Source organism: Coregonus clupeaformis, chromosome 20 (assembly GCF_020615455.1).
Source record: "Coregonus clupeaformis isolate EN_2021a chromosome 20, ASM2061545v1, whole genome shotgun sequence".
Lineage (NCBI taxonomy): Eukaryota > Metazoa > Chordata > Actinopteri > Salmoniformes > Salmonidae > Coregonus > Coregonus clupeaformis.
The window spans coordinates 27822698-27961357 of NC_059211.1; the positions used below are offsets into that span (position 1 = coordinate 27822698).

The following is a 138660-nucleotide window of genomic DNA, read 5'->3' on the forward strand; positions in this document are numbered from 1 at the left end:
GAGAGAGAGAGAGAGAGAGAGAGAGAGAGAGAGAGAGAGAGAGAGAGAGAGAGAGAGAGAGAGAGAGAGAGAGAGACAGAGAGAGAGAGAGAGAGAGAGAGAGAGAGAGAAGAGAGAGAGAGCGAGACAGAGAGAGAGAGAGACAGAGAGAGGGACAGAGAGAGAGAGAGAGAGAGAGACAGAGAGAGAGAGACAGAGAGAGGGACAGAGAGAGAGAGAAAGAGAGAGCGAGAGAGAGAGAGAGAGAGAGAGAGAGAGAGAGAGAGAGAGAGAGAGAGAGAGAGAAGAGAGAGAGAGAGAGACAGAGAGAGAGACAGAGACAGAGAGAGAGAGAGAGAGAGAGAGAAAAAAAAGAAAGGGGATACATTACAACATTATCCAGAGAGCATCTTACATTTAGGTAAAAGTTTGAACAATCAGGTTCGGTATAAGGTATAACAGACACTGACTGGTCAGTACCACAAAGTTCATACAGGAGTCATTGTATAAATAGCATAACATACTAGGGCTTGTATCGCAAGAATCAAGTTTTGATTTTATACCCCAAAAAAGTAAGAGCGTTCTATGTATTTTTGGTCTCATCTCCTACCCACGTTCCTACAGAGACATTATTTTATTGTAATAGACAAGAACTTAACCTTTCTAACTCCCAAAATGTAGAACAGAGCATACACTACTAAAACGAGAGCATCAATGAACATGATTGTGGAAAAAGAATGCTCAGTTTCTGTCTGGCTTTTAATTTAATTTACCAAGTACCGCTAGCAGCATTTTATTCACATACTGTTATGTGCTAGCTGTCTAGTCTGTGTTTTATAAATGTGTAATGAGCATAAAAAGACACATTTATATAAGGAATTGGCAACTCGTTCTCATTCTGAGAAATAAGCATCTTCTTATCCAGGTAGGCAATGGATTTCAATATCTAATGTGAGAGTTCAGTGACGTGCCGGAGGAAGACGACATGACAGCACCCTCCTCAGAGGATAGGTACTGAGTGTAAAGCCAATTAGTACACAGCTGGGCCCACTAACTGCGTAGTCTCCCTCTATATAGGTGTGCCAGGAGATGAGCTCGGGGCTGGGAGCAGACACGGGGACCTGTGAGGATGTCGTACTTTCCTACCGCTTCTTCATCTGACGCACCTTGTCTCTCTGTTAAACAAGGCAGGCTATAGGTAGAGAGAAGCGTTCCACCTGTAAATATTATGTGTAGACAATAGCCTAAAGATGGGTGAAGCCTTTTGTTGTTTTGTTTTCCCTTTTTGGCCACAGCCTTTTGGTCAACTGCTTAGTTTATTTTGTATTCCTTTTCTTTCGCTGTTGTTTCAGTATTGGACGCTACCCTGTACTGGAATTGTTTTGTTGGGTGAAAGAAAACCTGTTTATTGACAATACAAAAGAAAAGGAACCACAACCACTGCCTCCAGTCTGTTCATGTCATTCCTCCCGCCTGTGTTAAGGTGTTTCGGACAAGCTGATCCGTCACAACTGGTGGAGAATGCGGGCACCTTGAGGCAAGACCAGAATCAATCCCCTTTCCGGTGGCTGTGATTATTTTTATTTTTCGGAAGCCCACTACACCCACTGATAGGCATGAGCGAAGAGTTGCTACGTCAGCTAACGGCCTGCGCCATCACCCAACAGGAGACCCTAGACCTCCTCAGGTCCGAACTAGCAGACCGCCCGTCTCCCAGGGATCGTAGGAGGCCCAACGTCAGCGCGCTGTCGGAGGACTACGATGTGGAGGCCTATCTTCTGGCCTTCGAACGAACGGAGCAGAGAGAGATGGCCTCAGGATGACTGGGCGGGCCTCCTGGCTCCCCTGCTCACAGGCAAAGCACAGGCGGCGTACTATGACATTGAGGAAGGGGCTGCCGAACGTCTGAAGGCGGAGATTCAGTCTCGCTATCAGCTGAACCCCAGAGACCGGGCCCAAAGGTTTCATGCCTGGAAGTACACCGAAGAGGAGTCACCGAGGGGCCAGCTCTACCAACTTATAGAGACCCCGTTTGAGTGCATAGCCATGGACCTGGTGGGAACCCTGCCGCATTCGGCACGCGGGCATGAGTACATCTTGGTGGTGGTGGACTATGCAACGAAGTTCCACTGAGGTCGATGACAACGAAAGCCATAGCAAAATAACTGTATATCATGTTCTCCCGAGTGGGACTCCCGGCCACCATCCTGACCAACCAGGGCACGCCGTTCATGTCCAGACTGATGAAGGACCTGTGTCAGTTATACCGGGTCAAACAAATAAGGACCAGTGTGTACCACCCCCAGACGGACGGGCTGTGTGAGCGGCTGAATAAAACCATCAAAAGCTACGCAGGGTGGTGGACCGTGACAGGACAAATTGGGATATGTTGTTGCCGCACCTCATGTTCGCGCTCCAGGAGGTTTCCCAGGCATCAACTGGCTTCTCGCCTTTCGATCCTCTCTATGGGCGGCCCTGTCGCGGCTTCCTTGAGGCCTGGGAGAACCAACCCTGCCCGTACCGTTCCCTCATCGAACACATCACATTCATAAAAGACCGAATGGCAGCGATATGGCCGGTGGTGAGAGAACATGGCCAAAGCACAGGAAAACCAAGCCCGCGCTATTTTTTATTGGTAAATTTACAAACATATATAATGATAAATAGACTTGAAACTTGTATCTCATTATGGTGTATGGTGAAATAAGTATAGCCAGTTATAATTGTAATGGCTTAGCTGATAATAACAAAAGAAGAACAACATTTACATGGCTCAAAGAGAAGGAATATAATATCTATTGTATACAGGAAACTCATTCAACAATTCGAGATGAAGTAGCGTGGAAAAAAGAATGGGGGGGGGGGAATATACTTCTCCCATGGGCAAAGAAATTCAAAAGGGGTGATGATATTAATTAATAGTAATTTTGATCCGAATGTGCAAATTGTCCAAATAGATACGCAAGGTAGATGGATTATTTTAAATATGTTATTGGACCATAAACAGATACAGTGGGGGAAAAAAGTATTTAGTCAGCCACCAATTGTGCAAGTTCTCCCACTTAAAAAGATGAGAGAGGCCTGTAATTTTCATCATAGGTACACGTCAACTATGACAGACAAAATGAGGAAAAAAAATCCAGAAAATCACATTGTAGGATTTTTAATGAATTTATTTGCAAATTATGGTGGAAAATAAGTATTTGGTCAATAACAAAAGTTTCTCAATACTTTGTTATAGACCCTTTGTTGGCAATGACACAGGTCAAACAAGTCTTCACAAGGTTTTCACACACTGTTGCTGGTATTTTGGCCCATTCCTCCATGCAGATCTCCTCTAGAGCAGTGATGTTTTGGGGCTGTCGCTGGGCAGCACGGACTTTCAACTCCCTCCAAAGATTTTCTATGGGGTTGAGATCTGGAGACTGGCTAGGCCACTCCAGGACCTTGAAATGCTTCTTACGAAGCTCACTCCTTCTTTGCCCGGGCGGTGTGTTTGGGATCATTGTCATGCTGAAAGACCCAGCCACATTTCATCTTCAATGCCCTTGCTGATGGAAGGAGGTTTTCACTCAAAATCTCACGATACATGGCCCCATTCATTCTTTCCTTTACCGGATCAGTCGTCCTGGTCCCTTTGCAGAAAAACAGCCCCAAAGCATGATGTTTCCACCCCCATGCTTCACAGTAGGTATGGTGTTCTTTGGATGCAACTCAGCATTCTTTGTCCCCCAAACTGTTTTTACCAAAAAGTTATATTTTGGTTTCATCTGACCATATGACATTCTCCCAATCCTCTTCTGGATCATCCAAATGCACTCTAGCAAACTTCAGACGGACCTGGACATGTACTGGCTTAAGCAGGGGGACACGTCTTGCTCTGCAGGATTTGAGTCCCTGGCGGCGTAGTGTGTTACTGATGGTAGGCTTTGTTACTTTGGTCCCAGCTCTCTGCAGGTCATTCACTAGGTCCCCCTGTGTGGTTCTGGGATTTTTGCTCACCGTTCTTGTGATCATTTTGACCCCACGGGGTGAGATCTTGCGTGGAGCCCCAGATCGAGGGAGATTATCAGTGGTCTTGTATGTCTTCCATTTCCTAATAATTGCTCCCACAGTTGATTTCTTCAAACCAAGCTGCTTACCTATTGCAGATTCAGTCTTCCCAGCCTGGTCCAGGTCTACAATTGTGTTTCTGGTGTCCTTTGACAGCTCTTTGGTCTTGGCCATAGTGGAGTTTGGAGTGTGACTGTTTGAGGTTGTGGACAGGTGTTTTTTATACTGATAACAAGTTCAAACAGGTGTCATTAATACAGGTAACGAGTGGAGGACAGAGGAGCCTCTTAAAGAAGAAGTTACAGGTCTGTGAGAGCCAGACATCTTGCTTGTTTGTAGGTGACCAAATACTTATTTTCCACCATAATTTGCAAATAAATTCATTAAAAATCCTACAATGTGATTTTCTGGAAATGTTTTTCTCAATTTGTCTGTCATAGTTTATGTGTACCTATGATGAAAATTACAGGCCTCTCTCATCTTTTTAAGTGGGAGAACTTGCACAATTGGTGGCTGACTAAATACTTTTTTTCCCCACTGTATGGCTCATTAACCTTTACGGACCAAATAATGATGATCCACAATTCTTTGACAATATATATAATAAATTATCAAGCCTGCAAGCAATTCAAGACAATATTATTATGGTGGGGGATTATAATACTGTTTTAAATAGCTCAATGGACCGTAAAGGAAATCACACCACAAACAATCACCCACATGCTCTTAAGGAAATTGTGAATGTCATGGATACATTAGAACTAGTAGATATATGGAGGCTTAAATATACTGATCTAGTGAGATATACATGGCGGAGACTGAATCAAGCTAGTCGTCTTGACTTCTTTCTTATCTCATTCTCGTTGGCACCAAAAGTAAAAAAAAGTGTTGATAGGGGACAGAATGCGGTCGGACCATCATATAATAGGCATATACATTACTCTTACTGAATTTCCACGTGGGCGAGGATATTGGAAATTTAATCAAAGCCTATTGGATGATAATTTATTTATAATTAGAACAAAGGAATTTATAACTGACTTTTTCCAACATAACATAGGTACAGCGAATCCCCTTATTGTATGGGACACCTTTAAATGTGCCTTTAGAGGCCATGCAATTCAGTACTCATCTCGAAAACAAAAGCAATTTAGGTCAAAAGAGTTTATACTAAGAAAGGAAATAGAAAGTCTAACAGAACAGATAGATGGCAATAAAAACTGTAACATAGAGGCTCAGAATAAATTAGAGGAAAAACAAAAAGAAATGGAGAAACTTATTCAAGAAAGATCAAGTGTAATATATTATAAAAATAAAGCAAATTGGATGGAATATGGGGAAAAATGCACAAAATTATTTTTTAATCTTCAACATAGGAATGCTACCAAAAAGAACTTAATGAAACTGGTTACAATTGACGGAGTCACCCATAATTCACCAAATGATATTTTGAAGGAAGAAACAAAGTACTTTAAGCATATGTTTTCTTTTCAGTCGCCTCCATCTCCTCTAACTGAAGCTAATTGTAGAGATTTTTTTTCTATTGATAATGTCAAATTAACAGCCACACAGAAAGACTCATGTGAAGGTGAAATTACAGAGGAGGAACTTCTGGATGCAATTAAAGACTTTAAGTCCGGGGAAAACTCCAGGGTTGGATGGCATACCAGTCGAGGTATACCAAACCTTTTTGATATACTAAGAGGACCGTTATTAGCATGTTTTAACCACTCCTATGTAAATGGTAGATTATCTGACACTCAAGAAGAAGGTCTGATCTCATTATTACTGAAACAGGATACAAGTGGAAAATATAAAGATCCAGTCCATTTACAAAATTGGAGGCCCCTTACACTTCAGTGTTGTGATGCAAAAATCCTAGCAAAATGTATAGCGCATAGAATTAAAAAGGTATTGTCGGATATTATTCATTCAAATCAGACAGGTTTTTTACATGGAAGATACATTGGAGATAATATACGGCAAGTATTGGAAACAATAGAACACTATGGAAAATATGGGAAACCAGGCCTGCTATTCACAGCAGACTTCGAAAAGGCATTTGATAAAGTTCGACTGGGGTTTATATATAAATGCCTGGAGCATTTCGATTTTGGAGAATCTCTTATAAAATGGGTCAAAATCATGTATAGTAACCCTAGGTGTAAAATAGTAAATAATGGCTATTTCTCAGAAAGTTTTAAACTGTCAAGAGGAGTGAAACAAGGTTGTCCACTATCGGCATATCGATTTATTGTGGCCATCGAGATGTTAGCTATTAAAATCAGATCCAATAATAATATCAGAGGATTAGAAATACAGGGCTTAAAAACAAAAGGTGTCATTGTACGCAGATGATTCATGTTTTCTTTTAGATCCACAACTAGAATCCCTCCACAGCCTCATAGAGGATCTAGATACATTTTCTAACCTCTCTGGATTACAACCAAATTATGACAAATGTACTATATTACGTATTGGATCACTAAAAATACAATTTTTACATTACCATGTAGTTTACCAATAAAATGGTCTGATGGTGATGTGGATATACTCGAATACATATCCCAAAGGAAATAAATGATCTCACTTCAATAAATTTTAATAGAAAGTTAGCAAAAATAGATAAGATCTTACTACCATGGAAAGGAAAATACCTGTCAATTTGTGGAAAAATCACCCTGATTAACTCTTTAGTATTATCCCAGTTTACCTATTTGCTTATGGTCTTGCCTACGCCCTAGCAAACAGTTTTTTTTATTATATGAGAAAAAAATATTCAATTTTATTTGGACGGCAAGCCAGACAAAATTAAAAGAGCATATTTATATAATGAATATGAATTCGGAGGACAGAAATTATTAAATATTAAAGCATTAGACCTATCACTAAAATCTTCAGTCATACAAAAGTTATACTTAAATCCGAACTGGTTCTCAAGCAAATTAGTAAGATTGTCTCACCCAATGTTCAAGAAAGGCCTTTTTCCCTTTATTCAGATTACAACCTCTCACTTTCAGTTATTTGAAAAGGAAATAATCTCCCAAATGTCACTATTTCTAAAACAAGCCATAGAAAGTTGGTTGCAATTTTAATTTAATCCTCCAGAAACGACAGAACAAATAATGCAACAAATATTGTGGTTAAATTCAAATATACTAATTGACAAAAAACCTTTATTTTTTGACAGAATGTTTAAAAAAAGGTATAATCTTCGTAAATGATATCATCGGTAGGACTGGTGGAGTTATGTCGCACATGCAGCTAACAAAAACATATGGAAATGTCTGCTCTACCCAAAATTACAACCAAATAATTGCAGCCTTACCGCAAAAGTGGAAGAGGAAAGTGGAAGGGGGAGAAAGTAAGGAACTTGTCTGTCGGCCTTGCATTAAAAAACATAATTGGTTAAGGAAAACTGTGATAAATAAAAAAGTATATCAGTTTCACTTAAGGACCAAAGGATTGACAGCCGTCCCATATAGATTGCAAAATAGTTGGGAAGAGATCTTTGACGTACCGATCCCATGGCATAGTGTTTATGAACTGACACGCAAAAACGACACCGGATTCAAAAATTAGAATCTTTCAATTTAAATTATTATATAAAATTCTTGCTACCAATAGAATGTTATTTATATGGGGGGATACAATCTTCCCAGCTCTGCAGATTTTGCTGTGAAGAGACAGAATCATTAGATCATTTGTTTTGGTTCTGTCCATTTGTAGCTTGTTTTTGGACACAGGTCCAGGAATGGCTAAAGGATTGCAACATTTACCTGGAACTAACCTTGCAGATAGCATTACTGGGTGATCTGAAAAGTCATAGTCAATCAATCAATAATATAATAATACTTTTAGCAAAAATGTTTATTTTTAATTCACAATCTGTAGAAGCAATGAGAATAGAAAGGTTCAGAACTTTTGTAAAACATCACAGTACGGTTGAAATATATATGGCAAATAGAAATCCTATATGGATGGTGTTAAGAGATAGATGGGAGGTATTGAATAGAGTTGAAGGATGGGACTAATAACAAATAACAACAAATAATAACAAAGATAGCTAATAATGTAAGCATACTGTGTCCATAATAAGTATATAGGTTGTATGTTGGGAGCTTTTGGGAAAGAGCACAGTTAGAAAGATATGGCATATAGAAGCAAACCGGATGGACATCATGAAAATGATCGGAGAGGTTGAGAGTAGAAGAAGTTCAGGAGCAAAAATAAATAATATATATATATATATATATATATATATATATATATATATATATATATATATATAATATAATTATTGTAAAATTAACTCTGTCCATAAGGTGTAGATAGTAAGTATAGACCGGAAGTAGAGGCCTGGGCATTGTTGTTCACTAATTTACTCCAAGTAGGGAAAGGATGGTGGGGTTGAAAAGTAATAAAGGGGAGTATATATATATTTTAAAAAAATACATGGGGGATTGGAAGTGATGCAGACAATTACATTGATAGAAGATACAATCTATCTGCAATATTAAGCTGATCCATCCCCCCCCCCCAAAAAAAATAAAAATAAAATAAAAAATAAAATAAAAAATAAAACACACAAAAAAATATTATAAATTTTTTTTTTTTTTTTTTTTTAAACCCGGGCTTACAATAGAACGGCCCAGCCGTGACAGTTCCGCCCAGGAGATAAGGTACTCCTCCTCGTCCCCATGCCGGAACACAGGCTCCTGGCTCAGTGGCAGGGCCCATATGTGGTGACAGAGCAAGCCTCCCCGGTCAACTACAGGTTGAGTCAGCCAGGACGACGGCGCCCTCAGCAGATATACCACATCAACCTGTTGAAAGCCTACTTGGAACGAGAGACACAGGTGCTGATGGGACTTAAGGCAGACGAAGAGGAACGTCCGCCAGAAACGGCTCAGCAGACGCGAGACCTTGAAATGGTTGTCCAACAGAACCAACGGGTATTCTCCCCCCTTCCGGGGCAGACCTCCTTGCTCTGTCATCGCATAGCCACGGAGCCAGGGAAGAAGGTACATCTCCGACCCTACAGGGTACCAGAGGCACGTCGGGAGATGGCACGGAAAGAGGTGAGGGAGATGTTGAAGATGGTGGTCGTCGAGCCGTCCACCAGCGAATGGTCCAGCACTATCATGCTGGTGCCTAAACCCGATGGGTCTATTCGCTTCTACAACGATTTCAGAGCCCTCAACGCCATCTCCAGGTTCGACACCTACCCCATGCCGAGGGTCAATGAGCTTGGGAAAGCCCGCTATATATCGGCCCTCGTCCTCACCAAGGGGTACTGGCAGGTGCCTCTGGCCCCCGAAGACTGCCACAAAACCGCCTTTGCCACCCCGAATGGGCTATTTCAGTACGTCCGCCTCCCCTTCGGCTTGCACGGAGAGCGGCCACCATCTTCCAGAGGCTTATGGACACGCTGTTACGTCCTCATCAGTCCTTCGCCGCCACCAATATTGATGACGTGGTAATACACAGTGAGGACTGGGAGGACCACCTCCGCCAGCTGCACCATGTGCTGGCCAGCCTGGAGGCGGCCGGCCTGACAACCAACCCGAAGAAGTGCCACCTGGGACTGAACGAGGCTGAAAACCTTGGCTACACCATCGGAAGCGGTCTGATCAAACCCCAGGTGGAGAAGACCAGGGCCATCCAGGAGTGGCCGCGGCCCAAGGACAAGAAGGGGGTCCGCTCATTTCTGGGCCTAACGGGTTACTACAGGCGGTTCATCCCAAGCTACTCCACCATCGCCACCCCACTGACCAACATGACAAAGAAGTGGAACCTGGTGAGGGTGGTATGGACATCTGAAGCCGAGGGGGCGTTCCTCCACCTCAAAGACACGCTGTGCTCGGAGCCGGTGTTGAGAGCCTCAGATTTCCAGCAGCCCTTCACCATCCACACCGACGCCTCCAGCACCGGCTTGGGGGCTGTTCTGTCTCAAGGGGACGGGGCTGGAGGAAAGTCCCATCCTATACATAAGCTGCAAGCTGTCCGACAGGGAGAGGATGTACGCGACGATAGAGAGGGAGGCACTGGAAATTAAGTGGGCCCTGGAATACCTGAGGTACTATCTCCTGGGGAGACGATTCCGACTGGTCACAGATCATGCGCCCCTCCAGTGGATGGCGGGTAAGCGAGACACAAACTGCCGAATAACAGATTCCTGTCACTCCAACCCTTTAACTTCCAGGTGGTTCACCGATCGGGGAGAGCACACGGCAATGCAAAAGCACTATCCTGTCGAGACCCGGAGGTCTCGTCTGGCGCACACCCCTCTGGGTCGCTCTTGGGAGGGAAGGCATGTGAGAGTTCAGTGACCGGCCGGAGGAAGACGACACGACAGCACCCTACTCAGTGTTAAGCCAATTAGTACACAGCTGGGCCCACTAATTGCGTGGTGTCTCCCTCTACATAGGTGTGCCGGGAGATGAGCTCGGGGCTGGGAGCAGACACGGGGACCTGTGAGGATGTCGTACTTTCCTACCGCAGATAAAGCTTCTTCATCTGATGCACCTTGTCTCTCTGTTAAACAAGGCAGGCTATAGGTAGAGAGAAGCGTTCCACCTGTAAATATTATGTGTAGACAATAGCCTAAAGATGGGTGAAGCCTTTTGTTGTTTTGTTTTCCCTTTTTGGCCACGGCCTGGCCTTTTGGTCAACTGCTTAGTTAATTTTTTATTCATTTTCTTTCGCTGTTGTTTCCTGTACTGGAATCGTTTTGTTGGGTGAAAGAAAACCTGTTTATTGACAATACAAAAGAAAAGGAACCACAACCACTGCCTCCAGTCTGTTCATTTCATTCCTCCCGCCTGTGTTAGGGTGTTTCGGACAACCTGATCCGTCACAATAAACAAAGTGAACAGGCTATGTTGTTCAAACAGTTGGAGACAGAAGGGTGTGTTCATATCAGTTAAACAGTTCTACCTTTTTAGCAAACAAATAGATCCAAGTTGGTTAGACTAAATAAAGATTAGCTGGCTACTCACTAGCATGTGGGCTTGTGCTTGAGAGATTGTTTATGAGACCTGTGTTAATTTTCCATAATGTATACTACAAGAAGTTAGTCATTAGGCCTATTAGTGGATGTGCATGGTTTTGGTTAAATTTGTAACAAAAATGGCATTTTCATAAACAGACTTGAAAGCTAGATCAGTGATTATTGTCAAAAAAGCACATTAAACTATTTTGATCAAATAATACAATTATTAGTGGGTCTTATGGTTGTGGAAGGCTTATATTTAGCCTAGGTATAATTTTACAAGGCCTGCATTCATTACATGATTCCTAACTGTTTGAAATGCAGTGTATTGACCTTTAATTATGAAACAAAGCTTATTTAGAGAAAATGTTTTTGAAAAAATGTAGATATATATCCTGAATCGTCCAGAAGTAAAAAATTAATAAATAAATAGAGGTATGATTTTAAAGCCATTATCGCCCATCCCTATAACATACAGTACCCGATCCAGAACAGAGTCAATACAGAGTCCTTTTTTTTTGGGGGGGACTCAATTGGGCTTTCAATTTACTTCTGTTGAGAGTTGTAATAATAGAATGCACAAGGTGCAATTTCAACATTTGGTAGCGCATGGGCAGTTTTCCTCTTGTTAGCCTATTTCATTCACTGACAGACCTTAGAGAGCTATTTATAAACTGCCAGAAATGTCCAGTTGATCAACTAGCCCATGTCAGCTAGGTAGTAATGCTAGTCTAACCTATCTAACTAAGTCTTGTAGAATAGTAGTTATCATGGCCAGATTATGTGCCCAGGGGCCTCGACACCCAGGGGGCCCCCATTGATTTTGTTGAGTCGCTCAGGTATCATATAAACACATAAGACATTGCAAAATTTGTAGAATTGCAGGAAATTAGCTTTAAAACTACTAAATGCTCTCTCCGCCCCCATGGCAAAATGTGTAGAATGGCAGGAAATTTGCTTTAAAACGGCAACATTTTCTCTCCGCGCCAACATGAGTGGTGTGAACAGTTTGGGGTGCGAGGTGCGGTTTTGTTACTACGCCGATAAATGACAATATCCACCCGAAAACCTAGGACATTTGTGTGACTGGACCTTCTCAAATAGTACCCCTGCAGTAGAGAGTACAGGTGATCCTCTGTAGCTCAATTGGTAGAGCATGGCGCTTGAAACGCCAGGGTAGTGGGTTCGATCCCCGGGACCACCCAAACCTAAAAATGTATGCACACATGACTGTAAGTCGCTTTGGATAAAAGCGTCTGCGAAATGGCATATTATTATTACATGCATGTATGCCTATAGTTTTTGTGTGAAAAACAGAACAGAGGTGAAGTCGCATTAGGAATAATAACGTATTGGACGTTTGCATGACTTGGCTATGGATACTAGCTATGTTCATGTCTCCAATAGGTGTACATCTTCACAGTCACAGTGGGTCTTTGTGTGGTTAGAGGTTGGAGAGCAGGTTTCATCTGGTCAGGAATTCACAGGGCAGCCAAGGAGACAGGAAGGAAGGGAGTGGTGCACTGAACTGAACTGTGGGAAATTAGTTCTGCAAAACACACTGAGTTGGACAGAGACAGAGGGAATCCCCCAACATAAATCAAGCCTCCAGTGGTATAATTCAGATCAAAATATGTGGATGTTACTCTATCTTAATGTATTGCACTAAGCATGAACTATGTGGATGTTACTCCATCTACTACTACTGCCTCTACTACTGCTACTACTACTACTACTACTACTACTACTACTACTACTACTACTACTACTACTACTACTGCTGCTGCTGCTACTACTGCTACTGCTGCAACTTCTACTACTGCTGCTGCTACTACTGCTACTGCTACTACTACTACTACTACTACTACTGCTGCTACTACTACTACTACTACTACTGCTACTGCTGCTACTACTACTACTGCTACTACTACTACTACTACTACTACTACTGCTACTACTGCTACTACTACTGCTGCTGCTGCTACTGCTGCTGCTGCTACTACTGCTACTACTACTACTACTACTACTACTACTACTGCTACTACTACTACTACTACTACTGCTGCTGCTACTACTACTCCTCCTGCTACTACTGCTAATGCTACTACTACTACTACTATTACTGCTGCTACTACTGCTACTACTGCTGCTGCTACTACTGCTACTACTACTACTACTACTACTACTACTAGTAGTGGCCTCCTGAAGCTCAGTTGGTAGAGCATGGCGCTTGCAACGCCAGGGTTGTGGATTCGATTCCCACGGGGGGCCAGTATGCACTCACTAAAATTGTAAGTCGCTCTGGATAAGAGTGTCTGCTAAATGACAAATGTAAATGTCCTACTACATTTACATTGTACTGCTGCTGCTACTACTACTACTACTACTTCTGCTGCTGCTACTACTACTACTACTACTACTACTACTACTACTACGCTACTGCTACGACTAGTACTACTGCTAATACTACTACTGCTGATGCTCATGTTACTACTACTACTACTACTACTACTACTACTACTGCTGCTGCTACTACTACTACTGCTACTGCATATCCTATTGGCTACCACTGTAGCCTTTACAGATGAGCCTTTCTAATTGTTGCAAACAATAAAGGGAACCTTGTGAGAGACAGGAAAATGATGGGGCCAGGATACTTCCTCTTTTCTGAGCTCTATTGTTTTGTTGGGACTGAGTGTGTGTATCAAACTACCTACCACTGACCACACACAGAAAGGCCCTTCACAGAAACACTCGCTAAACAGATCATACATTTATGTTGGCAGCTGCTTTGCTTGTTTAGCCTATAAGGTTAACTAGTGAATATTTGCATATGGACTATGGTTGCTGTGGAGCTGAACTCCTCCTTGGTCTGAACTCCTCCTTGGTCTCCCCTCTCGCTCTGCAGTCCTGGGAAGAGACATTTTGGCTTCACACAAGGAAACAGATGCTGGATGTTAGTGGCCTTTCTCGTACAGGATAGTAGCTGGGTTACATCTGCTTTATCAATCTGTCTGTATTGTGTGCCTTATATCTGGCAGGGTGAAGCAGGGTGAAGCAGAAATGCAGTTACTGTAATAGCCTGTTCATATGGTCACTACTAGCATCAGAAGCATTTCTTATATTAGGATTTAGCGTTTCTTATCTTAAACATCGAGATTCAGCAGTAATAAAGAGCATCCACTGACAAATATTAGATTGTTGGCAATAAAACAAAGACCCACAAGTAACACAGATAGGCTTACATCTTTGGAACATTTTCTGATCCCATTTCATATGGTCTAGACCCTACTGTATGACACAAATGAGCAGCACACACAAAGAGATGAAACATCTCCTACTATGAAGCCATTTATTTCTTAGTTACTGTATTTCTCCTTCCTGTCTCCTAGCTAACAGTGGCACAGTGGACTTCTCTGTTGGCAGATAGGCTCTATCAGGTGTGGCGTACAGCAGGTCAGCCACCAGGGGGAGACTCGTCGAGGCCTGGTAACAGATGGAGTATACATCACGAGGCGGTGGCTCCATCGGCTGGACGTGCCAGGTCTCGACGGGCTCCCCGGACAGGACTAATTGGGGCTGATTGGGAGCTGGTGAGTAATTAGCCATTTCCAAATTAAGAATAACCTTTTGGATCAGGTGTCACGCCAACAGGGGGAACTTCGAGAGGTATTGTTGCTGCCCCGACGGTACGTAGGGACTGTTGGGGCGCACCTGGGAATGGAGAAGACGCGGGAACGGGTCTGGACCTCCGTTTTTCACCCGCAGACGGATGGGCTAGTCGAGCGCTTTAACAAAACGCTCAAACAGATGCTGCGGAAGGTCATCAAGCAGGACGGGAAGCACTGGGACCAGCTGCTACCCCACCTAATGTTCTCAATCCGAGAAGTACCCCAATCCTCCACTGGGTTTTCCCTGTTTGAACTCCTCTACGGGAGGAGGCCACGTGGCCTACTGGACCTCGCCAAGGAGATGTGGGAAGCCCAACCGACCCCCTTACGCAGCGTGGTAGAGCACGTGGAGACGATGCGGGAGCAGATGACTGCCATATGGCCAGTCGTGAGGGAACATATGGAGAAGGCCCAACGCGCCCAAGCCCAGGTCTACAATCGGGGAGCCCAGCCCCGAGAATTCCAGGTGGGAGACAGGGTGTTGGTGTTGATCCCCACGGCCGAAAGTAAGTTCCTGGCAACACGTGAACCTGTTGAAGAGGTGGCACGAGAGGACAGCCTTGGCCGTGTTATGGTCGGGACCCCGGATGCCAACGGTACCAGTGGTGGTCCCGAGCAGTGAGGACCTCGACCCGGCCCAGAAGCAAGAGCTCCGGGAGCTGGTCGATCGGAACACGGCGTTGTTCTCTGAGAAGCCGGGTCGCACGACCCTCATTGAACACCACATCCGTACCCGGCCCGGGGAAACAGTAAGAAAGAGGCCGTATCGAATTCCGGAGGCCCAACGGAAGGCTGTGAAACAAGAAGTGGAGGCTATGCTGAGGATAGGGGTCATTGAAGAGTCCCACAGTGCATGGTGCAGCCCCATCGTGTTGGTGCCCAAACCGGACGGTAGCCTCCGCTTCTGTAATGATTTCCGGCGTGTGAACGACATAAGCGTATTCGACGCCTACCCCATGCCGAGGGTGGACGAGCTAATCGACCGATTGGGAAAGGCCCGGTACATCAGCACCCTTGACCTGACTAAAGGATATTGGCAGGTACCATTGGCAGCCTCCTCCCGGGAGAGAACAGCGATCTCAACACCAGACCAGTACTGGGTGCTCCCGTTCGGTCTCCACGGAGGAGCCCCGCCCACATTCCAGCGACTGATAAACAGAGTGCTTCGACCCCACCAGCAGTACACAGCGGCCTATCTGGATGATATCATCATCCACAGCCAAGGTTGGGAGGAGCACCTGACGCGCCTCCAGGCGGTGCTGGACGCGCTCAGACAAGCCGGGTTGACCGCAAACCCCAAGAAATGCAAGCTAGTGTTCGAGGAGTTGGAGTACCTGGGGTATTTGATTGGACGGGGGAACGTCAAGCCCCAGGAGAGGAAGGTTCACGCGGTACGTTCAATGCACCAAGAAACAGGTCAAGTTCTTCCTGGGACCGGCAGGATACTATAGCCAGTTTATCCCCAACTTTGTGGCTATAGCTTCCCTCCTCACCGATCTAACCAGGGCCCGCCTCCTGAAAACAGTGAAATGGATGGACGAGACAGAAGCGGCGTTCAGCCGTCTGAAGGAAGCGCTGTGCTCCCATCCGATTCTCGTAACGCCCGATTTCCAGGTGCCGATGGTGGTCCAGACGGATGCATGTGATACGGGACTAGGGGCCGTTCTGTCCCAGATACACGATGGGGAGGAGCACCCCATCATGTACATCAGCCGAAAGCTGATACAGAGAGAAAAAAAATACAAAATTGTTGAGAAAGAGTGTCTGGCGGTGAAGTGAGCTAAGGGGGGGGGGACTCGTCGAGGCCTGGTAACAGATGGAGTATACATCACGAGGCGGTGTCTCCATCTGCTGGACGTGCCAGGTCTCGACGGGCTCCCAGGACAGGACTAATTGGGGCTGATTGGGAGCTGGTGAGTAATTAAGGGCGGATTGCTCACCAGCTGTGCAAGGCTCATAAAGCTGCCAGAAGGGCAGCACATGGGAGAGGACTGGGGGAAGTAAGGTAACGTCCGTGTAGTTGGAGACGGTATCATGAAGAGGGTCTCATGGGGGAGAACTAACCTTTTCTTTTGATTATTTTATTAATAAACACCCTTGAAACTGAGCTACTCATACTCTGTTCGTGTCTGATCTGTGTAAACGTCTTGACCCAACCCCCTGATCTGCCACACAGGTTAAGTCTCATTTATCCCCAATTAGTTCTAAATGAGCAAATGTAAAAAGGTCATGAACAGTCACAATCATGTTTTTCATGAAATTGGATGATATTCTAAGGAAACCAGATCAAAGTATGATGACCAAAGTATGAAAAATTACTGTAGATTCTACATTGATCAAGTTTGATCATAAAGTTACTGGTCCCCTACCCCATGTCAAACACTTGGATTCATTATTAAGTGAACAAGGTGACATCACCTTAACTCTAATTTTAATACACCAATGGTAACATGATATTCTCTTACCTAATTTAAATAAGTACCACCTTGTAACCAACATCGGAGAAGGCGTATTTGCAGAGGGGCGTGGTATACAGTAGCTAGGTAGCTACTCTACTGGTGCCAACATTTCACTGTATGGTGCCATTTTTTTGGGGGTATGATATTTGTGGGTCTGTAACTTTCTCACTCATCATTATTTACGATTCATTCAGGATTATCCGTAATCATGGTAGTAGCATCCACATTGATGTAGAAGGGTTTAGAAACATTATATTCTTACTTACAATAAAAGTGACACAATACATGATTTGACCATTAATTTCCATTGGGCACTAAATAATCTGAAACACAACCAAAACAAAAACAGTAAATGCATCCAACAAATTTGTAGAGTCACAAGCTTGATGTAGTCATTGTGTGCTATGAATATGGGACCAAATACTTAACTTTTTACTACTTTAATACACATAAGTGAATTTGTCCCAATACTTTTGATGCCCTAAAATGGGGGGACTATGAACAAAAACGTCTGTCATTTCTAAACGGTTCACCCGATATGGATGACAATACCCTCAATTTAAAGCTGACCGTCTTCACTTTAACTTACATTTTAGTCATTTAGCAGACGCTCTTATCCAGAGCGACTTACAGTTAGTGAGTGTATACATTTTTCATACTGGCCCGCCGTGGAAAACGAACCCACAACCCTGGCGTTGCAAGCGCCATGCTCTACCAACTGAGCTACAGGGGACTTCATTGTCATTGTTTGATTTCAAATCCAAACTCTTGGAATATAGAGCCAAAAGAGGAAGAAATGCTTCACTGTCCCAATAATTAATTACGGAGGGCACTGTTGATGCAATTTCAATGTTGTTTGAGTTGCTTTTAGTATCACCAAATTAGCTTGAGAGGATTTTACTGCAACACTGCTCACTGCATCCAAGTTGCTTGACATAGGTGTTTCAAAGAGCTGTCAGTCAAGGCGAGCTCATGAATACAAGCTCCCCGCCCACTCAACCTGTTTCAAACTTCCTGGTAGTTACCCATGAGAGAACTTTTCAGAATGACTATTCAGGACCTTTAAAATAAATAAAAATATAAATACAGACCTTTAAGATAGAAGTATATAACTTCAGAATGTTCCTGAAAACTTCCCCCAATCCAATCGTACCTAGGCTAGTCAATGCTCTGGCATGCAGGCACGCACACACTCACACACACGGATTCCCGCAGGCACACACACACACACACACACACACACGGATGATCGCAGTTAGGCACGCACGCACACGCACACTCAAACACACACACACTTGGCAGGAGTTGAAACAGTACTTACAGCATCTTTTGGCGGCCTCCACACACAGTTCCTCAGCGGTGAAGCTGTCTTTGAGGAACTCCAGCTGGTGAGTATCTGGTAGGTAGAAATGGATCTCCAGACCTCTCATGGGCACAGTGACGGGGCCCTCGGCCCTCCTCGACTTCCTCATCTTCCCACACAGTTGCCTGCCCAGCTCCATCACCCCCAGACTTGGCATCCAGACTCTGGAAGGAGAGGGAGAGGGATGGTGAGTGGGAGTGGGAGTGGGTAAGTGTGTCAGGAGTGGGTAATGTATTGATCCAGAGGTGAGCTCACTGTAGCAGTAATGCAGAGTTCTGCATACCCTGATGACTCATTTTCCAACATAGGTTACCCGCAACACACACACACACACACACCCCTACTGAGGCGACGTCATTCACAACACACACACCTACTGAGATGATCTCACCAAAGCGAACACAGTGAACACACACCTATTGAGACATCATTCACATACCGTCTGAGATCAACTAAACAAACACACACACCAAGGCAACGCCATTAACATAACACACACACCCACTGAATTGATGTCATCAAGAACAACCACAGATTAGAATTACTCTTGCCATGTTATTTCTAAGAGCACAACACTCTCTGTGGTCCCGTGACGTGGAGATCCAAGGACAAGAGAGTTGACTGAGGATACACAGTCCCCTTCACCCAACTCTCCTACTAGAGGAAGAGAGGAGGAGGAAGGGATGAAGGGATGAGAGGAAGAGAGGGAGGAGAGGTAATTCTCCTCTGCATGCAAATCCTCCCATTAGTTCTCCCAGCAGCTTTTCTGCTTCCTCAAGAGCGGCGCAGGCGCCCCAGTGGCTAGGACACAGTTTGTTTCATTACATCCCTTATCAGCCTATCACCCGTGGCGGCGGAGCTCTGATCTACTGACTGCTGATGGGATCAGCGGGGTCACAATACACACACACACAAGCCTATCTTAATCACACACACATACACACTAGGTCTTCACGGGTCCACCCGAACCCGAATACCCGAGACACGACCCGGACCAAAATTCAAATTGATTATGCTCGGGTCCGTTAGGGTCCGTGTCCAACTTTTTGGACCCGAGAAGACCTCTAACACACACACACCATCAGGGGCAGAGTGTCCTCAGTCCCTGTTGAAGTCTAAACAGCCTGTTAGAACCTTCCTCCACACACCATCAGGGGCAGAGTGTCCTCAGTCCTGCTGAAGTCTAAACAGCCTGTTAGAACCTTCCTCCACACACACCATCAGGGGCAGAGTGTCCTCAGTCCTGCTGAAGTCTAAACAGCCTGTTAGAACCTTCCTCCACACACACCATCAGGGGCAGAGTGTCCTCAGTCTCTGCTGAAGTCTAAACAGCCTGTTAGAACCTTCCTCCACACACACCATCAGGGGCAGAGTGTCCTCAGTCCCTGCTGAAGTCTAAACAGCCTGTTAGAACCTTCCTCCACACACACCATCAGGGGCAGAGTGTCCTCAGTCCTGCTGAAGTCTAAACAGCCTGCTAGAACCTTCCTCCACACACACCATCAGGGGCAGAGTGTCCTCAGTCCCTGCTGAAGTCTAAACAGCCTGTTAGAACCTTCCTCCACACACACACTATTCACTAAGCTACATTACTAAAAGATGGGTAACAGTGCAGCAGCAGTGGAGATGGATTGCTGTGATGAACAGATGCCTGCAGGTCATCTGGACACATTGAAGGATGGCTGAAGACGGCACAGTAGAACTGGGCATACGTGGTACTACCAAATGCTACGTTGGACAACACATTCCTGTATTTTATAGTCAACTAGGCCTATAGCCTTCTAATGCTTATCATTAGTTCATCCTCATCCAAACATTCTGGATCAGCAATAACTGAATTACTTGCCTTTATGTTACACTGCCAAAAAAGCCACCTCAGAGTTAGGCTACTATTACTGTACTATCCTACAACACATTTTGAAAGTTTGGTAGAGTCATATAAAACGCCCGTTCTCAAGAACATTGTGCCTGTCCGTTTCTACAGTGACTCTGACTCAGTAACAGTGCTGTTTAAACTCCCCTTGGTTTCTCTATCTCGCTCTAGATTGTCAGTACTGCATGTCTTCTTTGCTTTCGTGCCACGGTTGTGTCAGGGTCGATTGTAAGTTAAACTTATGAATCCCTTCATGGGTAGTGTGATGTATAAGACTTTGTACTGGCTGTCATCAGCTGCTGTTAAAATGTATGCTCCTTTTGATTTCTTCCTTCCTTTTTGCCAGAATATAACAGGACATAATAAGGACTACATGAAATATGTCTCTCTGCCGATAGGCAGCGGGCATGTAATGGACATAAAGACTGGATGGATGAAGACATGCGATATTTATAGAAGGTATTTTTCTCCAAAAAATGGTCTACTTTTTCAAACAATTGGATCCAATGAACTGACTGTTTTCCATGTTATTTGGTTAGTTATCTCTTAAAAAGCACCCTCATAGACATGCAATAGACCTACGGGGCTTTGAATGTGTGAGTGAAGGGTGGCAGTATTGAATGTTGTTATCATAGGACTGCCCATATTTCCCTCTGGCCTATGCCAATTGGCGGCCAAAGGTTTGCCTTAGGACGCAAAGGTGCGCCATGAGTCAGGGAGATGGTCTTAGTGACAACAGACCTCCTAGATAATGGGGGAGGTTTTAGTGGGTGGAGTATTAGGACAATTGGAGGTTTACACCATTGCAGCTACAGTATGCTTAACAGTGCAAATATTATGGTACAGCTACACTATATGTACAGTCGTGGTCAAAAGTTTTGAGAATGACACAAATATTAATTTTCACAAAGTCTGCTGCCTCAGTTTTTATGATGGCAATTTGCATATACTCCAGAATGTTATGAAGAGTGATCACATGAATTGCAATTAATTGCAAAGTCCCTCTTTGCCATGGAAATGAACTTAATCCCCAAAAAACATTTCCACTGCATTTCAGCCCTGCCACAAAAGGACCAGCTGACATCATGTCAGTGATTCTCTCGTTAACACAGGTGAGAGTGTTGATGAGGACAAGGCTGGAGATCACTCTGTCATGCTGATTGAGTTAGAATAACAGACTGGAAGCTTTAAAAGGAGGGTGGTGCTTGAAATCATTGTTCTTCCTCTGTTAACCATGGTTACCTGCAAGGAAACACATGCCGTCATCATTGCTTTGCACAAAAAGGTTCTTCACAGGCAAGGATATTGCTGCTAGTAAGATTGCACCTAAATCAACCATTTATCGGATCATCAAGAACTTCAAGGAGAGAGGTTCAATTGTTATGAAGAAGGCTTCAGGGCGCCCAAGAAAGTCCAGTAAGCGCCAGGACCGTCTCCTAAAGTTGATTCAGCTGCGGGATCGGGGCACCACCAGTGCAGAGCTTGCTCAGGAATGGCAGCAGGCAGGTGTGAGTGCATCTGCACGCACAGTGAGGCGAAGACTTTTGGAGGATGGCCTGGTGTCAAGAAGGGCAGCGAGGAAGCCACTTCTCTCTAGGAAAAACATCAGGGACAGACTGATATTCTGCAAAATGCTTGTAATTATACTTCAGTATATCATAGTAACATCTGACAAAAATATCTAAAAATACTGAAGCAGCAAACTTTGTGAAGACCAATACTTGTGTCATTCTCAAAACTTTTGACCACGACTGTACACTTAATCATCAAATTTTGTGAGTTTTTTTATAGGGCAGGGCAGCTCTAACCTATATCTCCAATCTCATCTAATTGATTGGACTCCAGGTTAGCTGACTCCTGACTCCAATTAGCTTTGGAGAAGTCATTAGCCTAGGGGTTCACATACTTTTTCCAACCTACACTGTGAATGTTTAAATGATGTATTCAATAAAGACATTAAAAAACACAATAATTTGTGTGTTATTAGTTTAAGCAGACTGTGTTCGTCTATTGTTGTGACTTAGATGAAATTCAGATACAATTTTATGAAATCCGGGTCATTTCAAAGGGTTCACATACTTTTTCTTGCCACTGTATATTTTTCTTCACTAATGTTTCTTGAATCGTCAACATAGAAATGCTACCAAAAAGAATTAACAGAAACTCCTTACAAATGACGGAGTCATCCATGATTCACCAAATTATATTTTGAAAGAGGAAGCAAAATATTTTATGCATTTGTTTTCTTTTCAGTCTCCTTCATCTCCACTGAATAATGTTAACTGTAAGGATTTATTTCCTAATAATAATCATGTAAAATTAACTAATGTACTGAAAGACCTGTGTGAAGGCCAACTTACAGAGGAGGAACTTCTTCAGGCAATTAAATCCTTTCAGTCTGGTAAAACCCCAGGGCTTGATGGTATACCAGTAGAGGTATATTTTTTTACAATTTACATTTTAGTCATTTAGCAGACGCTCTTATCCAGAGCGACTTACAGTTAGTGAGTGCATACATTTTCATACTTTCATATATCAGAGCTTTTGTTATGTACTCAAAGATCCATTATTAGCATGTCTTAACTACACCTATAAAAATAGTAGACTTTCAGGTACTCAACAAGAAGGTCTGATTTCATTACTACTGAAACAGGACACAGGTGGCAAGTATGAAGATCCAGTCCATTTAAAAAAATGGAGGCCTCATACACTTCAATGTTGTGATGCAGAAATCCGGGCGAAATGCATAGCACATAGAATAAAAAAGGTTTTCCCAGATATTGTTCATCCTGATCAGACAGGTTTTTCACATGGACGATATATTGGAGATAATATACGACAATTACTTGAAACAATTTAACATTATGGAACATCTTAGATACCACGCCTGGTCTTCATAGCAGATTTTGAAAAGGCGTTTGATAAAGTACGACTAGAAGTTATATATAAATGCCTGGACTACTTTAATTTCGTTGAATCTCTTATACAATGGGTTAAAGTTATGTACATCATACCCAGGTGTAAAATAGTAAATAATGGTTACTTATCAGAACATATTGAGCTGTTAAGAGGAGTAAAACAAGGCTGTCCGTTGTCTCCATATCTATTTATAATGGCCATCGAAATGCTAGCTATTAAATTCAGATCCAACAAGAACATCAAGGGGTTAGAAATCCAGGGGTTGAAAACAAAAGTGTCAATGTATGCCGATGACTCAAGTATTTTCTTAAGTCCGCAATCTGGATTCCTGCACGGTCTCATCTTGATCGATTTTCTAGCCTCTCCGGACTACAACCCAATTATGGAAAGTCTACCATATTATGTATTGGATCGTTAAAAGACAATGTTTACACTACCTTGTAGTTTACCAATAAAATGTGTGGATGGTGAAGTAGACATACTTGGTATTCATATAAAAAAATATATATTAATTAACTTACCACAACCAATTTCAATAGAAAGTTTGCAAAAATAGACAAGCTCATGCAACCAAGGCGAGGTAAATCCTTGTCTATTTATGGAAAAATCACATTGATTAACTCTTTGGTCCTATCACAGTTTACTTACTTACTAATGGTGCTGCCTACTCCAGACGACTCGTTTTTAAAAATATCTGAGCAAAAAATATTTCACTTTATTTGGAACGCTAAGCCAGACAAAATTAAACATGCCTATTTATATAATGAATCGAATATGAGTTTATTAAAGCATTAAACCTCTCACTAAAAGCTTCACTCATACATAAGTTATACGTCAACCCGAATTGGTTCTCCAGTAGATCATTAATAAAGGCTAATCCTTTGTTCAAAAATGCCCTTTTTGCCTTCATACAGATTACAACTTCTAATTTCCGACTAATTGAAAATGAAACTTTAAAGTATCGCCCTTTCTTAAACAAGCCATACAAAGCTGGTTACAATTAAAATGTTATCCTGCAGAAAAGATAGAACACATATTACAACAACTATTATGGTTAAACTCAAATATACTGATTGATTAAAAAAACATTCTTTATGGATTTTTGTTTTTTTTATGGTATTATATTTATAAATTATATTATTAATAGAAATGGTGGAGTTATGTCACATATGCAGCTATCGAAAATATATGGGAATGTCTGCTCAATCTAAAGTTACAACCAACTGATTGCAGCATTACCGCAAAAATGGAGGAGGCAAGTGGAAGAGGGAGAAGGTAGGGAACTTGTTTGCCTGCCATATATTAAAGATAGAAATTGGCTGAAAAGGATTGGCATAAATAGAAAAATATACCAGTTTCATTTGAGGACAAAAATGTTGACAGCTGCACCATACTGCAAGATAAATGGGAAGAGATTTCCGATGTACCGATTCCATGTCACATGGTATATGAATTGATACAAAAAACAACACTTGATTCAACACTGAGTTTTTCAATTTAAATTATTATACAAAATACTTGCCACCAACAGAATGCTATATACAGTTTATGGGGCATACAACAATCTCACCTCAACAATCTAGATTTTGCTGCGAAGAGACAGAATCACCAGATCATTTATTCTGGTATTGCCACCAACAGAATGAAATTCTTGCCACCAACAGAATGCTATATATATGGGGCATACAACAATCTCAGCTCTGTAGAGACAGATTTATTCTGGTATTGCCTCTATGTAGCTTGTTTCTGGTCACAGGTTCAGGAATGGTTAAAAAATCACAACATTCACTTAAAATTAACCTTACTAATAGCAGTGTTGGGCCGATTTTTGGAAATCCATAGGCAATCAATCAATAATATAATAATACTAGTAGGAAAGGTTTTCATCTTTAGCTCACAATCTGTGGATACTCTGCGATTAGAAAGGTTCAAAATTCATGTAAAACATCACAGCACAATTGACAAATATATGGCACATGGAAAACAAACGATGGTGGTCTATGGTGATAGGTGGGATGGGCTGAGAGTAACTGAGGTGTGGGATTAAAGAGCTCATGTTTGGTAATGTATTATTGTTATGTGATTGCTATACAGTACCAGTCAAAAGTACTCATTCAAGGGTTTTCTTTATTTTTACTATTTTCTACATTGTAGAATAATAGTGAAGACATCAAAACTAGGAAAGAACACATATGGAATCATGTAGTAACCAAACAAGTGTTAAACAAATCAAAATATATTTTATATTTGAGATTCTTCAAAGTAGCCACCCTTTGCCTTGATGACAGCTTTGCACACTCTTGGCATTCTCTCAACCAGCTTCACCTGGAATGCTTTTCCAACAGTCTTGAAGGAGTTCCCACATATGCTGAGCACTTGTTGGCTGCTTTTCCTTCACTCTGCGGTTCAACTCATCCCAAACCATCTCAATTGGGTTGAGGTCAGGTGATTGTGGAGGCCAGGTCATCTGATGCAGCACTCCATCACTCTCCTTCTTGGTCAAATAGCCCTTACACTGCCTGGAGGTGTGTTGGGTCATTGTCCTGTTGAAAAACAAATGATAGTCCCACTAAGCGCAAACCAGATGGGATGGCGTATCGCTGCAGAATGCTGTGGTAGCCATGCTGGTTAAGTGTGCCTTGAATTCTAAATAAATCACAGACTCAGTGTAGCTCAGTTGGTAGAGCATGACGTTTGCAACGCCAGGGTTGTGGGTTCGTTTCCCACGGGGGACCAGTATGAAAAAAAAATGTTTTATGCACTCACTAACTGTAAGTCGCTCTGGATAAGAGCGTCTGCTAAATGACTAAAATGTAAAATGTAAAAAATGATTCCATATGTGTTATTTCATAGTTTTGATGTCTTCACTATTATTCTACAATGTAGTAGGTGTGTCCAAACTTTTGACTGGTACTGTATGTCAGCCTTCCGCATCTGCGGTGGAAGGTGGCCGAGCTACAGCGGTGTTTGTCAGACCATGAGACATCCCGAAAAATTGGTCTTGTCATGAAAACGTATTTAGCGTCAGTTAGGTTGTGTGGACGTTATTCATTGTCAATGAAGCAGTCTGTAACGCTGCGTTTGGGATGCCGCACTAGGCTGCGGTGCATTCTGTGTATAGTATGTGTTCAACATTTGCAACTTGTGCGTTGCTTTACCGTGCAGTGGTCCAAACGGAAGTTCATAAACAGTCAAGCCAGTTAGCTAGCTATCTAACTATAACAAACAAAAATACAAACGCAACATGCCCTCCCAGGCCCACCTAAGGCTGCGCCCCTGCCCAGTCATGTAAAATCCATAGATTAGGGCCTAATTAATTTATTTCAATGGACTGATTTCCTTATATGAACTGTAACTCAGTAAAATAATTTCATTTGTTGAATGTTTCATTTATGTTTGTGTTCAGTATACAAAGCTAACCACTTTGCTAGATAGATTAGCTAAGAAATTGACAGCATCTAGCTTCCACTTTCCAGCTAATTATTTCACATTCAACTGACCAGATAATCTAGAGGCTAGGTCTCTTTTTAAGGGGAGGCCTATAATAAAAACAGTTATAAAACACACATAGTTCTACAATTATTCTGCAAGACACCAGTACCCAACATTTTCTGAAGGTGCATGGTGCTGTGGTGCTGCATGGAGATCACAAACCCTTCAACTGGGCAGCAGTGTCACAATGGAGGGAATAGCCTATACGGAGACTACCTAAGACCACTGCAACAGAGTTATTGTAAAGTGTGGGAATAAGCTTATGCCAGACTTAGCCTACGTTTAACCTCTCCCTTGTTCATTTCAAAGTCCATATCTTCATGACCTGATTCATATAAATCATGTCAAATTATTTTAAATTCATATTAACCCCTCCTACAGAATATGCTTTGGCAAGATGTTGAGTGATTAAATAAATGTCAGAATATTCTATAAAAAAATATTTTGAGTGGCAAAGACTCCAATGGTCATACTTAATTCATAGATTCACCAAACATATATTATTATTCTGTGTTTCATTATTCCTGGTATATACTACTGGTTATGATTGCAGACAGAGCCCAGAGAATGGGATGGTGCAATATTGAATTAGTCATATTTTGATGAGGTGCATGCATGGGGATGTCCACATCACCCAGAGATATGCCCATGCTGTAGAGATACACTTAGCGTGCAGGATACCTCTTTCGGTTTCCCTGACTTCTGTTTTTTTATACTGTGTTATGCTTGTTCGTGTAGCACTCCTCACAGGCCGTTTGGTGTACGTTTTTTTTGTTGGTGAGATGAAACTGCCAAAACTCTGAAAGGTATTATTGTATGTTACGTGTGACGTATTTTTCTTTCTCCCCATTTTCCTTTGTAGTGCGTTTGTGTGTTCTGGCCACTGATTGAACAGCAGCTGTTGGTTTTGCCTCGGCCTGCGGTTGGAGAGGTGGTGGATGCGCTGAGTACCCCGTATAGGCCCGACGATGAGGTCGAGTATAAGGCCCCGGCCACCTTGCCTCGATTTGACCCTCTCTCTCCTATGCCTACGGCTGTACATTTGCAGGTGGAGGCAGAAGAGAGAGCACAAATCCGAAAGGATGATTTACATCTCAAATTGGAGATTCGCCAACTGGAGTTGGAAGCAGATGTTAAGATAAGGCAGATGGACTTCGAAATGCGCAAATTGGAATTAGAGACAGAGATGGTGAGGCTGGCCGCTGTCCCTGCCGTTTCCAATAGTGAGTTTTCCACCCCAGGATCTGCCTCTACATTTGACATTAGCCGGCATATTGCTTTAGTTCCACAATTCCGTGAGTCTGAGGTTGACTAAAACTTTTGTGCATTCGAACGCATAGCAGTGGCTTTGAATTGGCCTAGGGATGTGTGGCCGCTGTTACTGCAGTGCAAATTGTCCGGTAAAGCGCAGGAGGTGATGGGTACTCTCTCTCTCGCTGATAGTCTTAATTACGACATTATTAAGGCTACTGTGCTCCGTGGGTATGAGCTTGTGCCGGAGGCATTTAGACAAAAGTTTAGAAAGCACTCCAAATCCTCTATATAAACTTTTGTCGAATTCGCTAGAGAGAAGGAGTCTCTCTTTGACAAATGGTGCTCAGCGAGTAAAATCAATGACTTTGAAGGTCTTCGTGAATTAATGTTATTGGAAGACTTTAAAAACAGCCTCCCAGAGCGGTTGGTTGTATACATTAATGAACAGAAAGTGTTAAAGTTATCTGAAGCCGCGGTGCTGGCAGATGAATTTGTGTTAACACATAAAACAGTGTTTCCCACACCCCGTAGTGAGAATAGACCGGTTGTATCTTCTCCTGTCTACAATTCCCACCGTTACTCAGGAAGTACACGGCTGAATCCAAAGGAGGAACGCGCCTGTTTTTACTGTCATAAAGTCGGACATGTAATTTCGGGATGTATGTCTCTAAAATGCAAGTCACCACCTTCAACCCCTAAACCCCATAAAAGTGTGGGTTTGATTAAGTTAAACTCTAAGAGCTCTGTAAAGGAGAGTCCTGGGGTTGTACTAAGTCGTCCCGATCCCACATACGACCCGTTCATATTTAAAGGCTTTGTTTCACTGACAGGTGATTCTGGAGAACAAAAGCCAGTTTTGATATTGAGAGATACTGGTGCGGCTCAGTCTGTAATTCTCTCAAGTGTTCTGCCCTGGTCAGAGGAGTCTTATTGTGGCTCTAGTGTATTATTAAGGGGGATCGAAATGGGTTGTGTGCCTGTTCCGTTACATACTGTCCATTTGACTTCTGATCTAGTGAGGTGGATGTTTCAGAATGGGTGTACAGTCCGAGCTTCCCGTAAATGGGGTTGCTCTAATCATGGGTAACGATCTAGCAGGAGGCAAAGTTGTGCCTGTGTTAGAAGTGCTGGACAAGCCTGATGCTCAGTCAAGTGCTGATGTTTTGGCCACTACGTTTCCCGAAGCATTTCCAGCGTGTGCCATTACGCGTGCGCAGTCGCGTCGCTTAGGTACCATGGTAGACTTAGCTGACTCTGTGCTTAGGTACCATGGTAGACTTAGCTGACTCTGTGCTTAGGTACCATGGTAGACTTAGCTGACTCTGTGCTTGCCCCTATGTTGAAGGGGGAAGATACCCAGTGTTCTACTCCTATGTTCCCAGTGAGTTCTGATCATGATGATGGAAATAAAGACAAGACAATGGCTTCCTCGGTGGACTGTTTAAGGTTGCCAGTTACGCGGGAGAAGCTAATAGCTGCCCAGAAAGAGGATGTGGGTTTGGCCAAATGTTTTTCCTCCATATCACCTTTGAGTGAGGCAAAAAGGAAAGGTGTGATGTATTTCCTCGAGAACGGTCTTTTGATGAGAAAATGGACTCCCCGGGCTGACCAAGAAAATGATTGGAGTTCCGTTTTCCAGATTGTAGTTCCTGCCACGTTTCAGATGAAGGTGTTGTCCCTAGCTCATGATATTCCTTGGTCTGGTCATCTAGGGGTGACTAAAACCTACGATCCAATCCTCCGTCATTTCTTCTGGCCGGGAATGAAACGGGATGTGGCTCGCTATTGCCGTACCTGTAGTATGTGCCAAGTGGTGGGGAAGCCTAACCAGGTCATTTCTCCGGCTCCTCTCTGCCCGATTCCGGTCATGGAAGAGCCATTTGAGAAAGTAATAATCGATTGTGTTGGTCCATTACCCAGGACTAAGTCGGGTAATCAATTCTTGTTAACAATAATGTGCACTGCTACAAGGTACCCAGAGGCGATTCCTATGCGTAAAATCACAAGTAAGGCAATTGTGAAGGCGCTGATTAAGTATTTCTCTACCTTTGGATTTCCAAAAATCGTACAGACGGATCAAGGCACTAATTTTACATCGAGATTGTTTGGAAGTGTGTTGAAGTCCTTGTCAGTGTCCCATCAGATATCTAGCGCTTACCACCCGGAGAGTCAGGGTGCGCTGGAACGTTGGCATCAGACGCTAAAAGCCATGTTGCGTAAATACTGTATGGACACAGAAAAAGATTGGGATGAGGGGGTGCCGTACGTGCTGTTTGCTATTCGGGAGACCGTACAAGAGTCTCTTGGGTTTAGCCCAGCTGAGCTAATCTTTGGTCACACAGTGAGAGGGCCTCTCAAGGTACTGAAAGAACAAATTATGGCTGATGATTCAGTTGGGTCCTCTACTAATGTACTAGACTATGTTAGTCAAGTCCGGGAGCGGTTGCATGACGCATGTGCTGTAGCCAGAGAAAATCTGTCTTCCACACAAAAGAAAATGAAACGTCATTTTGATGTAAACACTGTGTCTCGTTCTTTTCAACCAGGTGACCAAGTCTTGGTGTTGTTGCCGGTACCCGGCTCGTGTCTCTCTTCCAGTTTCTCTGGCCCATATGTGGTGGAGCGAAAACTCAGTGATACTGATTATGTTATCAAAACGCCAGACCGTTGACGCCCATTTCGGGTATGTCACATTAACATGATTAAAGCCTATCATGTTAGAGGTGGTATCGAATCTCCCATTACCAGTGAAAATCCTGTTGTATCCTCTGTTGCTTCTGTGAGCATGGTTACTCACCCAGGAGTCAGCATAAACGTTATTCCACTATCGAACAGGAGACTCTGGCGCTGATGTTTGCCCTACAATTCTTTGAGGTTTATGTTGGCTCCAGTGTGTTGCCTGTTTTGGTATACACAGACCACAACCCTTTAACTTTTTTGAGCCGCATGTATAACCACAACCAACGTCTTATGCGTTGGGCGTTGGTTATACAGGGTTATAATTTAGAAATTCAGCATATAAAGGGTGCAGAAAACGTGGTTGCGGATGCTCTGTCCCGTGCCTAGTTCAGAAAATAATAAAACGTGGCGTTGACAACTAGGGGGGATGTGTTGTAAGTATTTGGTATTATTTAAAAAAATTAAGATATGTATGTGTAAGATTCTTATCGTAAACCCCGTGGTTTACTCTTTTTGGGGGGTGTTACGTGTGACGTATTTTTCTTTCTCTCCATTTTCCTTTGTAGTGTGTTCTGGGCATTACAGGTGTGCTGAGTTGCGGCTGACGATGGTGGGCGTGGCTTCGGTCCGGAGTCCTGGCAGCTGTAGCTGATTGACGAGAGTATACCTGTTTGCCATGTGAGCTCGAAGAAGAGGGGAGAGGACACTTGTTATTTGGCTGTGTTAATTTATCTTTGTTTGTGTTCCAGCCTGTCCTCCACCCTACCTATGTCCTGGAGAAGGGAAAGGTAGATCTGCCCATGGGTGTACATTCACACGTAGATAACCCATTGTTTTACACACTAGGTTAGCCGGGCGGGTGTCACCCCTGTATTTTTGGTAAACAGGTAGGAAAGTGGGTTAGGGTTAGAGTGTGATAGGAAGGTTTAGGTGTGTTGAAGAGGAGGGACCTATTTTCCAAATATTCCCTTCTCTTACCTTCCCTGGTTTATTTGATTGATTTGTTGTTTCTTTATGGGTGTTGTTTACTTTGTTTAAGTACATTACTAAACGTCCCCCGAGGGCTAAGCTTGAGATCTGGTTGTTGTCTGGTTATTTTAGTTCATTACACCCCACATTTCTCCCACCTTCATCTAGTTTACCTTGTGTGCGCAGGCCCAGGCATTTACGTCTCCTCAGACGAACTACTCCCGAGGGGAGAACGTAACATTGTATGTCAGAATTGCAACACAAGATTTGTTCAACTCTAAAATGTGTGTCCATAATCGTTCACAGATGAAATGCCACGTTTCATGTTTCACGCATGGCTTTTCTTACAATCCTAACAATTTAGTATGGATTTTCTTACGAGCCTAATGATACGTAGGTTCAACCTTTTGGCAGCTATCTGGCTCCATAAACCCTCGCCTCCTTTCTCTTATATCGAGGCTGAGTTGAGTTTTGATGACTGGTCGCGGGATTTGCTAGCAACAACATTGAGTCACAATTAGTCGATTCTTGTAAAAATGCAAATTCTGAAAACACTTAGCTACATGTACCTATGTTTGTCCTGTACAAATGCGGTCCTTCCGCGGGGTGTTGAAATTAATTATTTTAATAAAAACGTTTTCCTCGCTGCTCATACTACGTAAACTGAGCTCCAATTGAGTCCGTGCTATTCGGGTTTCTTTGGATGTACCTTGCCGCGTTCAAGTGTTAGTCGGAACTAGGAAACTCAAATGTCCGACTTTCCAACTAGCTGTCGTTATACACGTGCAGTTATACATTGAAGTTTACATTTTAAGTGGTTACGGTGGGGGTTAAAGCTGCAACATGTAACTTTTTGAGCGACCCGTTATAGATTTGTCATTGTCATTTAAAGCAAGTCCAAGAAGCTGTAGATCTGTTCTATGTGCGCTATTTCTATGCTTTCAGTTCTTCAGTTTTTGCGTCTTTTACTTTCGGGTTTGTACTCCAGCTTCAAACAGCTGAAAATACAATATTTTTGGTTATTCAAAATATATTTTTATTTTACAGCGGCTTAGATGGTACGATTCTCTACACTGCTTGTTTTGTCACAAACTGAAATTAGGCGAGCTATTAAAATTGGTGGAAATGGTGGAGCGATGTCTGCATATTGCACATTTAAGATTAGGGTTAGGTAAGGGTTATGGTTAAGGTTAAGGTTAGGGCTATGGTTTAGGGTAGGGATCCCGGATAGCACGGACTCAATTTAATCTCCGTTTATGTTGTACGAGTAACGAGGAAAAAGTCGGTGGTTGTATTCGCTAAAAGTTTTTATTGGAAGTATGAATTTCAGCACCCCGCGGAAGGACCGCAGTTTTACAGGACAAACATAGGTACAGGTAAGCTTTTTCAGAACTGACATTTTTACAAGAATCGACTTATGGTAACTCAATACTGTTGCTAGCAAATCCCGCGACCAGTCATCAAAACTCAAACCCCGCTTCGATACAAGAGAACGGATTTGAGGGTTCCTCAGCTATGAGATCCCGTGCATTAGTAATAGCCCGCAATAAGCAGGTGTGCATCTAATAACGATTCTAGTTAAAAGAATATCAGCGGAATGATGGCTGGTATTTTACTCAATATCTATTAAAACAGAATATATATGGTTTTTACTCACCTAACCGCTAGCAAGCTAGCCAGATGGCAAGTTTACTTCCGTATCGTTTTGTTCATAGATCCAGAATATAATTCTCCTTTGTGAAACTATAAAGACTGACTTGATCTTGACAAGAAAAGATCCGTAGGCATGTCAATATTCCAAACGAATTTGTTTTTGCCCAACGAGTTTCTTTCCCTTCTGGTCGAGAGCACATACACAATCTGTCTAGCTAACCCTTCCTGTCAAGAAACGTCCCTATTCCCGAAAATAGTGCATCAACCTCAGCTTCACGCATTATGATTGGTGCATTGCTCCTTCAGTCAAGTGATCCTCTAACCCACAGACACTGTTATTTATGTTGTTAACCCTAGACTGGAGGGAGCAGTAAACTGAAGGAAATCACATCCATTGTTGTGCGTATGTGCGTGCCCATATTAGTCGTGTTTGGAGATAATAAAACCATTCCTCATCTTTTATGGGTCTTAAAATCCACACAAAAGGGTGTGTGAAAAAAATGCTTAATGTCAACATTTCTGTTGGCATGTAGGCTTTTGGGAGTTCTTTGCATAGTAATTTTCTATGTATATTACTCATGTAATACGCCATGCACAGTACACAGTACCCTGCCCTGAACCTTAGACACTGTCACTAGCCGGTTACCACCCGGTACTCTGCCCTGCACCTTAGAGACTGCTGCCCGATGTACATTGTCGTTGAACACTGGTCACTTTAATAATGTTTACATACTGTTTTACCCACTTTATATGTATACACTGTATTCTAGTCACGGCTCATCTTATATAACTACTGCTGTACATACATTTTCTATTCATATACTGTCCATACTGTCTATACACCATTTACATACATATATTTAAGCAAAAAGGCACGAGAGAGTGTGGTATATGGCCAATATACCAAGGCTAAGGGCTGTTCTTTTGCACGACGCAACGAAGAGTGCCTGGATACAGCCCTTAGCTGTGGTATATTGGCCATATACCTGTAGCTCAGATGGTAGAGCATGGCGCTTGCAATGCCAGGGTTGTGGGTTTGTTTCCCACGGGGGGCCAGTATGAAAAATGTATGCACTCACTAACTGTAAGTCGCTCTGGATAAGAGCGTCTGCTAAATGACTAAAAATGTTTTTAAAAATACCACAAACACCCAAGGTGCCTTATTGCTATTATAAACTGGTTACCAACGTAATTAGAGCAGTAAAAATACATGTTTTTTCATAACCATGGTATACGGTCTGATATACCACGGCTGTCAGCCAATCAGCTTTCAGGGCTCGAACAATCCAGTTTATCTATATTCTGGACTCTGTCATTGCTCCTTCTGATATGTCTTCATTTAACTTTTGGATTATGTGTGTATTGTTATTGTATTGCTAGATAATGCTGCATTGTTGTACCTGCAAAACTGTGTACGCGACCAATAAACTTTGATTTTATTTGATGCATACATTAGTCTAATGTGGATTCGATACCCCAAAAATATATATACAGTAGATATATCTTGCCTCTTTAACAAGCACTCAGTGTCTGGTATAGCTCAATACAAATGCACTGAGACTCTAAAAGCATTTAATTATATAATTTGCAACACATGGAATGGTTAACAAAATCAATTCCTTCTAACTGTTACAGTAATATCACTTAGATTTTTACGTCAAAAATCCATCAGTTGTGGGTTACAGGAAACATTGATCGTCCTTGGTGAGGAAAACCCCAGTCACAATCGAGTTTGTTTCTGACCATCTTAATCAATTATTTACTTATTTAATTCATAACCCTTTCTCTGTTCAAAAGATGAGAAAAGGCTTTTTCTGTTGAAATTGAGATGTAATAGGGAATTCTGCTCCTCCATTTCTTTCCCATCTGATCATATCTCCACATATGATCATCAACATTTCTTATTTACAGTATTGTCATGTAGTCCAAAAAGGAGGCCAACTGTCAAATGGAAACTGACATCCTCGTAGTGAGGTGGGAGGAAATAGAGAGCCAGGTCCTTTAAGATGGTCCAGTCTGCCTGTAAGGGAGGGACTTCCCGTCCCATATCTGATGTGTTACAAATGTGTTAGTTTGCCAGAAACCGTGGGCAGAAATTTCCCAAGAATGTTGTAGTCACTGACACAACAGGCATAGGCCATCTGTAGGCCAAATGTATTACAAATCTACCGTATAAAAACCTAACTGTATATAGGCTAGTAAGTATGTGATGCCTGGTTACAAACAAACAAACAAAAAAAATATATAATATATATATATATATATATATACATTTTTTTTTTTTTACATCCTATATGATTGATATAACCATTCATATGTAACATAGTCCCAAAAGTGTAAATCACAGAAGTGCTCATAAACTACTCATTATAAGATTGTGGTGCTATAAGTGTGATTGATGATTTGTTACAGCGTCAGCTGGAACTTCCAGGCTCACAGATATCCTCGGGGTCTCCAGTAAACTGAAAGGCAAGGGAATACCATTACAGTGTAGTGAACAAAAAGCAAAAACCACAGGTCACTGTCAGCTAACCACTACTTTCTCACAGCTATAGGAGAAAAGAAAACATATTTATTTTCAAAATAGGGATGTGAAACAGAAGTCGACTTTTATCTACAGTTCTTTGTTTACCAAATGTCTCTGTCAGTGGTTTTATTATGTACCAGGATGTATGTTCCCACTGATTGACATATCTCCAAAGTCAAATTGTGTGATTAGGGTGATTCAAGAACCTGTTTTTTTTTCTCAATACCATTTAAGACTTTGATCTGTCCAGTTAAACCGAACCGTGTGGATTGATATCTGTTGTTGTGATTGAGTGAAAAACATGTATGGGCAGAGAAAGGAGAGAGAGCAGGATAGAGAGGAGGGAGGGGGCAGAGACAGAGAAAGGGAGGGGGTAGAGAGAGGGGAGAAGGAGGGAGGGGGCAGAGAGAGGGTGAAGGCAGAGGGAGGGAGAGAAAAAGATGTGATCGTGACCTTTTGTTTGTCTGTTTGAGGGGATTTCCGCATTGACTTCCTGTATTGCTAACATTCTAAGGACATGTGTCAAACAGGAGTCTTATGGAAATACCTTTACTCATATGTTGTTATTTCTATTCTACAATCATACCAAAAATGTATTATTAACTTTTACAAATATGTATTATTTATTATATAGAAATCTAATCAGAAGTTATTAATCAATTTGAAAATGTGATGTTTTTATTTTAGATATTTTATATCTTTAATTATCAATAATTTCCCACAAAACATTACAGGCTATAATGTCTTTAATAGTTGCATTTTATTTCTGGAAATTTGCCAAAATTACTTGTGGCGGCCCTACACCTTGAGTATTAGAAATAACATGACTACATATTATTTTCAGTTTCTTTCCGATTTATTTGCATTTTATTAAAAACATTAATGACTCAAATGCTACAAAAGAAGAATTTGTTCACTTTCAACTTATGGTGTAATACATCATTCTTTCTACAGGAAATATAAAATGTTGTCAAATAAAATGGAAATATGATAGGCTACAATCATTGGTTAATGTATTTTCAAATTTTCAAAATATTTGTATGTGGTTTTGAAAAATTTAAGTCAGAGACACAACATTATAATATCCCGTATGTAATTATTTCAAAGACACAACAGTTCCTCCCTTTTTCCTTCACCCATATCACATCTCTCCTCCACTGCAGCACCTGTTCCCTCCCTCCATCCGTCCATCCATCATCACATAGTCAGTGGGTCAGGTGTGTCAAGATGGCAGCCATCCTTCAGTTATCACAGTACTGTACCTTTAAAATGGACAGCATCAGCACAGTGATAACTGAACCAGGGCAGCCTGGATGTCACATTTAGCAGACAGGAGACATTAGCCAAGAGACAGGGGCCCAGTCAGTCAGAGTTCCAGCACAGTGACGGTACAGCATCAGCAGTGGAGGCAGCGCAACCCAACGCCCTGCCAAGGTATCAGGATACCATCCGTCTTCATGATGCCAGGCCAGGGTCACACACACACAGGACTGGGAGCCCAGAGCAACAATAATACCCCAGTCAGTCACACTGTTTTATTGCAGATGGAACCATGCTAAATCATGCTATAAATAAGGTGGCCAGGAGAATGAGAAGACGCTGTATAGGATCGGCAGGTGGGGGTGCCTTTGTATAGTGCAGAACATGCGTTGGAGTAAAAAATGAGATTATGAAAATATGCATAGACCATATATCATGTTTGCACTCATGTTTTCCATAGTCTCGTATTACACGAATGAGAACACATTTGAATGCAGAAGTAATGTAAACAGGCTTCTCTATACTATAGGTTACACAGGGAACTGCATTTAACAAAACCTGCAAACCTTTATAATTATTCAAAAGAGATAATCATGAATTATGCATGTTATATGAATTCCATACAGGCATTACAGAATTCTAGAAAGGTATTTTACTACCATGAGTACGATGCCTTTCTCACCTCAAATGAATGTAATCCCAATAGCATACATGTATAACAACTGTAGGGTATCATCTTTTACAGGAATAACACCATGTTAATTGGTCGACGCCACCACTGTTTACCCAGTAGTGTTTGAACTGCATAATTTATACCACAGAGCTGACGTAAGACTTGTTATGATTGTTGGGGCTCCGCCCTCAGCGCGCGAATCCTCTCGAGCAGTCCGGTCGCGTAGCCCGCTCGCAGACTCCTCCCTAGCTCTGTCCGCCCTCCGCTTCATGTAAACAACTCGAATAGCTGGTTCTGTTTGATATCACAGGATTGCACGAGCACTTGCCAACAATTATTTGAAAAATAACCAGCTGCGCAATGTTGAGACAACAGTTGAATCGAGCAAAACACATAACACTGGTTGCGTAATTCAATTGTAAAAATGTAAACGCCTAGCTACAAAACTTCCCATAGACTGTACTTCTTATAATAGCCATACCAGACCCTTCAATAATCGTGAAGAGCCCACCATCTATATATTAAATAAACGTACTTTCTTTCAAACACTTGATCACTATTATAAGAAAATCGAACGCAATCAACACATTTCAATTGCTTGTTGCTGTTTCTATAGCCTAAATAGAACAAGAGTAAGGTTATTTAAAACCCTTTGTAAATAGGCCGTCTATCATTTTCCAAATTTGAAAATATATAAATTGCCATAATAACTTTGATATTCAATAACAAAACCATGTCAAAGAGCAACGCTATCTTTTCTATTGAGTCGTATTAATGTGCAGCAAACGCTAACGCCCAGCCTACACACACCCCTTCCAAGGTAAAAACAAGTACTATGTAGTCCAAATTAACATTAGCAATTATCTTTTTATATTTATTTGCAGTTCAATATCTGACAAATATTAGACTTACTTACTTGCATTTTGCGCGTTTCATTCCCGTTTTTCATTTTTTTTATGACGCAGCAAGACCAACATAGAACAACGTGATTGTCGCCATTTTTTGTTGTTATTGAAATCTCTCAGCCATGTGACAAAAAATAATAAAAACATTCGAAGCACAGCTAGTGAGTAAATTGATAATCTTCCAATTTATTTTCGTCTGATGGATTAGGCAGGTTCCATTGACTGAAGACAACAATAGGCTGTGCATGCGCAGCATTTGACAGCTTTAGGACACTGACGCCGCCGTCTGGTTCGCAACAAGTAGGATACATTCCTTGGTCTGCAAATGTTGCGCGGAATGACAGCGTCTCTGTGCGTAATGGTATGTAGCCTGGGTACCAGTCTGTTTCTGTTCTCTTGCCAACTCCTTATGAAATTGTCATGTTTGGCTTGACAATGACAATGGAGTAGGCGAAAGCACAAACAGATCTGGGACCAGGCTAGTAATGGGTGATGGCCAATGTTTCGGAGGGACACCCGAAATTACCGTTACGCGCGAGCTGCATTGACTTGCTGTCAACAAGTGTGTCAATTTGGGATTCACAGTGTTTTGTCAATATGTGTCTTATGCATGAGTGGGAACATTAATTCGGATTTATACCATTCATTACGCAGTCATTATCAAGCTCCCACCCCCTCTCTCCCTTCTGGAGACATGCCAATCAATATAACTCCCAAATAGTTCTGAATAGCTTTAATTGCATTCTAATAGAACATCATTGCACGAAGTTGGACTTTCATACAATTAAGTCAACTTTCTGGCAACGCAGTGTCCTTTAACCTAATAATAGTGTGTAATAGTGTATTGACCTAGTAGAGGTAGGTCACACAAACTAGGCCTATGCATGATTGATGACCTTACCTTAGATCTATAGACTTGTGATAGCTGCATAAGCTGATGCCTGTAGGCTTTAGCTCAGTGGGCTATGGTGATCTGCAGTCGTGCAGACGACCCAGGATCTATTATTCTAATCCATACTATTCTATCCTATTCTAGTCCTCATGTCTCAGCCATAGATGTACATATGGTTGCTACAGTGAATTCCTCATGGCTCCCTCACAATAGAAAACTACAGGTACCAGATTCCTAAGCGTTACCAAGAGTTCCTGCGCACAAGTCGTCCGCATTTTTTCTGGATGATGTGTCGGGGCGGTGCTGAGAAATAGGGCGTTGTGGCAGCTCCTCCATCCATTCGCAGAGAAAACCCCTTTCTTAAAGACGCAGGCAACATACTGTCCCTTGAGAACAGGAAAAAAAACGTTTTCTGACTTGGTCAGAGTGAACTACGTGCTTTATAACGCATACTTTTTGCAGGACACACGCAGAAATCGGAGGTGAGGAGTGATTGTGGGCATCGGCGAGGTATCTCTCATTATGCTGGACTGTTGCCCTGTTGTTTTTCTACATAGTTTAAATCCGCCATCTGTATGAAAATAAATCTAGGAAGTTCGATTTCTCTCGCTGATTGGATGAATGAGGCTCTTTAACAACCTTGCAAACAGCAAATTTCGTTTTTCTTTAGCCTTTATTAATCGTAAGTAACCAATATGGAAAAAAGAAACTGGTTAGATCCTGCAATATAATATGTTAAACAATAAACCATAATGACTATGATAAATAAACTATTATAACTATACTAAATTATAATACACTTTAATAACTATGTTCCTGTTAACTCAAAGGAACAGAAAGTCTCTGTTGCACAGACTTCGGTGATAAGGTGCACAGTGCACACCATGGGCAACATTGAAAGATGCGTATCAATGTTTCAATGAATGCAAAAAGTATGCAATGCTGGAATAACTTTTTTTTCTTTCGTCTCCTCCAGATACAGTCCGTGGTGTCGCAGGATATAGTGGATGATGGCCAAACTGTTCCGAGCTGTGATCATGGGTCCACCAGGCTCTGGGAAGGGGACCATTTCCGAAAGAATTGCGCAGAGCTTTGGCCTCAAGCATCTGTCCAGTGGCGACTTTCTTCGGGAGAATATAGCTGCAAACACAGGTTGGCCTATTCTTGATAGGTTACTCACCATCAATGTATCTATTTATAATTTACCCTTTATCAATCTATGTTTACTTTATTTATTTTCTCATTAATGTATATATATAGCCATTTAATTTGCCACATATTTGTCTTCACCTCCAGCAGCCTAAGCCTGTTGTCGGAGCTTTCACTTCTGTAAATTCCAACAATATTGTAACACCAGCAGAGGCCCAAGTTCAGGCGAGGTGAAGAGTGGCTTCCATGTTGGCACCATGCCGGACTGTAGCCAATAACAGTGGAGCATTTCTCCAGGCAGGAAACCACTATAGTCCAAGCCACAAAAACATTAGTGAAAGTTAGACGCGATGGCAAACCTACTACTATCTGATAAGTAACTAAAATGGTCCACATTCAAATACACATATTAAATGGTTTTAAAAAATCCCAGTTATAAAGAGTTTACTTTGTTTAATTATAGTATCTGCTATAGGCTGTGGCTGGTAGAAACTTTTTTATAGTGTGTTCAAGATCTTGTTCATCATGTTATAAAGCTGTTATAACGTTTCTCCTAATTACCTTGCTGTTGTAACAATGCTGCATCAGAATACCTCCTTCATTATATTAATGGGTGATGTTTGTAACTTCTATGAGTTGGCTTCTCTGAGCCCATTAAATGGAGCCTATTTTAATCAGAACGTGTGCCCAGCTCTTTAGCCCATGTGTATGCTTGTAATTACAGTTGTCAGTACTGCTTTAAGGCCATGCCTTACTAAACTAAACCCAGTTTCCAGACTTACTATACTGGAGTTATTTACAGTACATAGGCCTACAGTAGCTCTTGTATAAACACATCATACTCTGTATTGAACCATAGAGATCTTCAGTTTAATTTAACAATGGTATGCTTTCGCTTTATGTACTTCTATTGTTGCCACTGTAACAACATTGTCGTGATCCAGATTGGTCAGAAGGTCATTCAATTATTGATGACTGTAGTTTAGAGACTGTAGTTTTGTCCGGAGATCCGTCTTAGATGCGAGTTATGTGACTGACTGCTGTGAATAAAGCAGGGGAAACAACAGGGATAGAAAGCAGGGTGAATAGGTAATCGCTTAGGTGTTGAAGTAACTGTCCAGTGAAAATGTCACTTTTAAAAGATAATATTCTGTTAACACATACCCAAATAATGTTGTTGAGTCGTCCTATACTCATATTTGTGGCCAAAGCATAAATCTCAAACAGACCGTTTAAAAAATGCTTGCTATTTCCTCATAAAGTATGATGTCATACTCCTGAAGAGGATGAGCTTAACGTAGCAGGTTAGGAGAATTAGGTTATGGTTAGGAAAAGGGTTAGGTTAGCGAAAATGCTCTCCTAACCTGCTACGAAAAGTCACTTCCAGTTGTAGATGTATCGAAGTGGTGTGTTTTTAGGGAGTCCCCTGGCCAATCAGCGGTCTACTCGCTTGAATATTTTTAATGATCGGTATATGCCCACACCATTCTGTTGTTGGGGTATGCCCACATAATTCCAAAACAGAAAAGCTGCTTTTTAACATAATTAATTACAATTCTTTGGAAGGAAAACTATTTCACTCATATTGTAAGTAATTATAGGTCATATTTCATAGAAATCTGGAAACACTGGACAATTACTTTAAAACCATAAAGGATATTCCTGGCTGGGTTTGCTCTGCCCCCCTGCCTCTAGCCAAAAGTCCAGCTCTCTTATTAGAAATGTTTCAAAGCGTATTCATGCTTTTTACTTATCGGGTATCATCTTCTTCTTCTTCTTCTTCTTCTTCTTCTTCTTCTTCTTCTTCTTCTTCTTCTTCTTCTTCTTCTTCTTCTTCTTCTTCTTCTTCTTCTTCATCATCTCTCTCCTCCCTCCACAGAGGCTGGTGTTCTAGCTAAGACCTACATAGAGAGGGGTCTGATGGTGCCGGACCATGTGATGACACGGCTCCTACTGCCCAGGCTGGAGGAGATGACCTGCCACAGCTGGCTGATGGATGGTAAGACCACTCACACACACACACACACACACTCACACACACACACACACACACTCACACACACACACACACACACACACTCACACACACACACACACACTCACACACACACACACACACACTCACACACACACACACACACACACACTCACACACACACTCACACACACACACACACACACACACACTCACACACACATACACACACCTGATTGAGTTTACTGTTAAATATGACCATCGTCCAGACAGTGTAAGATATCATGTCAAACATTGACTGAATAGGTTTGTGTCTGACCCAGAAACCAGCTGAAACAGGCCAGACAGGCAGCAGGCCAAGGTCTGTAAACAGTAGTGCAATTTTACACCCTAAACTAGCCTCACAGCCAGGTCAGCAGAACCAGTTCCCAGGGAGGAGGAGTTGGATAAATGCAGTATTTGCAATATGTCTACCAATTTCATATCAGTGTAGGGTAAAGGGAGACATAAGGATGTTGTGTTTGGACGTTTTATGATGTCACACAAAATACATTAATATTTTCCTCAAAGTTGTTGTGCAGGAGCAGTGTGAGATTCACATGCGCACGCACACACACACACACACACACACACACACACACACACACACACACACACACACACACACACACACACACACACACACACACACACACACACACACACACACACACACACACACACACACACACACACACACACACATACTTGTAAACAAGACTTGATGGGGAAACATGTCAGACACACACACATACAAACACACACCCTCCCCTCAGTCTCCCTCATCCCTCTCTTCTGTCCTCCAGGGTTTCCCTGTACCCTAGCCCAGGCCAAGGCTCTGAACAGTACCTGTGACCTGGACCTGGTCATCAGCCTCAACATCCCTTATGAGACCCTGAAGGACAGGCTGAGTGACCGCTGGATCCACCCAGCCAGCGGCAGGGTCTACAACATGGGCTTCAACCCTCCACGCGTACAGGTCCGGAAATACTGTAGTGATTCTCTCCTTTTAATCACCAGTGACAGTCTTCTGGTTAGTCTGTCTGTTCCCCCCAGAGCCCAGCACTAAGCAATGGTTTCTACAGAAGGCTGTGAAAATACGGTACCAGATTCTCTTGTATTTGTTTATGATCAGTACAATCTTTTAATAATATGAATGTGAGGGGTTCAAGACAACTCTCTGTGAGCTGTGTACAGTTTTCATCAGTATACGTCATTGCTGTAAGAATCTCTCTGTGTTGTGTTGTCCCTCCAGGGCAGGGATGACCTCAGCGGAGAGCCTCTGATCCAGCATGATGATGACCAACCAGAGGCTCTAGTGGCCAGACTGAGGCACTACAAGGACGTGGCCAAGCCAGTCATAGACCTGTACAAGTATGTCCACTCTTCACGTCACTGACATATTTTTAAAAGTACTGTGTAAGTAGCTTGCCCTGTAAAGTCTAGTCTAATCTTGTGTAGTCAGTTTATCATTAATGTCCAATCAGAAATACTGTACCCACCTTTGTACTCTCTCACCATTGCTCATTTAAGGTTTTTGGCCATACTTTACGTTCTTACATGGAAATTGCAGATAAAGTACATACAACTGATCAGTTACATAGTAATTACAATGTAGTTACAATATTATTATAATGTTATTACAATATAATGTATTTAAGCTACATGGTATCTATGCAACTATACATCTAAAGTGTGACCTTATTTTCCTCCCCAGGTCAAAGGGCATCCTGCACATGTTCTCTGGCACAGAGACCGACAGGATCTGGCCTTACATCAACTCTCTTCTCAGCACTAAGATCCCTAGCAGACCTGAGACAGACACACAGCACATCCCACTGCCCTGAGGAGAGCAGAGGTGACACAGTAGAAGCTCAGGCCGTGCACAGGAGCTGTTAGGAGCCACTTTAGCTTGGCAGTTGGTACCAAAACATGTCTGCAAATACAATCCTATGCACTACATAGATCAGGGGGCCACAGCTCCGGTCCTCAAGGGCTACAGTGTACGGTTTTCGTCCTTACCTTTTAACCAGAGACTGATTTCCACTCTCCAGATAATAAGTTTGAAGCCGCAGGGAGAAATGGAAATCAGCAGAACTGCAGAACTTGAGAGCCTGAGTTGTGCAACCCTAAGTATGCCTTTAATAGCGGGACATGCATAAAGATGGCGGCCCCAATGTACTTGCCACAAACGCCTAATTTGCTTTAGTTCGCCGTATTATACAGTGCTTTCCATTACTCTTGTTTTGTGTAATGGAAAGCACTGTATAATACAGTGTCGTAGTTTAAAAACTCGTCATAACTGAATTCCTCCATCTTTATGCACCTTCACCATTACTCTTACATTCGTATTACTCTAACATTCACATAGGTAGCCTAGCAGTTAGAGCGTTGGGCCAGTAACCCAAAGGTTGCTTGTTTGAATCCCTGAGCCAACACAGTGAAATATCTGTTGATGTACCCTTGAGCAAGGCATTTAACCCTAATTGCTCCAGGGTTGCCGTTGATAATGGCAGACCCTGGCAGTGACCCCACTCTCCGAGGGTATCTCAGGGAGAGGTGGGATATGCAAAACATTTATTTCCAATTCACACTTGTAAGGGTAATTAAATAACTGTTGAATTCTGTATATCTGATTTATCGTTCATTTCAACTGAAATGACTATTGTTGACTTCAAAACAGCACACCCTATAATGTGGCTTACTTTTAGAGTTCTATCAAATTAAGATTTTCATCTTTATCAAAGGTAGTTGGATTACATAAATGTGTTTTTGTGTTCAATTTAAAACTGTTTTGTTGATTTGCGTTATACCAAATATAACCTTATAAGACTAAACTATATAAAACGATTATAATGAATTGGTCTATAACTGCATTAAAAGGGAGCAAAGATTTTAATGTGGCCAAAGACAATGATACAATCCTATTCAGAGAGCCAGAGGCCTTCATATTTGCAATGGCTTGTTGAAATGTTTATATTAGTGTTTTAACCAGTTTAAAGTGTAATACATCTGAATGGCTGTATCAGAAAAGTGATATGTGTGGTCAGTGTGGTTGGACAGTGTTTGTGGGAGGATGTGTCTTGTGTCTCCCTGTTAGATTTCAATAACACAATGTGCAAACAGTCGCTGGTGTAAACTGTAATTGGTCCAGTATGAATATGGAAAGCCCATTATTGTGAATAAGTGATTAGGAAAGCTTTTCATACACTGTGTATTACCACACCTCTCTGTTGTGCAATACCACACACTGAATGTTTTCTGTCCATAAGTCATGTTGCCATCCAAATTCTGGCATATTCCAAGGAAAATAAAAATATTTTCTACAAATGTCCTTTCAGTTCTTTTAGTTCTCAAGGTCAAACACCAGTTCCAGGCACCATGCCTACTATGTATATGCTTACAGTAGAAACTTCAAAGCTACAGTCAGCTTCAGCTGCATTCTCTGAATATTATTTGTACAGTGGCTTGCGAAAGTATTCACCCCCCTTGGCATTTTTCCTATTTTGTTGCCTTACAACCTGGAATTAATATGGATTTTTTGGGGGGTTGTATCATTTGATTTACACAACATGCCTACCACTTTGAAGATGCAAAATATTTTTTCTTGTGAAACAAACATCTAGCCACTGGGATTTTTGCCCATTCTTCAAGGCAAAACTGCTCCAGCTCCTTCAAGTTGGATGGGTTCCGCTGGTGTACAGCTATCTTTAAGTCATACCACAGATTCTCAATTGGATTGAGGTCTGGGCTTTGACTAGGCTATTCCAAGACATTTAAATGTTTCCCCTTAAACCACTTGAGTGTTGCTTTAGCAGTGTGCTTAGGGTCATTGTCCTGCTGGAAGGTGAACCTCCGTCCCAGTCTCAAATCTCTGAAAGACTGAAACAGGTTTCCCTCAAGAATTTCCCTGTATTTAGCGCCATCCATCATTCCTTCAATTCTGACCAGTTTCCCAGTCCCTGCCGATGAAAAACATCCCCACAGCATGATGCTGCCACCACCATGCTTCACTGTGGGGATGGTGTTCTCAGGATGATGAGAGGTGTTGGGTTTGCGCCAGACATTTTCCTTGATGGCCAAAAAGCTCAATTTTAGTATCATCTGACCAGAGTACCTTCTTCCATATGTTTGGGGAGTCTCCCACATGCCTTTTGGCGAACACCAAATGTGTTTGCTTATTTTTTTCTTTAAGCAATGGCTTTTTCTGGCCACTCTTCCATAAACCCCAGCTCTGTGAGTGTACAGCTTAAAGTGGTCCTGTGGACAGATACTCCAATCTCCACTGTGGAGCTTTACAGCTCCATCAGGGTTAACTTTTATCTCTTTGTTGCCTCTCTGATTAATGCCCTCCTTGCCTGGTCCGTGAGTTTTGGTGGGCGGCTCTCTCTTGGCAGGTTTGTTGTGGTGCCATATTCTTTCAATTTTTAAATAATGGATTCAATGGTGCTCCGTGGGATGTTCAAAGTGTCGGATATTTTTTTATAACCCAACCCTGATCTGTACTTCTCCACAACATTGTCCCTGACCTGTTTGGAGAGCTTCTTGGTCTTCATGGTGCCGCTTGCTTGGTGGTGCCCCTTGCTTAGTGGTGTTGCAGACTCTGGGGCCTTTCAGAACAGGTGTATATATACTGAGATCATGTGGCACTTAGATTGCACACTGGTGGACTTTATTTAACTAATTATGTGACTTCTGAAGGTAATTGGTTGCACCAGATCTTATTTAGGGGCTTCATAGCAAAGGGGGTGAATACATATGCACGCACCACTTTTCCGTTATTTTTTTTTTTTAATTTCTTGAAACTTCACCAATTTGGACTATTTTGTGTATGTCCATTACATGAAATCCAAATAAAAATAAATTTAAATTACAGGTTGTAATGCAACAAAATAGGAAAAACGCCACAGTGCCTTCAGAAAATATTCACACCCCTTGACTCTTCCCACATTTTGTTGTGTTACAAAGTGAGATTAAAATGGATTTAATTGCCATTCTCTGTCAAAGATCTACACAAAATACAAGCATACCCAGAACATGAAACACGACCCTGCCAAGCAACACACTGCCCGCTAAACCAGGAAGCACCAATGTGTCAGAGGAAACGCTGTACAACTGGCGACCGAATTCAGCGTGCATGCGCCCGGCCCGCCACAAGGAGATGCTAGAGTGCGATGGGACAAGGACATCCCAGCCATCCAAACCCTCCCCTAACCCGGACGATGCTGGGCCAATTGTGCACCGTCTCACGGGTCTCCCGGTTCGCAGTAAGCTGCGCTGGGATTTAACCTGTGTCTGTAGTGACGCCTCAAGCACTGCGATGCAGTGCCTTAGACCGCTCCGCCACTCGGGAGGTGTATGACTACTTTCTGAAGGCACTGTATAGGAGACTGATGAGTTTCTACTGTGAGTCGTGTGTGGGAACGCCATTGCTAACATATTAGATATGCTATCATAGAACTCTATAGGCATACTGCAGTGATGCAGCATCTGTATGTATCCAGTCCACCATGCATGCTAATGCAGTATAATGTGACAGAACTCATAAGAGTTACAGCACAATCTCCCTCCCTCCCTTTCTCTCTCTCTCTCTCTCTCTCTCTCTCTCTCTCTCTCTCTCTCTCTCTCTCTCTCTCTCTCTCTCTCTCTCTCTCTCTCTCTCTCTCTCTCTCTCTCTCTCTCTCTCTCTCTCTCTCTCTCTCTTTCTCAATACAGCCTTTGATATGACATCAGAGAAGCGAGCAGTGAGAGGTAGGCGTGTGTGTGTGCACATGTATGTGTTTGCGTGCGTACCTGTGTGTCTGCGTGTGTTCATGCCTGCCTGCGTGCGCACGTGTATGTGTTGCAGTAAGTAAGTGAACCCTGAGAGGGAGGTATTTTTCACTACTCTCTCTCTTTTAATCCCCCACCAGGGTTGGCTCTGTAAATCCCATGTGCATTACGGCTGGGGAGGAACACCCAGAGTGGATTTCAGCCCGGGATTATGGAGCCTGATGGCCTCTGCTCTGTTTAGGCCAGACTCAACCATTTCCTTTTGCATGGAGGGGGATTCAAGAGGGATCTCTAGATACACATAGGAAATATATCCAGTAAGCTCTATGATAAAACCCATGTATATTTGCTGGATACCAAAATAAACTGTCTCAGCTACCAAATATCTCCTTCTTATTGGATGTACCAGTACCATACATCTGATATGGTACCCACAACAATCAAACCAAAGCTCTTGCCTCTGCATCTGCCTCTGCAGCACATCACCTACCATCATCTCAGCCTCCTGTCATAGCAGCAACTAGGTTATTACATGATCCGCACATGTGAGTGAATTTAATTTCAATCTATCCAGTCCAGTCCCCAAATTCCTTCCCAGATTTTGCTTCCATATGTCTTATTAGTAGGCTACAGCAAGACTTGATGCGCTGTGTAGGCAGCATTCAGAGGCGCAAAACTGCGCAGTTTCCACCATATGGATCTATGTGACATCTGGAACACTTGAGCTCACATGGATAGGCGGCTTCATATTGTTGTTAGATCAGCGAATTGTGGTCGCTGGATTCGTTTCAGTGAAGCTCACATTAAATATAAGGTGAAAATATGATGATGTCGTAGTCATTAGTCATTATAATTTTAGCCAACCGCAGGAGCTGACATTGTACCTGTCACGCGTGCACCGCCAGGTTGAGGTACAGAAGGACGTATCGGTCGTTTGACCTTTGACTGGTACGGCGGCGAATGAAACATCAAAGGTTGGTATTTCTCAGAGCGCAGCTGGGGTCCCCGCGCGGATCTCCAAAGCTGAGGACGTCGCGTTCCAGAGATAATGACAGCGAGCGCTCTGAAAGGTATGACAAACGGGCTGTATTTTTACATAATTCGTTTTAAACCAGATACGTTTTATATCAAATGCCACTGAAATGTTTGCTTCGGAGGAGCATCGTCATCATGTGTTTCTCCCCGATTAGATTTGAATATTACATAATGATTCTCTTCTCTGCCCCAGGAATTCAGTTGGCTAGATCTGCATACAGATTTTCTGCATATCATGGTTTGGCAATCAGTAGAAATCTATCTGCGTTTTTACCATAATATTTGAGATTTGAATATCCCATAGCATCGATTATGTTTGGTTCAATTTTCAGTGCAGGTGTTTTGTCAGGTTACAGGCCTATCTTTAGGCGAGGAAATGCGGAACGATGGGAAAACATAGCCCGATGCGCTCAGCCTCTGTATGACGTTTAACAGAACCTATCATGTTGATGCTTTAAGCTTTTTTATGTATCTGTTAATAATTATGAGCCAAAAACGTGCACTCATATGAATGGTGAAACCGCCGTAGCCTAACCAACCAACATTCTAAGCGCACTGAATGACAAATATGACCAGGGGGGATTTTTTGACATGATCTGAGATTATTAATAATTGACTATTTTAAATGGGGGGAAACCCTCAAATATGTAATATGTGTTTAGTTGATCATTCTCATAGTTTATAGTCACTGACTCATCAAAATGGAAAATTACATGCTAAGTAAAAAAAGAAAAAGCTGGCTTTGCCGGGGATGATTCATGTTGCTGAATGCGCGTTTACTGGAGGCTGGCAGCTGGCAGTGGAGGGGCAGGTTGAAGAAGACGACAACAATACAGAGAAACCAACTAAATAGGCTACTAATTATTTGCTATCATTCTTAAATGAATTATTACGCTCAGATTTAAAGGGAAGTGGATTTTGATGAGGAAAAAATTGTAGGGAAATCCCATGCATGATCCAGGTGCTGAAGCGATGGCCAGTTCTGGTGTTTCATATTGTGGCAGTGTCGTGCCGCCTCCTCTCCAATGCTGCACGGTCTTGTCACATGATGAGATGCGTGGTTTCTGTTTCATACCAGACTAGTAAAACCGTTAATACTGACGATGACATTATATTATCGAAACTAGATAAATTCAGAAGTACATTTTTCAGTGCAGGTGTTAGTGTAATAGCTTATTAATATGATGTATTGATATTACTTGCCTATAGGCTAATTAAGAGCAATTGACCACATGTAGGCTAAACTTGATTTATCACCCTTTTACATTTTACATTTACATGTTTAGTCATTTAGCAGACGCTCTTATCCAGAGCGACTTACAAGAGCATATTTATCTTATGCATAAATTCACTATACATCTTGATAGATTAATTTCCCACTGGGCACACACTGGTTGAATCAATGTTGTTTCCATGTCATTTCAACGAAATTATGTTGAACCAACGTGGAATAGACATCGAATTGACTTCTGTGCCCAGTGGGTTGTGATATATAGCGTATTTTTATTTTATTTTATTTAACCTTTATTTAACTAGGCAAGTCAGTTAAGAACAAATTCTTATTTACAATGATGGCCTACCAAATAGGCAAAAGGCCTCCTGCAGCGGTGACGGGGGATAAAAAATAAATAAATAAAATATAGGACAAAACACACATCATGACAAGAGAGAAACCACAACACTACATAAAGAGAGACCTAAGCCAACCACATAGCATGGCAGCAACACATGACAACACAGCATGGACAACACAACATGACAACAACATGGTAGCAACACAACATGGCAGCAGCACAACATGGTAGCAGAACAAAACATGGTACAAACATTATTGGGCACAGACAACAGCACAAAGGGCAAGAAGGTAGAGACAACAATACATCACACGAAGCAGCCACAACTGTCAGTAAGAGTGTCCATGATTGAGTCATTGAATGAAGAGATGGAGATAAAACTGTCCAGTTTGAGTATTTTTTGCACCTCGTTCCAGTCGTTAGCTGCAGCGAACTGAAAAGAGGAGCGACCCATGGATGTGTGTGCTTTGGGGACCTTTAACAGAATGTGACTGGCAGAACGGGTGTTGTATGTGGAGGATGAGGGCTGCAGTAGGTATCTCAGATAGGGGGGAGTGAGGCTTATGAGGGTTTTATAAATAAGCTTCAACCAGTGGGTCTTGCGACGGGTATACAGAGATGACCAGTTTACAGAGGAGTATAGAGTGCAGTGATGTGTCCTATAAGGAGCATTGGTGGCAAATCTGATGGCTGAATGGTAAAGAACATCTAGCCGCTCGAGAGCACCCTTACCTGCCGATCTATAACATTTTACATTTACATTTTAAGTCATTTAGCAGACACTCTTATCCAGGGCGACTTACAGGAGCAATTAGGGTTAAGTGCCTTGCTCAAGGGCACATCGACAGATTTTTCACCTAGTCGGCTCAGGGATTAGAACCAGCGACCTTTCGGTCGCTCTTAACCACTAAGCTACCTGCCGTCTCCGTAATCTAGCATGGGTAGGATGGTCATCTGAATCAGGGTTAGTTTGGCAGCTGGGGTGAAAGAGGAGTGATTACGATAGAGGAAACCAAGTCTAGATTTAACTTTAGCCTGCAGCTTTGATATGTGCTGAGAGAAGGACAGTGTACCGTCTAGCCATACTCCCAAGTACTTGTATGAGGTGACTACCTCAAGCTCTAAACCCTCAGAGATAGTAATCACACTGGTGGGGAGAGGGGCATTCTTCTTGCCAAACCACATGACCTTTGTTTTGGAGGTGTTCAGAACAAGGTTAAGGACAGGGAAAGCTTGTTGGACACTAAGAAAGCTTTGTTGTAGAACGTTTAACACAAAATCCGGGGAGGGGCCAGCTGAGTATAAGACTGTATCATCTGCATATAAATGGATGAGAGTGCTTCCGACTGCCTGAGCTATGTTGTTGATGTAAATTGAGAAGAGTGTGGGGCCTAGAATCAAGCCTTGGGGTATTCCCTTGGTGACAGGCAGTGGCTGAGACAGCAGATGTTCTGACTTTATACACTGCACTCTTTGAGAGAGGTAGTTAGCAAACCAGGCCAAAGACCCCTCAGAGACACCAATACTCCTTAGCCGGCCCACAAGAATGGAATGGTCTACCGTATCAAAAGCTTTGGCCAAGTCAATAAAAATAGCAGCATAACATTGCTTAGAATCAAGGACAATGGTGACATCATTTAGGACCTTTAAGGTTGCAGTGATACATCCATAACCTGAGCAGAAACCAGATTGCATACCAGAAAGAATACTATAGACATCAAGAAAGCCAGTCAGTTGATTATTGACAAGTTTTTCCAACACTTTTGATTAACAGGGCAAAATAGAAATTGGCCTATAACAGTTAGGATCAGCTTGATCTCCCCCTTTAAATAAAGGACACACCGTGGCTGCCTTCCAAGCAATGGGAACCTCCCCAGAGAGGAGAGACAGGTTGAAAATGTCAGAGATAGGCTTGGCGATGATAGGGGCAGCAACCTTAAAGAAGAAAGGGTCTAAACCATTTAACCCAGATCGTTTTTTGGGGTCAAGTTTAAGGAGCTCCCTTAGCACCTCAGACTCAGTGACCGCCTGCAGGGAGAAACTTTGTAGCGGGGCAGGGGGAAAAGAGGTAGGAGCATCGGGGCTAGTCGCATTAGAAGGGGTGGGAGATGAGGAAATGTTGGACGGGCAAGGAGGCATGGCTGAGTCAAATAGGAATCCTGACTTAATGAAGTGGTGATTAAAGAGCTCAGCCATGTTCTCCTTGTCAGTAACAACCACATCATCAACATTAAGGGACATGGGCAGCTGTGAGGAGGAGGATTTATTCTCCAGGTCTTTAACCGTTTTCCAGAACTTGTTGGGGTTAGACCCACAGAGAGAGAACTGCTCCTTAAAGTAACTCACATTGGCCTTCCGGATAGCCTGAGTGCACTTATTTCTCATTTGCCTGAACGAGAGCCAGTCAGCCTGAGTATGCGTGTGCCGAGCATTTCGCCAAATGGAATTGTTGAGGTGGAGTAACTCTGCCAGATCACGGTCGAACCAGGGGCTGAACCTGTTTTTTATTCTTATTTTCTTTATGTGTTTGTTAACAATACCACTAAAAATATCAAAAAGGAAGGTCCAAGTGTCTTCGACAGAGGGGATCAAGCTGATTCTATACCAATTTACAGAGGCCAGGTCATGAAGGAAGGCTTGCTCATTAAAGTTCTTTAGCAAGTGTCTATGACAAATAAGGACAGGTCGTTTCACTGAGCAGCCATTACGAACACAGGCTGTAAAACAGTGATCACTAAGGCCATTACAGAAAACACCAGACTGATACCTACAGTGGGGGAAAAAAGTATTTAGTCAGCCACCAATTGTGCAAGTTCTCCCACTTAAAAAGATGAGAGAGGCCTGTAATTTTCATCATAGGTACACATCAACTATGACAGACAAAATGAGAAAAAAAATTCCAGAAAATCACATTGTAGGATTTCTTATGAATTTATTTGCAAATTATGGTGGAAAATAAGTATTTGGTCACCTACAAACAAGCAAGATTTCTGGCTCTCACAGACCTGTAACTTCTTCTTTAAGAGGCTCCTTTGTCCTTCACTCGTTACCTGTATTAATGGCACCTGTTTGAACTTGTTATCAGTATAAAAGACACCTGTCCAGACACCTGATCCAGAAGAGGATTGGGAGAATGTCATATGGTCAGATGAAACCAAAATATAACTTTTTGGTAAAAACTCAACTCGTCGTGTTTGGAGGACAAAGAATGCTGAGTTGCATTCAAAGAACACCATACCTACTGTGAAGCATGGGGGTGGAAACATCATGCTTTGGGGCTGTTTTTCTGCAAAGGGACCAGGACGACTGATCCGTGTAAAGGAAAGAATGAATGGGGCCATGTATCGTGAGATTTTGAGTGAAAACCTCCTTCCATCAGCAAGGGCATTGACGATGAAACGTGGCTGGGTCTTTCAGCATGACAATGATCCCAAACACACCGCCGAAGGAGTGGCTTCGTAAGAAGCATTTCAAGGTCCTGGAGTGGCCTAGCCAGTCTCCAGATCTCAACCCCATAGAAAATCTTTGGAGGGAGTTGAAAGTCTGTGTTGCCCAGCGACAGCCCCAAAACATCACTGCTCTAGAGGAGATCTGCATGGAGGAATGGGCCAAAATACCAGCAACAGTGTGTGAAAACCTTGTGAAGACTTACAGAAAACGTTTGACCTGTGTCATTGCCAACAAAGGGTATATAACAAAGTATTGAGAAACTTTTGTTATTGACCAAATACTTATTTTCCACCATAATTTGCAAATAAATTCATAAAAAATCCTACAATGTGTTTTTCTGGATTTTTTTCTTCTCATTTTGTCTGTCATAGTTGACGTGTACCTATGATGAAAATTACAGGCCTCTCTCATCTTTTTAAGTGGGAGAACTTGCACAATTGGTGGCTGACTAAATACTTTTTTCCCCCACTGTATCAGGATTATTTGTGAGGATAACATCAAGGAGAGTAGCCTTTTCTGGGTGTTTGGAGTCATACCTTCCTTGTGGGATTGGTAATAATCTGAGAAAGATTTAATGACTCCCATTGCTTTAGGACTTGGTCAGGTGGTTTAAGCATGTCCCAGTTTAGGTCACCTAGCAGGACAAATTCAGACTTAGTGTAAGGGGCCAGGAGAGAGCTTAGGGCATTTAGGGTACAGGCAAATCAAATTGTTTGGGGACAGACTTGGTGGAAATAACCGAGCACTGAAGGTGTTCCTTGGTAAAGATTGCCACTCCACCACCTTTGGAAGATCTGTCTTGCCGAAAAAGGTTATAACCAGAAAGGTTAACATCAGTGTTCAAAACACTCTTTCTTAACCACGTCTCAGTAATGACCAACACATCTGGATTAGAGCTGTGAACCCACACTTTCAATTGATCAATTTTAGGTAATAAGCTTCTAGTGTTAACGTGCAGAAAACCCAGGCTTTTACGAGAGCAGAAATCACTGAAGCAGATATCAGAGCACAAATCAGAATTGGGGCTAGCAACAGTAGATGGGCCAGGGTGTACATGCACATTTCCAGATATCATCAGCAGTAATACAATCAGGGCACGGCAGAGGAGAGGAAGAGAGGTAGATTTTTTATGACATTTGAATGTGCATCAAATGGCAACAAGGCAATACTATGTTTTATTTTCATTTCATCATGATTCCTTTGATGATGATTGGAAAGATGTTTAGAGATTCTTCATTAGGCTAAGCAAGAATCGATTTAGTTTGAAATGAAACGACAGCTGCATGGACAATAGGCTACACACAGATCAAGTCATTTAGGCTAGTGTCTGCCAGTGAACCCTAACCCTAACCCTACCCATCAGATTACACGGGTCAATAAAGCTTTAACCAGTAGGGATAATCATTAATCCACTATCCACCCTTAAATATGATGGCAAATCCACCGAATCCAGCAGAAAATATTATTTTAGGTCAGTCAGGTATAGTGAAGATAATGGCTGTATGGCTGGACTGGATTCAGATAGGCTATTGTTGTCCTCAATATCTATAAGTCTTAAAAATCGTGAAGTATAGCAGGTTTTGAAGAGGCGTAGCTGGAAGGCTAAAATAAACTTCTGTTTATGAGGCGAAGGTCTTGTAAAACATCACAAGGTCTTTGTTAAACTACAACTTCCTTAACCCACAGTGCTTAAATAACATTCAAGACATGTCCAAATGGTTAAACCCCTCCTGTAAAGGAATGAAGGAACGCAATGTGGCATTTAAACCTATATAGTAAGTTAATACAGGTAGTAGTAGGCTGGGTTATAGAGTTAGGTTTTTTTAATGGCTGTCATTAGATTTTTTATGTAGCAGGTTTATGATCATCTCTCCCTGTTTGTTCATATTTGCTTATCTATCCATTATTCTGGATTATGTGGAAGTGTAGTTGTCATTACAGTGTGATTTATTCAGCTTTTCAAACTTGGATCCCAAGTACAGTACAGTGGGCACTCTCATCATCCAAATGATCCCTTCTTGCATCACACAGTTGTGTGACCATTGACATAAAATAGTACCACCAGTGGTCAAAAGGTAAAGCGGCAATGCCAGGACATTACATTGCTTTTGATGCCAAAGTCCAGTCCTCTCAGTGAGTGAGGATTGTAACCATTTGTATTGGAGACTGACTGCAGGAGTTGACTTCCTGAAGTAGTGCATCAGGGGTCTGATGTTGGGAGGCTAGCTTTCAGAGGAAACTAAATCCTACAATAGAGCGGCACTTTGCATCCGGTTACGTGGGGAATCATTTCTCCTTTTGGACATTCCCTTGCCTGCTGTGCTTTCAGTCCAGGGCTCCTGTTGTAAAGGGTTTCCCAGGCCCGGGTTCTGCTTTGAACAACCATGCAGCCCCTCAGTTGCCAGGGAACTGGGCCAAGGAAGGAAGCATGTTGCAGAACGCCAAGTAGCTGACTTGGTGTGCGTTTCAAATGGCACCCTATTCCCTATATAGTGTAATACTTTTGACCAGTGGTGGGAAAAGTACCCAATTGTCATACTTGAGTAAAAGTAAAGATACCTTAATAGAAAATGAAGTAAAAGTGAAAGTCGCCCAGTAAAGTACTACTTGAGTAAACGTCTAAAAGAATCTGGTGTTAAATGTACTTAAAGGAGAAGTTTACCCAAAATCCAGAAACTCCCAAGTGATTCCATACATTGAAACTAGTTCAGTGGAGTTTGCCCTCTTTTCCTCTCTCTCCCTGTAGTGCTGTACTGAAACAGCTGCAAAAACGGGTCACGTGACTTGTGACGTTGCTGGATGCAGGCCTCACTCTGCTCCGTTGCCAGTGAATTCATGATTCAGAAATCAGCAAAGTGTGGACAAATTCGTTGTTTTATTGAAAGCGTATGGCCGAATTAGCTATTTTTGTCAAAAGTACTATCGGTTTTGAGTCAGGAAATGTATACTTTTCCACCTAAAACATTTGAGATGATTTTATATCATTATTTTATGTAGCCGACTGCCAGAGCAGCAGAGATGGGGGGAGACCCTGCTACGTAGCAACATCACGATATGCCCTTATATATCACGATATGCCCTTGATGTCACAGATTCAAGTTTTTTTGGTAGGAGAAGGAGCTGGTGCGAAAGTTGATATAGTTAGGCATATTGCAGGTAAATGTCACGATCGTTCATGAACGAGAAGGACCAAGGCGCAGCGTGATATGCATTCACATTTATTTACGGCTAAACACACGACAAAACAATAAACGAAACGTGAAGTCCAAGGTAGCATACAAACAACATACCTTACACGGAACAAGATCCCACAACCCACTAGTGCCAACAGGCTACCTAAGTATGGTCCCCAATCAGAGACAACGAGCTACAGCTGCCTCTGATTGGGAACCACCCCGGCCAACATAGATCTGCACATGCTAGATCTAAAACATAGAAATCAACACAGGAAAATACACACCCTGACTCAACAAATACAAGTCCTCAGAGTCAGGGCGTGACAGTAAAGTTGATATAGTTAGGCATATCGCAGGTAAAGTTGATATAGTTAGGTATATCGCAGGTAAAGTTGATATAGTTAGGCATATCGCAGGTAAAGTTGATATAGTTAGGCATATCGCAGGTAAAGTTGATATAGTTAGGCATATCGCAGGTAAAGTTGATATAGGTAGGCATATCGCAGGTAAAGTTGATATAGTTAGGCATATCGCAGCTAAAGTTGATATAGTTAGGCATATCGCAGGTAAAGTTGATATAGTTAGGCATATCGCAGGTAAATGTCACGGATTCCGCCGAGGCTGCTCCTCCTCCTTGTTCGGGCAGGCTTCGGCGTTCGTCGTCCCCGGAGTACTAGCTACTGCCGATCGATGTTTTCGGTGTTTGTCTTGTGTTGTCTAGTTTGTACACCTGTTGCTTATTTTGTGTTGATTGTGTAACATATAAGTTCCCTTGTTTTACGTTTGGCCTTTGTGTGTTATTGTCTTTTTGTCTTGTTGATGTTCGGCATACCTAGTTCGCCTTTTACGCACAGAGTGTGTTACTCCTCCAGTGTTGTGGAGACTTTTGTTTGTGCGTGTTAACTTTAAGTAAAGTAGTCATCCTGTTTCTCTGTGTCCTGCGCCTGACTTCACTGCCGCGTACACATCACCCCTTTTGACAGTAAAGTTGATATAGTTAGGCCTATCGCAGGTAAAGTTGATATAGTTAGGCATTTCGCTGATAGGTACGCAAAGTAGAAAAAGAGATGTCAGCAAGAGCAAGCTGGTGTTCGGTTCCTGGCTGCACTTTATACAGGAAATAAAGGGAAGAAGCCACCAAATGTCACAGTTTTCAGATAAAAGATATGGAGAGATGCAGAAGATGGTTAGTTTTAGTAGCATTTGGAATGAGTAAATACGATGTAAATACTCCTGCAGCCAAACTTGCATTGCTGCGTATGTGTAGCAAGCACTTCAGCGACGATGCATAGGAACGAGATATGCAAACTGAAATTAATGGGACAGAAAACCGAAGGAAGCTAAGATACAGCTGTTGCTACTGTATGTCCATGGACTGGGTCTGGAGCAGTGCCAAAATACAAAGGCGCGTTTGAGAAGACAAAGTGACAAAGCAAGCGCGCGGAGGTATGTAGCCTAGCCTTATTCTTTAAGTTCGCGGTGTTCTTATTGCATCATATCATGTAGACATAGAGACCTAGGTACTCTACAGGTTAGCATATGTGCCATATGTATTTATGACAGGGGGGGGGGGGGGGTTGAGAGACAATAGACATTGAGTCACCTTTCATTGCAGAATAGAATACCCCCAAAACATTGTGCTAAATAAACATAGGCTATATAGTGTTTTGGGCTAATGTGAAAACATAAACCCACTAACAGTTCCGCTCATAGAGGTTTATCATAAGCGATCATTCAATAAAGTAAAGTTGCTACTTACTTGTTAGATAACTGTCCATTTGGCCCAGGTGAAACAGGGATGAGTTTCCAATTCGTTTTTGGAATATGGAAAAATGTGCAGCAAAATCCCCTTGGTCGCAAAAGCAAACTAACTGCTCCTCATCATCATTACGTTCCTCCATTTTTGTAATAAATGTAGTCACATATTCGAATTCTCTGCAGCACAAACATTCCAACTACACCACCAGTCTGTGTTGATCCTGGGGTTGGGTTGGGGCTGTGGTCCAGCTATTGCTGCAGCTTCGGTAGCTAGAGGGCGGCGGCCATCTGAAGCTCAATTTGCCTAAATTCTTAATCTGAATACTCAGGTTCAAATCACAACGAGACCATCGGCGCCCCTCTAGTAGTTTTCTTCATCACTCGCGAGTATTTCGCCGTCAGACATATTTGTAGGTTGTTGTTTACTTTGTATAACTAATGTGTAACAATGTTTTCACTTCTCAGCCGAAAAAAACGTGCATATGTGAAGGGTCTAAAGTGCAGTTTCTACGTAGCAGCGATTCCCAGAGAGCGCACATGTGCAGTTGTTACCCATCTCCGCTGCTGTGGCAGTCGGCTACATAAAATAATGATATAAAATAATCTCAAATGTACTTTTGACAAAAATAGCTAATTTGGCTGTACGCTTTCAATAAAACAACGAATTTGTCCACACTTCGTGCCAGAGTGTGCTCTGGGTGTTCGTAAACTCAGAGCGTTGTCAGATTGGCCCTTCGTGAATTCGGAGCACACACTGGACGCTCTGGCCGAAAAGTAGGGTTGATCTGAGCGTTCTGACCTAACAACAGAGTCAAGCACCCAAGCTAACTGGCTAATGTTGGCTAGCTTGCTAGCTACTTCCAGACACAAATGAGAGAACAGCTCACTCTGACCATTTTACTCGCCCTAGCAGAGCTGGTTAGGCTGTTTTTATGTTATCCAGAGCATTGGTGACTGCAACTGTGCTGCTGGCAACAATTTAATAAAGCTTTTTTCCCCAACGTTTACTGACACCGGCCATATTCAACGGGTGTTGAGCGTTCGTAAATTCGTCAGTTATTCTGCGCTCTGGCACACTCAGACGAGAGTGCTCTGAAATCGGAGTAGATAGCCAGAGCGAATTTACCAGCTACGTCTATCAACAGTTGTCGCAGTGACATCATAAACATTCTATTAAAATAGTTACTTGCATAGTGGAGTCTTTTGTTTAGACATGTAGCTAGCTAGCTAAACAATTAACCATAATCCAAACTCATAACGTTACTACCCTGCATGAATCTGCAGGTAGCTAACCAACCAGGTTCAATGTTAGCTAGCTAACGTTAGGCTATAACTAGCAATGCAAATGGCTCTGAGATACAAATAATATTACTATACAGATCATACACGTAATGTTAGCTAGCTAGCCAGCCAGCTAACATTAGCTAGCTAGCTAACAGTACATTTTAACTTGAAATGAAAATGACTTTCTGACAAAATTAGAAATGTGTAATATCTGAAAATGTAGCTAGCTAGACTCTCTTACTTATATACATGGATGGACGCTTCTCCCTCTCTGTCACGGATGCCATGGTTGCCCTTAGTTTGAAGATGTAATCCAGAGCCTTCGGTGTTCTCTTTTCGAACTCTGTTTGCATATTTGCAATCAAAAACCAGAATATTTCCATCTCCTTAGCTATCATACTCTAATTCCACTGATTTCAAAACTGGGTCCTCCAGAAAGTGGAGAGCAACACTTATGCAGTTCTACTACGTGATATCTTTAAAAAAAGCCGCATTAGAAACGATGACCTACACATACTGACCAGCTCATATTATAGACAGAAGCGTGCTACATGGCAGACCAATCCGAACTCATCTCTTGGCATGTCTAGCCCGCTCATTATCTCAGCCAATCATGGCTAGCGGGAAAGTTGCTGTCTTTTTCCATGGCTAAACCAACTAGGCTCGTAATTTAACAATTTTATTCGTATTTACAGATGGCATACAAGTTTGAAACGAGTCACATATTAAGCAAACCAGACGACACAATTCTCTAGTTATTTTTATTTACGGACAGCGAGGCACACACTCCAACACTCAGACATAATTTACAAACGCAATATTTGTGTTTAGTGAGTCCGCCAGATCAGCGGCAGTAGGGATGACAACGCGTTATATTGATAGATGTGTGAATTGGACGATATTGCTGTCCTGCATGAGCATTCGAAAAGTAATGAGTACTTTTGTGTGTCAGGGAAAATGTATGGAGTAAAAAGTACATATTTTCTTTAGGAATGTAATGAAGTAAAAGTAAAAGTTATCAAGAAATATAAATAGTAGAGTAAAGATACCCAAAAAAAACTACTTTAGTAGTACTTTAAAGTATTTTTGCTTAAGTACTTTACGCCACTGCTTTTGACCATGGGCCATTTTGACCAGAGGTCTATGGGCAATATGGTGCCATTTGTGGGATCTCTTTTTGTGAGGGCTGGGGTGGGGTTCTCCTTTTGTGGAGGCTAGGGGGAGAGTCTAGATCTTTAGTTATCAACTGACTGAAGTGCTCCCCCTCCCTGACAAAGCACTATGCTGTCCTACAGTGCTGACTAAAAGACTTCAGCACTTTAATTCCTTTATTATCCTCCCGTGGAGGAGCTATACTGTAGAGCCTACAGCAGGCCCATACATGGCTTGAATTATAGCCTATTAGCAATGGAGACTGTTGCCTATGTAGCTTCTAAGAAACTGAAATGGTTTGTATTGTTGATTTAACCCTTATAATTAATTATGAGCATATGAAGATATTTTGTTAACTACTGTAGGCTGTTAAAATATGTTATTAGAAATAGATTTGTGAATATTTTCGTATAGAACAGAATAGAATAGTAAATAATCCTATGTAGGATATCCAGTTGTCTATCATCAAATCAGCCTATTCAACATGAATGTCTATTTTCGGACAAATATTACTGCTTTGTAAATAAATAACCACGAAACAGGAGATCAGGCGATCCTTTAGTCACCTACTGCCGGCATGGTATTGTCAGGATTGGCTTGGAGCCAGCAGAAAGCCATTAACTCAACTGGGACTGGCAGCCAGAGCAACCTTCGATGTGCAGTGTAGTAAATACGGTCCTGATGACAGCGTCCTGCTCTTGATATCCCGGAGAAAAGAAAACAGGGGGAGACGGTGCTGGAACTACTAACGCATTTCTGGTGGATGATTTCTAAGCAGATATCTGAGATTTATTGTCCGGAATATGTGCATTCACGCCATTCAGTAGTTGTTTTTTAAATGTAATTCTCAAATCCACGACGCAGAGCTCATGAGATGAGCCTGCTGGGTGGCTATAAGAAAAAGCCCTGCAGTTACGATGGCTATGAATCTTTACAGTTGGTCGATAGCAGCGGAGGCGTCAATAACGGAGGAGGGAGACGCAGCGGAATCGGCGGAGGCTTGGTATCAGCAGCAACCCTAGGAGGACCGAAGGCAGGCCCACTGTGGGAGAACGACTGCAGCACCATGGACAGCTCAGGTAAGCGGCGGCTCGCCATGGGAGGCAGTGTGGCTCACGCACAGCAAGCAAGGCCAAGCTGGGGATAATGCGGATCTGTTGCATGCGAGGTAGAGCACGCCTCTCGCTGTGTGATACTCCCTGAAATATATTTCATTGGAATAATATCAGTGTAAATAGGTTAACATAGATTATCTAGACATTTCTGTCTTAGTGTTTCCGTGCATTGCATCATGTAATCGTGGTGTCTCCTTATATTGTAGCCTATTTTGTTTAGCTTTTATTTTGTGTGAGTAGAGCTGATCTCATCATAGCAGTTTATTTTGTGTGAGTAGAGCTGATCTCATCATAGCAGATTATTTTGTGTGAGTAGAGCTGATCTCATCATAGCAGTTTATTTTGTGTGAGTAGAGCTGATCTCATCATAGCAGTTTATTTTGTGTGAGTAGAGCTGATCTCATCATAGCAGTTTATTTTGTGTGAGTAGAGCTGATCTCATTATATCAGTTTATTTTGTGTGAGTAGAGCTGATCTCATCAGAGCAGTTTATTTTGTGTGAGTAGAGCTGATCTCATCATAGCAGTTTATTTTGTGTGAGTAGAGCTGATCTCATCATAGCAGTTTATTTTGTGTGAGTAGAGCTGATCTCATCATAGCAGATTATTTTGTGTGAGTAGAGCTGATCTCATCATAGCAGTTTATTTTATGTGAGTAGAGCTGATCTCATCATAGCAGTTTATTTTGTGTGAGTAGAGCTGATCTCATCATAGCAGATTATTTTGTGTGAGTAGAGCTGATCTCATCATAGCAGTTTATTTTGTGTGAGTAGAGCTGATCTCATCATAGCAGTTTATTTTGTGTGAGTAGAGCTGATCTCATCATAGCAGTTTATTTTGTGTGAGTAGAGCTGATCTCATTATATCAGTTTATTTTGTGTGAGTAGAGCTGATCTCATCAGAGCAGTTTATTTTGTGTGAGTAGAGCTGATCTCATCATAGCAGATTATTTTGTGTGAGTAGAGCTGATCTCATCATAGCAGTTTATTTTGTGTGAGTAGAGCTGATCTCATCATAGCAGTTTATTTTGTGTGAGTAGAGCTGATCTCATCATAGCAGTTTATTTTGTGTGAGTAGAGCTGATCTCATTATATCCGTTTATTTTGTGTGAGTAGAGCTGATCTCATCAGAGCAGTTTATTTTGTGTGAGTAGAGCTGATCTCATCATAGCAGTTTATTTTGTGTGAGTAGAGCTGATCTCATCATAGCAGTTTATTTTGTGTGAGTAGAGCTGATCTCATCATAGCAGATTATTTTGTGTGAGTAGAGCTGATCTCATCATAGCAGTTTATTTTGTGTGAGTAGAGCTGATCTCATCATAGCAGTTTATTTTGTGTGAGTAGAGCTGATCTCATCATAGCAGTTTATTTTGTGTGAGTAGAGCTGATCTCATCATAGCAGTTTATTTTGTGTGAGTAGAGCTGATCTCATCATAGCAGTTTATTTTGTGTGAGTAGAGCTGATCTCATTATAGCAGTTCATATTGTGTGAGTAGAGCTGATCTCATCATAGCAATTTATTTTGTGTGAGTATAGCTGATCTCATTATAGCAGTTTATTTTGTGTTGAAATAACATCATTATGTCTATTTTAGCGTTCACTACTAGGCTAAAATAAATGCTGAATGTTGCAGACTTTTATTAAGCTACCTATATTTTAATAAAACTGAAATTAATGTAATTGAACATGCACACATTAGACCATCTACATAGTCCCTATCAATCACCCTGCTGTGGTGTAGCCCTAAGACTTGATTAACAGTGACAGTAATAGACAGCTTGACAATAGCTAACATGGCATAAAAACTAACACTAACCCAATAATACGCTCTATCCTTCATTGTTCCTTTTGAAGAATTGTATGAAGGGAATTTCCTGCATACAGTTGCCTATATGTCATGTGGCCATTGGAGAGTTAAAAGGCCACAGTTCATTGTCAGTGAGTGGGTGGTAGTGTTGTGAACAGGGATATATCAACCAGGGCCCAGATTCACAAAACACTTCTTATGCAAAAATGTAAGAAGATTCTTAAGAAAAAAAATATGAAGTTCATAAAATAGTTTGTAAGTGCAATTCCTCAACAATATCTTAAGATTTAATGATTTTCTTACGAACTTCTCAAATATCTTCTTACAAATCTTCTTAAGATGTATGTTGCTAGGCAACCGTTTTAGCTAGCTATCTAGCTAGCAATAGCAATCATGTTAGCGTATTTATTACTGAGATTACTGTTCTAAAACATGTTCTTGGGTTTAAAATTATAAATACTGAACATTTCAGATGAAGTTTGTGAGTGAATTAAACATGTTCAATTGCTTTCATGAGCTTTTTCTCTCACTGCCCTGAGTTTAAGAAAAGGGTTTAGCTATCTTGGAGTTAGGTTAAAGAGTTAAGGTTAGGGGAAGGGTTAGCTAAAAGGGTTAAGGTTATGGTTAGGGGAAGGGTTAGCTAAAAGGGTTAAGGTTAGGGGAAGGGTTAGCTAAAAGGGTTAAGGTTAGGGTTAGGGAAAGGGTTAGCTAAAAGGGTTAAGGTTAGGGTTATGGGAAGGGTTAGCTAAAAGGGTTAAGGTTAGGGTTAGGTGAAGGGTTAGCTAAAAGGGTTAAGGTTAGGGTTTGGGGAAAGGTTAGCTAACATGCTTAGTAGGTGCAAAGTAGCTAAAAAATAGTAAGTAGTTGAAAAGTTGCTAATTAGCTAAAATGCTAAAGTTGTCCGTGATGAGATATGAACTCTCAACCTTTGGGTTTCTAGACGTTTGCGTTATACGCCCACCCTCCTTTTGTTTTTGCCTTAAGTAACCAGCTGTCTTATGTAACCATATAAAACGTAACATATCATACTAAATGGAGTGTCTCGGATTTATGTACAGAATAATACGAAATGCTCTGAGACCAGGTTGGATACATCTACAGCACACTGCAGTGCACTGAAAGACCTGGCCTTAGGGACTGGGTCTATCTGAGCTGAGGGAAGTGTAGGATGCATAGGGAAGGGGAGGGGAGGGGAGGGGAGAGAGAGAAGGGGGGAGAGGGGAGGAGGGAGAGGAGGACATAGCCCTCTGAGATAGCTGAGTGTCAGGTGAGTCTGCCTGGGCTAGCTGGCTGGCTGTATGGGGTCTGTATCTCCTGCCCCCTCTGCTTCTCTCTGTGCCTGTGCAGTTTTGCTCAGTAAACATCAGAGCTCTGCAGACTACCATCTCCATCTGGTCAGTTGTGTTTGGCAGGCAAGCCAGCACACAGGCAGACTGAACGACTCACTGACCAACTGACTAAATTCAACACACCTGGTCTTCCAGGTCGGTTAAATCAAACACACAAAGTGGTGCAGCAGTCCAGGACCGGGTTGACTACCCCTGGTCTATGTCCTGTAAATCTCCAGGGTGTTTGAAAGGGATTGGTGAGAACACCAGGCACCATCAGCGCACCATCAGCTTGGCATCAGAAAATGTCTATTATGTGAGAAATTTCACATTGAAAATGCCAACTTCCCCATCTCCCCAACTCCAGGGCAGCGCTCTTACAGTAGAGCTGTTTTGTTGACATGAAGTGAATAATAGATGGCTGGATCCCGTCACTGCAGTCCGCTGTGAATATTCAAGTCTTAAAGGAAAATTGTGCATCATACAGGGATGATTTCTGTATTTTGAAAGTTACATATCTTGGAAACTTGATTGCTGACAAGCAAAACATTTTGGGACTATGTCAACAATGGACTAATGAAACAAATGGCAAAATATAGTTTTGGGGTGGAGTTTTCCTTTAAATGAAGGGGAACATAGTAGTGTGGTGCATATCTGCTGCTATATCAATCATGTTTTGTGGGTGTTAATGTCCCACATAGTCAGTATTGATGCCAAGCAGCCTGTCCCGTCCAGACAGATGAATCATAGACTCTTGTCTTACATTTACATTGACATTTTAGTCATTTAGCAGACGCTCTTATCCAGAGCGACTTACAGTTAGAGAGTGCATACATTATTTTTATACTGGCCCCCCGTGGGAATCGAACCCACAACCCTGGCGTTGCAAACGCCATGCTCTACCAACTGAGCTACATCCCTGCCGGCCATTCCCTCCCCTACTCTGGACGACGCTCTGCCAATTGTGCGCCGCCCCATGGGTCTCCCGGTCGCGGCCGGCTACGACAGAGCCTCTATAATAAAGAGGCCCACATGTCGCTACTGCAGTACACAGGCCTACCTGCTCTGTCTGTCTGTCTGTTTGTCTGCGTCTCTTTGTCTGTTTCTCTGTCTCTCTCTGTCTGTCCCATTCACCCTGCACCGGATGTAGGGTATAAAGGAGAAAGGTTGGGGCTGTTGAAGGAGAGAGAGAGAGGCACATTGAGACTGTGCTTGTATTGATCTCTGACCGGGGCCAAGTCTCTTTCTGGGCCAGTGGCTCTCTGACTGGGCCTTTCTCTCACATCAGAGGTGCCTGACTGGAGTAGGGAGGGTGGAGGGATGAAAGGGAGGAGAGTGAGAGGTCGGAGTTCAGAGAGCAGTAACCAACTCTAAGGGATGGCTGTGGTGGAGGCTTTGAAGTATTCCTCTAGATACCTCTCTGACTTTAAAAGAGGGACAAGCTGACTGGTCACATAGTCTGAAAGAGGGTGCTAAATAATGTCCAAGAGGTACAATTAGTATTAAAGTAACTGTCCAGTGAAAACTTCAGTTCATATTCTGTTACCTCATACCCAAATAATGTTGTTGACTCGTATTTGTAGCTAACACATAAGTTGGAGAAAAAACTGTGAAAAACCCCCACCTCAAACTTGTATCTCAAACAGACCGTTTCAAAAATGTTTGCTATTTCCTGCCTATATCCTGCCTCATTGGCTGAGCTGGCCAATGAGCAGTCTATTCGCATTAATATTATTAATGACCAGAATACGCCCACACCATTCCACACCATTCCAACACAGAAAAGCTGCTTTTAACATATTTAATAAAAACATTTTCGAAGGAAAAGTATTTATCTCATTTTGTAAACACTACATTACCAAAAGTATGTGGATACCTGCTCGTCGAACATCTCATTCCAAAATCATGGGCATTAATATGGAGTTGGTCCACCCTTTGCTGCTATAACAGCCTCCACTCTTCTGGGAAGGCTTTCCACTAGAGGTTGGAACATTGTTGCGGGGACTTCCTTCCATTCAGCCACAAGAGCATTAGTGAGGTCGGGCACTGTCGGCGTTGCAATTCATCCCAAAGGTGTTCAATGGGGTTGAGGTCAGGGCTCTGTGCAGGCCAGTCAAGTTCTTCCACACCGATCTCGACAAACCATTTCTGTGTCGACCTCGCTTTATGCACGGGGGCATTGTCATGCTGAAACAGGAACGGGCCTTCCCCAAACTGTTGCTACAAAGTTGGAAGCACAGAATCGTCTAGAATGTCGGCTCAGCCGCAAAGTGATAGGCCAAACAAGCTCACAGAACGGGACTACCGAGTGCTAAAACGCGTAGGCCATAAAAATTGTCTGTCCTCGGTTGCAACACTCACTACCGAGTTCCAAACTGCCTCTGGAAGCAACGTCAGCACAATAACTGTTCGTCAGGAGCTTCATAAAATGGGTTTCCATGGCCAAGCAGCCGCACACAAGCCTAACATCACCATGTGCAACGCCAAACGTCGGCTGGAGTGGTGTAAAGTTCGCCGCCATTGGACTCTGGAGTAGTGGAAACGCATTCTCTGGAGTGATGAATCACGCTTCACCATCTGGCAGTCCGACGGACTAATCTAGGTTTGGCGGATGCCAGGAAAACACTACCTGCCAACTGTAAAGTTTGGTGGAAGAGGAATAATGGTCTGGAGCTGTTGTTCATGGTTCGGGCTAGGCCCCTTAGTTGCAATGAAGGGAAATCTTAACATTACAGCATACAATGACATTCTAGACGATTCTGTGCTTCCAACTTTGTGGCAACAGTTTGGGGAAGGCCCTTTCCTGTTTCAGCATGACAATGCCCCTGTGCACAAAGCAAGGTCCATACAGAAATAGGGGGACCAACTCCATATTAATGCGCATGATTTTGGAATGAGATGTTCTACGAGCAGGTGTCCATATACTTTGGTCATGTAGTTTATTTCATAGAACACTGGACAGTTACTTTAAGATATAGTTTAATGAATTATTGTTCTAACCGATGAGAATCGTTGTGCAGTAGGCTAGGGGTGATCTGTAGATTTCCACTCATGCAAATGTATTACTCTACATTCACTAATGACTGCAGCTGTGGAGGAGGGACTTCTAATGCTGTGTTTGTGTCTGAGTTAGACCATCACACCCTTAGAACTAAGAATTAGAACTCTATCACACCCTTAGAACTAAGAATTAGAACTCTATCACACCCTTAGAATTAGGAATTAGAACTCGATCACACCCTTAGAATTAGGAATTAGAACTCGATCACACCCTTAGAATGAGGAATTAGAACTCGATCACACCCTTAGAATGAGGAATTAGAACTCGATCACACCCTTAGAATGAGGAATTAGAACTTTATCACACCCTTAGAATTAGGAATTAGAACTCGATCGTACCCTTAGGACAAGGAATTAGATCACACCCATCATTTAGGATATAGAATGCTACGTTTACTCAACTTGGCTTTAAACACAAGCATATTCAGGTGAAATTGGAAATAATTCTGCCTGTCAGATACCAGACACCTCTTAGGAGTGTTGACAGTCTGAATTTAGAGTTGAAGGAGAAGAGGGAGAGACATGTTTCTGCATCAGCAGTGTGTAGGAGAAGGTTAGCAATCTCTCTCAGTTAGCAGTGGCATTTCCCAATGAGATTGCTGTATGAATCCTGTCGACAGTCTCGAGTGCTTGTGTCTCGAAAAGAGGCTTGATGCTATCACTCTCACTCTAACTATAGATTACCCCATTTCCCCCGAGTGTGTGTGTGTGTGTGTGTGTGTGTGTGTGTGTGTGCGTGTGTGTGTGTGTGTGTGTGCATTTGTGTGGTGTGGTAAGGCTGTTTTCCCCACACAATTATCACACAATTATCACACACACACACACACACACACACACACACACACACACACACACACACACACACACACACACACACACTTGTATTAGGACATAAAGGCAGCCCTCCAATTCACACAAAATGTCCCTTTTACCATCATGATGGATTTCCTGTCTTCTGAGACTCTATTAAATGTGTTGAAATCAAGTCAAAGGAATGCAGTCAGTGCACACTCAGGTGCCTCCTAGATGCCAGAATGGAGCCCCTGCTCAGGCTTAATCACCCACTTGAAGCAGTCCTTTGCTTGATTGATAAGCTCTTAGATTTAAATTGCTCTGTAAAGACCATAGCTCTACAGCACTTGATTACTACTCCCTAAGACCTTCTATAGAGGAACACTGGGTGTGTTGAGGCTCTGAGGTTTGTGTTAGTGATAGTAGTGATGGTGGTAGTGGTAGTTTTTATTTTGATTTAATAACCTTTATCTATCCAGGAAATCCCAGTGAGATCAGGAAACCTATTTTACAAGGGAGATCTGACCTAAGTGTGTGTCCGTGTCCTCCATCTCCAGATATGGACGCCAACAATGGTGGAGGGCTGCTGCTGGACATGGTGGAGGGCGTAGCTGGCAAGTAGTGATAATGGTAGTGGTAGTGGTGGTAGTGGTAGTAGTGGTGGTAGTAGTGGTGGTGGTAGTGGTAGTGGTAGTGGTAGTGGTAGTGGTAGTGGTAGTGGTGGTGGTGGTAGTAGTGGTGGTGGTAATGGTGGTAGTGGTAGTAGTGGTGGTGGTAGTGGTAGTGGTGGTGGTAGTGGTGGTGGTAGTGGTGGTGGTGGTAGTGGTGGTGGTGGTAGTGGTGGTAGTGGTGGTGGTAGTATTGGTGGTGGTAGTGGTGGTGGTGGTAGTAGTGGTGGTGGTAGTGGTGGTGGTGGTGGTAGTGGTAGTAGTGGTAGTGGTAGTGGTGGTGGTGGTGGTGGTAGTGGTAGTAGTAGTGGTGGTAGTGGTGGTAGTGGTGGTGGTAGTGGTGGTGCTAGTGGTAGTGGTGGTGGTGGTAGTGGTGGTGGTAGTAGTGGTGGTAGTGGTGGTGGTAGTATTAGTGGTGGTAGTGGTGGTAGTGGTAGTATTAGTGGTGGTAGTAGTGGTGGTGGTTTTGGTGATAGTAGTGGTGGTGGTGGTGGTAGTGGTGGTGGTAGTAGTAGTATTGGTGGTGGTAGTATTAGTGGTGGTAGTGGTGGTGGTGGTAGTGGTGGTGGTAGTAGTAGTATTAGTGGTGGGGGTGGGGGTGGTGGTAGTGGTGGTGGTAGTATTAGTGGTGGTAGTAGTGGTGGTGGTTTTGGTGATAGTAGTGGTGGTGGTGGTGGTAGTGGTAGTATTGGTGGTGGTAGTATTAGTGGTGGTAGTGGTGGTAGTGGTGGTGTTGGTGGTGGTGGTGGTAGTAGTAGTATTATTGGTGGTGGTAGTATTAGTGGTGGTAGTGGTGGTGGTAGTAGTAGTATTGGTGGTGGTAGTATTGGTGGTGGTGGTGGTAGTAGTAGTATTAGTGGTGATAGTATTAGTGGTGGTAGTGGTGGTGGTAGTAGTAGTGGTGGTGGTAGTATTAGTGGTGGGGCAGAAATTAGTTGAGCCATAAAGTAAAGTGTCTATACAGGACTCATCATGGTAACTCGTGATTCGTGCACATGTTGCTGTCACTGCAAGGGCGTTACTTATAATCTCTCTCTCTCTCTCTCTCTCTCTCTCTCTCTCTCTCTCTCTCTCTCTCTCTCTCTCTCTCTCTCTCTCTCTCTCTCTCTCTCTCTCTCTCTTTCTTTAACAGTTTATCAGTCCAATTAGTGTGCTTGTTATTGTATATGTTGCATGTTGTCTCTGTGCCCATGTTGTTATATTTGTTTGTCTGTGCTGTGCTGCATATAGTGTGTCTCTACATACATCTACATGTCGGTCTCCGTCTGTCTCCGTCTGTCTCTGTCTGTCTCTGTCTGTCTCTGTCCGTCTCCGTCTGTCTCTGTCCGTCTCTGTCCGTCTCTGTCCGTCTCTGTCCGTCTCTGTCTGCATTCTCAGTGTGTTTCTGTGTGTTTCTCCTTTAATTCTTAATTGTAAAGGTCCTCCATCTCCAGATATGGACGCGAACTATGGCGGAGGCCTGCTGGACATGGTGAAGGGTGGAGCCGGCAAGTTCTTCAGCAACTTCAAGGATAACCTGAAGGACACTCTAAAGGACACCTCCACCAAAGTCATGCACCAGGTGGCCACGTAAGTCCCAACAACCACCCCCCACCCCCTTACCTCATACCTTTCCTGACCCCAGAAGACTACCTATCCCCTGGCTCTGGCAAGGGGAATATGATGTGACTGTGCCCCACATTGGAGCTCCTTGGCTGGGGTAAGTTGACATGCCCCTGCCCCTGCCAATAGCTCTGCTATAGCTAACCTCCCCGTATGAAAACATACTATAATGTATACTATGGTAGGAATACTATAGTATTCACTGTAGTGTTTTTGCGGACTGAAGACCTCTTTTACAAGGGAGACCTGAACTAAGTGTGTGTCCGTGTCCTCCATCTCCAGATATGTACTCCATACTGTAGTATTTACAGAGTACTATAGTATAAATAATGTAGTAAAAAAAAGAGAGTAGTATATACTATAGTAATTAATGTAGTGTTTTTGCGGACTGTAGTATACTGTAGTGTTATTGCAGACATTACTGTAGTATTTACTAAAGTTTACTAAAGTTCTGACCGGAGAGTTCATAGCTTCTGCTCTTTTCTATAACCATAGGGAACACGATATATGGCGTATACTTGGCATGTAGGTTTCTCACTTACGGGTGGCACAAATTGTGAAATGGGCAGATTATATGCAAATTAAATACTGTAGTATTTAGTATATATATTTTTTTGTGTTTTTGCAGACAGTTGTGTTTTTGCAGATATTTCTGTAGTATCTACTAAAGGTTTTTTTGTTTGGATAATGCTGAAGTATTTACTATAGTATTCTGCAGTATACTACACAATTCGATACTAAGTACTACACATGATCGAGGGATTCTACAGTGTGTAGTATAGTATTCTATAGTTTACTACAGAATTCTATAGTAAGTACTTTAGTATTCTATAGTAAACTGTAGTATATTTTTATGTGGGTCCATGCAATTGTGTCTATTGTCTAAGGCAGAAATATCTGTCTGACCCAGTTCTGGTTCCCATGCTAGACTGACTCACAGGATGGTAAATTAGATTATGCTGTTTTCTTTACGGAACATTGCCAGCCAGTACTTTTTGAAAATGCAAAAAACTAGATTTTATGTTCACCGGCAAGCTGTCGAAAGTGAGACATATACAGCTGGTGGGAGTTGTAGTTCATGTGTGTAGTTGTAATGAAACGGTTGTAACTTTTCGGCTTTGTGCTTCTTCTTGGCCGTCAAATAAGTTGAAAACCGGCATATGGTAGGTGAATTCACTCTGAAACACGTATACATTTTAATATACAGTATATCTTAAATTACAGTGTTTTCATGACTTTGACGATGCAAATGTGAGGTTTGTTCTTAGCCTACAAAACGAGGATCCAGGAAGTGCCACTTTCTTACCGTATAGCGTTCTGAGACTGGGCCTAGTAGCTCTCTCAGTGTGCCTGCTGGGCTCTAGCATGGAAGTGTGAGAGGAGGAGACTGTGTTATCACCCAGCTGAGATATTTACATGTCATTCCTGGTTGCTGTGGTTCCTTGAGCTGTGAAACATGGAATGGGGTAACAATGCCTGGGCTGATTACACATGGTTTTACACACAGCGACACACCTCTATGGATCTACAGTTACATTACAGCAACAATGAGATAACACTTTAGACTATATTGCCGAAATGGTTGGCCATTTTTCACTGTGAGACACTGAGAGGTATTCTTTGAATTGTATCTGTATATGAGATGAAATATTAGTCAATTAGATAGCTGATAGAAAAGGCTGACTAGATCTTTCCTGAAGGGAGTGTGAGGGGAAACAGATGAGTGGAGGAGGAGAAGGGGAGGAACAGTAGAAGGGGTGTAGAGGGATGAAGAACAGGAGGGGGAGAGGAATGAGGGAGAGAGGCTGTCGAGTCTGGCACCGCTGGGTCCTGTGAGAGAGTATTTCTGCGCAGGCGTCTTCAGCGGACACACAAAGGGGCCTCTGTACTGTCAGACAGTGAGCAGGCCTCTCGAGACCCACGCCTTGTCCACACACTCTCTCTTTAACCCTGCCACACACACCCGCATGCACACACGCACATACACACACACATACACACACACACTCGTCTCTCTGGACCCTTTGGAACAGTGTCGTTCACAGAGCAGGGACGGGGCAGAGCTGGGGCACATTGATTCAGTATGTCGATCACAGTTTTCTGCTGATAAGCTTGTCTCTGGCCTAGTCTCGTCTTTTCTCCTCCCTTCTCCCATCCTTTCCAGTGGTGGAAAAAGTTCCCAATTGTCATACATAAGTAAAAGTAAAGATACCTTAATAGAAAATGACTCAAGTAAAAGTGAAACTCACCCAGTAAAATACCACTTTTAAATATACTTAAGTATCAAAAGTAAATGTAATTTCTAAAATATACTTAAGTATCATAAGTAAAAGTAAAAGTATGAATCATTTCAAATTCCTTACATAAAGCAAACCAGACTGCACCATTTTCTAGTTTTTTAGCCAGGGGCATACTCCAACACTCAGACACTTCCTGACGGGCCGCCCCATGTGGTAAGGGTAGGCAACAACACATCTGCCACGCTGATCCTCAACACGGGGGTCCCTCAGGGGTGCGTGCTTAGTCCCCTCCTGTACTCCCTGTTCACCCATGACGACGTGGCCAAGCACGACTCCAACACCATCATTAAGTTTGCCGATGACACAACGGTGGTAGGCCTGATCGCCGACAACGATGAGACAGCCTATAGGAAGGAGGTCAGAGACTTGGCAGTGTGGTGCCAGGACAACAACCTCTACCTCAACGTGATCAAGACAATAGGTGATCGTGGACTACAGGAAATGGAGGGCCGAGCACACCCCTATTCTCATCGATGGGGCTGTAGTGGAGCAGGTTGAGAGCTTCAAGTTCCTTGGTGTCCACATCATCAACAAACTATCATGGTCAAACACACCAAGACAGTCGTGAAGAGGGCACGACAACGACTATTCCCCCTCAGGAGATTGAAAAGATTTGCCATGGGTCCTCAGATCCTCAAAAAGTTATACAGCTGCACCATCGACAGCATCCTGACTGGTTGCATCACCGCCTGGTATGGCAACTGCTCGGCCTCCAACCGCAAGGCACTACAGAGGGTAGTCCGTACGGCCCGGTACATCACTGGGGCCAAGCTTCCTGCCATCCAGGACCTCTATACCAGGCGGTGTCAGAGGAAGGCCCTAAAAATTGCCAAAGACACCAGCCACCCTAGTCATAGACTGTTTTCTCTGCTACCACACGGCAAGCGGTACCGGAGCGCCAAGTCTAGGTCCAAAAGGCTTCTTAACAGCTTCTACCCCCAAGCCATAAGACTGCTGAACAGCTAATCAAATGGCTACCTGGACTATTTGCATTGACCCCCTGCCCTTTATTTACGGTGCTGCTGATTTTGTACGTTTGCCCACTGACAAAGAAATGACCAGTCTATCATTTTAATGGTAGCTTTATTTGAACAGTGAGAGACAGAATAACAACAAAAAAATCTAGAAAAACGCATGTCAAAAATGTTATAAATTGATTTGCATTTTAATGAGGGAAATAAGTATTTGACCCCCTCTCAATCAGAAAGATTTCTGGCTCCCAGGTGTCTTCTATACAGGTAACAAACTGAGATTAGGAGCACACTCTTAAAGGGAGTGCTCCTAATCTCAGTTTGTTACCTGTATAAAAGACACCTGTCCACAGAAGCAATCAATCAATCAGATTCCAAACTCTCCACCATGGCCAAGACCAAAGAGCTCTCCAAGGATGTCATGGACAAGATTGTAGACCTACACAAGGCTGGAATGGGCTACAAGACCATCGCCAAGCAGCTTGGTGAGAAGGTGACAACAGTTGGTGCGATTATTCGCAAATGGAAGAAACACAAAAGAACTGTCAATCTCCCTCGGCCTGGGGTTCCATGCAAGATCTCACCTAGTGGAGTTGCAATGATCATGAGAACGGTGAGGAATCAGCCCAGAACTACACGGGAGGATCTTGTCAATGATCTCAAGGCAGCTGGGACCATAGTCACCAAGAAAACAATTGGTAACACACTACGCCGTGAAGGACTGAAATCCTGCAGAGCCCGCAAGGTCCCCCTGCTCGAGAAAGCACATATACACGCCTGTCTGAAGTTTGCCAATGAACATCTGAATGATTCAGAGGAGAACTGGGTGAAAGTGTTGTGGTCAGATGAGACCAAAATTGAGCTCTTTGGCATCAACTCAACTCACCGTGTTTGGAGGAGGAGGAATGCTGCCTATGACCCCAAGAACACCATCCCCACCGTCAAACATGGAGGTGGAAACATTATGCTTTGGGGGTGTTTTTCTGCTAAGGGGACAGGACAACTTCACCGCATCAAAGGGACGATGGACGGGGCCATGTACCGTCAAATCTTGGGTGAGAACCTCCTTCCCTCAGCCAGGGCATTGAAAATGGGTCGTGGATGGGTATTCCAGCATGACAATGACCCAAAACACACGGCCAAGGCAACAAAGGAGTGGCTCAAGAAGAAGCACATTAAGGTCCTGGAGTGGCCTAGCCAGTCTCCAGACCTTAATCCCATAGAAAATCTGTGGAGGGGAGCTGAAGATTCGAGTTGCCAAACGTCAGCCTCGAAACCTTAATGACTTGGAGAAGATCTGCAAAGAGTAGTGGGACAAAATCCCTCCTGAGATGTGTGCAAACCTGGTGGCCAACTACAAGAAACGTCTGACCTCTGTGATTGCCAACAAGGGTTTTGCCACCAAGTACTAAGTCATGTTTTGCAGAGGGGTCAAATACTTATTTCCCTCAATAAAATGCAAATCAATTTATAACACTTTTGACATGTGTTTTTCTGGATTTTTGTTGTTGTTATTCTGTCTCTCACTGTTCAAATAAACCTACCATTAAAATTATAGACTGATCATTTCTTTGTCAGTGTGCAAACGTAAAAAATCAGCAGGGGATCAAATACTTTTTTCCCTCACTGTATGCATAGTGACTTTACCCCTACCTTACGTGTACATATTACCTCAATTACCTCGACTAACCTGTACCCCTGCACATTGATTTGGTACCGGTACCCCCTGTATATAGCCTCGTTATTGTTATTTTATTGTTGCTCTTTTATTTTATTTAATAAATATTTTCTTAACTCTTATTTTTCTTAAAACTGCATTGTTGGTTAAGGGCTTGTAAGTAAGCATTTCACTAGGTCTAATTAAGATTCTGTGTCATTATTGAGGTAAAATTCAAAAACAGAAAAACCCTTCAATCAACCACACAGGTTTTCTTTCACCCAACACGATGTTCCCTAGAACAAATGCAGTTGTGACAGGCAGACTGACTTTGCAGTGCTGTGTTCTGTACTGTTCTCAGTCAGTGTTGTATTGGTTTAAAAGGCTCTCTCTCTCTCTCTCTCTCTCTCTCTCTCTCTCTCTCTCTCTCTCTCTCCCCCACTGCAACGCAATCTCCAAAGAAAACGCTATACCTCTCTCTCTGTGTGTGTCTGTGTGTGTGCGCGCGCTCGTGTGCGTCTGTTCAGAATTGGCTTCATTTGCATCCAAAAAGGATAACTTTTTTAATGTTTCACTATTTCTATTTTTCTGAAATTTACTGAGGAGGATGGTCCTCCTCTTCCTCTGAGGAGCCTCCAATAGCAGCCATAGTAAGCAGAGCTAGCAGCAGCTAGTACAGTTAGCAGAGCTAGCACTAGCAGCAGCTACTACAGTTAGCAGAGCTGGCGCTAGCAGCAGCTAGTACAGTTAGCAGAGCTAGCGCAAGCAGCAGCTAGTACAGTTAGCGGAGCTGGCGCTAGCCATATTATCCAGATAAGCTAACGCTGTTCACGCTGCAGGAGAGCACAACACAACACTGGATCAAAATAGAACACTGCTGTTGGTCCAATTACCTCGTTATGAGGATTTGCCCACTGATGCTTCCTCCTGTTCCCGCTTCCCCTCCTCCCTCTCTGCCCTCCCTCCCTGCCTCCCGCTCTTCCCTCCCTGCCTCCTCCTTCCCTGCCTCCCCTCCTCCAGTTGGGCTGTTGGGTAATCATGCAGGGCCAGGATGGGAAGCCCTCAGGGCCATATGGCGCTCATCCACCTCAGCACTTCACTAACCGACTAGTGGCCTAGATAATGGATTTACATTTACACCACAAGCAACAGGGCCCCAACCTAATACATTTGAGGTTATTTGTATTGTCACTTGGATTGTGTAGCTGTGGCCAGTAGGCTACAGGCCTAAAGCACATTGACCCCTGTCTGTGTATGTCCACTCCACTACAGCTTTGCTACAATGTAATTTTGAACCATTACATTAGATACAAATGTCACAACACAAAACAGTCGACAGAGTGTTCTAAACACTGTAATTACATAATCTGAAATGCATTATATGTTTATTGACAAAACATCTATGTTTACAGATACACAAAAGGAGAGCTGGACATTGCCTACATCACATCACGAATCATAGGTGAGTACCGTATAGAAACGTAATTGTCGAACTGTAGTTTAATTTTCTCAATATGGGGAACAGTAAGCCTGTTTTCGGGCTTCACAGGTTTCGTCTCAACCTAGCCAGCAATAGACATCTGGATCTCTCAGTCTCCAGCCTCCTATAAACATTGCCTCACTTTTTCCCTGCACAACAGATACTTTAAAGGGGGTGGGATGGTGGGATGTCTAGGAGGGTGGGATGTCTAGGAGAGTGGGTGTACCATTACACCCCTAATAAAAACACAAATGATGCTCCACCCTTGTGATGGGCCCCTCATAGCAGGCAACACACACACACGCTTCCACCTCACACACCTGTCTGCTGTAAACAGAGGAGAGCTGTGCTGTGGAAACGTCTTCATCTTCCTGTCCCTGACACACACGCACACACACACACACACACACACACACACACACACACACACACACACACACACACACACACACACACACACACACACACACACACACACACACACACACACACACACACACACACACACACACACTTTCAGTGTTGTGAGGCTGCATGTAACAGCAGTCTGTCCTGCAGGCAGATGCAGAGGACACAGTCACGCAGGCGTTACCTGGGGGCCCCTATTCCATCATGCGTAGCGTGTCACCTCTGACCCCTCCTCTCACTGAACACTCATTATTATTCTCTATAACACTCCACATGTAGCTGCACATGACAGTCAAACCTGTTATAAAACACCTGCAGTTATATTATTTTAAACCCAATTTTAAACTGAATAATATTACTATACATAAATCACAAACAGTACTCTCATCATTTCAATATTTAGTATAATTCCCTACCTTTTTAAATGTGTATAGCCCTCCTACTAAATCCCCAATCTGTCCGTCATATCCCCAAGCTGTCCCTCATATCCCCAATCTGGCTCTCATATGCCCAATCTGTCTCTCATATCCCCAATCTGGCCCTCATATCCCCAATCTAACCCTCATAGCCCCAATCTGGCCCTCATATCCCCAATCTGGCTCTCATGTCCCCAATCTAGCCCTCATAGCCCCAATCTGGCCCTCATATCCCCAATCTGGCCCTCATATCCCCAATCTGGCCCTCATATCCCCAATCTGGCCCTCATACCATCATGGCCACCTAATCATCCCCAGCTTCCAATTGGCTCGTTCATCCTCCCTCCTCTCCCCTGTAACTATTCCCCAGGTCATTGCTGTAAATGAGAATGTGTTCTCAGTCAATTTACCTGGTAAAATAAGGGTTAATAGTATGGATCAAATCAAACACTGTCATGGAACGCCATGACAGTGTTTAATAATAGCATAGTATATCCTGGCATGCCTCATCATCACCTCTATGGTGACTTGGATTGCCCATATGTCTCCCTCTCTGTCCCCTGCCAATGTCTCCCTCTCTGTCCCCTGCCAATGTCTCCCTCTCTGTCCCCTGCCCATGTCTCCCTCTCTGTCCCCTGCCCATGTCTCCCTCTCTGTCCCCTGCCAATGTCTCCCTCTCTGTCCCCTGCCAATGTCTCCCTCTCTGTCCCCTGCCAATGTCTCCCTCTCTGTACCCTGCCAATGTCTCCCTCTCTGTCCCCTGCCCATGTCTCCCTCTATGTCCCCTGTCCATGCCTCCCTCTATGTCCCCTGCCCATGTCTCCCTCTCTGTCCCCTGCCCATGTCTCTCTCTCTGTCCTCTTCCAATGTCTCCCTCTCTGTCCCCTGCCCATGTCTCCCTCTCTGTCCTCTTCCAATGTCTCCCTCTATGTCCCCTGCCAATGTCTCCCTCTATGTCCTCTTCCAATGTCTCCCTCTCTGTCCTCTTCCAATGTCTCCCTCTCTGTCCCCTGCCCATGTATCCCTCTCTGTCCCCTGCCAATGTCTCCCTCTCTGTCCTCTTCCAATGTCTCCCTCTCTGTCCCATGCCAATGTCTCCCTCTCTGTCCTCTTCCAATGTCTCCCTCTCTGTCCCCTGCCAATATCTCATTCTCTGACCCCTGCCAATTACTCTCTCTCTGTCCTCTGCCAATGTCTCCCTCTCTGTCCCGTGCCAATGTCTCCCTCTCTGTCCCCTGCCAATGTCTCCCTCTCTGTCCCCTGCCAATGTCTCCCTCTCTGTCCCCTGCCAATGTCTCCCTCTCTGTCCCCTGCCAATGTCTCCCTCTCTGTCCCCTTCCAATGTCTCCCTCTCTGTCCCCTGCCCATGTCTCCCTCTATGTCCCCTGTCCATGCCTCCCTCTATGTCCCCTGCCCATGTCTCCCTCTCTGTCCCCTGCCCATGTCTCTCTCTCTGTCCTCTTCCAATGTCTCCCTCTCTGTCCCCTGCCCATGTCTCCCTCTCTGTCCTCTTCCAATGTTTCCCTCTATGTCCCCTGCCAATGTCTCCCTCTATGTCCTCTTCCAATGTCTCCCTCTCTGTCCTCTTCCAATGTCTCCCTCTCTGTCCCCTGCCCATGTATCCCTCTCTGTCCCCTGCCAATGTCTCCCTCTCTGTCCTCTTCCAATGTCTCCCTCTCTGTCCCATGCCAATGTCTCCCTCTCTGTCCTCTTCCAATGTCTCCCTCTCTGTCCTCTTCCAATGTCTCCCTCTCTGTCCCCTGCCAATATCTCATTCTCTGACCCCTGCCAATTACTCTCTCTCTGTCCTCTGCCAATGTCTCCCTCTCTGTCCCCTGCCAATGTCTCCCTCTCTGTCCCCTGCCAATGTCTCCCTCTCTGTCCCCTGCCAATGTCTCCCTCTCTATCCCCTGCCCATGTCTCCCTCTATGTCCCCTGTCCATGTCTCCCTCTATGTCCCCTGCCCATGTCTCCCTCTCTGTCCCCTGCCCATGTCTCCCTCTCTGTCCTCTTCCAATGTCTCCCTCTCTGTCCCCTGCCCATGTCTCCCTCTCTGTCCTCTTCCAATGTCTCCCTCTATGTCCCCTGCCAATGTCTCCCTCTATGTCCTCTTCCAATGTCTCCCTCTCTGTCCTCTTCCAATGTCTCCCTCTCTGTCCCCTGCCCATGTATCCCTCTCTGTCCCCTGCCAATGTCTCCCTCTCTGTCCTCTTCCAATGTCTCCCTCTCTGTCCTCTTCCAATGTCTCCCTCTCTGTCCCCTGCCAATGTCTCCCTCTCTGTCCTCTTCCAATGTCTCCCTCTCTGTCCTCTTCCAATGTCTCCCTCTCTGTCCCCTGCCAATATCTCATTCTCTGACCCCTGCCAATATCTCTCTCTCTGTCCTCTGCCAATGTCTCCCTCTCTGTCCCCTGCCAATGTCTCCCTCTCTGTCCCCTGCCAATGTCTCCCTCTCTGTCCCCTGCCCATGTCTCCCTCTATGTCCCCTGTCCATGTCTCCCTCTGTGTCCCCTGCCAATGTCTCCCTCTCTGTCCCCTGCCAATGTCTCCCTCTCTGTCCCCTGCCCATGTCCCCCTCTATGTCCCCTGTCCATGTCTCCCTCTATGTCCCCTGCCCATGTCTCCCTCTCTGTCCCCTGCCCATGTCTCCCTCTCTGTCCTCTTCCAATGTCTCCCTCTCTGTCCCCTGCCCATGTCTCCCTCTCTGTCCTCTTCCAATGTCTCCCTCTATGTCCCCTGCCAATGTCTCCCTCTATGTCCTCTTCCAATGTCTCCCTCTCTGTCCTCTTCCAATGTCTCCCTCTCTGTCCCCTGCCCATGTATCCCTCTCTGTCCCCTGCCAATGTCTCCCTCTCTGTCCTCTTCCAATGTCTCCCTCTCTGTCCTCTTCCAATGTCTCCCTCTCTGTCCCCTGCCAATGTCTCCCTCGCTGTCCTCTTCCAATGTCTCCCTCTCTGTCCTCTTCCAATGTCTCCCTCTCTGTCCCCTGCCAATATCTCATTCTCTGACCCCTGCCAATTACTCTCTCTCTGTCCTCTGCCAATGTCTCCCTCTCTGTCCCCTGCCAATGTCTCCCTCTCTATCCCCTGCCAGTGATGTCATATCCTGCAGAGGCGTTGCAGATCGGCAACCAGAACCATGTGGAGGACATGCGCTCCTTCCTGGACTCACGGCACGCTGACCACTACACCGTCTTCAACCTGTCACAGCGCAACTACCGCGGCGCCAAGTTCTCCAACCGGGTGAGACAGAGAGAACGAGATGGAGGTCTACCAAGGCCTACCAAGATCAACACACAGAGATACTATACTTAGCCTCAGTTCAGACACTCTCCGTTTGCTAAAACACACTATACCAACATGCATGCAAGGATTTATAATACATTACAATACATTACCCATAGCCCAGCATTGTGTTTCATGGCAAACATAGCATATTGTTCTATGCATAGACCTAAATCAGAATGAAAGACTGAACTTGGAGAGTAAGACTTTGCTCAGTTTCTCTCACAGTGAGGCAGAAATTAGTTGAGCCATAAAGTAAAGTGTCTATACAGGACTCATCATGGTAACTCGTGATTCGTGCACATGTTGCTGTCACTGCAAGGGCGTTACTTATAATCAATCTCTCTCTCTCTCTCTCTCTCTCTCTCTCTCTCTCTCTCTCTCTCTCTCTCTCACTACCTCTCTCTCTCTCTCTCTCTCTCTCTCTCTTACCCCCGCCCCTTCTCTCCCCCCCACAACCCCTCTCCAGGTCTCAGAGTGCAATTGGCCGTCCCACCAGGCTCCCAGCTTGCACAACCTGTTTGCGGTGTGTAAGAACATGCACAACTGGCTCAAACAGAACCCTAAGAATGTGTGTGTCATCACCTGCTCGGTAAGATGAGACCCACAGGAGTGATTATTCTCCCTCCATCTCCTACCTCCTCTCTTGTTAACACACCATTCCTTTCTCTCCTCCTTTCTCCCTCCATCTCCTACCTCCTCTCTTGTTAACACACCATTCCTTTCTCTCCTCCTTTCTCCCTCCATCTCCTACCTCCTCTCTTGGTAACACACCATTCCTTTCTCTCCTCCTTTCTCCCTCCATCTCCTACCTCCTCTCTTGTTAACACACCATTCCTTTCTCTCCTCCTTTCTCCCTCCATCTCCTACCTCCTCTCTTGTTAACACACCATTCCTTTCTCTCCTCCTTTCTCCCTCCATCTCCTACCTCCTCTCTTGTTAACACACCATTCCTTTCTCTCCTCCTTTCTCCCTCCATCTCCTACCTCCTCTCTTGTTAACACACCATTCCTTTCTCTCCTCCTTTCTCCCTCCATCTCCTACCTCCTCTCTTGTTAACACACCATTCCTTTCTCTCCTCCTTTCTCCCTCCATCTCCTACCTCCTCTCTTGTTAACACACCATTCCTTTCTCTCCTCCTTTCTCCCTCCATCTCCTACCTCCTCTCTTGTTTACCCACCATTCCTTTCTCTCCTCCTTTCTCCCTCCATCTCCTACCTCCTCTCTTGTTAACACACCATTCCTTTCTCTCCTCCTTTCTCCCTCCATCTCCTACCTCCTCTCTTGTTTACCCACCATTCCTTTCTCTCCTCCTTTCTCCCTCCATCTCCTACCTCCTCTCTTGTTTACCCACCATTCCTTTCTCTCCTCCTTTCTCCCTCCATCTCCTACCTCCTCTCTTGTTTACCCACCATTCCTTTCTCTCCTCCTTTCTCCCTCCATCTCCTACCTCCTCTCTTGTTTACCCACCATTCCTTTCTCTCCTCCTTTCTCCCTCCATCTCCTACCTCCTCTCTTGTTAACACACCATTCCTTTCTCTCCTCCTTTCTCCCCCCATCTCCTACCTCCTCTCTTGTTTACCCACCATTCCTTTCTCTCCTCCTTTCTCCCTCCATCTCCTACCTCCTCTCGTGTTAACACACCATTCCTTTCTCTCCTCCTTTCTCCCCCCATCTCCTACCTCCTCTCTTGTTAACACACCATTCCTTTCTCTCCTCCTTTCTCCCTCCATCTCCTACCTCCTCTCTTGTTAACACACCATTCCTTTCTCTCCTCCTTTCTCCCTCCATCTCCTACCTACTCTTTCCCCCCTCTTATTGTTACCTCTGTCCTGAGAACCATCATTCACACTCATCCTCACTTCTTTCTTGTTTACACACTATTCCTCTCTCTCCATCTCCTCCTCCTCCTCCTCCTCCTCCTCCTCCTCTCATTGTTGCCTCCCTACCATCCTGGGTTTGTCCTGGGTTTGTTCTGGGTTTGTGGGACTGCCTGGGGTCCAAGAGAAACACAGCTTGGAATACTGCTCCAATTGTTTCTGTTTCAGCTTGAGTTTCCACTGAGCTCTCTCACTGGCATTGCAGACCTTAAGCAAAGACAGATGTTCTCTGTATTCAAGAGAGAAGTGTAGACTACAATAGAATAGAATATAATACAAATCCTGGTCCTGTCCATTTGCTGTAGTAAAATAATTATGGGTAGAGAAAAGTATACTGCACATATTTCAAAGTATACTGAACATATTTCAAAGTATACTGCACATGTTTCAAAGTAACTGTACATATTTCAAAGTATACTGTACACATTTCAAAGTATGCTGTACATATTTCAAAGTATACTGTACATGTTTCAAAGTATACTGTACATGTTTTTACTTATGTGCTACAGTACACTATGACTGGAATGTAATGCTTTCCATATTTCTGTATGTGATTTCATTGTGGTTAGCAAGTTCATCTGTGTTGAGCAATCACTTTTAGTTTATATTAGAGTTCTTCAAATGTCTTCCTCAACGTTTTGTGCTGATGGAAGAATGTTGCTCTCCTAGAAATACTTGGCCCAGTTTAAGGAACTTAACATTACCGCAACCAGATGTATTTATAACTGTATAACTTTACTAAACAAAAGAGACAGGAGTTATATTTAGATACTGTGGCAGTAGATTGTAACAGACAAACTCTGTGTGGGGAGTCCCTGTTTAGTGTTATTGGAGAGAAGTGGGATTGAAACCAAAAATATTGGCCATGCATCATAAAGACTATCCTAGCTTCTAAGAATCATAAAGAATATCCTAGCTTCTAAGAATCATAAAGACTATCCTCTCTTATAGGAATCATAAAGACTATCCTAGCTTCTAAGAATCATAAAGACTATCCTAGTTTATTGAATCATAAAGACTATCCTAGCTAATAGGAATCATAAAGAATATCCTAGCTTCTAAGAATCATAAAGACTATCCTAGCTTCTAAGAATCATAAAGACTATCCTAGCTTCTAAGAATCATAAAGACTATCCTAGCTTCTAAGAATCATAAAGACTATCCTAGCTTATAGGAATCATAAAGACTATCCTAGCTTCTAAGAATCATAAAGACTATCCTAGCATATAGGAATCATAAAGACTATCCTAGCTTCTAAGAATCATAAAGACTATCCTAGCTTATAGGAATCATAAAGACTATCCTAGCTTATAGGAATCATAAAGACTATCCTAGCTTCTAAGAATCATAAAGACTATCCTAGCTTATAGGAATCATAAAGACTATCCTAGCTTATAGGACTCATAAAGACTATCCTAGCTTCTAAGAATCATAAAGACTATCCTAGCTTATAGGAACCATAAAGACTATCCTAGCTTCTAAGAATCATAAAGACTATCCTAGCTTCTAAGAATCATAAAGACTATCCTAGCTTCTAAGAATCATAAAGACTATCCTAGCTTCTAAGAATCATAAAGACTATCCTAGCTTCTAAGAATCATAAAGACTATCCTAGCTTCTAAGAATCATAAAGACTATCCTAGCTTATAGGAATCATAAAGACTATCCTATCTTCTAAGAATCATAAAGACTATCCTAGCTTCTAAGAATCATAAAGACTATCCTAGCTTATAGGAATCATAAAGACTATCCTAGCTTATAGGAATCATAAAGACTATCCTAGCTTCTAAGAATCATAAAGACTATCCTAGCTTATAGGACTCATAAAGACTATCCTAGCTTCTAAGAATCATAAAGACTATCCTAGCTTATAGGAACCATAAAGACTATCCTAGCTTCTAAGAATCATAAAGACTATCATAGCTTATAGGAATCATAAAGACTATCCTAGCTTATAGGAATCATAAAGACTATCCTAGCTTCTAAGAATCATAAAGACTATCCTAGCTTATAGGAATCATAAAGATTATCCTAGCTTATAGGACTCATAAAGACTATCCTAGCTTCTAAGAATCATAAAGACTATCCTAGCTTATAGGAACCATAAAGACTATCCTAGCTTCTAAGAATCATAAAGACTATCCTAGCTTCTAAGAATCATAAAGACTATCCTAGCTTCTAAGAATCATAAAGACTATCCTAGCTTCTAAGAATCATAAAGACTATCCTAGCTTATAGGAATCATAAAGACTATCCTAGCTTATCCTAGCTTCTAAGAATCATAAAGACTATCCTAGCTTATAGGAACCATAAAGACTATCCTAGCTCCTAAGAATCATAAAGACTATCCTAGCTTCTAAGAATCATAAAGAATATCCTAGCTTCTAAGAATCATAAAGACTATCCTAGCTTATAGGAATCATAAAGACTATCCTAGCTTCTAAGAATCATAAAGACTATCCTAGTTTATTGAATCATAAAGACTATCCTAGCTTCTAAGAATCATAAAGACTATCCTAGCTTATAGGAATCATAAAGACTATCCTAGCTTCTAAGAATCATAAAGACTATCCTAGCATATAGGAATCATAAAGACTATCCTAGCTTATAAGAATCATAAAGACTATCCTAGCTTCTAAGAATCATAAAGAATATCCTAGCTTCTAAGAATCATAAAGACTATCCTAGCTTATAGGAATCATAAAGACTATCCTAGCTTCTAAGAATCATAAAGACTATCCTAGCATATAGGAATCATAAAGACTATCCTAGCTTATAGGAATCATAAAGACTATCCTAGCTTATCCTAGCTTCTAAGAATCATAAAGACTATCCTAGCTTATAGGAATCATAAAGACTATCCTAGCTTATAGGACTCATAAAGACTATCCTAGCTTCTAAGAATCATAAAGACTAACCTAGCTTATAGGAATCATAAAGACTATCCTAGCTTCTAAGAATCATAAAGACTATCCTAGCTTATAGGAATCATAAATACTATCCTAGCTTATAGGAATCATAAAGACTATCCTAGCTTATAGGAATCATAAATACTATCCTATCTTATAGGAATCATAAAGACTATCCTAGCTTATAGGAATCATAAATACTATCCTGGCTTATAGGAATCATAAAGACTATCCTAGCTTATAGGAATCATAAAGACTATCCTATCTTCTAAGAATCATAAAGACTATCCTAGCTTCTAAGAATCATAAAGACTATCCTAGCTTATAGGAATCATAAAGACTATCCTAGCTTATAGGAATCATAAAGACTATCCTAGCTTCTAAGAATCATAAAGACTATCCTAGCTTATAGGACTCATAAAGACTATCCTAGCTTCTAAGAATCATAAAGACTATCCTAGCTTATAGGAACCATAAAGACTATCCTAGCTTCTAAGAATCATAAAGACTATCATAGCTTATAGGAATCATAAAGACTATCCTAGCTTATAGGAATCATAAAGACTATCCTAGCTTCTAAGAATCATAAAGACTATCCTAGCTTATAGGAATCATAAAGATTATCCTAGCTTATAGGACTCATAAAGACTATCCTAGCTTCTAAGAATCATAAAGACTATCCTAGCTTATAGGAACCATAAAGACTATCCTAGCTTCTAAGAATCATAAAGACTATCCTAGCTTCTAAGAATCATAAAGACTATCCTAGCTTCTAAGAATCATAAAGACTATCCTAGCTTCTAAGAATCATAAAGACTATCCTAGCTTCTAAGAATCATAAAGACTATCCTAGCTTATCCTAGCTTCTAAGAATCATAAAGACTATCCTAGCTTATAGGAACCATAAAGACTATCCTAGCTCCTAAGAATCATAAAGACTATCCTAGCTTCTAAGAATCATAAAGAATATCCTAGCTTCTAAGAATCATAAAGACTATCCTAGCTTATAGGAATCATAAAGACTATCCTAGCTTCTAAGAATCATAAAGACTATCCTAGTTTATTGAATCATAAAGACTATCCTAGCTTCTAAGAATCATAAAGACTATCCTAGCTTATAGGAATCATAAAGACTATCCTAGCTTCTAAGAATCATAAAGACTATCCTAGCTTATAGGAATCATAAAGACTATCCTAGCTTATAAGAATCATAAAGACTATCCTAGCTTCTAAGAATCATAAAGAATATCCTAGCTTCTAAGAATCATAAAGACTATCCTAGCTTATAGGAATCATAAAGACTATCCTAGCTTCTAAGAATCATAAAGACTATCCTAGCATATAGGAATCATAAAGACTATCCTAGCTTATAGGAATCATAAAGACTATCCTAGCTTATCCTAGCTTCTAAGAATCATAAAGACTATCCTAGCTTATAGGAATCATAAAGACTATCCTAGCTTATAGGACTCATAAAGACTATCCTAGCTTCTAAGAATCATAAAGACTAACCTAGCTTATAGGAATCATAAAGACTATCCTAGCTTCTAAGAATCATAAAGACTATCCTAGCTTATAGGAATCATAAATACTATCCTAGCTTATAGGAATCATAAAGACTATCCTAGCTTATAGGAATCATAAATACTATCCTATCTTATAGGAATCATAAAGACTATCCTAGCTTATAGGAATCATAAATACTATCCTAGCTTATAGGAATCATAAAGACTATCCTAGCTTATAGGAATCATAAAGACTATCCTATCTTCTAAGAATCATAAAGACTATCCTAGCTTCTAAGAATCATAAAGACTATCCTAGCTTATAGGAATCATAAAGACTATCCTAGCTTATAGGAATCATAAAGACTATCCTAGCTTCTAAGAATCATAAAGACTATCCTAGCTTATAGGACTCATAAAGACTATCCTAGCTTCTAAGAATCATAAAGACTATCCTAGCTTATAGGAACCATAAAGACTATCCTAGCTTCTAAGAATCATAAAGACTATCCTAGCTTATAGGAATCATAAAGACTATCCTAGCTTATAGGAATCATAAAGACTATCCTAGCTTCTAAGAATCATAAAGACTATCCTAGCTTATAGGAATCATAAAGATTATCCTAGCTTATAGGACTCATAAAGACTATCCTAGCTTCTAAGAATCATAAAGACTATCCTAGCTTATAGGAACCATAAAGACTATCCTAGCTTCTAAGAATCATAAAGACTATCCTAGCTTCTAAGAATCATAAAGACTATCCTAGCTTCTAAGAATCATAAAGACTATCCTAGCTTCTAAGAATCATAAAGACTATCCTAGCTTCTAAGAATCATAAAGACTATCCTAGCTTATAGGAATCATAAAGACTATCCTAGCTTATCCTAGCTTCTAAGAATCATAAAGACTATCCTAGCTTATAGGAACCATAAAGACTATCCTAGCTCCTAAGAATCATAAAGACTATCCTAGCTTCTAAGAATCATAAAGAATATCCTAGCTTCTAAGAATCATAAAGACTATCCTAGCTTATAGGAATCATAAAGACTATCCTAGCTTCTAAGAATCATAAAGACTATCCTAGTTTATTGAATCATAAAGACTATCCTAGCTTCTAAGAATCATAAAGACTATCCTAGCTTATAGGAATCATAAAGACTATCCTAGCTTCTAAGAATCATAAAGACTATCCTAGCATATAGGAATCATAAAGACTATCCTAGCTTATAAGAATCATAAAGACTATCCTAGCTTCTAAGAATCATAAAGAATATCCTAGCTTCTAAGAATCATAAAGACTATCCTAGCTTATAGGAATCATAAAGACTATCCTAGCTTCTAAGAATCATAAAGACTATCCTAGCATATAGGAATCATAAAGACTATCCTAGCTTATAGGAATCATAAAGACTATCCTAGCTTATCCTAGCTTCTAAGAATCATAAAGACTATCCTAGCTTATAGGAATCATAAAGACTATCCTAGCTTATAGGACTCATAAAGACTATCCTAGCTTCTAAGAATCATAAAGACTAACCTAGCTTATAGGAATCATAAAGGCTATCCTAGCTTCTAAGAATCATAAAGACTATCCTAGCTTATAGGAATCATAAATACTATCCTAGCTTATAGGAATCATAAAGACTATCCTAGCTTATAGGAATCATAAATACTATCCTATCTTATAGGAATCATAAAGACTATCCTAGCTTATAGGAATCATAAATACTATCCTGGCTTATAGGAATCATAAAGACTATCCTAGCTTATAGGAATCATAAAGACTATCCTATCTTCTAAGAATCATAAAGACTATCCTAGCTTCTAAGAATCATAAAGACTATCCTAGCTTATAGGAATCATAAAGACTATCCTAGCTTATAGGAATCATAAAGACTATCCCTAGCTTCTAAGAATCATAAAGACTATCCTAGCTTATAGGACTCATAAAGACTATCCTAGCTTCTAAGAATCATAAAGACTATCCTAGCTTATAGGAACCATAAAGACTATCCTAGCTTCTAAGAATCATAAAGACTATCATAGCTTATAGGAATCATAAAGACTATCCTAGCTTATAGGAATCATAAAGACTATCCTAGCTTCTAAGAATCATAAAGACTATCCTAGCTTATAGGAATCATAAAGATTATCCTAGCTTATAGGACTCATAAAGACTATCCTAGCTTCTAAGAATCATAAAGACTATCCTAGCTTATAGGAACCATAAAGACTATCCTAGCTTCTAAGAATCATAAAGACTATCCTAGCTTCTAAGAATCATAAAGACTATCCTAGCTTCTAAGAATCATAAAGACTATCCTAGCTTCTAAGAATCATAAAGACTATCCTAGCTTCTAAGAATCATAAAGACTATCCTAGCTTATCCTAGCTTCTAAGAATCATAAAGACTATCCTAGCTTATAGGAACCATAAAGACTATCCTAGCTCCTAAGAATCATAAAGACTATCCTAGCTTCTAAGAATCATAAAGAATATCCTAGCTTCTAAGAATCATAAAGACTATCCTAGCTTATAGGAATCATAAAGACTATCCTAGCTTCTAAGAATCATAAAGACTATCCTAGTTTATTGAATCATAAAGACTATCCTAGCTTCTAAGAATCATAAAGACTATCCTAGCTTATAGGAATCATAAAGACTATCCTAGCTTCTAAGAATCATAAAGACTATCCTAGCTTATAGGAATCATAAAGACTATCCTAGCTTATAAGAATCATAAAGACTATCCTAGCTTCTAAGAATCATAAAGAATATCCTAGCTTCTAAGAATCATAAAGACTATCCTAGCTTATAGGAATCATAAAGACTATCCTAGCTTCTAAGAATCATAAAGACTATCCTAGCATATAGGAATCATAAAGACTATCCTAGCTTATAGGAATCATAAAGACTATCCTAGCTTATCCTAGCTTCTAAGAATCATAAAGACTATCCTAGCTTATAGGAATCATAAAGACTATCCTAGCTTATAGGACTCATAAAGACTATCCTAGCTTCTAAGAATCATAAAGACTAACCTAGCTTATAGGAATCATAAAGACTATCCTAGCTTCAAGAATCATAAAGACTATCCTAGCTTATAGGAATCATAAATACTATCCTAGCTTATAGGAATCATAAAGACTATCCTAGCTTATAGGAATCATAAATACTATCCTATCTTATAGGAATCATAAAGACTATCCTAGCTTATAGGAATCATAAATACTATCCTAGCTTATAGGAATCATAAAGACTATCCTAGCTTATAGGAATCATAAAGACTATCCTATCTTCTAAGAATCATAAAGACTATCCTAGCTTCTAAGAATCATAAAGACTATCCTAGCTTATAGGAATCATAAAGACTATCCTAGCTTATAGGAATCATAAAGACTATCCTAGCTTCTAAGAATCATAAAGACTATCCTAGCTTATAGGACTCATAAAGACTATCCTAGCTTCTAAGAATCATAAAGACTATCCTAGCTTATAGGAACCATAAAGACTATCCTAGCTTCTAAGAATCATAAAGACTATCCTAGCTTATAGGAATCATAAAGACTATCCTAGCTTATAGGAATCATAAAGACTATCCTAGCTTCTAAGAATCATAAAGACTATCCCTAGCTTATAGGAATCATAAAGATTATCCTAGCTTATGGGACTCATAAAGACTATCCTAGCTTCTAAGAATCATAAAGACTATCCTAGCTTATAGGAACCATAAAGACTATCCTAGCTTCTAAGAATCATAAAGACTATCCTAGCTTCTAAGAATCATAAAGACTATCCTAGCTTCTAAGAATCATAAAGACTATCCCTAGCTTCTAAGAATCATAAAGACTATCCTAGCTTCTAAGAATCATAAAGACTATCCTAGCTTATAGGAATCATAAAGACTATCCTAGCTTATCCTAGCTTCTAAGAATCATAAAGACTATCCTAGCTTATAGGAACCATAAAGACTATCCTAGCTCCTAAGAATCATAAAGACTATCCTAGCTTCTAAGAATCATAAAGAATATCCTAGCTTCTAAGAATCATAAAGACTATCCTAGCTTATAGGAATCATAAAGACTATCCTAGCTTCTAAGAATCATAAAGACTATCCTAGTTTATTGAATCATAAAGACTATCCTAGCTTCTAAGAATCATAAAGACTATCCTAGCTTATAGGAATCATAAAGACTATCCTAGCTTCTAAGAATCATAAAGACTATCCTAGCATATAGGAATCATAAAGACTATCCTAGCTTATAAGAATCATAAAGACTATCCTAGCTTCTAAGAATCATAAAGAATATCCTAGCTTCTAAGAATCATAAAGACTATCCTAGCTTATAGGAATCATAAAGACTATCCTAGCTTCTAAGAATCATAAAGACTATCCTAGCATATAGGAATCATAAAGACTATCCTAGCTTATAGGAATCATAAAGACTATCCTAGCTTATCCTAGCTTCTAAGAATCATAAAGACTATCCTAGCTTATAGGAATCATAAAGACTATCCTAGCTTATAGGACTCATAAAGACTATCCTAGCTTCTAAGAATCATAAAGACTAACCTAGCTTATAGGAATCATAAAGGCTATCCTAGCTTCTAAGAATCATAAAGACTATCCTAGCTTATAGGAATCATAAATACTATCCTAGCTTATAGGAATCATAAAGACTATCCTAGCTTATAGGAATCATAAATACTATCCTATCTTATAGGAATCATAAAGACTATCCTAGCTTATAGGAATCATAAATACTATCCTAGCTTATAGGAATCATAAAGACTATCCTAGCTTATAGGAATCATGAAGACTATCCTAGCTTATAGGAATCAAAGACTATCCTAGCTTATAGGAATCATAACAAAATGCCACCACTGCATTGTATTTTGCCATGCATTGAGTTGTGTAAATTGAAGTACTGTAAGCTTGCTGCTGCTTCCTTTTCTTCAAGTCGTTATCCTACATAACAGTATATGTTGGCATGTTGCTGTTCGCTTGCTAGCGTTGTCTCTTTGTATCTACTGTCTACTTACTGTCTGTTCCCTCCTTAAGGACGGCCGTGCTCCGTCGGGTGTGCTGGTCTGTGCCATGTTCTGCTTCTGCCACCTCTTCACCAACCCAGTGCCCGCCATGCAGCTGCTCAGCGCCAAGAGACCCGGCTCAGGCCTCTGGCCCTCGCACCGGAGGTAGGGCAACACAGAGGGTGTGTTTTGTGGGGTGTGTGTGTGTGCATTTATATTGATTGCCGTTCATTGCAGTGGAAAACAGCAGACAAAAATGATCCACATAAACAGTCTTCACCTCCATGACTTTGACTTTGTTATTTTGAGATGATGGATGAACTTAAAAACCTAGCATCTCCTCCTTCCTCCTCCCCCTCCATTACTCTCCTAAATCCTTTATCAGCCTATTTATTTTACGATTACTGAGTTGCGATACATGGCGCATTAGCCACGATGCTAACGAAGTGCCAGAATTACAGTGAGGGAAAAAAGTATTTGATCCCCTGCTGATTTTGTAAGTTTGTCCACTGACAAAGAAATGATCAGTCTATAATTTTAATGGTAGGTTTATTTGAACAGTGAGAGACAGAATAACAACAAAAAAATCCAGAAAAACGCAAAATGTTATAAATTGATTTGCATTTTAATGAGGGAAATATGTATTTGACCCCTCTGTAAAACATGACTTAGTACTTGGTGGCAAAACCCTTGTTGGCAATCACAGAGGTCAGACGTTTCTTGTAGTTGGCCACCAGGTTTGCACACATCTCAGGAGGGATTTTGTCCCACTCCTCTTTGCAGATCTTCTCCAAGTCATTAAGGTTTCGAGCCTGACGTTTGGCAACTCGAACCTTCAGCTCCCTCCACAGATTTTCTATGAGATTAAGGTCTGGAGACTGGCTAGGCCACTCCAGGACCTTAATGTGCTCTTTTTGAGCCACTCCTTTGTTGCCTTGGCCGTGTGTTTTGGGTCATTGTCATGCTGGAATACCTATCCACGACCCATTTTCAATGCCTGGCTGAGGGAAGGAGGTTCTCACTCAAGATTTGACGGTACATGGCCCCGTCCATCGTCCCTTTGATGCGGTGAAGTTGTCCTGTCCCCTTAGCAGAAAAACACCCCCAAAGCATAATGTTTCCACCTCCATGTTTGACAGTGGGGATGGTGTTCTTGGGGTCATAGGCAGCATTCCTCCTCCTCCAAACACGGCGAGTTGAGTTGATGCCAAAGAGCTCAATTTTGGTCTCATCTGACCACAACACTTTCACCCAGTTCTCCTCTGAATCATTCAGATGTTCATTAGCAAACTTCAGACGGGCCTGTGTATGTGCTTTCTTGAGCAGGGGGGACCTTGCGGGCGCTGCAGATTTCAGTCCTTCACGCGTAGTGTGTTACCAATTGTTTTCTTGGTGACTATGGTCCCAGCTGCCTTGAGATCATTGACAAGATCCTCCCGTGTAGTTCTGGGCTGATTCCTCACCGTTCTCATGATCATTGCAACTCCACGAGGTGAGATCTTGCATGGAGCCCCAGGCCGAGGGAGATTGACAGTTATTTTGTGTTTCTTCCATTTGCGAATAATCGCACCAACTGTTGTCACCATCTCACCAAGCTGCTTGACGATGGTCTTGTAGCCCATTCCAGCCTTGTGTAGGTCTACAATGATGTCCCTGACATCCTTGGAGAGCTCTTTGGTCTTGGCCATGGTGGAGAGTTTGGAATCTGATTGATTGATTGCTTCTGTGGACAGGTGTCTTTTATACAGGTAACAAGCTGAGATTAGGAGTACTCCCTTTAAGAGTGTGCTCCTAATCTCAGCTCGTTACCTGTATAAAAGACACCTGGGAGCCAGAAATCTTTCTGATTGAGAGGGGGTCAAATACTTATTTCCCTCATTAAAATGCTAATCAATTTATAACATTTTTGACAAGCGTTTTTCTGGATTTTTTTGTTGTTACTCTGTCTCGCACTGTTCAAATACACCTACCATTAAAATGATAGACTGATCATTTCTTTGTCAGTGGGCAAACGTACAAAATCAGCAGGGGATCAAATACTTTTTTCCCTCACTGTATATAGCAGCCAATTAATCAACACGCAAGCACGCACACACACGCACACACACACAAACACACACTTACACACAAACAAACACACACACAAACACTTACACACACACAAATGCAAACACAGCCAGCCGCTTGGCCACACAGCTGCTTCTCATAATAACAATGACGGCTTCATTCTTCAGCACAGACAGAGAGAGAGGCTGATGCATGAAGACAGTGGGAATCAAGCCTCATCTTTGTTTTTGTTCTGTTGAGTTTCTCTAAACTGAAAAAGCTCACGATTTTGTGCAAGAATCTGTACACATAGGAAAGATGATTTGAAGTATATACTGTAACTTTAAGATGGATAGTTTTGTGATATTGTCTAGCACAAAAAAAATCCCCTTCCCTGTATTCATGTACATAGACAATGTTTGTTTTTAGATAGTACTCAGTGCTTATGGTAGTTTAGTGTGTAGCCTTATATACTCTGCCACTCTTCTCCAGGTACATAGGCTATGTGTGCAGTATGGTATCAGAGAAGCCCTCCCTGCCACACTCCAAGCCCCTGGTGGTCAAGGCGGTCACCATGAGTCCAGTACCTTGCTTCAACAAACAACGCATCGGCTGCAGACCCTTCTGTGAGATCCTCATAGGGGAGACCAAGATCTTTTCTACTGCACAGGACTATGAGAGGATGAGGTAGCTGCAGATACACACGTACACACACACAGTAGTTGTGCGTGGGTCAGCTGTTTGTTCACCCGCACCTGCCCGCAATTGCTAATAACCCATCCACAACCACCTGACTATATGTGATAAAGTGGAAATCTGAGGCCCGCAACCGACCCTAACCCGTTAATATAGAAAATGCGCTGTAGGCTATAGTCAGAGACGACAGATTCTTTTTTGACAGGGGGTGCAGGAATTTATTTTCCTTATAATTTTGGTAGGCTGTTTGTTAGTCAACTTGTCTGTAATTAGATACATGCAGCTTCTCTTCTGTCATTATATGTTGCCCTAGAAGACTAAATAAAGCACTACTTCACCAGAATGTCATAAATCGATAGAATGAATGCTTCAAGTTGACATCGGTAAAGTTTCCTCTGTCATCTCTGCTTCTTTCATGGCTAAAGACGTTTAGGGACCGGGGAGAAAATGCAATAACTCCAGTTTGACCGGTTGTAAGGAAATTGAAAGCTGTGAAAACGACCCAACATGTTTCTGATAAGATTTCAGTTCGGCTTGGATGCATATTTTATGTGGTTGAAATACTATCAGCTTTTATGATGCTGATAAAGATAGCACCTCTACAGATGGTATCTAACTGCACATTCACATTCTCTCAAGATGCTGAAAGAAATAAATCATCATAGCCTATTTCTCCACTCCTGTTTTTATATATATATATATATGACACCATCTCTTCTTTCTCCTCATTTCTCCCCCCACCCCTCTCAGAGAGCACAGGGTCCAGGAGGGGAAGGTGGTCTTCCCTCTAGGTGTGAATGTCCAGGGTGATGTGGTCATCTCTGTCTATCATATGAGGAACACCATCGGAGGACGACTGCAGGCCAAGGTACAGCATGGGGCTAGCCTAGCATGCTAACACAACACTGACACACACAGGCCAAGGTACAGCATGGGGCTAGCCTAGCATGCTAACACAACACTGACACACGCACGCCAAGGTACAGCATGGGGCTAGCCTAGCATGCTAACACAACACTGACACACGCACGCCAAGGTACAGCATGGGGCTAGCCTAGCATGCTAACACAACACTGACACACGCACGCCAAGGTACAGCATGGGGCTAGCCTAGCATGCTAACACAACACTGACACACTGCACGCCAAGGTACAGCATGGGGCTAGCCTAGCATGCTAACACAACACTGACACACGCACGCCAAGGTACAGCATGGGGCTAGCCTAGCATGCTAACACAACACTGACACACGCACGCCAAGGTACAGCATGGGGATAGCCTAGCATGCTAACACAACACTGATGCACGCAGGCCAAGGTACAGCATGGGGATAGCCTAGCATGCTAACACAACACTGACACACACAGGCCAAGGTAAAGCATGGGGCTAGCCTAGCATGCTAACACAACACTGACACACACAGGCCAAGGTACAGCATGGGGCTAGCCTAGCATGCTAACACAACACTGACACACGCACGCCAAGGTACAGCATGGGGCTAGCCTAGCATGCTAACACAACACTGACACACGCACGCCAAGGTACAGCATGGGGATAGCCTAGCATGCTAACACAACACTGATGCACGCAGGCCAAGGTACAGCATGGGGATAGCCTAGCATGCTAACACAACACTGACACACACAGGCCAAGGTAAAGCATGGGGCTAGCCTAGCATGCTAATACAACACTGACACACACAGGCCAAGGTACAGCATGGGGCTAGCCTAGCATGCTAACACACGCACGCCAAGGTACAGCATGGGGATAGCCTAGCATGCTAACACAACACTGATGCACACAGTCCAAGGTACAGCATGGGGATAGCCTAGCATGCTAACACAACACTGACACACACAGGCCAAGGTAAAGCATGGGGCTAGCCTAGCATGCTAACACAACAGTGATGCACGCAGGCCAGGGTACAGCATGGGGCTAGCCTAGCATGCTAACATAACACTGACACACTTTCATTCACACACACAGATTATGATATGCTATGCTATGAGAGATTCTGTTAGCTCTGATTGTATGGGAGCATGTTCTGATACCTTGTTATTTACAGACAGAGATTGCACTCTGGGAGATACTCTCACACTAACACAATGACATACATTGTGTCCCATGAATGAACATAAACACAGCATTGTTTTTAGTGCATTGAGACTAAATTAGAATCTAAATGGAATCTAGATGGAATCTCCGTCCCTTACAATCATAAATCTCCACAGTGTCATTGTTTGAATCTTTCTATGTGATTCCTGAATCAATCTATGTGATTCCTGAATCTATCGATGTGATTCCTGAATCTATCGATGTGATTCCTGAATCTATCTATGTGATTGCTGGTTGGTGTTTACAGGTGTCCAACACCCAGATATTCCAGATCCAGTTCCACACAGGCTTCATTGCTCCAGGGACCACTGTGTTAAAGTTTACAAAGTGAGCACCTCTCTCATATATATTATCTGTACAGTACATATGTATAGAATTAACACGTACAGTGGGGAAAAAAAGTATTTAGTCAGCCACCAATTGTGCAAGTTCTCCCACTTAAAAAGATGAGAGAGGCCTGTAATTTTCATCATAGGTACACGTCAACTATGACAGACAAAATGAGAGAAAAAAAATCCAGAAAATCACATTGTAGGATTTTTTATGAATTTATTTGCAAATTATGGTGGAAAATAAGTATTTGGTCAATAACAAAAGTTTCTCAATACTTTGTTATATACCCTTTGTTGGCAATGACACAGGTCAAACGTTTTCTGTAAGTCTTCACAAGGTTTTCACACACTGTTGCTGGTATTTTGGCCCATTCCTCCATGCAGATCTCCTCTAGAGCAGTGATGTTTTGGGGCTGTCGCTGGGCAACACGGACTTTCAACTCCCTCCAAAGATTTTCTATGGGGTTGAGATCTGGAGACTGGCTAGGCCACTCCAGGACCTTGAAATGCTTCTTACGAAGCCACTCCTTCGTTGCCCGGGTGGTGTGTTTGGGATCATTGTCATGCTGAAAGACCCAGCCACGTTTCATCTTCAATGCCCTTGCTGATGGAAGGAGGTTTTCACTCAAAATCTCACAATAAATGGCCCCATTCATTCTTTCCTTTACATGGATCAGTCGTCCTGGTCCCTTTGCAGAAAAACAGCCCCAAAGCATGATGTTTCCACCCCCATGCTTCAGAGTAGGTATGGTGTTCTTTGGATGCAACTCAGCATTCTTTGTCCTCCAAACACGACGAGTTGAGTTTTTACCAAAAAGTTCTATTTTGGTTTCATCTGACCATATGACATTCTCCCAATCCTCTTCTGGATCATCCAAATGCACTCTATCAAACTTCAGACGGGCCTGGACATGTACTGGCTTAAGCAGGGGGACGCGTCTGGCACTGCAGGATTTGAGTTCCTGGTGGCGTAGTGTGTTACTGATGGTAGGCTTTGTTACTTTGGTCCCAGCTCTCTGCAGGTCATTCACTAGGTCCCCCCGTGTGGTTCTGGGATTTTTGCTCACCGTTCTTGTGATCATTTTGACCCCACGGGGTGAGATCTTGCGTGGAGCCCCAGATCGAGGGAGATTATCAGTGGTCTTGTATGTCTTCCATTTCCTAATAATTGCTCCCACAGTTGATTTCTTCAAACCAGTCGCTTTGGATAAAAGCGTCTGCTAAATGGCATATTATATTATATAAACCAAGCTGCTTACCTATTGCAGATTCAGTCTTCCCAGCCTGGTGCAGGTCTACAATTTTGTTTCTGGTGTCCTTTGACAGCTCTTTGGTCTTGGCCATAGTGGAGTTTGGAGTGTGACTGTTTGAAGTTGTGGACAGGTGTCTTTTATACTGATAACAAGTTCAAACAGGTGCCATTAATACAGGTAACGAGTGGAGGACAGAGGAGCCTCTTAAAGAAGAAGTTACAGGTCTGTGAGAGCCAGAAATCTTACTTGTTTGTAGGTGACCAAATACTTATTTTCCACCATAATTTGCAAATAAATTCATAAAAAATCCTACAATGTGATTTTCTGGAAAGGAAATTCTCAATTTGTCTGTCATAGTTGACGTGTACCTATGATGAAAATTACAGGCCTCTCTCATCTTTTTAAGTGGGAGAACTTGCACAACTGGTGGCTGACTAAATACTTTTTTCCCCCACTGTAAATGTGAAATACTATATCATGTTTAAATGTTGGTGTACGTCATGATATGGACAATGAACTAACTAACTAACCATCTGACACACACACCTGTCTAGGCCGGAGCTGGATGCGTGTGACTCTCCAGAGAAGTACCCTCAGTTGTTCCATGTGTTGGTGGACATCGAGGTGGAGAGTACTGACAAACAGAAGGACCTGACCCCTCCCTGGGAACAGTTCCCTAATAAAGACCTCATCCCCAATGTACTGTTCTCCTGTCACCAGGAACACCAGGACGCACTCGCCATCGCAGGTAGGGCAGAGAGGAGGTCTACATGCAAGCACACAGTCAGAGGCATACAGGACAGATGGACACACATACACAAACACACACACACACACACACAGGCAAAGATGTACACACATATACACACACGCATACACACATGCACGCATACGCATACAAACGGACACAGATGGGCACGCACATGTTGGAACACAAGCACAGAGACATGCACTGACACAGAGGTCACACAGAGGTCACACAGAGGTCCACACAGAGGTCCACACAGAGGTCACACAGAGGTCACACAGAGGTCCACACAGAGGTCACACAGAGGTCACACAGAGGTCCACACAGAGGTCCACACAGAGGTCCCACAGAGGTCACACAGAGGTCACACAGAGGTCACACAGAGGTCCACACAGAGGTCACACAGAGGTCCACACAGAGATCCACACAGAGGTCCACACAGAGATCACACAGAGGTCCACACTGAGGTCCACACAGAGGTCCGCACAGAGGTCCGCACAGAGGTCCGCACAGAGGTCCACACAGAGGTCCGCACAGAGGTCCGCACAGAGGTCCACACAGAGGTCACACAGAGGTCCACACAGAGATCCACACAGAGATCCACACAGAGGTCCATACAGAGATCACACTGAGGTCCACACTGAGGTCCACACAGAGGTCCACACAGAGGTCCACACAGAGATCCACACAGAGGTCCATACAGAGGTCCACACAGAGATCCACACAGAGGTCCACACAGAGGTCACACAGAGGTCCATACAGAGGTCCACACAGAGGTCCACACAGAGGTCACACAGAGGTCCACACTGAGGTCCACACAGAGGTCCACACAGAGATCCACACAGAGGTCCATACAGAGATCACACAGAGGTCCACACAGAGGTCCACACAGAGGTCCACACAGAGATCCACACAGAGGTCCATACAGAGGTCCACACAGAGATCCACACAGAGGTCCACACAGAGGTCACACAGAGATCCACACAGAGGTCCATACAGAAGTCCACACAGAGATCCACACAGAGGTCCACACAGAGGTCACACAGAGATCCACACAGAGATCCACACAGAGGTCACACAGAGGTCCATACAGAGGTCACACAGAGGTCCACACAGAGGTCACACAGAGGTCCATACGCTCCAAGGCTCAGATGGACCGAGGCACACACATAGAAACTATGCACACAGACAGCTAAACACACACAGATACTGATATGGTCACCACTAATGAGAGCTGCTGTTCTTACCCTAACGTTGGTCTCATTCTCTCCTCCCAAGATGATATGGAGGGACTGGACTTGGAGGGTAAGGTGTAGAGTAGAGGATACCACAGACCAGTAAAGATACTAGCTGCTGTAGTTAGAGGAAGCCAGTACATTGTTAGAGGCAGTTTCCCCTGGGTGATGTACGGTACGTATGTGTTAGATTAGCTTTGTCATACTGCTGTGGTGGCTAGCAATACAGATACCTGTACCTATAACTTTAGCAAAGTATCTCCTGTTCTCCTGTATAATATTTTGTGGGGCGCAAACCCATTTACTAAATCAAGACCATGTTTTCCTAATGTGACCTACCTCTACCCCCCCTGACCTCTGACCCCTTTTAGAGCCAAGCCGGTCCCATGGCGGTCCGGACGGTCGTCCTCACGGGGAGGACAGCGAGCCGTCTGATGACGAGATGCTGTCCCTGTCCAGCCAGCAGAGCCACGCTAGAGGAGAGAGACCTGGAGGGGCTCAGGCTGGCACCAGGGACCCCAAGAGACCCGAGCAGCCCCAGGCCCCCCCCTCTGCTCCTCCTCCTCCCCCAGAAGAGGTGGACCTCCTGGGCCTGGATGGGGTGGCAGTGAACCCCCCCTGCCCCTCGCCCCAGCCCCCCACCACCAACACCACCACGGACCTCCTGGGGGATCTGTTTGGGGCCTCCCCCCAGCCAAGAAGTGGGCACAACTCGGCCCAGTCCACCCCACAGAAAATAGCCCCTCACTCCACCTCCCCCTGCCCGTCTCCAGGTACATAGTCAATGGATACTCTAACACCATACTGTATATCCGTAGTTACTGATCAACTCAATTCAGGTTTATTTGTCTGTTTTTTACAAAGTCATTTAACCACAGATGTGTACATAGTATGTTAATCTATCCATATCCTATGCCTGCCAGAAATAATTGCCTGTCGGAGATTAATAAAATGTATTGAATTTAATAGGACAGTAATGGTTTATGCTTTTCTCTCTATCCACCCAGTGTTGGACCCGTTTGGGGCGAGTCCAATGCCCAAGCCCCAGGAGCTGATGGGGTCCTTCCTGGGACCAGCAGGTAATCTTGGTAACCCGGGGCAGCCTGGCCCCCTCCTGCATGCCGCTCACTCGCCATCCCCCACCATGCAGAACACTGGCATGGGTAAGGCATGACCAGACTTCATCTGTAGAGGCACTGTCTATCCACTAACGTCTCACTCTTTACACTATCCACTATATGACTGATATCTATCTTTACACTGATATCTATCTTTACACTGATATCTATCTGCTAACGTTTCACTCTATCCACTATCTTTACACTGATATCTATCTGCTAACGTTTCACTCTATCCACTATCTTTACACTGATATCTATCTGCTAACGTTTCACTCTATCCACTATCTTTACACTGATATCTATCTGCTAACGTTTCACTCTATCCACTATCTTTACAATGATATCTATCTGCTAACGTTTCACTCTATCCTCTATCTTTACACTGATATCTATCTGCTAACGTTTCACTCTATCCACCATCTTTACACTGATATCTATCTGCTAACGTTTCACTCTATCCTCTATCTTTACACTGATATCTATCTGCTAACGTTTCACTCTATCCACTATCTTTACACTGATATCTATCTGCTAACGTTTCACTCTATCCACTATCTTTACACTGATATCTATCTGCTAACGTTTCACTCTATCCACTATCTTTACACTGATATCTATGCACTAACGTTTCACTCTATCCACTATCTTTACACTGATATCTATCTGCTAACGTTTCACTCTATCCACTATCTTTACACTGATATCTATGCACTAACGTTTCACTCTATCCACTATCCGACTGCTATCTTTACACTGATACTAGTCTGCTGCTTTTTTTATTTTATTTATTTCACCTTTATTTAACCAGGTAAGCCAGTTGAAAACAAGTTCTCATTTACAACTGCGACCTGGCCAAGATAAAGCAAAGCAGTGCGATAAAAACAACAACATCACAGAGTTACACACGGGATAAACAAAACGTACAGTCAATAACACAATAGAAAATCTATATACAGTGTGTGCAAATGTAGTAAGTTATGGAGGTAAGGCAATAAATAGGCCATAGTGCAAAATAATTACAATGTAGTATTAACACTGGAGTGATAGATGTGCAGAAGATGATGTGCAAATAGAGATACTGGGGTGCAAATGAGCAAAATAAATAACAATGTAAATAACAATATGGGGATGGTGTATGGTGAAATAAGTATAGCCAGTTATAATTGTAATGGCTTAGCTGATAATAACAAAAGAAGAACAATATTTACATGGCTCAAAGAGAAGGAATATAATATCTATTGTATACAGGAAACTCATTCAACAATTCGAGATGAAGTAGCGTGGAAAAAAGAATGGGGGGGGGGGGGAATATACTTCTCCCATGGGCAAAGAAATTCAAAAGGGGTGATGATATTAATTAATAGTAATTTCGATCTGAATGTGCAAATTGTCCAAATAGATACGCAAGGTAGATGGGTTATTTTAAATATGTTATTGGACCATAAACATATATGGCTCATTAACCTTTACGGACCAAATAATGATGATCCACAATTCTTTGACAATATATATAATAAATTATCAACCCTGCAAGCAATTCAAGACAATATTATTATGGTGGGGGATTATAATACTGTTTTAAATAGCTCAATGGACCGTAAAGGAAATCACACCACAAACAATCACCCACATGCTCTTAAGGAAATTGTGAATGTCATGGATACATTAGAACTAGTAGATATATGGAGGCTTAAATATCCTGATCTAGTGAGATATACATGGCGGAGACTGAATCAAGCTAGTCGTCTTGACTTCTTTCTTATGTCATTCTCGTTGGCACCAAAAGTAAAAAAAGTGTTGATAGGGGACAGAATGCGGTCAGACCATCATATAATAGGCATATATATTACTCTTACTGAATTTCCACGTGGGCGAGGATATTGGAAATGTAATCAAAGCCTATTGGATTATAATTTATAACGGACTTTTTCCAACATAACATAGGTACAGCGAATCCCCTTATTGTATGGGACACCTTTAAATGTGCTTTTAGAGGCCATGCAATTCAGTACTCATCTCGAAAACAAAAGCAATTTAGGTCAAAAGAGTTTATACTAAGAAAGGAAATAGAAAGTCTAACAGAACAGATAGATGGCAATAAAAACTGTAACATAGAGGCTCAGAATAAATTAGAGGAAAAACAAAAAGAAATTGAGAAACTTATTCAAGAAAGATCAAGTGTAATATATTATAAAAATAAAGCAAATTGGATGGAATATGGGGAAAAATGCACAAAATTCTTTTTTAATCTTCAACATAGAAATGCTACCAAAAAGAACTTAATGAAACTGGTTACAATTGACGGAGTCACCCATAATTCACCAAATGATATTTTGAAGGAAGAAACAAAGTACTTTAAGCATATGTTTTCTTTTCAGTCGCCTCCATCTCCTCTAACTGAAGCTAATTGTAGAGATTTTTTTCTATTGATAATGTCAAATTAACAGCCACACAGAAAGACTCATGTGAAGGTGAAATTACAGAGGAGGAACTTCTGGATGCAATTAAAGACTTTAAGTCTGGGAAAACTCCAGGGTTGGATGGCATACCAGTCGAGGTATACCAAACCTTTTTTGATATACTAAGAGGACCGTTATTAGCATGTTTTAACCACTCCTATGTAAATGGTAGATTATCTGACACTCAAGAAGAAGGTCTGATCTCATTATTACTGAAACAGGATACAAGTGGAAAATATAAAGATCCAGTCAATTTACAAAATTGGAGGCCCCTTACACTTCAGTGTTGTGATGCAAAAATTCTAGCAAAATGTATAGCTCATAGAATTAAAAAGGTATTGTCTGACATTATTCATTCTAATCAGGGTGGGCTAATTACAGATGGGCTGTGTACAGGTGCAGTGATCGGTAAGCTGCTCTGACAACTGATGCTTAAAGTTAGTGAGGGAGATAAGTGTCTCCAGCTTCAGAGATGTTTGCAGTTCGTTCCAGTCATTAGCAGCAGAGAACTGGAAGGAATGGCGGCCAAAGGAGGTGTTGGCTTTGGGGATGACCAGTGAGATATACCTGCTGGAGCGCATACTACGGGGTGGGTGTTGCTATGGTGTCCAATGATCTAAGATAAGGCGGGGATTTGCCTATCAGAGATTTATAGATGACCTGGAGCCAGTGGGATTGGCAACGAATATGTACAGTGAGGGAAAAAAGTATTTGATCCCCTGCTGATTTTTTACATTTGCACATTGACAAAGAAATGATCAGTCTATAATTTTAATGGTAGGTTTATTTGAACAGTGAGAGACAGAATAACAACAACAAAAAATCCAGAAAAACACATGTCAAAAGTGTTATAAATTGATTTGCATTTTATTGAGGGAAATAAGTATTTGACCCCTCTGCAAAACATGACTTAGTACTTGGTGGCAAAACCCTTGTTGGCAATCACAGAGGTCAGACGTTTCTTGTAGTTGGCCACCAGGTTTGCACACATCTCAGGAGGGATTTTGTCCCACTCCTCTTTGCAGATCTTCTCCAAGTCATGAAGGTTTCGAGGCTGACGTTTGGCAACTCGAACCTTCAGCTCCCTCCACAGATTTTCTATGGGATTAAGGTCTGGAGACTGGCTAGGCCACTCCAGGACCTTAATGTACTTCTTCTTGAGCCACTCCTTTGTTGCGTTGGCCGTGTGTTTTGGGTCATTGTCATGCTGGAATACCCAATCACGATCCATTTTCAATGCCCTGGCTGAGGGAAGGAGGTTCTCACCCTTTGATGCGGTGAAGTTGTCCTGTCCCCTTAGCAGAAAAACACCCCCAAAGCATAATGTTTCCACCTCCATGTTTGACGGTGGGGGTGGTGTTCTTGGGGTCATAGGCAGCATTCCTCCTCCTCCAAACACGGCGAGTTGAGTTGATGCCAAAGAGCTCCATTTTGGTCTCATCTGACCACAACACTTTCACCCAGTTCTCCTCTGAATCATTCAGATGTTCATTGGCAAACTTCAGACAGGCGTGTATATGTGCTTTCTTGAGCAGGGGGACCTTGCGGGCTCTGCAGGATTTCAGTCCTTCACGGTGTAGTGTGTTACCAATTGTTTTCTTGGTGACTATGGTCCCAGCTGCCTTGAGATCATTGACAAGATCATCCCGTGTAGTTCTGGGCTGATTCCTCACCGTTCTCATGATAAATTCAAACTCCACAAGGTGAGATCTTGCATGGAGCCCCAGGCCGAGGGAGATTGACAGTTCTTTTGTGTTTCTTCCATTTGCGAATAATCGCACCAACTGTTGTCACCTTCTCACCAAGCTGCTTGGCGATGGTCTTGTAGCCCATTCCAGCCTTGTGTAGGTCTACAATCTTGTCCCTGACATCCTTGGAGAGCTCTTTGGTCTTGGCCATGGTGGAGAGTTTGGAATCTGATTGATTGATTGCTTCTGTGGACAGGTGTCTTTTATACAGGTAACAAACTGAGATTAGGAGCACTCCCTTTAAGAGTGTGCTCCTAATTCCATCTCCTTACCTGTATAAAAGACACCTGGGAGCCAGAAATCTTTCTGATTGAGAGGGGGTCAAATACTTATTTCCCTCATTAAAATGCAAATCAATTTGTAACATTTTTGACATATTTTTTTGTTGTTATTCTGTCTCTCACTGTTCAAATAAACCTACCATTAAAATGATAGACTGGTCATTTCTTTGTCAGTGAGCAAACGTACAAAATCAGCAGGGGATCAAATACTTTTTTCCCTCACTATAGTGAGGGCCAGCCAATGAGAGCGTACAGGTCACAATGCTGGGTAGTATATGGGGCTTTGGTGACAAAACGGATGGCACTGTGATAGACTATATCCAATTTGAGTGTTGTAGGCTATTTTGTAAATGACATCGCCAAAGTCAAGGATCGGTAGGATAGTCAGTTTTACGAGGGCATGTTTGGCAGCATGAGTGAAGGAGGCTTTGTTGCAAAATAGGAAGCCGATTCTAGATTTAACTTTGGATTGGAGATGCTGGAAGGAGAGTTTACGGTCTAACCAGACACCTAGGTATTTGTAGTTGTCCAGATATTCTAAGTCAGACCTCCCGAGAGTAGTGATTCTAGTCGGGCGGGCGGGTGCAAGCAGCGTTCGATTGAAGAGCATGCATTTAGTTTTACTAGCGTTTAAGAGCAGTTGGAGGCTACGGAAAGAGTGTTGTATGGCATTGAAGCTCGTTTGGAGGTTTGTTAACACAGTGTCCAATGAAGGGCCAGATGTATACAAAATAGTGTCGTCTGCGTAGAGGTGGATCTGAGAGTCACCAGCAGCAAGAGCGACATCATTGATGTACACAGAGAATAGAGTCGGCCCGAGAATTGAACCCTGTGGCACCCCAATAGAGACTGTCAGAGGTCCAGACAACAGGCCCTCCGATTTTACACATTGAACTTTATCTGAGAAGTAGTTGGTGAACCAGGCGATGCAGTCATTTGAGAAACCAAGGCTATTTAGTCTGCCAATAAGAATGCGGTGATTGACAGAGTCGAAAGCCTTGGCCAGGTCGATGAAGACAGCTGCACAGTACTGTCTTTTATCGATCGCGGTTATAATATCGTTTAGGACCTTGAGCGTGGCTGAGGTGCACCCATGACCAGCTCGGAAACAAGATTGCATAGCGGACAAGGTACGGTGGGATTCGAAATGGTCGGTGATCTGTTTGTTAACTTGGCTTTCAAAAACTTTCGAAAGGCAGGGCAGGATGTATATAGGTCTGTAACAGTTTGGATCTAGAGTGTCACCCCCTTTGAAGAGGGGGATGACCACGGCAGCTTTCCAATCTCTGGGGATCTCAGATGATACGAAAGAGAGGTTGAACAGGCTAGTAACAGGGCGGCTAATTTTAGAAAGAAAGGGTCCAGATTGTCTAGCCCAGCTGATTTGTAGGGGTCCAGATTTTGCTTCAGCCATGTTGTTGTGTTGGGTAGGAAATGTGAATTAATGGAAATGTTTGTTAGGGCAAATCAAATCTGACATTTTTAAGTGGAAATGAAAAACTTTAGAAGCCTTTTTAAACCTAGAATACAATACAAGTTTGCATTTCCTGCAATGCAGGAAAATTCCTACTACAACAGGATGTCAAATTAAGATACGGCATCTGTATATGCATGCGCACAATGAGTGATGATCAATGGGAATTAAAGCTGCAAGTTTTGAGGGAGATCTGGCTATTTTATGGTTACAGTTATTGCTATTGGTATGGTTCTGACCTTATTTGGTTAGCTTAACGGTCATGGTATGCTAGTGTTAGGCTGTACGTTCTGGTACAATCCAGTCAGACAACAAAATAAGCTAAAATTAGATTTTTTTCACCACACTGGGCATTGCAGCTGCAAAAGCACCGATACAATTCACACAAGCATATATTTATACCTTCCAATTAGGCGGAGTGTACAATCAGTCAGTTCCTCCTATTGGAGTTATAGTGGCCCAGCATGAGTCCAGAACCTTCGTGCTCCTCCGTTCCTTTCACAGGACTTCATATCAGTCAGGCGAGGCCTTGAGTTATTGGGAGTACACATTCCTACAGTCCACTGCAGTCCACTAAATACTGTAATTACACATTTTATACACAAAGAGCTTAAACCTAACATTACTTTCAATCTCTAAGAATATATAAAAAAACGGTATATTCATACTAAGAGAATATAATGATATAAAACAGTAAAGATATTAGACAGTGTTATAGAACAGTAATTATGGTCTATCAGCTCTAACCCCAGACACATGGCTCCTATTCAACCCTTACGGAATCATTCTTACACCCAGAGACAGGCCCCCTTTGTACTTTCCCTCTGCCCAAATACAATGCACATCGAACATGATCTATGTACGTTGTATTTAGGCAGAGGGAAAGTACAAAGGGGGCCTGTCTCTGAGTTTAAGAATGATTTGTGATAATTACTACTGCTAGGCTAATTATACAATTATAAACAGATTAAAAGGGGCTCAAGTCAGATAGTCTCCAACGCTATGGTCATAGGTGATAATGTGGTCATAATTTTAATGACTTCATATCTCCTTCCTCCCATTGTCTGTGAGGTCTGTCACTGCTGTTTCTGTGTTCTGATAGGCCGCAGCTCCCCAGTCCCGCCCACCACACCTGTAGTCACCATTCAGCAGCCTCCCAACGCCGTGGGAGGATGGGACTGGAACAAACCTGCAGCTCCAGGTAAGCTCTACTCATGTGTAATATTCATGGACAACATCTGCAGAGACAGTGGTCTGAGAACAGAGGAACAACCAGCTGCCATGAACAACAGAGAGCTATGGCATGCCATCATCCAGCGTACTGTGCTGCCATGAGTAAGCAAGCGTGTGTAATATCAGAATGGACTAAATAGGGACCTCTGCTGGTGCTTATGAGAATCACATTTATAGGACTACAGTGCCTACTTTGGAAATATGAATTTGTTCTTAATTGACCTGCCTGGTAAAATAAAGGCTAAATAAAATAAAGTATTGCATAGTATTTCAGCTGTGTTATTGTGTGTTCTGTGTGAGGAGGTGGTTTCAGTATGGGCAGCAAGTCAGCCAGTACAAGTCCTACTGGGTCGGTCAACAACACTCCCACACACCAGGCCAAACCCAACACTCTGGACCCCTTTGCTGACATCGGAAACCTGGGGGGAAGTCTGGGAGGTCAGTGAAGGTTTTAAGTACTGTACTAACGGATGCTTTAAATATGTTATGTCCATGGGAGGTTGTTGGGAAGAGCTATAGGAAGATGGGCTTATTGTAATGGCTGGAATGGAATCAAAGGAACGGATTAAAACATGGTTTCCATATGTTTGATGTGTTTGATACAGTTTCATTTATTCCATTCCAGCCATTACAATGAGCCCGCCCTCCTATAGCTCCTCCCACCAGCCTCCTCTGGTTATGTCATATAATGTCATGTCATGCTACGTTATGTTATGATAGTTGTGTTACACTACCCCTTACATCTCTGTCTATAGGAGGCTCTGGGTTCTCCAGTAAGCCCACCACCCCTACAGGCACCACCCCTGCCTTCCCCCCCATGGGCTCCCCCTCACGGCCTCCTCCCTCGCCCCAGCACGGTGGGGGCTGGCAGGCCAACACAGGCTTCCCCTCCTGGAAGCCCGGTGGTGGTGGTGGTGGTGGAGGTGTAGGGCAGGCTGGGTGGCAGCCCCAACCCCAGAGTCAGGGTGGTCCACCCCCCCAGGCCAAGCCCAGCCCCAGCCACTCCATGCCCCACACCTCCCCCTCCAACAGACCCAACTACAACATCAGCTTCTCTGCCATGGGAGGAGGACCTGCTCCCAATGCAGCCGGGAAACAACAGCCCAACATGGGTGAGTCAGTGTGAGACTGGGAGGCTGGTTGTTATCACACTGGGATGGGTAGACTGTTGGGTTGTGTTCGCCCGAAAATGACTCCTGTTGCTCTGTATTAATGTACAAATGTGCCACCTGAAACTGACCTGCATGTATTGGGCTCCCGAGTGGCGCAGCGGTCTAAGGCACTGCATCTCAGTGCTTGAGGCGTCACTACAGACCCCCTGGTTTGTTTCCAGGCTGTATCACAACCGGCCGTGATTGGGAGTCCCATAGGGCGGCGCACAATTGGCCCAGCGTCGTCCGGGTTTGGCCGGTGTAGGCCGTCATTGTAAATAATAATTTGTTCTTAACTGACTTGCCTAAATAAAGGTTAAATTAAAAAACTATTTAAAAAAGTATGTGATCTGTGCAGGTAGTCATTCATGATACGACTGCATATATACTGTATTATAAGTGGATGAGAGAAGATGTTACTTTCTCTCTCCCAGGTACCAAGCCCAAAGTTGCAACGGCTAACTTTGATGACCTGCTGTCTGGCCAAGGCTTTGCTGGAGCCAAGAAAAAGGAAGGTCCCAGGACAATAGCAGAGATGAGGAAGGAGGAGATGGCTAAAGAGATGGACCCCGAGAAACTCAAGGTAGTTTTACAGTGGCAATCACTAGCCTTGGACCAAGAGTTGGAGAGTGTAGTGAAGATAGAACTACAGGGGGGAGGAGGGTCCAATGTTGGAGTGTCTTTTGACAGCCAAAGAAAAACAAGCTAGCTATGTCAAGATTTTGAAGAAGGCCTGTGAGATCTGTGTTGTATCTGGCCCAGACTCTCCCCCCTCTACCTTCAGATTCTGGACTGGATCGAGGGGAAGGAGCGTAACATCCGGGCCCTGCTGTCCACCATGCACACAGTGCTGTGGGAGGGGGAGACCCGCTGGAAGCCTGTAGGCATGGCTGACCTGGTGACCCCAGAGCAGGTCAAGAAGGTCTACCGTAAAGCTGTGCTGGTGGTCCATCCAGACAAGGTGAAAGGGAAGGAAGAGGTTAACACTACACACAGTGTAACACATGCACACGTACAGTGAGGGAAAAAAGTATTTGATCCCCTGCTGATTTTGTACGTTTGCCCACTGACAAAGACATGATCAGTCTATAATTTTAATGGTAGGTTTATTTGAACAGTGAGAGACAGAATAACAACAAAAAAATCCAGAAAACCGCATGTCAAAAATGTTATAAATTGATTTGCATTTTAATGAGGGAAATAAGTATTTGACCCCCTCTCAATCAGAAAGATTTCTGGCTCCCAGGTGTCTTTTATACAGGTAAGGAGATGGAATTAGGAGCACACTCTTAAAGGGAGTGCTCCTAATCTCAGCTTGTTACCTGTATAAAAGACACCTGTCAACAGAAGCAATCAATCAATCAGATTCCAAACTCTCCACCATGGCCAAGACCAAAGAGCTCTCCAAGGATGTCAGGGACAAGATTGTAGACCTACACAAGGCTGGAATGGGCTACAAGACCATGGTGAGAAGGTGACAACAGTTGGTGCGATTATTCGCAAATGGAAGAAACACAAAATAACTGTCAATCTCCCTCGGCCTGGGGCTCCATGCAAGATCTCACCTCGTGGAGTTGCAATGATCATGAGAACGGTGAGGAATCAGCCCAGAACTACACGGGAGGATCTTGTCAATGATCTCAAGGCAGCTGGGACCATAGTCACCAAGAAAACAATTGGTAACACACTACACCGTGAAGGACTGAAATCCTGCAGCGCCCGCAAGGTCCCCCTGCTCAAGAATGCACATATACAGGCCCGTCTGAAGTTTGCCAATGAACATCTGAATGATTCAGAGGAGAACTGGGTGAAAGTGTTGTGGTCAGATGAGACCAAAATCAAGCTCTTTGGCATCAACTCAACTCGCCGTGTTTGGAGGAGGAGGAATGCTGCCTATGACCCCAAGAACACCATCCCCACCGTCAAACATGGAGGTGGAAACATTATGCTTTGGGGGTGTTTTTCTGCTAAGGGGACAGGACAACTTCACCGCATCAAAGGGACAATGGACGGGGCCATGTACCATCAAATCTTGGGTGAGAACCTCCTTCCCTCAGCCAGGGCATTGAAAATGGGTCGTGGATGGGTATTCCAGCATGACAATGACCCAAAACACACGGCCAAGGCAACAAAGGAGTGGCTCAAGAAGAAGCACATTAAGGTCCTGGAGTGGCCTAGCCAGTCTCCAGACCTTAATCCTATAGAAAATCTGTGGAGGGAGCTGAAGGTTCGAGTTGACAAACGTCAGCCTCGAAACCTTAATGACTTGGAGAAGATCTGCAAAGAGGAGTGGGACAAAATCCCTCCTGAGATGTGTGCAAACCTGGTGGCCAACTACAAGAAACGTCTGACCTCTGTGATTGCCAACAAGGGTTTTGCCACCAAGTACTAAGTCATGTTTTGCAGAGGGGTCAAATACTTATTTCCCTCATTAAAATGCAAATCAATGCGTTTTTCTGGATTTTTTTGTTGTTATTCTGTCTCTCACTGTTCAAATAAACCTACCATTAAAATTATAGACTGATCATGTCTTTGTCAGTGGGCAAACGTACAAAATCAGCAGGTACACACGTACACACACACACACTCATGCACGCGCACACGCACACACACATACACACACACACACACAGGGGCGTCATGCACCCCAAAAATCTGAGGGTGCACAAAGTACGTGAGGATGGCTGGGGTATGGTCAGGTGGGGGGCTAGGACGTAAAGTTGATTAATTTAGCATTTTTCAAACACCTGAAATAGCTTTTTCATAAAATCTACACTCTTAGAAAAAAGGGTTCCAAAAGGATTATTTGCCTGTCCCCATAGGAGAACCCTTTTGGGTTCCAGGTAGAACCGTTTTTGGTTCAGTTAGAAGCCTTTTGGGTTCCATGTAGAACCCTTGTGGAAAGGGTTCTTCATGGAACCCAAAAGGGTTCTACCTGGAACCAAAAAGGGTTCTTCAAAGGGTACTCCTCTGGGGACAGCCGAATAACCATTTTAGGTTCTAGATATAACCTTTTTTTCTAAGAGTGTAGAGCAATACTCACTATATATATTTTGTGTCTATTTGTCTGCATATCTAAGCATACCTCTTGAGCTGTCTGTATCCTCCTGACTGGTGGTTCTTTTTTAAAAGAAACTAAATATGCTTCTCTGCATTTCTGCTAAAATCTAGGTAAGAGATTGAAAAGAATGTGTGTCTTATTCAGTACATTTAGTTATTTCTGGCTTTTCTAAAGGGGTCTAAAACCTTTTCTTACCCAGGGACGCCCGCCCAGGCAAACTGGCGACCCAGGGACCCCCATCATATGTTAGCATGATGAATGATAATGGCAAGGACAAGTAATCAACATTTTAAAATGAAAAGATTTGGTAGATGGTTTTTCATTATTTTGACCTCCCCACATAATTGGAAGAAGTGTAAACTCTAACATAGCCTATTAGCTAGAATGGTAACTCCAAACTAGGGCTTTGACGATTATGGAATTTAGGGTATTGATTGATTGTCATGCAAATGATCACAGTTATTTTCATAATTGTTATTTTTGTTAAAACAAAATTGAGCTTGTAATGCATCATAACATCTTAGAAAATTAGCTACAATATACCCAATAAATACAACACAGCTTTGGTGACACCCTTGTCTCAAAAACAAATGGTTATGACTGCTTAGAACTTTTGGAAATTAAGCTTCTCCTCCCAACCGTGCCGTTCTGCTCGTAAAATGATTACCAACTTTACCCACTTCATGTAAAAATTAAAAACTGCTATTGGGTAAACTAAATCTACTTTAATATAAAGTTGAATCCCCCCTTCTCCTAAAATGTATGTATTAAGACGACTATGGCAATTATTATACGATAATTGTGGGTGCAGTCTCTTGTCCCCCTCGTTCCGCTGTGAAAGGACTGCCCCTGCTCTGGTGTCCGAGGTGTTCACCTCTACCACGAAAGGACGAGTAGAATCAGTATGAACGAGGATTGGTCCGGAAGTGAAACATCCCTTGAGCTCCATGAATGCCCTGTCAGCCTCGGGGGTCCAGCCAAAACAGGTCTGGGACTTGCGGGTTAAGGCCGAGAGGCGCTGCCACCGCACCAAAGTTGCGTATAAAACGCCTGTAAAAATTGGCAAACCCGAGGAACCGCTGGACCTGTTTGAGTGAGGCGTCGGGGCCAGTCGGTGACCTCCTTAACCTTAACGGGGTCCATTTGGATGCCGGCGGTAGAGATAATGTGGCCCAGGAAAGAGACTTGGGATACATGGAACTCACACTTCTCTATCTTGACATATAGTTGACTCTGCAGGAGGTGTCTCAGGACTTGTGTTCCGGAAGGGTCTTGGAGAAGATCAGGATGTCGTAGAGGTAAACAAAGACTAACTGATTCAACAAATCCCTAAGAGTGTCATTGCCCAATGCTTGGAAGAGTGCCGGCGAGTTCGATAATCCGAATGGCATGACCAAATACTCATAGTGGCCACTAGGGGTGTTAAAGGCAGTTTTCCATTCAACTCCCTCCCTGATTCTCACCAGATTGTAAGCGTTGCGGAGGTCCAGTTTGGTGAAGAATTGGGCCCCTTGAGCCAGCTCCAAGGCTGCGGACATCAGGGGTAGGGGGTAACGATTCTTAATCGTAATCCTGTTCAGCCCTTGGTAATCGATGCAGGGACGCAGACCTCCATCCTTCTTTCCCACGAAGAAGAAGCCTGCACCAGCTGGGGATGTTGAGGAGAGAATTAAACCTGTCTCCAGCGACTCCCGGATGTAATTGTCCATGACTGCTGCTTCAGGGGTCGAGAGGGAGTAAAGACAGCCCCGGGGAGGGGTGGAGCCGGGTAGGAGTTCTATGGTGCAGTCGTATGGATGATGAGGAGGGAGGGTGGCGGCTTGCTTCTTACTGAAGGCCTCCCGGAGGTCGAAGTATTCGGTAGGGAGAGCGGAGAGGTCTTGGTCTTCAATAGATGCAGGGGGATGCGGCGAGGCTCTTGGTGGGGGTCTTCGACATTTAGGGCTTAAATTTGCAGAGGGATGGGACATTTCACGCAGGAGATTTGTAATTCTCTGGCGAAGTCTTGATCAATGAAATGATCCGTGGCCCCAGAGTCCACGAAGGCTTGAATCTTGTGCTGACGGTTGTCCCAGTGGAGGGTTGCGGGTAGTGAGAAACGGTGACTGGGTAGCCGGGGTGAAACTGCACAGCCCGTCAGGGTCTTCCCTTGTCCTGGCGAGCACTGGTGTCTCCCGTCAGCTCTGGGCATGTAGCACGGAGATGGCCGAGACCTCCGCAGTAGAGGCAGCAGCAGAGGTCAGACTGTCACGTTCCCGTGGGCTCAGACGTGTGCGTCCCAGCTGCATGGGCTCCTCAATGCTGGGCTCGGCGTCCCAGCTGCTTGGTGTACTCAGGAAACCGGGATACTGGGGTGGTGTCAAAAAGGTGCTGTCTCACATGTTCTCGGAGGCGGTTGTCAATCCTGATTGCCAGCATTATCAGGGACTTGAGGTCCTCTCCCAGTTCCCGAGAGGCCAGTTCATCCTTGATGGAGGTAGACAGACCCTGGTGGAAAGCGGTGACCAGTGCCTCCGTATTCCACCCACTCTCGGCGGCGACTGGTCTGGCCCCTTGGTGGATGTTGAACAGTCGGCTGGCCGCTTCTCGTCCGCCGACTGGGTGGTCGAAGACTCATCGCAGCTCGGCAGTGAAGGCTAATATGGAGCTGCAGGGTGGTGGCTGCTGTTCCCACACCGCCGTTGCCCACGCCAGGGCCTTGCCCGAGAGTAGAGAGATGATTTAGGCGATCATGGCTCAATCGGTGTGGAACGAGGAGGACTGTAGCTCGAACACCAGAGAGCACTGAGTGAGGAACCTCTTGCATCCTCCCAGGTGGCCGTCATACTGCTCGGGGGCTGGGATCTTGGGTTCCCGGTGCAGGTACCCTGGAGGAACTACGGCGACACCTGTAGCACTGGGAGATGAGACTTGGGCATTGGCTCCTCCTGGGTTGGGGTGGGACTGTGGTTGCACAACCATAGAATTTCTGCACAAACTGTCAGAAACCGTCTCAGAGAAGCTCATCTGCTTGCTCGTCGTCCTCACCAGGGTCTTGACCTGACTGCAGTTCGGCGCTGTAACTGACTTCAGTGGGAAAATGCTCACCTTCGATGGCCACTGGCATACTGGAGAAGTGTTCTCTTCACGGAAGAATCCTGGTTTCAACTGTACCGGGCAGATGGCAGACGGCGTGTATGGCGTCGTGTGGACGAGCGGTTTGCTGATGTCAACGTTGTGAACAGAGTGCCCCATGGTGGCGGTGGGGTTATGGTATGGGCAGGCAAAAGCTACGGAAAACGGCCCATTGTCTTGCCATTTATCCCCCGCCATCACCTCATGTTTCAGCATGATAATGCACGGCCTCATGTCGCAAGGATCTGTACACAATTCCTGGAAGCTGAAAATGTCCCAGTTCTGCATACTCACCAGACATGTCACCCATTGAGCATTGGGATGCTCTGGATTGACGTGATACTGACTGGTTTTCTGATCCACGCCCCTACCTTTTTTTAAAGGTATCTGTGACCAACAGATGCACATCTGTATTCCCAGTCATATGAAATCCATAGATTAGGGCCTAATGAATTGATTTCTATTGGCTGATTTCCTTATATGAACTGTAATTCAGAAAAATCTTTGAAATTGTTGCATGTTGTGTTTATATTTTTGTTTAATGTAGTTCAACATTTGTTTAGTCTGTTGTTGCTAGCGATATAAAAACATTGAAATAAAACATATTTTCCCACTTTTATATACATTTGAAGTCGGAAGTTTACATACACCTTAGCCAAATACATTTAAACTCAGTTTTTCACAATTCCTGACATTTAATCCTAGTAAAAATTCCCTGTCTTAGGTCAGTTAGGATCACCACTTTATTTTAAGAATGTGAAATGTCAGAATAATAGTAGAGAAAATGATTTATTTCAGCTTTTATTTCTTTAATCACATTCCCAGTGGGTCAGAAGTTTACATACACTCAATTAGTATTTGGTAGCATTGCCTTTAAATTGTTTAACTTGGGTCAAACGTTTCGGGTAGCCTTCCACAAGCTTCCCACAATAAGTTGGGTGGATTTTGGCCCATTCCTCCTGGCAGAGCTGGTGTAACTAAGTCAGGTTTGCAGGCCTCCTTGCTCGCACACGCTTTTTCAGTTCTTCCCACAAATGTTCTATAAGATTGAGGTCAGGGCTTTGTGATGGCCACTCCAATACCTTGACTTTGTTGTCCTTAAGCCATTTTGCCACAACTTTGGAAGTATGCTTGGGGTCGTTGTCCATCCACATCATTTTCCTTCCTCATGATGCCATCTATTTTGTGAAGTGCACCAGTCCCTCCTGCAGCAAAGCACCCCCACAGCATGATGCTGCCACCCCTGTGCTTCACGGTTGAGATGGTGTTCTTCGGCTTGCAAAGTACCCCCTTTTTCCTCCAAACATAACGATGGTCATTATGGCCAAACAGTTCTATTTTTGTTTCATCAGACCAGAGGACATTTCTCCAAAAGGTACGATCTTTGTCCCCATGTGCAGTTGCAAACCGTAGTCTGGCTTTTTTATGGCGGTTTTGGAGCAGTGGCTTCTTCCTCGCTGAGCGGCCTTTCAGGTTATGTCGATATAGGACTCATTTTACTGTGGATATAGATAATTTTGTACCTGTTCCCTCCAGCATCTTCACAAGGTCCTTTGCTGTTGTTCTGGGATTGATTTGCACTTTTCGCACCAAAGTACGTTCATCTCTAGGAGACAGAACTCGTCTCCTTCCTGAGTGGTATGACCGCTGCGTGGTCCCATTGTGACGACCCTCCCACTCTGTCTGCCGTATTCTCTCTTTGCTCTTGTTTCCTTATTAGGATGCCGGTGGGCGGAGTTGGGAGGGTCGTCAGCTACATGGGAAACACCTGGGCCTGGTGTGTCCCAGCATAAATGGACCTCTTCCACATTCATTGAGGAGACTCTCTCCAGGCAGATACTTTGACTTTGGTTGTGATATTTTTGTGGCCTTTTTGGGTTGTTTGCTTTGGCACTTCTCAACACTTTTCCATATTACATTTATGCAAGCAAACACTCACTTACACTACTGATTACTGATTACACACCCCATTGTTATTTCAGTTAGTTTACTTTAGTTAATAAATAAATACTTTAAGTATTCCTTGTCTCCACGTGTCTCCCTTTTGTTACGAACTTGAGCCGGTTCGTGACACCATAGTGTTTTTACTTGCGTACTATTGTTTGTACAGATAAACGTGATACCTTCAGGTGTTTGGAAATTGCTCCCAAGGATGAACCAGACTTGTGGAAGTCTACAATTGTTTTTATTAGGTCTTGGCTGATTTCTTTAGATTTTCCCATGATGTCAAGCAAAGAGGCACTGAGTTTGAAGGTAGGCCTTGAAATACATCCACAGGTACACCTCCAATTGACTCAAATGATGTCAATTAGCCTATCAGAAGCTTTTCCAAGCTGTTTAAAGGCACAGTCAACTTAGTGTATGTAAACTTCTGACCCACTGGAATTGTGATGCAGTGAATTATAAGTGAAATAATCTGTCTGTAAACAATTGTTGGAAAAATGACTTGTGTCATTTAGTAGGTGTCCTAACCGACTTGCCAAAACTATAGTTTGTTAACAAGAAATGTGTGGAGTGGTTGAAAAACAAGTTTTAACGACTTCAACTGTATAGACTGTCTAACTTGATTGATAGCCTGAAATGGCTTCTTGGTAGCTAGTTATGAGGTTGGGAGATTGGGAACCTATCTGGGCTAACTAAAGCCAACTTCATAACATTGGTATGTGGCTAGTAGTATTACAGAGAAAAAACAAAAAAATAAACAGGACAAATCTATGGGGGGAAAGTGCCCCTGTGCCCCCTATGGGCATGACGCTTCTACACACACACACACACACACACACACACACACACACACACACAGTATGAAAATGTATGCACTCACTAACTGTAAGTCGCTCTGGATAAGAGCGTCTGCTAAATGACTAAAATGTAAAAATGTAATACCAGATAGGATATAGTAAGGTACTGTACAATACACACATTTCACCTGTGCAGTAAATTACAATGTGAATGTACAGTGACAATGATTGAAGTTGTCCTCCTTCTCCCCTCTCCCAGGCCACTGGACAGCCCTATGAACAATATGCCAAGATGATTTTTATGGAACTGAATGACGCCTGGTCAGAATTTGACAGCCAAGGACAAAAAGCACTCTACTGAGCTGAGAGAGAGACAGAGTTCCTGCTGACCCCCTGTGATCAATAATCAAGCCCCCATCGGATCTGTGACACCCCCATCCTTCTCTTCTTGTCACTGTCCTGTGGACTCTACTCCATAGAGACTTCAATAGCCAGACTAACAGAAAGATACCTGCCTACCCACCTTCCTATGTATCTGGTGGCAGCACTGTCCAACTGTCCATCAATAATTGTTCAACCCTGTCCTACATGTCCTAGTCCTGAACCAAGCAAAGAGTCCTGAACCAAGCAAAGAGTCCTGAACCAAGCAAAGAGTCCTGAACCAAGCAAAGAGTCCTGAACCAAGCAAAGAGTCCTGAACCAAGCAATGCAGAGTCATCCAGCTGTCTATGGAGACATCACCAGAGAGTGATACTGTCCACCTAATACACCAGACACAGGTGATAATGACATACCTGTGGTCACAGTGTGGTTAGCCATGATAATTACATACCTGTGGTCACAGTGTGGTTAGCCATGATAATGACATACCTGTGGTCACGGTGTGGTTAGCCATGATAATGACATACCTGTGGTCACAGTGTGGTTAGCCAGGTGCTATGTAAAGAGCAAGACGGTGACAATGTTTTAAACACAGTGGCATTAACACAGTGTTCCTGTCAGTCACCTGTCAAGACGATGACAATGTTTTACACACAGTGGCATTAACACAGTGTTCCTGTCAGTCACCTGTCAAGACGATGACAATGTTTTACACACAGTGGCATTAACACAGTGTTCCTGTCAGTCACCTGTGTGACTTTGAAGTACAGATCTGAAGCCAGTGTTGGGAGTGGATGGCCTATTCAATTAGGCACTGTACCACTGACTGTAAGGTCTATACACCACATTGATCTCAGATATACCATGTCAAAGAATTCAATATACTGCTATCTCACAGAGTTTACACCAGAGTTGTCGCTCTTCATGGACAAACTACTGTTATCAATGTTATTTGAATTACTCATTTAGATCAATGTGCTTCCACAGGACTCCATAGGAGAGTTCTAGGAGACAACAAGACAATTGGCAAGCCAAGGGTAACATGTTACTTTCTGACAACAACCAAGAGACCCACCTTGACATACAGTTAGTAGGTGAAGGTGGGGAGGATATTTGTTGTGGCACTGCCATCTTTACTACCTACGGTGGTTGGTTCTTGTGTTTTCTTGCCCCCAGTCTCAGAAAGGTGCAATATGTCTGTAGCTATAACACAGAGAATAAACTCCGCTGCAGTCTTATTACCAGTCTTAAAGCTGGAATCCACATTAGATGTAACAGCGCCACCGGTTGCCCCAGGCGCATTTGTTATTGTTTTTGTTTTGTTTATGAAAAGAGGAGAAGAGCATCCAGCATCTTGGTAAAAAATAAATGTGCAGTACATACTCTGCTGTTCCATGAAGTGTGCAATCATGTCCGACGGGGAAAAAAACAGTGTTGGTAGTTTGAAGTAACTTCTTTGTTGTTGTAATATCGCAAACGGACGTGGCAGTTTGACCACTACGGATTCCAGATTTAAACATACAGTACTCACTCTCATCTTTACAGTCACTAGCTAGTGGGCAGCAGGTAGCCTAGCAGCTAAGAGCGTTGGGATAGTAACCGAAAGGTTGCTGGTTTGACTCCCCGAGCCGACTAGGTGAAAAATCTGACCTTGAGCAAGGCACTTTAACCCTAAATGTAGTGTCTACAGTCTCATAGGAACCAGTGTGTAAAGGATATTATCCATATCAGAGAAATAATCCAATATCACTGTACTTATCTAAGAACTAAACTGCTGCTGCTAAATCTTCATCATTGTTACGTGTAGTTTTACTTTGGATTATGTTCATTTATTGACTAATTTCAGATGCTTCAGTCACACTGTGATATAATGAGGAAACTTTAATTGTTTCTTTGTCTTTTTTAATCCCTCCCAAAGGGGAATCTTTAATTGTATTGTGGGTAATGTTTATTAACATGCAGGTGGTGTATTGCCCTATTCATCCTTTGCTGTATCCCTCTAAAGCAGTGCTGCCCAACCCTCTTCCTGGAGATCTACCATCCTGTGGGTTTTCAGTCCAACCATAATTTAACACACCTGATTCTACTTATTAGCTGCTCAACAACACCTTAACTAGCTGAATCAGATATGCTAAATTAGGGTTGGACTGAAAACCTAAAGGTCAGTAGATCTCCAGGAATAGGGTTGAGCAGCCCTGCTCTAAAGCGTTTACTTTTAAATCATGACAAATATTTGAAGTTAAATTCTGTTTGATCAAAGGCAACATGTCACTGATGAGGGCTTTTATGTTTACGTTAGTTTGAAGCATATATTTCCTGCATGCACTGACTGGGAGAACTAGTGGACGGACTACAAGACTGACTTTATCTTGCAACACATGGAGGCACATCATTCCATAATACATGACTATACTTGAGTGTATTGGACTACTATCAAGCTTGTGAGATCCTAATGTAGGCCCCCTCATCTGTGTAAAACAATACATTTGGTGGCACATCTATTTCATCTGATACAACAATTTCACTGTTTTATCTCCTGCATACTGACGTTGTCAACCAGAGGAGGCTGGTGGGAGGAGCTATAGGAGGACCAGCCTCGTCTGTTGTCAAACCTTTCCTCTGTGAAACGGCCCCACCTGAGTTGTGGACTAACGTGAGCACTGACTGACCACTGACCAGGGCAGAACGAAAGAGACTGTCTGTCCACTGTAGGCTCTGCTTTCTCTGGTGACTATACCAATGGCAGGAGCTGTGGCTGTGTACTATGTATGTACACTGAGGTTGTGTGTGTGAGCGAGAGAGATAACCCCTATATGCTCCCTAGCTGACTGAAATCTTGTCTATCTTAAGGGAATGTTAAAACGCTAACCTCTCTCTATATAGTGGATGAGTATTGTTGAAACCGTTGTACGTGAGGCTGTGATACAATTTGGATACAACTACTGTATGTGTTTGCTTGTCTGCTGTAAAAGTATTACTACTAAAAGTGTAAACCGTTTCTGTCAGTGGAGGCTGCTGAGGGGAGGACGGCTCATAATAATGGCTGGAACGGAGCAAATGGAATGGCATCAAACACCTGGAAACCATGTGTTTGATACCATTCCAGTGATTCCACTACAACCATTACCAGGAGCCCGTCCTCCCCAATTAAGGTGCCACCAACCTCCTGTGGTTCCTGTGTTTCTCTCTGTGGGTTCTGTTTACCCTTGATAAAGTGATAAGTGCAAATAAATAGAGACGATGAAAGTCAGAAAGAACAAACAAACGTCATCTGTGTCTGTCTTCGTTCTTAGTGGCACAATCTAGTCAATGGCATAGCAGAAGGGTCCTACTGTGTTAAAGGGCTGTAGCTGTACATAAATGTAGATGATGAGGACATTACTGTGTGTTACGTAGAAATCAGATTTGTAAAGACTAAAGAAATATGATTATTCTGTAAGTCAGAAGGAGCAGAACCATTTATTACCATACTGTTCAGCAGTGGTTCCCAACTCTAGTCTTCCAGTTCCCCACCAACAGTACACATTATCATTGTAGCCCTGGACAAGCACACCTGATTCAACTTGTCAACTAATCATCAAGCCTTTGATGAGTTGAATCAAGAGTGTTTGTCTGGGGCTACAACAAAAATGTGTGCTGTTGGAGGTACTGGAGGACTTGAGTTGGGAACCATTGATGTACATGTACAGGTAACTACCAAAATACAGGAAACATGTGGTCCTCTGTAGCTCAATTGGTAAAGCATGGTGCTTGTAACGCCAGGGTAGTGGGTTCGATCCCCGGGACCACCCATATGTAAAAATGTATGCACACATGACTGTAAGTCGCTTTGGATAAAAGCGTCTGCTAAATGGCATATTACATATTATTAAATGAGGTATACAAAATGTATTGAAAGCTGGTGTTTCCACACAGGTGTGGTTACTGAGTTAATTAAGCAATTAACATCCCATCATGTATAAAAATGCTGGGCGGCGAACGTGCATAAAGATGGCAGAATTCAGATATGACGTCATTGTTTTATCCAATGAGTTTTTAAACTACGGTGTGCGACATCAGCACAACGTATTTTTCAGTTTTTCTAATTGCCGGCGTCTTGAAGCAAAAATTGGGATCATGTAAACGATGCTAATGACCATACAAAAAATAGTAATGGAGAGCACTGTACAATACGGAGAACATAGCAAAATTAGGAATTTGTGGTAAGTTCACGGGGGCCACCATATGCACCTCCCTATTGAACACTTATGGGAGATTCTGGAGCGGTGCCTGAGACAGTGTTATCCACCACCATCAACAAAACACGCAAATGATGGAATTTCTCGTGGAAGAATGGCGTCGCATCCCTCTAATAGAGTTCCAGACACTTGTAGAATCTATGCCAAGGTGCATTGACGCTGTTCTGGCTCATGGTGGCCCAACGCCCTACTAAGACGCTTTATGTTGGTGTTTCCTTGATTTTGGCAGTTACCTGTAGTACAGTGCCTTCGGAAAGTATTCAGACCCCTTGACCTTTTCCACATTTTGTTACGTTACAGCATTGTTCTAAAATGTATACAAAATGTTTTTTAAACTCAGCAATCTACACAATGACAAAGCGTAAACAGGTTTTTAGAAATGTTGGCAAATGTATAAAAAACTGAAATACCTTATTTACATAAGTATTCAGACCCTTTGCTATGAGACTCGAAATTGAGCTCAGGTGCATCCTGTTTCCATTGATCATCCTTGAAAATGTTCTACAACTTGATTGGAGTCCATCTGTGGTACATTCAATTGATTGGGCATGATTTGGAAAGGCACACACCTGTATATATAAAAAAAACCAAGCCATGAGGTCGAAGGAATTGTCCGTAGAGCTCCGAGACAGGATTGTGTCGAGGGACAGATCTGGGGAAGGGTACCAAAAAATGTCTGCCGCATTAAAGGTCACCAAGAACACAGTGGCCTCCATCATTCTTAAATGGAAGACGTTTGGAACCAACAAGACTCTTCTTAGAGCTGGCCGCCCGGCCAAACTGAGCAATCGGGGGAGAAGGGCCTTGGTCAGGAGGGAGGTGACCAAGAACCTGATGGTCACTCTGACAAGAGTTTCTAAGCAAACAGCTGGAGGCAGGGCTTTCTCCTATAGAGCTCAATTTTTATGGAATGGTCTGCCTGTCCATGTGAGAGACGCAGACTCGGTCTCGACCTTTAAGTCTTTACTGAAGACTCATCTCTTCAGTAGGTCCTATGATTGAGTGTAGTCTGGCCCAGGGGTGCGAAGGTGAACGGAAAGGCACTGGAGCGACAAACCGCCCTTGCAGTCTCTGCCTGGCCGGTTCCTGTCTCTCCATTGGGATTCTCTGCCTCTGACCCTATTACGGGGGCTGAGTCACTGGCTTACTGGTGCTTTCCATGCTGTCCCTAGGAGGGGTGCATCACTTGAGTGGGTTGAGTCACTGACGTGATCTTCCTGTCCGGTTTGTCGCTCCCACGGGCTCGTGCAGTGGAGGAGATCTTCGTGGGCTATACTCAGCCTTGTCTCAGGGTAGTAGGTTGGTGGTCTGTTGATATCCCTCTAGTGGTGTGGGGGCTGTGCTTTGGCAAAGTGGGTGGGGTTATATCCTGCCTGGTTGGCCCTGTCTGGGGGTATCGTCGGACGGGGCCACAGTGTCTCCCGACCCCCCCTGTCTCAGCCTCCAGTATATATGCTGCAATAGTCTATGTGCCGGGGGGCTAGGATCAGTCTGTTATATCTGGTGTTATTCTCCTGTCTTATCCGGTGTTAAGTATGCTCCTTCTAATTCTCTCTCTCTCCCTTTCTCCCTCCCATCCCGGAGGACCTGAGCCCTAGGACCATGCCTCAGGACTACCTGGCCTGATGACTCCTTGCTGTCCCCAATCCACCTGGTCGTGCTGCTGCTCCAGTTTCCACTCTTCTGCCTGCGGCTATGGAACCTTGACCTGTTCACCGGACGTGCTACTTTGTCCCAGACCTGCTGTTTTCAACTCTCTCTCTCTACCGCACCTGCTATTTCAACCTCTAAATGCCAGGCTATATAAAGCCATGTGACATATACTCCTGATGTACTGACCTGTTGCAACCTCTACAACCACTGTGATTATTATTTGACCCTGCTGGCCATCTAAGAACGTTTGAACATCTTGGAGAAAAATCTGGCCTTAATGGCCATGTACTGTTATAATCTCCACCCGGTACAGTCAGAAGGGGACTGGCCACCCCTCAGAGCCTGGTCCTCTCTAGGTTTCTTCCTAGGTTTCTGCCTTTCTAGGGAGTTTTTCCTAGCCACCGTGCTTCTACATCTGCATTGCTTGCTGTTTGGGGTTTTAGGCTGGGTTTCTGTATAGCACTTTGTGACATCTGCTGATGTAAAAAGGGCTTTATAAATACAATTTGATTGATTGATTGATTCGAGAGTTCCTCTGTGGAGATGGGAGAACTTTCCAGAAGGACAACCATCTCTGCAGCACTCCACCAATCAGGCCTTTATGGTAGAGTGGCCAGACTGAAGCCTCTCCTCAGTAAAAGGCACATGACAGCCCGCTTGGAGTTTGCCAAAAGGCACCTAAACACTCTCAAACCATGAGAAACAAGATTATCTGGTCTGATGAAACCAAGATTGAACTCTTCGGCCTGAATGCCAAACGTCACGTCTGGAGGAAACCAGGCACCATCCCTACAGTGAAGCATAGTGGTGGCAGGATTATGCTGTGGGGATGTTTTTCAGCGGCAGGGACTGGGAGACTAGTCAGGATCGATGGAAAGATGAACGGAGCAAAGTACAGAGAGATCCTTGATGAAAACCTGCTCCAGAGCACTCAGGACCTCAGACTGGGGTGAAGGTTCACCTTCCAACAGGACAACGACCCTAAGCACACAGCCAAGACAACACAGGTGTGGCTTTGGGACAAGTCTCTTAATGTCCTTGAGTGGCCCAGCCAGAGCCCGGACTTGAACCCGATAGAACATCTCTGGAGAGACCTGGAAATAGCTGTGCAGCAACACTGCCCATCCAACCTGCAGAGAGGAATGGGAGAAACTCCCCAAATACAGGTGTGCCAAGCTTGTAGTGTCATACCCAAGATGACTCGAGGCTGTAATCGCTGCCAAAGGTTATTCAACAAAGTGGGGTCTGAATACTTATGTAAATGTAATATTTCCTTTTTTTATTGTTAATACATTTGCAAAAATGTCTAAAAACCTGTTTTAGCTTTGTCATTATGTGGTATTGTGTGTAGATTGATGAGGAAAAAAAAACAATGTAGTCAATTTTAGAATAAGGCTGTAACGTAACAAAATGTGGAAAAAGTCAAGGGGTCTGAATACTTTCTGAATGCGCTGTGCAGTAAATGGCTCTGGGGAGGAGTAAATCATTTTCACCACTAGAGGACCGTGGCGGGCTAGTTTAGAGCAACCTCTTCCCTCTGCTTGTCCTGCCTTAGGGTCCCGTGTGGCTCAGTTGGTAGAGCATGGCGCTGGCAACACCAGAGTTGTGGGTTCGATTCCCACGAGGCATTTGATGTTCCAACTTCCTACCATGTCTCTCGTTAAAGTAACTGATCTGAGATGAATGTATAGGTGAGGTTTCTGCCCTTTACTGTCAACCAAATCCAGACTCCTCCATTTCACTGTCTCAAGGAATATAGTTGCAGCCTGATACCCATGAAAAATATCCAGTGTTTTGTGATTTGTGAAGATGAGAAACAAGGGAGTTGTAAATGAAGGAAACCACTTCCAGAAAATTCAATTGTGATTCACCCTGCGCTGTGGGTGCATCTCTTAGTCTCATTTATCCTACCCCCACACACCTACTGACGTACTTCCGGAGGGATGATCTCTGATGATGGATGATATCTTCTGCCCAGAGCGACATCTTATTTGTCACGACGACCTACTGTCATGACAACCTACACCATCGAGCAAGATTCTAATCTAATAGGTGTCATTCGGAATTTCTGTCCTGCCACCTAAGCACAAACAAATGCATGTGCATGCTCGCACATACGAACTCGCACACACACACACACACACTCTCTCACAGCTGCAGGTAATCACATATTGGAGCAGATTAGGCCCTGTGCCAGTGTGGATGTGTAGTATGGGAGGTACTAAGGGATATTACAGTCTCCTGTAGCTCAGTTGGTAGAGCATGGCGCTTGCAACGCCAGGGTTGTGGGTTCGTTTCCCACGGGGGGCCAGTATGAAAAATGTATGCACTCACTAAAACTGTAAGTCGCTCTGGATAAGAGCGTCTACTAAAATGTAAATATTACAGTAGTCATAAAGGATTCTTATGCACGCAGAGAGAACGAAATGATGAGGTTAAGTCTGACACTGATCTATAACATCTTGATCTAATGATGATCCGTGGTGACCAAGCACGTCATTAGACAATGTTGGAGCTCACTGCACAGTGTTATGGATATTAGCATTATCAGAGCCTGCATAAGTCATTTAGAGAAATCCTCAGGCAGGGGAGAGAGGCCCTGTGTGAAGGTTGTGTAAGCCTATGTATTGCATCAGACCTGGCGCCAGGATAAAGTAACTAAGGGGGCAGTTGAAATCAGTGAGGGGGATACGTTTTGGGGGGTTCTTGCCTTGGAATTATATTGAATTCTGCTTATATCATGCTATAACACAATAAACATAAAGTTGAAATGCCGAGACTCCGAGACCATTGATTGAGTGCTTTTGAAGTGACAGGTAGGCGTGAAATCTGTAGCCCATCTCCACTACGCTGTTTCAGCACAATGGACAGCGCACTCACTACACACTAAAGCAAGGCTGTTTTGGTCATTAATATAGGCTACAAGACAGATAGGGTAATTCACCTATTACAAACAGCCTATGTGAATGCAGCCGTACACACAGCTGTCTTACCAAAATAATGCTAACTAAATGCTGAAAGTAGTAGCCTAGTTATTCATGCATGCAAACAAAAATACTGAATAGCAGTTTGGCTTAGAATACCGACACAACTGCGAATGTGAAAAAAAAATTATGCAAACAGAACAAAACAGCGGTACCAAGGCATGCTGCTGTCTATTATCTATCCTGCTGCCTAGTCACTTTACCCCTACCTACAGTGAGCTCCAACAGCATTGGGACAGTAACCATTTTCGTTGTTGTTTTGGCTCTGTACTACAGCACTTTTGATTTGACAATGACAATGAGGTTAAAGTGCAGACTGTCAGCTTTAATTTGAGGGAATTTTCATCCATATCGGGTGAACCGTTGAGAAATTACAGCACTTTTTGTACAAAAGTATTAGGACAAATTCACTTCTTTGTGTATTAAAGTAGTCAAAAGTTTAGTATTTGGTCCCATATTCATAGCACGCAATGATTATATCAAGTTTGTGACCCTACAAACTTGTTGGATGCATTTGCTGATTCGTTTTGGTTGTGTTTCAGATGATTTTCTGGCCAATAGAAATTAATGAATGTATTGTGTCATTTTGGAGTCACTTTTATTGTAAGAATAGAATATGTTTCTAAACACTTCTACATTCATGTGGATGCTACCATAATTACAGATAGTCCTGAATGAATCGTGAATAATGATGCGTGAGAAAGTTACAGACGCACAAATATTTACAGCTAGCTAAGAAGCTAACTAAACTCTGTAGTGGTGGGGCATGAGGCCACTCCATTTCCTCTCCTTCACTCTGGCCTACAGGGTGTTGTTTGTCCTGATGTTCCTCCCTGAGTCCCTGGTGTTATTACACAGTGCAAAAATGATTCCTTAGTCTAATTCAATAATATCGCCACTGAGAGATGAGATGAAAGGATGAGAGGAGCAGAGAGCGTAGGAACTCCTGCTGGATCCCATCTTATGTGACTCAGTCCATCTCCACAGGTAGCAGTGTGTTTGTGGGAGAGAGTGAGAGAGATAGAGAGAAGGTGCATCTCAAGCTAACAAGGCTAAACAGGCACAGGTGTTTGGATTTACCTCACTGCATGGTTTTGGACTTTAATATTGTTTTTCACAATCTGTCCATTCATTTTTCATGTCATTCATTTTAATTTCATTTTAATTTTTAATTTCATTAATTTTACTCCGTCAGTAGCTTGATTAATGTTTAGCAAAAAATAAAATCAGAGTGAATCCACATAAAATAATTGGTCCAGTACGAAGCCTGTGTTGTGGTCTAGTGGTATCACTCCTGGACAGTCAGATACAGTGCTTTTGGAATGTATTCGGACCCCTTGACTTTTTCCACATTTTCTTATGTTACAGCGTTATTCTAAAATGGATTAAATAAATAAAAATCCTCATCAATCTACACACAATACCCCATAATGACAAAGTGAAAACAGATTTTTAGACATTTTTGCACATTTATAAAAATAAAAAACAGAAATACCTTATTTACATAGTGTTCAGACCCTTTACTATGAGACTCGAAATTGAGCTCAGGTGCATCCTGCTTCCAATGATCATCCTTGAGATGTTTCTACAACTTGATTGGAGTCCACCTGTGGTAAATTCAATTGATTGGACATGATTTAGAAAGGCACACACCTGTATATATAAGGTCCCACATTTGACAGTGCATGTCAGAGCAAAAACCAAGCCATGAGGTCGAAGGAATTGTCCGTAGAGCTCCGAGACGGGATTGTGTCGAGGCACAGATCTGGGGAAGGGTAGCAAAAAATGTCTGCCGCATTGAAGGTCCCCAAGAACACAGTGGCCTCCATCATTCTTAAATGGAAGAAGTCATTGTCACGTTGTTGATGTGGATGCGGTGGTGAAGTCAGGCGCAGGACACAGAGGATAAGTCAACACGACTTTACTGAGACTCATGAACAATACAAAGTAAATGGCCTCGAAAACACCGGAGGCGAACTAATACGCGCAATGCGTAAAATACTCTTAAACACAAAAGTACCGAACCTTGACACCAAACGACAGGCGGACAATAACATTCAACTGCAAACAAAACCAAAGGAAACTTATAGGTGACATAATCAATACAGAAGACGAAACAGGTGCGACCAACTAGACAAGACCAAACAAACATCGAGAACATACAAGCGGTAGTAGCTAGTACTCCGGGGACGACGAACGCCGAAGCCTGCCCAAGCAAGGAGGAGGAGCAGCCTCGGCGGTATTCGTGACAGTACCCCCCACTTGACGCGCGGCTCCAGCCGTGCGTCGACCCCGGCCTCGGGGACGGCCAGGAGGACGCGGAGCAGGGCGCGTGGGATGACTACGGTGGAACTCCGTCAGGAGGGAGGGATCTAAAATGTCCCTCATAGGCACCCAACACCGTTCCTCCGGACCGTACCCCTCCCACTCCACGAGATATTGTAGACCCCCCATCCGACGTCTCGAATCCACGAGCGACCGGACTGAGTACGCCGGAGCCCCCTCGATGTCCAGTGGGGGCGGAGGAGTCTCTCTTATCTCACTGTCCTGGAGTGGACCAGCTACCGCCGGCCTGAGGAGAGACACATGGAATGAGGGGTTAATGTGATAATCATTAGGCAGTTGTAACTTGTAACATACCTCGTTCAATCTCCTCAGGACTTTAAATGGCCCCACAAACCGCCGACCAAGCTTCCGGCAGGGCAGGCGAAGGAGCAGGTTTCGAGTCGAGAGCCAGACTCGATCTCCAGGTGCGTATACTGGACCCTCACTGCAGTGGAGATCGGCGCTCGCCTTCTGCCTACGGATAGCCCGCTGCAGATGTACGTGTGCAGCGTTCCACGTCTCCTCCGAGCGCCGAAACCACTCATCCACCGCAGGAGCCTCGATCTGGCTCTGATGCCACGGTGCCAGAACTGGCTGATACCCTAACACACACTGGAAAGGGGTCAGGTTAGTAGAGGAGTGGCGAAGAGAGTTCTGGGCCATCTCTGCCCTGGGGATATACCCCGACCACTCCTCCTGCCGGCCCTGGCAATACGATCTCAGAAACCTACCCACATCCTGGTTCACTCTCTCCACCTGCCCATTACTCTCAGGGTGGAAACCCGAGGTAAGGCTAACCGAGACCCCCAAGCGTTCCATGAACGCCCTCCAGACTCTAGAGGTGAATTGGGGATCCCGATCAGACACTATATCCTCGGGAACCCCATAGTGCCGGAAGACGTGGGTAAACAAAGCCTCAGCGGTCTGTAGGGCAGTAGGGAGACCCGGCATTGGGATGAGACGACAGGCCTTAGAGAACCGGTCCACAATGACCAGAATAGTGGTATTCCCCTGAGAGGGGGGAAGGTCCGTGACAAAGTCTACCGAGAGGTGAGACCACGGCCGTTGTGGAACGGGCAGGGGTTGTAACTTCCCCCTGGGCAGGTGTCTAGGCGCCTTACACTGAGCGCACACCGAGCAGGAGGAGACATAAACCCTCACGTCCCTAGCCAATGTTGGCCACCAGTACTTAACACTAAGGCAGTGCACTGTCCGGCCAATACCTGGATGTCCAGCGGAGGGTGACGTATGAGCCCAATATATGAGACGATCACGGATCTCGAGCGGAACGTACGTCCACCCCACTGGACACTCTGGAGGAGTAGGGTCGGTGCGTAACGCCCGCTCGATTTCCGCATCGACCTCCCACACCACCGGTGCCACCAGACAAGACTCCGGCAGTATGGGAGTGGGCTCAATGGACCTCTCCTCTGTGTCATACCGCCGGGACAGGGCGTCTGCCTGACCGTTCTGGGACCCTGGGATGTAAGTTATCCTAAAAACGAACCGGGTCAGAAACATGTTCCACCTAGCCTGACGAGGGTTCAATCTCCTAGCTGCCCGGATGTACTCCAGGTTACGATAGTCAGTCAGAATGAGAAAAGGGTGTTGAGCCCCCTCAAGCCAATTGCCTCCACACATTTAGGGCTTGAACCACGGCTAGCAGCTCCCTGTCCCCTACGTCATAATTTCGTTCCGCCGGGCTGAGCTTCTTAGAATAAAAAGCGCAGGGACGGAGCTTAGGAGGCGTGCCTGAGCGTTGAGACAATACTGCCCCAATACCGGCCTCTGACGCGTCCACCTCCACCTGGAACGCTAAAGCTGGGTCCGGGTGCGCCAGCACCGGAGCCGAAGTGAACAGGTCCTTCAGTTTACCAAACGCCCTGTCCGCCTCAGCCGACCACTGCAAACGCACCGGGCCCCCCTTCAGCAGGGACGTGATGGGAGCTGCTACCTGTCCAAAACCCCGGATATACCTCCGGTAGTAATTGGCAAAACCCAAAAACCGCTGCACCTCTTTAACAGTGGTTGGAGTCTGCCAATTACGCACGGCTGACACACGGTCAATCTCCATCTTCACCCCTGACGCGGACAACCGATGACCCAAGAAGGAGATGGACTCCTGGAAAAACAGACATTTCTCTGCCTTGACATACAAGTCATGCTCCAACAGCCTACCCAACACTTGGCGCACCAGGGCTACATGCACGGCTCGTGTAGAAGAGTACACTAGGATGTCATCAATGTACACTACCACACCCTGCCCATGCAGGTCCCGGAAGATCTCGTCCACAAAGGATTGGAAGACTGAAGAAGCATTCATTAACCCCTATGGCATGACGAGATACTCATAATGACCCGAGGTGGTACTAAATGCTGTCTTCCATTCATCTCCCTCCCTAATGCGCACCAGGTTGTAGGCGCTCCTGAGATCCAGTTTTGTGAAGAAACGCGCTCCGCGTAATGATTCAGTCATAATCGCAATCAGAGGAAGGGGATAACTGTATTTAACAGTGATCTGATTGAGACTACGGTAATCAATACACGGGCGCAACCCTCCATCCTTCTTCTTCACAAAAAAGAAACTCGAGGACGCAGGGGAAGTGGAGGACCGTATGTATCCTTGTCTCTGGGACTCGGCTATGTATGTCTCCATAGCCGCCGTCTCCTCTTGAGACAGAGGATACACATGGCTCCGCGGAAGAGCCGCACCTGCCTGGAGGTTTATCGCACAATCTCCCCGTCTATGAGGTGGCAATCGCGTCGCCCTAGTCTTGCTGAACACGAGTGCCAAATCCTCATACTCGGGGGGAATGTGCATTGCGGGCACTTGGTTCGGACTCTCCACCGTGGTCGCCCCGACGGAAACACCTAAACATCGCCCGACACACTGGACAGACCATTCCTTAAGAGCCCTCTGTTGCCACGAAATGGTGGGGTCATGGGCGATTAACCAAGGAAGCCCCAGCACCATGGGATACGCAGGAGAGTCGATCAGGTACAACTGAATGATCTCCTCATGACCCCCCTGCGTCTTCATCTTTAGTGGCGCTGTGACCTCCCTAATCAACCCAGATCCCAACGGACGGCTATCTAGGGCATGGACAGGGAAGGGTGCATCAACGGGCAGGAGGGGAATCCCTAACTTAACACAAAATGTACGATCAATTTACGAAATTCCCAGCTGCGCCTGAATCGACTAGCGCCTTATGCTGGGAATGAGATGCAACCTGAGGAAATACTACAGGTATACACAAGTGAACAACAGAGATCTCTGGGTGAGTTGGGCGCCTACTCACCTGGAATGACTCTCCATTGCGCGACCTGTTGCCTCGAATCCCGGGAGACCCTCCCCAGCACCTAGCCGCAGTGTGTCCTCCACGGCCACAGTTGGTGCAGGGGACGGCCCCCCTCGGGCTCTCTCTCCTCCTCTCTCTAGCGCCAGCACCCCCGAGCTCCATAGGGCTCGGCTCGGAGGTGCTGGGGGATGGAATGGACGGCCCCAACTCTGGACGTCCGCGGGTGGCCAGCAGGGTATCCAGACGGATTGACATGTCCACCAACTGGTCGAAGGTCAGATTGGTGTCCCTGCAGGCCAACTCTCGTCGAACGTCCTCACGCAGGCTGCACCGATAGTGGTCGATGAGGGCCCTCTCATTCCACCCCGCATCCGCCGCTAGAGTCCGGAAGTCCAGGGCGAACTCCTGTGCGCTCCTCTTCCCCTGTCGAAGGTGGAACAGACGCTCCTCCGCCGCTTTACCCTCAGGGGGATGATCGAAAACAGCCCTGAAGCGGCGGGAGAACTCCGTGTAGCTGATGGTGGCGGCGTCTATTCCCCTCCATTCGGCATTGGCCCACTCCAACGCCTTGCCGGAGAGACAGGAGATGAGGGCGGAAACGCTCTCGTATCCCGAGGGCGCCGGGTGTATGGTTGCCAGGTAGAGTTCCACCTGAAGGAGGAACCCCTGACACCCGGCTGCGGTGCCATCATATGCCCTCGGGAGCGAGAGCCGAATCCCACTGGACTCCGGAGCTGGTCTGGTGGGGCTGGCCGATGGTGGTGGTGAGGTAGGAGGAGGTGTGGGCAAGCCTCCTCTCTCCCATCGGCGCAGGGTGTTCATGACCTCTTGCATGGCGGATCTGAGTTGCTGGATCCTGGCGTCCTGGCAGCTGACCCGATCCTCCAGCGACTCGGTCCCTGCCGCTGCTCCTGCTGACTCCATAGTAATGGTGTGTTATTCTGTCACGTTGTTGATGTGGATGCGGTGGTGAAGTCAGGCGCAGGACACAGAGGATAAGTCAACACGACTTTACTGAGATTCATGAACAATACAAAGTAAATGGCCTCGAAAACACCGGAGGCGAACTAATACGCGCAATGCGTAAAATACTCTTAAACACAAAATACCGAACCTTGACACCAAACGACAGGCGGACAATAACACACAACTGCAAACAAAACCAAAGGAAACTTATAGGTGACATAATCAATACAGAAGACGAAACAGGTGCGACCAACTAGACAAGACCAAACAAACATCGAGAACATACAAGCGGTAGTAGCTAGTACTCCGGGGACGACGAACGCCGAAGCCTGCCCGAGCAAGGAGGAGGAGCAGCCTCGGCGGTATTCGTGACAGTCATTCTTAAATGGAAGTTCTTCCTAGAGCTGGCCGCCCGGCCAAACTGAGCAATCGGGGGAGAAGGGCCTTGGTCAGGGAGGTGACCAAGAACCCGATGTTCACTCTGACAGAGATACAGAATTCCTCTGTGGAGATGGGAGAACCTTCCAGAAGGACAACTATCTCTGCACTACTCCACCTATCAGGTCTTTATGGTAGAGTGGCCAGACTGAAGCCACTCCTCAGTAAAAGGCACATGACAGCCCGCTTGGAGTTTGCCAAAAGGCACCTAAAGACTCTCAGACCATGAGAAACAAGATTCTCTGGTCTGATGAAACCAAGATTGAACTCTTTGGCCTGAATGCCAAGCATCACTTCTGGAGGTAACCTGGCACCATCCCTACGGGGAAGCATGGTGGTGGCAGCATCATGCTGTGGGGATGTTTTTCAGTGGCTGGGACTGGGAGACTAGTCAGGATCTAGGGAAAGATGAAAGCACAGCAAAGTACAGAGAGATCCTTGATGAAAACCTGCTCCAGAGCGCTCAGGACCTCAGACTGGGGCGAAGGTTCAACTTCCAACAGGACAACGACCCTAAGCACACATCCAAGACAACGCAGGAGTGGCTTTGGGACAAGTCTCAGTATGTCCTTCAGTGGCCCAGCCAGAGCCCAGACTTGAACCCGATCAAACATCTCTGGAGAGACCTGAAAATAGCTGTGCAGCGACGCTCCCCATCCAACCTGACAGAGCTTGAGAGGATCTGTAGAGAAGAATGGGAGAAACTCCCCAAATACAGGTGTGCCAAGCTTGTAGCATCATACCCAAGAAGACTCTAAGCTATAATTGTTGCCAAAGGTGCTTCAACAAAGTACTGAGTAAAGGATCTGAATACTTATGTAAATGTGATATTTCTGTTTTTTATTTGTAATAAATATGCCAAAATGTCTAAAAAGCTGTTTTTGCTTTGTCATTATTGGGTATTGTGTGTAGATTGATGAGGGGGGAAAAAACAATTTAATGTGGAAAAAGTCAAGGGGTCTGAATACTTTCCGAATGCACTTTCCGGAGACTGTGGTTCAATCCCTGCGTCCACCCTTCCTACTGTTCTACCACTTGCCTGTGACTGGGGTGAAATGAAGTCTCAGACCCTGCCTGAGTTTACCCCCTGCATTACCGCCTTTCACGGTTGGCTCTGTTTATATTTTGATTATTTGCTTTGATTATAATTTTTTGCAGAAAATACAGATGAGTTTGTGCGTATCAGAGACAGAGAGTAAGTGGGAAGGAAGCGACTGTCAACATGCTCTCAAGTGGCCTTAACATTTTCAGTGGATCATCTAAGGACGGCGTCGCAGTTTAGTTTCACTCTGTCCTTTCACTCGGTTTGCTGTGAAAGCAACTATTTCCACTCACCATCAGACAATTTGTACTTCATTTTTCTATGTCCATTGTTCTC

At 43.5% G+C, this 138660-nt stretch overlaps 3 protein-coding genes across 9 annotated transcripts in view; 2 read left to right on the forward strand and 1 right to left on the reverse strand.

The window, feature by feature from the left end:
* The window catches only part of jak1 (Janus kinase 1), an 86748-nt gene extending 53109 nt beyond the window's left edge, over positions 1 to 33639 (reverse strand). The window contains exons 1-2 of the mRNA XM_045205453.1: positions 33363 to 33639; positions 18478 to 18683 (exon numbers count right to left, since the gene is read on the reverse strand). Of these exons, the coding sequence (XP_045061388.1) occupies positions 18478 to 18676 (199 nt within the window). The 5' untranslated portion in view covers positions 18677 to 18683; positions 33363 to 33639. The remainder of the gene's footprint in view (positions 1 to 18477; positions 18684 to 33362) is intronic.
* A 6280-nt stretch (positions 33640 to 39919) lies between these two features.
* On the forward strand, positions 39920 to 45223 carry ak4 (adenylate kinase 4). Of its 3 annotated transcripts, none has more exons than XM_041840101.2 (6): positions 39920 to 40125; positions 40592 to 40767; positions 42644 to 42763; positions 43585 to 43757; positions 44034 to 44152; positions 44496 to 45223. In XM_041840101.2, the coding sequence occupies exons 2-6, from the start codon at positions 40623 to 40625 to the stop codon at positions 44623 to 44625; spliced, it is 687 nt and encodes a 228-aa protein (XP_041696035.1). In that variant the 5' UTR covers positions 39920 to 40125; positions 40592 to 40622; the 3' UTR covers positions 44626 to 45223. The 3 variants fall into 3 exon arrangements, with proteins under 3 accessions (XP_041696035.1, XP_041696033.1, XP_041696034.1); XM_041840099.2 differs by having other exon boundaries at positions 39921 to 40097; XM_041840100.1 differs by lacking the exon at positions 39920 to 40125 and adding an exon at positions 40134 to 40297.
* A 3979-nt stretch (positions 45224 to 49202) lies between these two features.
* dnajc6 (DnaJ (Hsp40) homolog, subfamily C, member 6) lies at positions 49203 to 121663 on the forward strand. Of its 5 annotated transcripts, none has more exons than XM_041840086.2 (19): positions 49203 to 49620; positions 62917 to 63058; positions 72166 to 72316; positions 78690 to 78739; positions 82674 to 82822; positions 83334 to 83456; positions 94222 to 94355; positions 96729 to 96923; positions 97683 to 97800; positions 99295 to 99374; positions 101187 to 101380; positions 102987 to 103388; positions 103623 to 103778; positions 110801 to 110899; positions 111232 to 111369; positions 111687 to 112043; positions 112517 to 112665; positions 112867 to 113043; positions 121258 to 121663. In XM_041840086.2, exons 2-19 carry the CDS (start codon positions 63046 to 63048, stop codon positions 121357 to 121359), a joined length of 2787 nt encoding a protein of 928 aa, XP_041696020.1. In that variant the 5' UTR covers positions 49203 to 49620; positions 62917 to 63045; the 3' UTR covers positions 121360 to 121663. The 5 variants fall into 5 exon arrangements, with proteins under 5 accessions (XP_041696020.1, XP_041696021.1, XP_041696017.1 ...); XM_041840087.2 differs by having other exon boundaries at positions 72181 to 72316; XM_041840083.2 differs by lacking the exon at positions 49203 to 49620 and having other exon boundaries at positions 62839 to 63058.
* The last annotated feature ends 16997 nt before the right edge of the window (positions 121664 to 138660 follow it).

Bases quoted from the DNA above. Each gene is read 5' to 3' on its own strand.
- dnajc6 (XM_041840083.2), top strand. From the start codon at position 62,854: ATGAGCCTGCTGGGTGGCTATAAGAAAAAGCCCTGCAGTTACGATGGC. The intron at 63,059-72,165 runs GTAAGCGGCGGC...TTAATTGTAAAG, and splicing joins CAGCACCATGGACAGCTCAG to GTCCTCCATCTCCAGATATG. The intron at 113,044-121,257 runs GTGAAAGGGAAG...CCCCTCTCCCAG, and splicing joins TGGTGGTCCATCCAGACAAG to GCCACTGGACAGCCCTATGA.
- ak4 (XM_041840101.2), top strand. From the start codon at position 40,623: ATGATGGCCAAACTGTTCCGAGCTGTGATCATGGGTCCACCAGGCTCT. The intron at 42,764-43,584 runs GTAAGACCACTC...TCTGTCCTCCAG, and splicing joins CCACAGCTGGCTGATGGATG to GGTTTCCCTGTACCCTAGCC. The intron at 44,153-44,495 runs GTATGTCCACTC...TTTCCTCCCCAG, and splicing joins CCAGTCATAGACCTGTACAA to GTCAAAGGGCATCCTGCACA.